Source organism: Lepisma saccharinum, chromosome 18 (genome assembly GCF_977018435.1).
Source record: "Lepisma saccharinum chromosome 18, izLepSacc3.1, whole genome shotgun sequence".
Taxonomy (NCBI): Eukaryota; Metazoa; Arthropoda; class Insecta; order Zygentoma; family Lepismatidae; genus Lepisma; species Lepisma saccharinum.
This window is the reverse complement of record NC_139246.1, coordinates 42,480,664-42,624,842: the sequence shown is the minus strand read 5'-3', so window position 1 is coordinate 42,624,842 and position 144,179 is coordinate 42,480,664. Positions and strand designations below refer to the sequence as shown.

The window sequence follows — 144,179 nt, the reverse complement described above, 5'->3', positions numbered from 1 at the left end:
CTCGTCTCGATGCTATAGTGCAGTGGTTCTCAAACTGTGGCCCACGTACCCCCAGGCGTACATGAACGACTTGAAGGGGGCAGGCCCGTACCCAGGATTTTTTTTTTAGGGAGGGGCCAGATCCGAAAATATGTTTATATATATATTGTCATGGGAAGGCGAACGAACATCAAAAACCTAAAGCAAAAAACAAGTTAACTCGAGTTATATTATATATGTTGCATATTAGCAATTAGTATTATTACAGTAAAGAACATGTCTAGATGTTGAGTTAACAAATGAATTAATAAAGCGACATTTTCGAATCACGACTGCAGTTCGATGAAAGTCGGGACATGGATTAAAAGTAATGGGCTGTCCTAACTATACCGCGTTTGTTAGAACCTGTCACGTTTCCCGCGCTAGCGATCGCTCTACAGTTTCGGTGCCAATGATAAACGAGGAAAAAATCGTCTGCTGGGCAGCGAGGAGCGAATGGAAGCTAGAAGAGGCGATTATTAGAAGCTGTTGCGACGTTGCGTATTTTAATTGGCTGCCTGGCTTTGACTTTCCCCAGCACGGAGAAAAGCCAGCGATCAGCTAGCGAGGGAACCGGGACAGGTTGTAACAAACGCGGTATAAATCGGTGAATCGGACGTCTGGTACCCTTGCATCGTTGGTTATAAAGTTAAAACTCCGCAATATTGCAGTCTGCAAACTTCTGTTAGCTCTCTACACAACAAACACATTCATTTATGCAAGAACAAAATTTAAATAAATAATAAATTTGAATAAATAGCTGTTTATAGGTTCACATTTAAATTTTTGATGGTTCGAAAGGGGCATGCCCACCATGGCCCCTCCCTTGGGTACGGGCCTGGTCAAACCACCGCGACTAATAATTTCTAATCAATTCTAGCCTCCGATTTAGTGTCGCTATTGAATTCGTGTGTACAAAACATCTAACTAACTATCTTGAAGTGGATATTGGTTAGGCCAATATTACTGTGGAATCCATAGTTTTCGGGGTCGATAAGATGAATAGGGACACTCCCAATGCTGCTCAACTCCAAGACAACCCTGGCACCCCTAGGGGTGTGGGTGGAAGGGGTGACATGTAAACATAATCGAAAACGACCAATATTAGAGTGGAATCCGTAGTTTTCGGGGTCGCTAAGATGAATAGTGACACTTCCAATGCCGTTCAACTCCAAAACACCCCTGTAGGTGGGAAGGGGGTTACATGTAAATCGACCGATATTAGTGTGGAATCCATAGTTTTTGGGGTCGCTAAGATGAATAGTGACACTTCCAATGCTGTTCAACTCCAAAACACCCCTGTAGGTGGGAAGGGGGTTACATGTAAATCGACCGATATTAGTGTGGAATCCATAGTTTTTGGGGTCGCTAAGATGAATAGTGACACTTCCAATGCTGTTCAACTCCAAAACACCCCTGTAGGTGGGAAGGGGGTTACATGTAAATCGACCGATATTAGTGTGGAATCCATAGTTTTTGGGGTCGCTAAGATGAATAGTGACACTTCCAATGCTGTTCAACTCCAAAACACCCCTGTAGGTGGGAAGGGGGTTACATGTAAATCGACCGATATTAGTGTGGAATCCATAGTTTTTGGGGTCGCTAAGATGAATAGTGACACTTCCAATGCTGTTCAACTCCAAAACACCCCTGTAGGTGGGAAGGGGGTTACATGTAAATCGACCGATATTAGTGTGGAATCCATAGTTTTTGGGGTCGCTAAGATGAATAGTGACACTCCCAATGCCGTTCAACTCCAAAACACCCCTGTAGGTGGGAAGGGGGTTACATGTAAATCGACCGATATTAGTGTGGAATCCATAGTTTTTGGGGTCGCTAAGATGAATAGTGACACTCCCAATGCCGTTCAACTCCAAAACACCCCTGTAGGTGGGAAAGGGGTTACATGTAAAACGACCGATATTAGTGTGGAATCCATAGTTTTTGGGGTCGCTAAGATGAATAGTGACACTCCCAATGCCGTTCAACTCCAAGACACCTCTGGCACCCCTAGGGATGGGGGTGACATGTAAAACGACCGATATTGGCGTGGAATCTATAGTTTTCCGGGTCGCAAAGATGAATAGCGACACTCCCAATGCCGTTCAATTTATGTACGTATTTTTGCTTTTGAAGGTGGAACTAAAAATGTTGTTCATAAATTGTTGTTAAATTTATATTATAGTGAATATGTAAAATATATTACATTATAATTTGTATACTGTTCTTATACTTTTAAATACCTGTAAATAAAATTAGTTACATTTTACGCTATAGTAAGAATTCATTAGTCCTCCTCCGTAGTCGAGCGGGTTAAGGCGTTCACTCGTCTTGAGATCGTTCGCTGCGGGACGGCGTAGGTTCGAATCCGGCTCTGGTCGGAATTTATTCGGCCTGCGTATAGGGCCGGTGGCAACCCACCATCGTGAGGAAATTGGGAAGCTCCGAGTGAGTGAGTGAGCGTAATCCGGTCGAGACGACCTACTATAACGGCTGGGGATACGTCGGGCTGACCCCCCGACTATTCCAATACTGGTTGAAGATCTCCACGTTTAGAGGTGACGAAGGAAAGCGTGGGAAGGAGACCGGCAGTCGGTAGGTATGCCTAGGCCCTTCATGGCCTGTTGCGCAAAGGATTATTATTATTATTATAAGAATTCATTAAACACCCGGGCAACTCCGGGTAATCAGCTAGTAAAATAATAAAGTTGGATTCTCATGTTTATTTAATTACCATCTTTTCACAAACAGCCCGAATGCCATTTTGTTCAATTGCAGATACATGCCTCCAACATATAAAAAACGCCCCAACAATTAGAGAGCCCAAAAAAATTCCCGAAACCCATAATTGCGAGAAAACCTATGGTGGGGGTACATTAAGACGTTTAGTTACGACTAAAGGGTACAATGAGAAAAAAATAGTTTGAGAAGCGCTGCTGTAGTGTATTCTCGTTCTCCCTTCTCCGGTTTCGAAATTATTGATACAATCATGTAAAAATTACTTACTCTAAAAAGTGGCGGCGATCAGGGGGCGTGGGGGTCATTTGCCCCGTTCTTGTCACTTCCCCCTTTTTGCCATTTTTCCTCACCTTTTTGCCACTTTTGCCCCCCTTTTTGCCACTTTTGCCCACCTTTTTGCCACTTTTGGCCCCATTTTGCCATTTTGCCCCCCTTTTTGCCATTTCCCCCCCCCTTTTTGCCATATTTGCCCACCTTTTTGCCACTTTTGCCCCCCTTTTGCCATTTTTGCCCCCTTTTTGCCATTTTTGCCCCCTTTTGCCACTTTTGCCCCCCTTTTTGCCATTTCCCCCCCCCTTTTTGCCATATTTGCCCACCTTTTTGCCACTTTTGCCCCCCTTTTGCCATTTTTGCCCCCTTTTTGCCATTTTTGCCCCCTTTTGCCACTTTTGCCCCCCTTTTTTGCCACTTTTGCCCCCCTTTTTTGCCATTTTTGCCTACCTTTTTGCCACTTTTGCCTCCTATCTATGCTAAACCTTATCTACCAAAAAGGAAAGTAAACTCTCCTTACTTCCTCTCCCCCCACGCTCTGGCACCTTACCCACCTAACCCAATCGCCACCACTGACTTTAAAATAAGTTTAAAACGTAGCTCCTTAGCTAGATATTTTGGAGCCCTCAGCAGGTTTGGCGCCCCTCTTCATCCCCCTCCGCACCACCAAGACCGACATTTTTTGTGCATTTTCTTCTTACGCTGTGATATTTACATCCTACAAACTTTGAAATTAGGAAGCAAAGAAAAAAATGTAAGAAATAATATAGGATTAGATTTAAAGATTCTTAGCTTGCATTTGTAATTAAAAAAGTTTAGCATATTTTAGAATATTTCAGTTATGTCTTAGTGTCTGAAAAGAAGATCTTCAAAATCGTACTATTGCTACTACTTTGGGAGGCGGAAAATTTCAGGAGGTCTCACCAAAATACTGTATAGCTCTGCCAAGTGTAAATTTCTCCATCGCATATTCTATGTTGTCTTAAAAAATAAGGCACCCTAGGCTTCAGCCCACCCCCTCCCCCCTAGACTACCCCTCGCTACAGGCCTGTTAAAACGTATCGGATAGTTTGGAATATCTTTCTGAAAATAAAAGTCGAGTAGCAAAGAAATTCTGAGTTAGATGAAATTTGCATGCACTGAATGATGGTCTTGGATTTCACAGAGGTCTGTCTTGTTCTCGTCTCGAATTTTAAAAACATCAATTTTGGTCTCTGTATAATCCCTACAGGAAGATTATTGTCTCCTGAAACACGTTCTGGGTGACACATTTAACATTCTAGTATGACACGTTCTTTGGTCAAAAGAACATGATTTAACTACCAGAGCAAATAATAAATTCACATGAAAGACTATAGAAAGCATACACGTGATGCCTCTCAGCGTGTGGGGTAATATCGCTCTTCGTTGTTCAAACCAAATAAAACTGAAAGTTAAGTTTGCACTAAGAAAAAGGAACTCTATTTTACTTCTTTGCAAACTAAATACGTACTTATGTGTCTAACATAAAATCCATTTCACTCAAAGAAATTAAACTTCTTATAATTCCACTTGATCACTCTATTCAAAAACCGAGCCCGAACTTCTTAGTCAAGACAAAAGACACTCGTAATTGCCATGGCAACAGCTCTTACAAGATAAGTATATGCAGGTTAGTCACTATCCTGACATTATCAGTGATAGGTAAATTACAGAAATTACGATTAAAGAACAATAAACATTTGTACAAGAGAAAAGATAATTAATAACAATAAATATTAACAATAAATATTAGTGTAATGGGAAAGGACATGTCAAGTATTACAATACGACGCTCACATGGACGTATTTAGGGGGGGGGTCCAAGGGGTCAGGATCCCCCCCGACAGACTTACTTAGTGCTAAAATGAAATATTGAAAGTAATGAAATAATAAAATAACTAAAATTAAATAATGAACATTACTTGTTTAATCGAGGATTATTTATTTCCGCTGAACTAATTGGAAGGCAAGGATTATATTAGGATCATACGACTTTGAATGACAGTACGAAAAGAGATTTATGTAAAATGTATTAGTACGTATGTGCATAAATAATTACCAGGAACTTTACTTCCGTGAATTGGATCTAACATCCTTTTTTGTTATTCAATAAATAGTAAATTCTTTATCTAGTTGACATTAATTTCCTTGCCTGGGCAGTTGTACTTCTTTACAAATTTTGCCGACCTTAATGATAATGAATACATGCTGTTATATAACCGTATTTTACCTATTCATGTAATAAAAATATAATAATAATTTAAAAATTTTATTAATACTATTTTAATTAATTTAATATAATTATTTTAATTTAAACATTATCACTATTAATACCATTATTTTTGAGACACTTGAACCCCCCCCCGAAATATATTTCTACGTGCCTGGACGGTCAGTCATAATGTTCCAGGAATTCTCCTCCAGGCGGAGAATGAGAGATAATATGGTGGGAAGGAAGCTTACCATGGTTGAGTTTTATGTTCTAAGCCCACTTTATGCACAGATAGGCTAATCGGGACTGGGCCTACAGTTTAAAGTGGGATCCGAAGCACCAGCTAACAAACTCGGGAGCATTTCAATATAAGGCGACGACAATACCACTACGCCATCTGGGAGGTCCTGCTGGCAGTTGCTACAGGTTTAGGACCTGAAGTGTTGTCACCAAGGCCGTATCAAGGTTTGTGGAGGCCCCTGGGCAAAATGTTTTGTCGTGGCCCCCATTTTTTTATTTTTTTTTTACAAGGAGCTTTATTAGCTCAATTTGTTAACCAACAATTTTCAGTAGCTGAAATGGTAGACCTGATTTTAGAATCAGTAGTCATTCACAATCACAATCGAACATATCGCAGATAAGTTTGCAGGGAGAATAGCGCAGTAAAATAAAGTTACAGGACGAGAATTGTAGCGCTAAAGCAGCAGTAAAATTATGCGTCTAAATGACTACAGTATATTATGAAAAGTGAACACCGTAACTACAATATATATTAATACTAAGGGGGTTCAGACGGAAAAAGAGAACTGAGCAGTATACTTACGTACATAATTTATTATAAATGATATTATTTACAATTAAGAGTAAATATGTCACTACATATGAACGGTCCATCTACTGGACAATTACCGACAGATTCATTGTGGAAACTGTAATAACTACACTTTCTTCAAAAAAATTCCCAAAGTCTTAACATTTATAGTAGACACACTTTTCTTGCCTTTTTCGCCGAAAATTCATCTACTATATCATCGAAGTCCAATTCACGAAGAAGTGCATGTTCAATGCTTAATAAACAAAAGATCGGATAAGCAATCCTGTCCCATGGCAGCACGAAACCTGTTTTTCACTAATTTTATTTTTCAGAAAGATCTTTCTCCGCTGCAGTTTGTTACCATTACGACCAAATACATTCTAAAGAGAATTTCGACATTGGGAAATGTACTGCGGAACGGGGCCTTACATACAGTATTATACATAGACAGTTCCATTGGGATGTCTTCCTGATGTTTGACATTGCTACTGCTTACTAGGCGTGTAAACTGTATTAGCTCATTCTCTAGCGAGGGTTCCAGATCCTCCTCGTAGATGCTCACAAGCTCGCAAGCTGCAGATGTAATTTGTGATGGAGTTGCCAAAATTTTCCCTAGAAAAACTCACAGTTGTAATACGATGTTATTACCGAAACAAAATTATGTACTTCGTAGGATTACTTATTATCTTAATCATATCTGAGAATTGATTGTTTGAATAAGTGTGCCTTATTTCCACACCACAGCCAAATCAATCCATGGTATAAAGTACACTGAGCTTCAGATATCTACAAACAGATCGACTGAGAGCTGTGCTACAATTGGATCCAGAAGAGTGTAGACATACGACAATACTTATTTTTTCTTTAAAAAAATACAACTTATGTAATTTTTCACAAACATATCAGCTGGTTAAAATATTTTTTTGGCGGAGGCCCTTCACAGCTTCATTTTGATGGGGGCCCTGGGGCAATTGCTCCAGTTGCCCATAGGTTAATCCGGCCCTGGTTGTCACTGTTTAGTTAGACGTGAGTGTTGACCATTTGGTGCATTGTCGTAATTTTAACATCGTGCGAACATCAAGTTCATGTGCCAATTAGGACGATCTGCTTCAGAGACGCTATCGGCCGTAGCAAGTTAAAGTGATCCTGCACTGAAGAAATCAGTAATGTATGACTGTTTTTCCCAGTTTAAGGATGAACATTGGAGGTTGACCAGAGCTCACGGCAGGCCTTCCATATCGAGAACCGAAAAAATTATTGAAAAATTGCGACAACTGATACCATTGGATCGAAAAATGATCATCATGAAGTTGGTTTCTCTCACGGATCGATTCATATGGTTCTGTCCGACGATTTGAAGCGTGTGGAGTTTGTTCCGAGGCATCAGGAACGATATCGTGGATGAAATAACGCAGAGGGACACGGATCCACCAAAGATATCCGACGTAAAGGTACCACTTCTGTTATACGCAGACGACCTGGTACTGATTTCGAACACAACAGCAGGTCTACAGAACGGTCTAGACACGTTACACGGATATTGCGGGAAATGGGCCATGCGAGTAAATATGAAGAAGACCAAAATAATGGTATTTAAGAATAGGTACGTATTTGGTAAGGATGAACAATGGAAATACGGAGAGACAAGTGTCGATAGGGTGAAACAGTACGATTATTTAGGCATGGTTAGTGTTGCCCACGAGACGAGACTTTGGCCTGTCTCGTCTCGTGGAGTCCCGTGGAAATGCTGTCTCGTCTCGAAAATATTCGTTTGTCTTATGACACATGGTCAATCTCGTCTCGTCTCGAATTTTTAAAAGCCTGTCCCGTCTCGTCCCGTGGGCAACACTAGGCATGGTGATGACAATGACGGGTAGGTGGGCAAGGCACGTACACAGGAATAAATGTAAAGCAATTTTTGCGTTAGAAAAAACAAGAAAAATAAAATACAAAGTACTAAATATTCCAATCAAAATTCTGGAGGGGGTCTACGAGGCCACAGTTAAGGCAACACTATTCTATGGCATCGAATTATGGGTCTGGGAGGGAGGGGAAACCGTAAACGTCGTACAGTCTAGATTCCTAAAACAAGGGCTAGGAGTAGGGAGGGGTACGGCAACATGTGGGGCACTTAGGTAAATGGGAAAACTAAGAGAGGAAGTGGATGCCAAAATGAGGAGCATTAAATACTGGGCAAAACTGATCAACATGGAGGGGGGAAATTTGAAGAAACTCTGTGTACAATCACAGATAAGGGGGGGGGGGGTAATGGGAGGCAATGGGTAGCAAAAATAAAGACGGAATTATACAGTATAGGGCTAGGATGGGTGTGGGAAAAGGGAATAGAGGGGAGAATTGATATGCAGATGCTAGGGGCCATACGTGCCAGACTGGAAGATATTACCAAACAGAAAATTTTGGCAGAATGCGACGCAAAAATATCGTTAACATCGGCGAAAATAGTGGTTACGGATCGAGAATGGGGAAGGAGGAACTACGTGGATTTGTGTGGGGCAAAAGAAAGGTCAGGATTGGCCTGGTTCAGACTGGGAGGATGGGCACAAGTTAAACTTAAACGGGAGGACGGGAGCGTAGAATGCCCGCTATGTGGGGAAGACGAGACGAAATTTCACATTCTCCTCCAGTGCAAAGAAACAGGGGAGGCAAGACAAAAATATATCAGGGAAATAAATGAAGATAACATTGAGAATATAATGACAAGCGTTATTAGGAGGGAGAGACCGAGAGGGGGGGAGGCGCAAGTAAGGAATCCGGGAACTTTCCTACATTACGCCTGGGTAAAGAGAGCAAAGAAGCTCAGTGGGAATAGCGAACATGTGTGAAAGGGGGGGGGGGTTACTAAATAGATAAATTAATAAATAAATTTGAGAAAATTTAGGAATCACTCAGGTAACAGTGCAAGTATAGGGAAAGATTCGAAATTAAATAGTGTTTGTGAACTCTCAAGCAGTGTGAAGGTGGAAGCAGACTAAAAGGAGGAAGGGTGTAGGGAAAGTACACGAAAATTTTTCACTTGTATGGTATGTATAGCTGTAAAGGCTCATACTGGAAATAAATTCCATTCTATTCATGAGGCACCGAGTCACACTTCACTCGTTGTGCAAAAAATCTTCGCCGTGAAGCAAAGACACCAGATGTTTTCAAGGCCGTAAGTATATGAAAGAGCTACCCGATGTGCGAAACCAAAGGGAAAATGGTAAGTTTCAACATGAAACAAAAGCCAGCGCTTGCCCTGAGGTATTTCCCAGATTTGCTGACTGACACACAACCCGGTTCAGGGTTGTTGCCGGAAGAGAGGTTTCAACACACACGCAACGGAACACGTGCCAGGAAATTACATACGCACAAAATCCATGCCTCTGGCGTTGTGCGTCATTTGCGTTTACAACTATGCGTTCCATTTCGTTCGCGCCTCCTGGAACTCACGCTGTGCATTCTCTGAAAAGCCGTTTAAGGCAGGTTGACTTTCGGCAATTGTTCAATTACAGACTTTCCTTGTTTTTACTACAGTGCCACCAGCCATGCGTGGATAGCATGTCAATTGTTAGTTCTAAAGGCCTTACTAGTGCTGCCGCCGCACTAGGAACCGGTGGGCAATCACAATGCAGAGCGGTTATTTTGACAAAATCCCCTTTCCCTGCTGGCTGCTTCTGGGAGGAAAGTTTGAGAGGTTGCCGTTAGTTGCCCAAAGAGGGGAGCAGACGTTTGTCTAATTGGCAGTTTGACCGCAAGTTCCTTCGTAAGTAAACGCGACAACAGAGGGTCACTGCCAGAAAAACGGGTCCCGCGCCGGGAAATACCGCGATTTCACTGTAACTTTAGCTTGTTATCATCGCATCATATCCTGCGGCTGAGGTGGAAAATGTTAGCCGGGAGATGTTTGGTCGAGATTTTGTGTTGATTTGGGGGATGATCCTATGGTTTAACATGGTGACAATGAAACAACAGGGGGATGCTTTTAGAAAATTTTACTAGCTGGGGGAGGGGGGGTTCCACGAGCATCCCCCCTCATTTCGAGCAATTGTTAAGATCAGCTTTGAAGGCTCCTTAGTCTCTACTCTCTTTAGTTATTCGATGGAGCCACTTAGTGGTTCGGATCCCACTTAGTCTCTTTAGTTTATTAAATTACATTCCTATCTCGGTAGAAATCATTCATGCATCTTTTGATACATGCATAGGTTTTTCAAGGTTTGATACATTTGAGCGTTCATAATCATTGCTTTGCAGGGGGTGTTATACTCTGTCCCGGCTATCTCTGAAGTAAGCGAACGAAAACAACTCTCTGCGCAAGTAAGTAGTGACGCGAGACAACTCACCAATGAACACGTGAAAGGGAACGGGATTGTGTGGAGGGGGAAGCGACTGCAGTTACCAGCCTTCGTAGCAGCGTGTACTGCTTCGCTCTGCCCACTCGATTTCCCTCCCTTATCTGCCGCTATGCGCAGCCTTGCTCCAGAGATAGCCGGGATAGAGTATAGAACTGTCTTCTTTAGCCTAGATTTCCTTACAAAAAGAACATTAAATGCGTGATTTCTTCAGAGGGATTTCACACTCAAGTGACAAGTGACACTTCTCCTCAAACTACACACACCGAGTAGCCATATAAAAGAAAAATCAATCGTCGCAAAAACAGACGGAGGCAACGCAATGTACGCTATTGAGGAAACCTAGACCATATACTGCACGAAGAAGTGGGAAAAAGCGGGTAAAAGCTTTAGAAATGTGTCTATTGTCGAAGAGTGAAGAATGTGAAATGGACAGAGTAAGAAATGAATCAGAAAGATAAAGCGAAAAACGTCATGTTGGAAGTGATCAGAGAGCTGCACATCGGCCAGATTCACTTACTAGGGTTGCCATGCTGGCGAGCGGGCGAGTAAAAATATAGACCTGGGTTTTGACCCGTCAAGTGATCTTGGTAAGAACTGAAACGAGATCGAGACCAAAGAGAGAACTCGAGACATTGGCAGTATTTCATACAAACCGAACTTGCTTTACTATGCGACTTATGTAGACGTAGGCGGGCCTCCCCGATGGCGCAGTGGTAGCGTCGTCGCCTTGAAATCAAGAAGTCCCGGGTTTGATAGCCGGTGGTTCGGATCCCACTTTAAGCTGTAGGTACAGTCCCGATTAGCCTTTCTGTGCATAAAGTGGACTTAAAACTTCAAAATAATATTTATGTACACTTAGCAGTATGGTGAATATTTGATTATTTATACAGGGTGGCTCAATAAGTCACTTAACACCCTCAGTACAAGGCCACTGCGGCATTGAATTTGAAATTGGCGATGACTAATCGTTATTTGGCCAAGGGGGAACCACATTGACGCCACCCACACGGTCGGCGGCCATCTTGATGTCCGCCATCTTGAATTCAACTTCAGAATTTTAAATGGGAAGGGGGTCGTGCGACATATCAAAATGGGCTAGAATTTCACGAGAAATGCAATGGTGAAGGTTTTTTCGACGTATCTTTAACCAGTAAAAAGTTATAACTGAATTCTTGTACCAATTTGCTCCTTTTCGAGGTGTTAGAAAAATGCCTTAAAATTTGTTTAGCGCATCGGTAATGCATCGAGATCAAAGTGACGTCTATGGAGAGACGTTCGCATGCCATTGCACATTATTTTAATCGGATACATCCATGAAGAGCTGTGCATTATGAATGGTTGTCGCGAACAATTTACAGTGTGACGCTTCCATTGAATTAAAAGTCCTTCACAGTGACAAGGCTAATGTTTATGTTCATAAGGAAGTTCATAAACAGAATATTCGATGATTTTTATCTGATAACCCATTTTCGACACATCAAAGCTGAATGGTTAGTGTTGGTAAGTTAATGGTGTGGCGTGCTGTGTGGAACACGATTGGTTAGTCAATTTTCCATCAACGGAACCTTAAATGCTTAGGGCTACTTGGATTTGTTAAATAAACAGTTTTTTTCATCCTTGGTTATGAAAGAAGGTACTTTTTACACAGTTTTTTCAAAAGGGAAGAACACCAGGAAACTTATGGGAACGTTATGAACCAGTTTTTGTCCAAAGTTAGTTATCAGATGACAAGGGTCACATATTCTGTTTATGAACTTCCTTATGAACATAAACATTAGCCTTGTCACTGTGAAGGACTTTTAATTCAATGGAAGCGTCACACTGTAAATTGTTCGCGACAACCATTCATAATGCACAGCTCTTCATGGATGTATCCGATTAAAATAATGTGCAATGGCATGCGAACGTCTTTCCATAGACGTCACTTTGATCTCGATGCATTATCGAAGCGCTAAACAAATTTTAAGACATTTTTCTAACACCTCGAAAAGGAGCAAATTGGTACAAGAATTCAGTCATAACTTTTTACTGGTTAAAGATACGTCGAAAAAACCTTCACCATTGCATTTCTCGTGAAGTTCTAGCCCATTTTAATATGTCGCACGACCCCCTTCCCATTTAAAATTCTGAAGTTGAATTCAAGATGGCGGACATCAAGATGGCCGCCGACCGTGTGGGTGGCGTCAATGTGGTTCCCCCTTGGCCTGATAACGATTGGTCATCACCATTTCCATGTTGCGCGCTGCAGTGGCCTTGTACTGAGGGTGTTAAGTGACTTATTGAGCCACCCTGTATATGTTGCTATAATAATCTCAATATGCTGTGAAAGTCAGGTAAGGCGTCATGCTTTGGGCTCTGGCTACGGGCGCGCGTAGGTTCGAGTCTCCTGAGGGAAGCGTCAGAACTTTTCTCCCAAAATTTCGGCCTGTGTATGGAACCGGTGGCCACCCACCAACGTGAGGAAATTGGAGAGTAGCGTAACCCGGTCATGAAATCCTACAACAACGACTGGGGGTTCGTCGTGCTGACCACACGTGAACCCGTAACTCGTTGGATAATCTCCCACGTCTTTCTCAGGCACGTGAGAGTGAGGCCGGCAGTCGGTAGGTAGGCCCTGCCCTCACGGGTTATTTTTTATTTTGTATGCCGTGAAAATTTGTGCAGTCCAATCTCGACTTATGTTGTTTATCCTATATAGGCGCGTGTGTGAATTTTGTCATTGTGTTTCCGTAAGAATTCCCATTTGCAAAGTCAGAAAATGCGGTAGCATACCTTTCGAAAACTAGCATTACCTATAACATTTTTGCTAGCATAAATGCTATGTAAATTCTTCCAAAAATCTTATATTCTTTAGCAGATAGTAATTTACACGGAAGCATTTCATGTAACATTTCGGTTAGCTTTTGCGATTACAATATATAACATATACAGCATGAAAGGAACGTTGAGTTACACCATCTATGGTGAGTGCACGGTGTTTACAATTCAAAGAACTAAAATATTCTTCCATACGTGTATTGTTAAGCAGTGCCATTGAGTTTCAGCTAAAATCTTTCTATAGGAAACGTTATTCCTCTCGGTTGAATAGTTATCGTGTTTTAAATATGTGAAGTGATACATTGTTTACATCTCACGCGGCCGCCATTACATCTTAACTCGTGACCTAGTGCTCGCTTCTGATTGGTTATCGAAATGCTACGGAAATAGGACCGTTCCTATCCTTGAGAAACGCCATGAAATAAAGATTTTTCACTTTACACTGTAGCATTTTGGTCATGGCATAAATGCTAAGAAAAATTAGTTCATCTAAAGTGGGCCTAAATCCTTCGGAGGTAACATTGCAAGTAGAATACCCTGCCACCAAAGTGGAGTGATAGATATCAGTGCTGCCTACCTCGGAGTTCCACGAAAATGACACCCTCAATAATGATGTTTAGCTTTTTCCTCCGTGCAACCACTTCCACCTCCAACATAATTCCCAAATATCATTTTAAAGTCTCCAGGTAGCACGTTTACCTGGAGCTATTTTTGAGGTTCCTTTGTTCCCATCTATTTGCATCGGCCACCCTCCGAAGCCGACAAAGCAAGGGGTACCGCAAATGTGGTATCGGTGAAAGTTGTAAAAAAGTAAAGACGTTGACAATGTTAACGACCTTCCGGCTGGGAAAACCGAACGGGGAGGAGGGCAAAACAAATAAGCTCCCAAAAAGCATTCCTCCGCCCATTTGTAATTGCAGGAAACGTATCGGGTTTTGCGGTTCCTTGACAATGGAGTAAGAGACCGAGGTGGTATTGCAATGGCCTTGTCGGTGTTTCCAATATAGACTCAGTAAGGACCAGAAAGCTAGAAAGTGGTAAGCTTCTTTGTGATTTTCATTGAGACCCGTCTCTCTCTTCTCCTTCACTCCCTCTTTAGCTTTGCTTTCTCACAATTCTCGGAATCTTATACCTTACCGCAAATCCTTTGTTATTTAAGTTAGAGCGCTTTGGTTCTCTTTGGTGGTCTTACAATGTTGCCAGCAGAGGATAAAGGAAGCAACTGGTTTCCAATGTTTGGAAGTATCGAATTACTTTTACCAGTAACCGTAACTCGATTTCTTTTTCCGGCAACATGTAACGACATTAGCAGTAACTTTTACAGTTATTTCCCTTCTAAATTTCAAAAGCCATGAACAAGCATATCATAATATACACACATTTGTTACTTGTCAGTATTTTCCGTGACGTAATTTTACCAATTGCAGGAGTTGGTATCGAATTTTCTTACTTCTTTATTTTCATAATTGTAGTTATTATTTATTTACCCAAGGATTTTTATAATTTAAATGTTAATTTAGATGTCGACACCAATAAAACAAGCAGGGCAACTTTCCAAAGACTGTTGGTCATTAAGGAAATTTTGTCTCAACCATTGTCAAATTTGTAATATTAAAAACACGAGATTTTTTCATAGGATGGACCTCAAAATTGTGATTGATTGATTGATTTGGTGTTTTTAGTCCACTATATGCACAGTAAGGCTAATCGGGACTGGACCTACAGTTTAAAGTGGGATCCGAACCACTGTGTGCCTCCACCGGATATCAAATCAAAAGTGTGACGAAAATTTACATAAAGTAAAGACAGTAGCAGCGATTGGGTGTCAAAACTGAAAGGGGGGGGGGGGGCAAGAAGTTTACTTTTTTCTTCGTAGACAAGCCTTAGCATCAAGAGGGCATAGTGCGGGGGCAAAAGGTGACAAACATGGGAGGCAACCGCTCCCCTTTAATCGCCATCACTGAGTAAAACATAAAATTCAACATAAAAGATTCACTGAAGCGTACAGCGAGAATTAATATCAAACATCATTGCCATTGGATTCGAAGAAATTGTTCGTTAACCAAAGGGGTTCCAATTTGTTTGTCGCGCATCAAACAAGCATTTAACACAATTCAAACAATGGATACAATAATATTTTGCAAAATGGTCTACATCAGTGTCATATATACATTACTACAAAATGGTGCAATATTCTGCTTTTCAGAACTTCTTGGTAGGGGCCAGGACCAAATCTTTAGCCTTTAAACAATACCAAGAAATTCTGTAATTAATTCATGAAACATGAACGAGTTATATCTTCTCTGGAATAATGTAACTGCAGAAGTAATTTAGTTACTTTCTAAAACTGAGTTACTCTGTCCAATGAGTAACAGTAACTGAGTTACTTTGTCGTCCAATGAGTAACAGTAACCAGGCACGTATACAGGAATTCCTTTCGGGTGCGGCTGAACACCATTTTTTAAAGGGGTATAGATAGAACCTCACAATTGTATGTTTAAGGCAGTGGTGGCAATTGGTTTTCAAAAGGGGAGGGTGCAAGGAAAGTTTCCTTTCTCTTGGTAGGCCATAGTGTGATAGTGTGGGGGCAAAAAAATGGGGAGCAACGCATCAAACCATCTGTATACCAGAAGCGTTTTTACGAAACTGTTACACATGCATGGGATACACAACATTCGAAAATGCGAGATTCAAACTGTGTGCTGGGAACTGGACGCAGACAGTTCTCGAATATTTCTCTCTCATTCGAGCCTGAACAACACTAACGTGTCTTGTCCTCCCATGTTTGCAGCTCTTACAAAGCCGAAACCCACCAAATTGTTCCCATTCAGGCCTAAGCACTCGCAAGTGTTCAAAATTGTCTGTTGAGTGTGTGTTGAACCCAGTAGGCTTAAACTAAAGTATTTTTTTATGTCATGAAATTCTCGGACTGCATACACGAAATTTGGTCCTGGCACAACTAAATAATCACTCAAAACTTTGATTTTCAGTTGATCTGTGCAGATTATTTCTTATTTAATAAACCGCTACCCCGTACTGCTGAAATATTCACTTTAGAGAGAGACCTTCGATCTCTTCGGCCCTCGACCCGAACTACTCGTAGCACTACACTGAAGCTCCGGACGTTCCGCTGTCGTCAATGTCTTCAGCTCTGGCTCCGAACTGGAACTAGTAGTAGACTTCGTTACTTTACGGTATTTAGTCCTTTTCATTTTCGAATCACTAGATCTTATAAAGCAACCAATGGACACTGACTGATCACTAATCGACTGTATGAATTGTCACACTTACCTCTGAAGTCTAAACCGATTCTGTTGTACAGATCAACCATGAAATTGAAGCCGCGTATTTATATCCTTATTATATTCTAGAACGTTGCGCAGAAAAAACGATTCGTAAATATTGCCAGTAGTTCGACTCCTTCTCTTATTCAAGAACGTTCCCTATCGCACCTTCCAGAGAATAAAAATTTCAACGAATCGCCCTACGTGCTACGTGGCGCTACCTTTCTTGTGCACTTTCCAAATGCTGACAAGTCTCTACATAGTGCTCAAGTTCGCTGCGACAACACTGAAAGCGCAAGGAAAGTTTACGTAGAATATTATCAACAACAGGGTTATAGAACATTCTCCGTCTTGCCTTGATAAGTATTTCTCTTCTCAAATTATTGTCACATTATTCAAGAAGACAAAAACGTAATTTTATCTAGTGTAAACTGAAAAAAATCCTGGGGAAGGGGGCTCGAGCCACCTGATGGCCACCTTGGATACACGCTATTAACAAGAACAGGGTTATAGAACATTCTCCATCTTGTCTCGATAATTATTTATCTCAAATTATCATCATTCATCACATTATTCAAGATGCCAAAAAGCCCACGTAATTTTATCTAGTGTAAACAAAAAACAATTTCCTGAAGCGGGGGGGGGGGGACTCGAGTCCCTGATCCCCACCTTGGATACGTGCTATTAACAATAATAGAGTTATAGAACATTCTCCGTCTTGTCTCGATAATTATTTATCTCCTTAAATCATCGTCACATTATTCAAGAAGCCAAAAATTTAATTTTATCAGTGTAAACGGAAAAATTTCCTGGGAAAGAGGGGGTGCTCGAGTCATCTTAGTCCCACCTTGGATACGCGCTATTAACAATAACAGGGTTATAGAACATTATCCGTCTTGCTTCCATAATTACTATCTCTCTCAAAGTATCATCACATTATTCAAGAAGCCAAAAAACTAATTTTATCTAGCATAAACTGAAAATTTCTTGAAGGGGGCGCTCGAGCCCCCTGATTCCTACATTGGATACGAGCTATTAACAATAACAGGGTCATAGAATATTCTCCGTCTTGCCTCGATAATTATTTCTCTCCTTAAATTAACGTCACATTATTTTATTTAACACCACAAGAAACAAAAAGCTCATTTTATCTAGTGTAAACCGAAAACTTTCAGTTAGGGCTCGAGCCCCCTAACCCCTCCCCTTGGATACGTGCCTGACAGTAACTCAGAAACATTGAAAAAACTATCGAATCATTGCAAATGGTTCATTCGATGAAAAAACTATGGTTTTTCTCGCTGCTGCACCAATCTTTGGTGATCTATACTGAAGCAAGCTTTCACTGGATAAAAGAAAACTGTCATGTCACGATCGCAAGAAACCCCTCCAGTAAAGACAGATAGGAGTGCCAAGGGAAGATTTTATTTTGACATCAGCTGCAACTTCCTGGTGGTCTAACATGCACAGCAGGTTAGAGACCCACGGAGCGTTCTTCCACACCTCTTCAAATGTTTGACATTTATTAACTGCACATATTTCAATCCCTCTGTCGTGCATAATGTAAGAGAGAGAGAATGCCTCAAGTCAATTAGCCTTGCACTTCCTCCATTTACTCTACGCTGCACAAGTGTTCTTTTCGTGTTCCAAAGAGGCACAGCACCTTTGAGTAACGTAGTAGGTTGTTTGGCATGAACACACCTTGAACTTTATTTCTGGTTTCTGAGATAGACACCTGTCACGTAGGATGTACACATGGTAATTTGCAAACATAAATCTATGGTTGGAGAGGTACTGAACGCGACAGTCTCTCTCGTGTAAGCTTCAGGTCATTGTACTTATTCTCATGGCCGTATTTAGAGGGGGGAGAGGTTAGGGTTCAAGCCCCACCCCCATCCGCTCCCTGAATTGGCATTGTTCATTGCTTAAAATAGCAGAACTTTTCTTATTTTCATTGTTAATAACATAAATAAAGTTCAGTTAGCTAGTATTCGAACAAAATAATGAAAGGAAAACAGGGTTAGATCGAAAAATTGAGTTTACAATACAGGTACCACGATTTTCAGTGATTTAATCCAAAGAATAACTGGTTCCACAGTGCACAAAATTCTAAAAAATAAGTTTTATGTGACTTCAACATAAACTTTATGGCTAAAATTTCTCTGTATCTATTAAAGCTTTTTCTTTTTTTTGTGCTCCCCTGTGCTTAGCACCACGCCATGAAGGCGTATAGGGGGTGTGGGGGTAACGCCCCACACTTGAAGGTATCTAGAATTTAATAACAAAATATAATAAGATAAGTGTGCATTTTAGTATACACTGCATGTAACTTAAAAAAACAAAAAAAACGCAGATGTGCTGCATATTCACTCATCTCATGGATCGAGCAGAAAAGTCTCCTCAAGCTTGTAATGATATCAATAATAATACAGTATAACCTCGATAATCCGGACTAATGGGAGGATAAGTTGACCGGTTTCACGAAAGTCCGGATTAACTTAAATAACCTAAAAGAACAGTAGAAGGTACATTAAAACTCCGTTCATAGCAACAAAACACGTTTATTGTGGTGTATTTAAAGGGCATAGGCATAAATACACTATACAGTACAGTACAAAGTCTGCGGGAAACAGAATTTCATCAGTGGTTGACTGCCTTTTCTTGGGGAAGTTATCTTGTTGACTTCTAGCCACATTTAAAACCTTGCAATCTGCTTTCTTCTTTTTTTTTTTTTTGGCCTGTCCGGATTAAGCGAAGTCCGGTTTATCGGGGTCCGGATTAAAGATGTTTTACCGGAGTGAAATAAATTGGTTTATTATGAAATTTTAGTTATTTTATTATTTATATTATTCAAATTTCTGGTAAGGCCCACGGGAACAATTATGAGTGACCTCCCCCCGATTTATTCCCTGCCTACGGCCATGCTTATTGTAGGTATGGAAATCACACCAATCAGCAAGGTCCTTGAAGTTGTAGATTCTTATGAGATAATCGATATCTATAGAGATTATATTAAAACTAAACGTCTATCAGTGAGGTTTCTAATTATGACTTTTTGGGGTCCCGTGTGCAATTTAGTGATGGAGTTTAGCAGTTGAAGTCATTTTCTTTGTCATGTTGTGCAGATAAAGTAGTGATGGTGGCCATTTCGAAGCTGCGACTGTAAGAAGGGAGGGCTCCAACATTTTGTTATTATATTATATATTATATTATAATATATTATATTTTATGGTTCTGAGCGAAAAGTATTTCGATTGACGCCATATTGAATCCAATATGATGGAAAATCATTTTCCACAAATAAACCAAATTAATTATAAATACTTTTAATTTCGTCATTCTATATTATGATAATGCATAGCGAGTGCCATTTTGTTCGTAATGTTACATAGTATCAGAGAAGTATTATTCAGGAATATATATATATATATATATATATATATATATAGTTGATGTCATCCCCCAATTATCTATTTGAAATTGGTGCTGGTGCTACGCCCCTGCTCCAGCGATAAAAATATGCTCAGGCTCACTTCAAATATTTGAAGAAGTCATTCATGTTCATTTCATAACCACAGAAAAAGATGGACCATTCTGACTCCTCTTGTATCAATTAAGAATCAATTATTTTCTGTGTTGTTTTCTCGGAGGATACCTAAAGCGACTATTTGTATTTCAATTCGACATGCTTAATTCACCAAAAACAAAACAAGAAGGACTGTTATAACTAGAGCCCGGAAGTTTGGCAAAATGCCTCTTTTTATCTACTGCATATATTGATAATTTTTTTTCCGGATATACGTTTTTTATGTTGTTTCGAATGTTTTAGAAGCCTTTTCATTTTGCCTATTTTGCCTATTTTGCCTATTTGGGACCCCACTGCCTATTTTTAATTATAATGCCTTTTTTGCCCTTTTGCAATGAAATTTGACAATTTCTTTAAAAAAATGTGTAGGATAAATTATTTTTCTCCCAAAAAACGTTGTTGGCATTTATTTTTCTTCAGTTTATTATGTGAATAATTTTCGCCTTATTAAAGTAATATTGAACTCAGGTATGTTTCAACATTGCTGAAGGAGAAAAGCGTGAGAAAAAAGTATTCCATGCTGATTTAGGATATTGCTTTTCCGTTAACATTTCCTTGTGCATGATTGACTGATGAATACCTGTTGCAGAACACCTGCACAATTACGTCATCACGTCCAGCGTCCGTGTCAGGAGGTTATTGGCAAGAAACAGCACTAATGCCCAAGGGCCTTTGCATGGATTCCAAAATCAAGTTCTCTATCTTTAGTTTAGTTCTGCACTTTGGAGGGAAAGGATCGTGTAGTTGCCATCATGCCTAAATTTAGTGTGCCATTAAAAGTGGTAAGTCACATGGTTACGTGCGTGAATTTGGTGAAAGCACATTTTCGACAGACGGTACTATTCTTCTCTGTAAGATATGTGAAAAAACAATCAACCATGAGAAAAAAATACTTCATATTTCAGCATGTGTCAACAGCAAAACATAAATCTGCAGCTGCTAAAATGATCGGACAGTTGGCACTTCATCCAACAGGAAATCTCAGTTTTCTCTTGAACTGTGCAAAGCTTTCATGGAAACAGGAATACCTTTCTGGAAAGTGGAAAACAAGTCACTGAGGAAATTCATGGAGAAATACACTACAGAAACGGTTCCGTCGGAATCCGTCGGAATCTACGCTTCGGAAAACATATTTAAGCGTCTGCTACGAAGAAGCTCTGCAAAGAATTCGTGCTGAAGTTGGTGGAAAAAAGATCTGGATTTCAATAGATGAAACTACGGACACTATGGGACGCTACATAGCCAACGTCATTATAGGAAATATGGAACCAACATGCGGAGAATCCTCGTCATATCTTCTCACGTCAGAACAACTAGAGAGAGCCAATGGTTCGTCAATAGCTCAGTTATTCTCAAATTCCCTACTTCTGCTCTGGCCAGATGGTGTACATCATGATGACGTGTTACTTTTTATCAGTGATGCAGCTCCCTATATGAAGAAGGCTGCCATAGCATTGAAAATTCTCTTCCCGAACATGCTTCATATCACATGTGTAGCCCACTCATTGCACAGAATCGCCGAAGAAGTTAGGGTGTTGCACCCAGAAGTGGACAGGTTGATTTCAAACACAAAGAAGATATTTCTGAAATCTCCCTCTCGAACCCGAAAATTTCAGCAAGTTGGGCCTTAGCTTATTTTACCTCCGCAACCAGTCTTTACGAGATGGGGAACCTGGATATCAGAAGGTATATATTATGCTAACAACCTTGAAAAAATCAGTGAAGTGATCGATGCTCTTCCAGAAAATGAAGCGGCTTCAATACGTGAAGTGAAAAAACTCCTGTGCTATTCAGAACTGAAGAATGAACTGTCGTTTATTTTTGTACATTATGGTGCATTGCCAGAGACAATTTCAAAGCTAGAGAAAAGAGGTGAGACTCTTATAGCATCCATGAAAAACTTCGAGGAATCTATGCAGCAGATGATGGAAGTGCCAGGAGAAAAGGGGTCAGCTGTTGTGGAAAAGTGCAAACGGGTAGTGAGTGCAAATGAGAACCTGAAACAATTGAAAACAATTTGTGATATTCTAAAAGGTGGAAATTCTGTTACCGAAATGAGTCCAGCTACATTAGCTTGTTTTATGTATGTTCCAATAACTTCTGTCGAAGTAGAAAGATCATTTTCTATTATGAAAAACATTCTCTCTGACAGAGAATGAATGAAAAAAACACCTTGTAGTTATGTGCAATCAAGACGGAGAAAATTGAAATGCTCTTCCCAATGTAGATTTTAACATTTTGCCAGAAATTATAGATAAAAGTAAGCGACTTCCAAATGTGCCTTTTTTCGGTTTATTTTGCCTTTTTTTCATTTTAGTGCCTATTTTCCACATAAATGCCTTTTTGCCTGCCTATTTTAACGAAAATAAATGCCTGAACTTCCGGGCTCTAGTTATAACCATAGAGCAGACACGGCACATTTCACGTGCAATCTCATTATAGCTCGCAAAATGGCCGGAAAGCGATTTTTATACACTTGGATGCAAAAGACAAAGAACCCAGCAGTGTATGAAAAGGCAGGAAGTTACTGGAAACTTTAATTACACATTTAAGTGTGCGTTAATGGAGAAAGTGTTTCTTTCTCAAAGGTTACATGGCGTTACATCAGCGTATCTGCAGCTAGCCTTGAGTCTTGACGCATCGTCTGCAACAAGTACATTGTGTACTTAACAGTTAATAATTACGAGCAGTCGTCTGCTTTGGACTTTCCTATGTCGAAGTGTTTTTGATCTGGAAAAAAAATCCCTCAGCTGTTTTGTAAGAAGATAATGGGTCAAACGTTTTGCACATATTAATGATTTCTTTTTCATCTTCTGCATTTCATTCCGAAATTTTCAGAATATCAGAATTTTCAAATGAAAGCAGAAAAGAATTCAGGAAAACAAAGTTGCAAAAGCAATCCCCCTTAAAATGAATCCAGATTATCATTTTTATCATTTACAATAAATATTTTATTGTGTGTTCCGTCCACCCCTCCACCCAAAATGCAGGTATGTAGCTAATATCCACCTTTACAACTCTAGCCCCCTTCACCCCGAAATAAAATCCTACGTACGCCAGTGGATAATATTAATGCTCGTGAATCATTTTGGATATTTGTTTTAGTGGTATTTTCACACACTTTGTTCTAGTATTATTTATTTAATGTGCAACAAAAACAGTATGAATTACCATATTATTCATTAAAGACGAATTAACATGCTCCAACTGGTATATTGCACATCCGGCGTACAAATATGTTAAATAATAACAATATTTCTATTAAGACCAATACAGTGAATTAATAATTTAGAAAACAGTATTTGATACAGAATTATTTCAGAGTCAGTACTTCCTATAATATAAATCCCCATAAATTTCGTTTAATGTTCTGAAATATAGTTTTACACTGTTTGATATTTTACATTTGGAAAGGAACCCTTTTCTTGCATGAGCCCTAATAAACACGGGCTGACTGAAAAGTTCGTCCTGGTTCTAGTAATTCACAGTTTCTAGAGAACTGAACGTTTACAGGCCAGTTATATATTGCCTACTTACGGAGGAAAACTTCGCTAAATATACACCCAAGTTAACCACAGCCTGTCAATGAGTAGTACCGGCTATCTCGTGCAATTACGTCAAAGACTGTGAAATCCCCCCAACCCTAACCTTCTAAAACAACTCGTATCAGGACGTGATGCACGCCAAGGCAATGTCAAGGCAAAATAAGTTGCTTCGACATACATCGCAGTTCTTTACATTCCCTCGATATTCCAGCAAGACACGAAGCTGCGAATCTTCCACGAACAGAAGAAAGAACATAGAAGTTGGTTGCTGAAACGTGTTTCTGCACAATCAAAAAAAAACAAGAGACAGACGCCGTAATTAGGCTGCTTACAATGTTTGGCCTTAACCTCAGCATAATTCCTTAGCCAGTTTACTGTTCCAGCGATAATGGCACCGCAATTTCTCATGCTTGCAATTGAAGGTACACGATTTCTGTCACGGAATTATGGAATCGTAAATTAACCATCACGTTCACTGTTGCTTTTTATTTATAATGTTCTGTTGACGTACTTCGTTTAACTCTCTTATTTTAACGCCAAGCTCAAGTTAAGTTATTGTTTCTTCATTTTTTTTATTATTTTTGCTTCTTTATTTTTATTTGCTTGAACTTCATTCTAGGATGTATCATTGGATTTGAGGTCAGGTTAAGTGGACTGCTACTTATTTTCCTTTTGTTTCCAATATGCTACCTGGTCCAGTCGCCAGAGCGTCGTTTGCCTACAAGAAGCAGTTACCGGAGTGCACTACGTGGAAGCAGGGTTGTTGAAGGTCCAGGATCAAAAAAAAATCTAATGGGATCTATTGGTTTCCGCTGCAGGACCGGAACCTTTTTTTCTGGCACAATTTAAATTCGGTCCAAGTTGCGTATTGTTACATTGAGAAAAGGTTCCTGGACAGAATTTAAATTGATCCTGGAAAAAAAGGTTCCTGGACCGAATTTAAATTGATCCTGGAAAAAAAAGGTTCCTGGACAGAATTTAAATTTATCCGGAAAAAAGGTTCCTGGACAGAATTTAAACTGATCCTGGAAAAAAAAATCCTAAGCCCCACGACAGTTTAAGTTTGCAGCAACTTTTCACATATATAGACCCAAACATACGAGCGGAATATAGTTCTGCTGCAATACTGCCGATTTTCTCACTGTCTGTGATGTGAATAGCTCGGCGGTTGAGGCAAGATTGGCACGGGAGATGCTGAGCGCCGTTTTTACGCGGATTAATACATAAAACCTGCTGCAAACTTAACCTGTCGCGGGGCTTAGACCGAATTTAAATTCATCCGGAAAAAAAGGGTCCTGGACCGCATTTAAATTCATCCGGGAAAGAGGTTTCTCGACCTGACCCGAATTTAAATACTTTACGGATATAAAGGTTCTGATCACATCACCCCCACTCACGACCGGATCAAGAAAGTGTGGGGCGTTACCCCCACACCCCCTATACGCCTTCATGGCGTGGTGCTAAGCACAGGGGAGCACTTTACCTTTTTTATATAAAGGTTCTTTACGGTCCAGAACCCAATTACGCTTGCTGATATTCTCTCCTGGACCGGAATTGAATTTATTTAAAATTCCTGGACCTTTAACAACCCTACGTGGAAGTGAAGTTGACTTTGGGTGCTTTCTCAAAAGATCACACCTGACACCCCTCTATATGATTGGTGAATTCAAAACTCCGTCGTCTATCGGTCAATAAATCTTTATGTATGGAGAACAACATCTCCACGGGGAGATGGGGAGGTTAACGTAAGAGCTATGCAAAAAGTTGAGTAAACTCTCCAACTGACTTTACGTACAATGATAGTAAATTAATCAAATTCGCACACTGTAAATATTGTTTTAAGGGCAGAGCAGATGTAAATATTCCTATTTAGGTGAAGAGGGATGGTTTAGGTGCAAATTAGGGGTAATAATGTAGTAGAGTCAGATTATTTTCGTAAGAACTCCAGTTGACCGCGCGAGTCCAGCTAGTGAGCCTACCAACAGTCCAGAGCGCGAGCAACAGGGATAGCGATACGTGCTGGGTTGAGATGTCGTCAGCGGTTCGCTTGTTGATTGGTGGTTTCTGGAACTATGACTCGCTCCCAAGCTGCCAGTGCATAACAGCTACGGATATTACGAAAGTAATCTCACTTCTAGCTCGGAATGGGTCTATGTAGTCATTTAAAAAATGCCGAGACCTCAAAGCAAAAGCAAAGTCCTGGACTTACACACAGAAAACTAAATGCATCATTTCGATTGACGCACCAGAATGCATCAAGTAATGCACTAAAGTGTGTTTTACGACATCTGCGAAGAATCAGATTCACATTTGATGTATTTTAGTGCATTTTTCCTTTGTAAAGGTAACACCGAAGTGCATCATATGATGGATGTGAGGATTTCTTTCAGTCGAGATGCACTTTAATGCATCAGTTGAAGCGTTTTGATCCTGCATATTCTTCGATGATGCACTTCAACGTTTGGTCTGATTGGTTGGTTGGTTGATTTGGTGTTTTAAGTCCACTTTATGCACAGTAAGGCTAGTCGGGACTGGACCTACAGTTTAAAGTGGGATCCGAACTACTATGTGCCTCCACCGGGTATCGAACCCGACGTTTAGTCTGAGCTACAGACTCTATGCATTTGTTTCTTTCAAATGATGCATTTATTTTTCTTTGTGTAATCATCACTTACCCATTTTCAATGTCCCATTTCCACTTCGATAACAATACACTATATCAAAATAATCAACCAATTGATATTGGTTCAGGGATTCGCCGATGGCGTAGTGGTAACGTCGCCTTGGAATCAAGAGGTCACGAGTTCGATACCTGGTGGAGGCACATGGCACAGTGGTTACGATCCCACTTTAAACTGTAGGTCCAGTCCCGATTAGCCTTCCTGTGCATAAAGTGGTCTAAAAACAACAAATCAATCAATCAATAATCATGAACACTTCGCGTAATGTTAAGAGATGACTTTTGACCAGAAACGACCAGATTTTGGCTTTCTCAAAATTGTCCTTGAACTGGTAACAAAACCACGTTTACATGAGAAGGTCCCTAGTAATAAAAATCATACGAAATAGATTAGCATAAAGCAGCAATGGAAGAATGATAAGCATATGTTTTAGTAATTACACTAAACTCAAGGACGGACAGGGATACCATTACTGAAAGTGTCGGTAACATTCAGAAATACCTAAGTACTGTTTCTAAGAATCCCTTAACACACGATGAAGTACAGGGGGAACAAATACTTCAGAATTCACACAATCAAATACGGGCTCAAGTTCAAGTTTACATTTCACAGTAGCCTCTGTTCATTAAGGACATAATAGCTTCCAGGAATATCTCCCTTGTGCTAACAATAAGCCTTGGCCTTGGTTGGAGATGGTTGTTCTGCTTCGGAACAGGCACATATTTAGAAATTTACTTCGGGGAGAGGAGGGGTTGGTCCGAAACAAGTGTCTCAGATATTATAATAATAATAATGATAATAATAATAATAATAATAATAATAATAATGATGATGATGATGATGATGATGATGACAGCAATTAAAATAATTATAATTATACTATAATATTAATTAATAAATATTATATTAATATATTATTGCTATTATTACATTAATAGGTAAGAAAACAGTGTAAGAATAGAGATATAAAAGCATGTCTTTATTATCTAGCGTGTAGTTAAGATGGCTAAAATTTGTATGAAAGCAAGTGCCTGGCAAGGATATCAGTGCCAAATTGATAAAGAATTGAATATCTATTAAATAACAAGAAATAATGTTAGATCCAGTTGACGAAAGTTAGTTTCAGTTTAATGTCTTTGGTACTGTCATTCAAAGTTCGGCGGAAATAAATATTGATTGATTGATTGATTGATGTAGTTTATTTTACTTCGCGTTTTGTGCCTCTTGGCTAATTTGCGAAGATGGGGATGAGTAGGGACATTGAATTTTCGCGATGTGCGAAATCGCGAAATGTGAAAAAGATGCAATTTTGAACATTCTGCACGTAACTACACCCCCAATGATGAAATATCCATGAGTTTCATTCGCGAAGTAATGCGAAATGTGTGCTTTTCAACGAAATGAACGCTTTTTCGCGAAATAACCGTGATATATCATCAAATTAAGTAGAAAACACGCAAAAACCGGCAATCAAGTTTTTTGCGCGCAAACTGTCTATATGTAACGAAACGTTTGCCAGAAGTTTCCTACCACTTGCAGCTGAAGAATGTTTTATCTTCGATCATAACAGGAAGACGCTGCAAATTTGGATTTCCCATGCACATAATCTCAGTTCGAAAACTTCGCTCCCTGTCAAGCTGCATTACTTTCTTCCCCCGAATGTCTACTCAACCTCCAGTTTCATTGAACTTGCTAGCTGTAGCAGCGATAAGATTAGTCTGTTCCCGCACATCAAGGGAAACAATGGGGTAATTTGTGTTCAGTCTTGAATGAATTTTATTTATCATGATGTGATTTTCAACATGTGTTTGTGTATGTGTTGTAGTGATTATTTTATTTGTTGGACAGCAAGGATATCCTTTAAATACATATATACAATGAATAAATCACTTGAGATATGCGATTTAGAAATGAAGTGATTTTGTGTTGATGTTTTCTTTCTGGTTGGACAGCTAAGTACTTGTGTATGTGTACAGTATATAAAAATGAAGTAGTTTATCAATTTATATCTCTTTTGTATGTTGTTTCCTCTCATAATGAAAAAGTGTGTGCCAATTTTTTTTTCCACCGCTGGTATATACCGCTGATCTAACATTTTATTTACCGCTCTCCTCAGTTTTTATTTACCATAAATTTGTCTCCCTAGGGATGAGTGATGAAATTGATGAATGGACATTCACAAACAACCAAGTCCGAGCGGGATTCGAACCCGGGACCCTTCAGAAATGAATAACCCTCGATTATAGAGCAAATGCTAAACACGTATATTTTCATTGTTTAGCTAATGTTAGTACTTGGTAAGTTTTTCAGGGGAACCCACTTCCCCGGATCCTTGACCCTCGCCCCTAAATACGTCTCTGACAGTGAGGTAGGATAGTTTAGTCTCAAGCGTCTCCCAATAAAATAATTATGTTTATTGTTATGGGCCAAAGGAGTCGTTGTACTAGCTTTTGTGTAGACACATGCACACACATCAAATTAATGTTAAGTAAAGCAATTATAAAAAATAAATATTTACTGCCTTGAAATAAGTTGAAATAAAAAACCCTCGATTATACAACAAACGTTAAACAAAGCATATTTTCATTGTTTAATTTTTGTACTTGATAAGTATTTCGGGGGGTCCTGACCCCCTGGACCCCCTCAATACGTCCTTGCTTAGGAGGTAAGTGATACTGGACGAGAAAGATTGAAATCTCACTAGAGGATATGAGAAGGGAAGATCGTGTTAATATACTCTTGAGTTCACCCTGAAAGGTTATATGACCTCACAGTCGTCACAGCCATGACAGTTAACCAACATGATAAAGCGATTTCCAGTTTGTAGGAATGACATAGTAAAATTATGTAGCGACTTTTTATTATGTATATATTGCAACCAGTGTTGTAGTCCCAAAATTTTCACAGGGCATACACTCAGTTCTGTGAAACCTTAAGGGGAGACCACGTTCACATTCATTTTGGAATATGTTCCATTAAATACCGGGTGTGTCAAAAAAAATTATACACACTTTGAACTGTCATAGACAATTTAATTTCCTTCCTACAAGGTTAAATTTCTGGGAAAAAGTAATGTTATGTTTCCTCAACAGGTCGCAGCAGAATCGTCGATCTAGCTGTGGAACCCAGTTAGTGGCAAGAGAGTAACATCAACATGCCGGATGTACGTTTGAGCTTTGAAGAGCGGAAGCAGGTTATTAAGTGGTACTGGAAGTTTGAGAATGCTGCTGCGGTTCAGAGACAGTGAAGAAGTGAGTATGGGACTGATCCACCTTCAAGGTTAACAATTGCACGTCTACGAGACAAATTCGAGGTTCATGGAACAATGTGTGATGTGCAGAAAGGCCGTTCAGGGCGACCTCGCACGGCTACAAGTGATGAATACTCAGTTGCTGTGCTGGAACTATTTCAGCGTTCACCACAAAAATCTTCAAGGCAAGGGCCACGTGAGAGTGGTGTAAGTGCTAGTAGTGTGCTACGCATTTTGAAGAAAGGCAAGTTGCGTGTGTACATTCCAAGGCTGGTGCAACAGCTAAGTGACGACGACCCAGAACGCAGGGTACAATTTTGTGAATGGGTTCAGGAGATGGTTACACGTGAACCGGGATTTATGGGTAGCATTGTTTGGTCGGATGAAGCATAATTCAAACTTAATGGAACTGTCAATAGGAATAATTGTGTGTACTGGACTGAAGATAATCCCCACATTACTGTTGAAAAGGTTGTGAATTTGCCTGGTGTAAATGTGTGGTGTGGTTTGTCTCCTAGGAGACTCATTGGTCCTTTCCGTTTTGAAGGTACTGTAACTGGAGAAAATTACCTAACAATGTTTGCTGATTCCATTTCCCTGCCATTCGTGCAATGTACGGTAATGACAGGTTTTATTGCCAACAAGATGTGCGAGCATACGTGGATCAAAAAGTACCAGGACAGTGGATAGGACGCAGGGGACCAATCGAGTTTCCTGCACGCTCTCCAGATCTTACACCGCTCGATTTTTCTTATGGGTCACAGTAAAAGATGAGGTGTACCGTCGCAAACCACGTAACCTGGACACACTTTGGGATGAGATTCAAGCGGTGTGTGCAGAAATCTCATTGGACACTTTGGTGCGAAATACGGAATCAGTCGTGACTCGTACTCAGAAATGTATCGAAGCTGAAGGCATCATTTTGAACATTTTACTTTAACCACCATTTGGAACATTCAGTTTGACCAGAAAGTACACTTATTTTTTAAATTAGACTGTAGCTTTTCCTTTCCCAGAAATTTAACCGTGTAGGTTTGGGGAAAAAAATTCTATGACAGTTCAAAGTGTGTATCCATTTTTTTGACGCACCCGGTGGATGAAATCAATTAACTTCTACAAAAAATATAATTCATTGTTAATACTGATGACGATGGTATACCCATAATTAGCATAAAAGAGGCATTTTGCAATCAGGGTTGTTAAAGGTCCAGGAATCCATAAATTCTAATGGGTTCTACTGAGTTCCGCTGCAGGACAGGAATCTTCCTTTCTCGCACAATTTAAATTTGGTCCAAGTTGCGTATTGTTTCATTGATAAAATGTTCCTGGACCGAATTTAAATTGATCCGGAAAAAGGTTCCAGTACCGTATTTAAATTGATCCAGAAAAAAATATTCCTGGACCGTATTTAAGTTGAGCCGGAAAAAAGTTCGTGGACTGTATTTAAATTCATCCGGAAAATGGATTCCTGGACCGTATTTAAATTCATCCTGGATCGAATTGAAATACTACTTTACAGATAAAAAGGTTCTTTACGGTCCAGAACCAATTTACACTTGCTGATTTTCTCTCCTGAACCGGAATTGAATTTATTTAAAATTTCTAGACCTTTAACAACCTTGATTGCAATACAGCCTCGTATAAAAATACTATGAACACGTATTTTAATGATTGCATAATGGCTACAATAGTATTTTATAGACGGCAGAAGAGACCTCCACGATGGCGCACATGTAGCGTCGTCACCTTGTAATCAATGGGTCCCGGGTTCGATACCCGGTGGAGGCACATGAACAGTGGTTCGCATCCCACTTTAAACCGTAGGTCCATTCCCGATTAGCCTTACTGTGCATAAAGTGGATTTAAAACACCAACTCAATCCAAAACTCAAACCAAATAGGCGGCAGAATAGTATGTTATCTTCTTGTTGATATTGCTTTTGTGCATTATCAGTTTGTATTCTGTTAACAATAATATTGTAATAATACTCCTAATTTCACTAAACCTAAAAATCGTGGTAAAATACTCATGTAAAAAAAGATACCACAAAAAAAATTATCTCTTCTTTTGTTTTCTCCGTGTTTACAACAGACTCAATTGTCGCGTTTAACGATAAGGGTCCTCCGTCAATTGTTTCAGGAGAAAGAGAGAACGTTATTTTCGGAGATTTCAAACCCAAGCGACAGACTGGAGTAATAAATAAATATGCATAAAATAAAAAAATAAATATGAACTGGACGAAAGTGGAAGGTATACGCTAATGAGTGAGGTTAGCTATAGGATATACGGTGTATACCCTCGACTACATCCCTGATTGTAGCTGATTAAACACTTTAATGGATGATATTCAGCGAACAACATCCCTCACAATTCTTTGCGCGAAAGCACGCGCGCTGCCAGAATACGGCAAATGGTTCGAAGCGTGTTGGAAACACGTTTGATAATTATTGTGACAGTGATTCAAGGTACAAATATAACGATTACATGCCAAATGTAGTCTTTCACATTTTGCTAAGACTCGTAACAATGACCAGAGTATCTAAAAAGATGCTATTTGCCACAAAACAACGTTGTATAATGCTACGTTACATACGAAAAAAGACAGGACTATGGAACCTGTTTCTCATGGAATCAATCGGGCCTATCCAATAGTGCAGTGACTAATGCTGACCCCTTGTAATCGAATGATCCAAAATTCGATTCCCTGTGGAGGGAATAAAAAAAATAATAAATAATATATTTTTTTGAAGTTAATTAAAAACAAACTTTGTCTCGTAAAAATGATATTTTATAGAAATGTTCCGAAGTACAAAATTGTGTACTGTATTCTTCAATGCCGTAACGTATCATTTTCACTTTTCGTATGTGTATTGAGACAGGCATATAAGATATGCTGAAAAGTATAATATACAAATATACGCATACTGCGAACGCATTCGCTGATTGATAAGCAGCATTTCATTTTTTTTCTAATTGTATTTTGTGAACATTATTGAGATCGTACAGCTACCACACGCGTTGCAAAGCATTCGGATGTAAGGAGTAGCATAAAAGTCATATAACGCTCACCATAAACAGATACGATTCATATTTCACCCCGGATTGGAAAAATCACGCCATCTTAACCACCGGCGAAACTGTATGAAGGTATGGTTTTCTCTAACAATTAATACATAAACAGTGACATACACACAAGCAGTGATCAGAACGCTACATTTTAAAAGTAGCTTCGCTACAGCTACAGCTACTCTTCCAAAATGTAGCTTCGCTACAGCTACAGCTACATTTACCAAAAAGTAGCTCGCTACGCTACTCCTGTTCGCTACTCGCTACTTCGCTACTTTTTGCGCTACTTCTGCATAAAAAAATAAAAACAACCATATGGGTATTAAAAAATCTCCTACTACTGGTAAATAGATTCTGATATTTATTATCATGATTCCAGTCATTCAATAATTTTGATAGCAGTGTTACTTCAGTTACTTATTTTTACTATAATTTTTGAGAATACCATATCTATGCAAGTGGCATATCAATTCAAATTTGATATATGAATATTGCAATTAGGGTGTTATCCAAATTAATGATTACAATTATACCCAAATCAAATTTGGTAGGATTATGTATTTATGTTCACATCTACATATTTTTCTTCAGAATAAATATTTCATTTTTTATAGACTGATATGAAGATAGCATTTTGAATGAAAAGTACCTGAAGCCCTTCGACTACAAAAGGGGCCAAGGTTCGATACCCAGCGGAGGCACATAGTGGTTCGGATCCAATCTCGATCAGCTTATCTATGCATAAAATGGACTCAAAACAAAAAGTGCCCGACCCTGTGGCCGAGTGGTTAGCACATCGCGCTGCGACGCTAAGGGTCCCGGGTTCGAATCCCGGTCGGGCTTGGTTGTTTGTGAATGTCCAATCATCAATTTCATCATTTCATCACTCATCCCCATCTTCGCAAATTAGCCAAGAGGCACAAAACGCGAAGTAAAATAAACTAAATCAATCAATCAATCAAAACAAAATGTAGGAAAGATGCCAAGTTGGGAGGATGGGATCCTCCTGCTTCTCCATTCCCCGCACTGCTCATCATTCATCATTCTTCCTCGTTCTCACAATTAGCCGAAAGTGGCAGAAAGCGATTATAGATAAGAGAATATTTAAATAAACATTCATCCCCGTTGTCATGATTGAGAGAAGTGGAAGAATAGATGAGGAGGTAAACAGAAGAGGGCAAATGAGTGGTGGACTATATCAAAGCATTCGAAGATTAATATGGAACAGGGATGTACTTATGAAATGCATGAAGGTAATGTATAGCACATACTATGTGCCAATAATTACATAAGGAGCAGAGACTTGGACAATTACAGAGAGAGAAAAAAGAAAGATGCAGACAGTGGAGATAAAATTTTTAAGGAGTATATTGAGGAAGACTAGAAGGGATAGAATAAGGAATGAGGAGATCCAACAGGCAGTGGGTGTAGTGAAGCTTCAGGACAGAATAGATAAGGCACAGATGAGATGGTTCGGACACATGAAGAGAATGGATGCAGAAAGACTATCAGTAAGAGCTTAGAATGCACAAAGAGTGGGAATAAGGTCAAGGGGGAGACCAAGATGTCGGTGGAAAGAGCAGATAGTGGAGAGTGTTAGGAGAAGAGAACAAGATTGGAACACCGTGGAAAGAGAGGAGTGGTGGAAGACTAGGAAAAAATGGAGAGGCTTGACTTGTATGCTGACCCATCCAGAGGCAGGAAACGGCAAGGGATGATGATGTCATGATTAGCAAAAGTTACAGAAAAGTGACGCAAAAGTAGGAGAAATACATAAATTTGAAAACTATGTATACGCATTAACTAAAGAAAATTGTCGTTTCTGTAGGAAAGTCAATAACTCGTACATATTTTTTGCAATATGATAATATTATTGAGGAAACTGTCTTGTAAACCTGACTGTTCTAAACGTATTGTAATTTTAAAATTTGTGAACAAATACTATCGCAAAAATGATTGTAATTCCAGAAACTCTATCATTCTTGTAACAATAATTTCCTGCTGGTGAGATCCTATATACTGACGATGATCAATGCTGTTACCGTACTGAGCCATTTATTGCTGGCACTATTCCCTTGTCAGTGCAGTGGAAAATCCATCACTCGTTTTTGCACTGCAAGTTGTGTCTTACACAGCAATTAATTACATTTTGGTGTCTCTTACACCATGAATATAAACAGGATTTGTTCCGGGGGTGACACAAACGAGGCACTTTTTTTCAGTGGTGCAGCAAAAGAATTTGAATTTGATTTTAAAATTGTGGGAGCGTCAGCACTTAGGCTATTTTGCTCCCGTCACATTATACGGGGGCCAGCCCTTTATCATTACAAAGAACAACTCTAACGTTGCATAATTAAAAATCTTAAAATGTTCTGACCTCTGTTAGGCTGCAAACGCACACTCAGCACACATAAGGACAACAGGACAATACAAACAAAATAATACTGGCCATGGGGCCAGTCGCCAGAGCCTCGTTAGTCTTCAGTCCAGGGTGTACTAACGTTGAAGTGAGGTTGACATTTGGGTGTACTACGTGGAAGGTCACCCTTTACACCCCGTGCAGCAAAAGAGGCATGTTTATCCCCAAAATAGCGATGCAGCTAAAAAGACGTAGCTGTTAGCAGGAATATATTCATATATGTCAGTTAGTTATCTGGATATCTGAATTATTCAGCTACTAATTAAATAAATTACGCAGATATCTATAATCTACAATCTAGATAAGCTGTACCTCCATGTAATAGACTCTCTTTATGAACCTCCTGCAAAATTAAGGGTTATTGTCGATTTTTTCTGACGTTGTTGCCACATTCAAAATTCACTTCAAAATGCTGAGAAAAAATGTAGCTGTAGCGAAATTTTCGCTACAACTACAGGAATTTTGTAGCTTCGCTACCGCTACAACTACAATTTTCAAAATGTAGCATCGCTACAGCTACAAATTTTGTAGCTAGCTACAGTAGCGACGCTACAAGTAGCTCGCTACTTCTGACCACTGCACACAAGACACACACAATTCATTAATTCACCAAAAGGAAACTTCATTTGAAAATCTACAATAATACAATTAAAAATGTTAAGCATCGGGTCATTTTCATGCGCGTAGCATTTGCTTCGCTTGACGCTTGCTATGGCTTACCGGATCACATGAGTTTTGGCCAGATTTCCCATCATGCTCTGCGCCGCTGACGTCACATTGAATATCATCCGTTAGAGTGCTTCCCCTAACATACGATTTATTTTCAACTTCGTAGTTAGAATTTAGTCATATACACTGAAATTTACCAACTGCATGTAAAGGTTTATTATTTCATGGTGCTAGCTTAATCCCAATCATTACGGTTGATGATTAGTTGCAATTCTTGGAAAAACTGTCACAAAGAAAAGCTTATGCCGTGACCAGAGCTTGAACCCAGAACCTTCAAAGAGTGGTTTTCGTACGTTTCTCCTACAGATCGTGTCCTCCGTTAGCCAAATTCCACAATTTCCTGCATTTTGCAACTACCACAGAACTGGTTCATCTAAGCCTGCCTTTACAAGTTATCAATGACTCATCAGATGATATGGGCCGTGCACAAATTATGGCAGAGTAACTATAGCGCATGCATGTTCTTGCGTAGAGATTACAACCACGTGTTCTTTAGGGAAATCACCTTGGGAAATTGTGACGCCATTGCCATCTCGCATAATGTTCGCTCACAACCGTTGCAATGTGGAAATCCAGTGATTCATATCAAGATTGTACAGGAAAAGACATCTTTACTCTAGCGTAAACAAAGGTTCATGTTCACCTTTCAGTTCAAGGTCATGCCATAGTTCGGTAGCGATTAGTACTAACCTCAACAGGTAACGGAATCACAATTTCTCTTGCAAAGTGTGACACGCACCGTCTGCCTTTAGGGCCTTAGGTTAGTCCATATACAAACAACCCTTTATCGGACTTCTCAAAGGGCATCAAAGGGTTAGTAGGACCAATCCCCCCGTGATCTGTGGTGTAGGATTTGTTTGTTTTTACCTATATTGATTTGGAATAAAACTATCTCTTATTTCGAGATTTATTCAAGCTTCCGACGATATACATGAACTTTTTTAAACAGACAATTCACCCGATATAAATTGTAGGCCGAAACCTATTAGTTATACTGCAGTATAAATCCTGGTCTTTTGGTGATATAAAAGAGCACCTTTTCAGCGTTAGGTTTAGAAATATCTGCCTTGGAATACTAGTACCCCAAAGCCGCCCCTAAGACTGCGACAAGAAAATTCCCCAAACATCTCCTGAGTTTACAGAGCTTTTGCCCATTTTTTCCAAGGCGACACTATAGTTGTTTATACATTGTCATAATTACAGAACTTTTACATGAATTGACAATTTTCTTGTATTTTAACAAAATACCAAAATCTTTTAAATTATTTTTTAGTAAGAATTCAGTTTTAAAAACCTTTACATGTGTGATATTAACAATAAAGTATTTTTAAAGAATGAAATAAAATATCTTTTAAAGAAAACGGAGTTGAACACAGATTAATCTTACATAAATGAAACAGTTAGGCCTCGAAAAAGGTGCAATCAAATAGGGCGACACAAGTGGTCGCCTATAACCATTGCCGCTGAAGGTCTCCAAGAGACATTTAACTTTGGACACTGCTATTAAGCCAGGAACAAAATTTCGCAAGTTACTCGGTGCCAGTAACCTGAGGTTAATATCGGAGTTCATAACCGTATCTTAACGGAAATATTGACGAAATAGTAAAGAGAAGTATTGGGAAACACAATCTATGCCAACGTCTAACAGGACCTGTGGTGTGGTGATTATAGACTAATGTTCAAAAGCACGAAAATTGAATGCTTGGGTGAACAACAAAGTACTGGAAAACAACATAAAGAATAGCATCCCTGTAATTATTCTGAATGCTATTGATTTCTACTCTTACAATGTCAGACAGAGGGCGTCACCAGGTGGGCGATTGTGGACTCTAGCTCGTCGTGAAAAAGTCTTAGCCCCTCCCCCAACCAAGTATCCTGCACGAAACATTTTGTGAAGAAGAATACTAGCACCAGACAAGGACAAAGAGAAAAAGAAAATTGGAGACGGCAATAGAGAAAACGAATGATAGGGAATAGAGGAAGACTGATGGAAAAAGGAAGAAAAGATGGAGAAACAGTTTTGGAAAAAGAATGAGAAATAGAACGAGTGATAGGGAATAAAGCAAGACTGACGGAAAGAAAGGATAGAGAAACAAAGTGAGAAAGAAAGAATGAGAGATGGGAAGATAAAATTAAAGAAAGAGAGAGAAAGAAAAACAGAGAATGAAAGAGAAATAGAAAAAAAGGATGAGAGGCAGAATCAGGGAAGAAAGAAAGAAGAGAGGGAAAGAATGAATTGATTTAAGTCCACTTTATGCACAGATAGGCTAATCGAAACTGTACCTACAGTATAAAGTGGCTACTGTGCAATGTGTTTCCACCAGGTATCGAATTCGCGACCCCTGGATTACAAGGAGACGACGTTACCACTACGCCATCGGGGAGGCCAAAGAGGCTGAAAGAAAACCGGGAGAAAATTCAAGAAATGAGCGGGAAATAGAATCTTGAGTAGCTGTGAAGAAAAGTATAACGGTTAATGAAAAAGGCTCTATCAGAAATTATCCTGTTTATAATTAAAATAAACATGTTTACTCCAATACTAACTTATGGAGCAGAAACATGAGTCATGCAGGCAGAATACTCAAGCAGCCCAGATGACGTTTGTCAGATACGCGGTGCAATAAGAAGAGAAAAACTCAGAAATGAAGACATAAGAGCATGACAAGGGGGTATGGAATTGCATTACCCTTCGTCTCAGATCTTAAAACGTACTTCACTAACTAACACTCTAGCCTTCTTAAACCCGAAGATTTATGGCTGCAGCAACAGAAGCCTTCCATCTGTTCCTATCCCGTGCAAGACCAAACCAATCTTTTCCATCCTTACCGATTTCCTTCAGGTTCTTCTCAACGTTATCCCTCCATCTTCGTCTTGCCTTCCTACAGTCGCTTACCATCAGGTTGCCCAACAAGAATCCTGTAAACTCTTCTTTCCTCTCCTTAAAACGTACTTCGCGTAGCAAGTATCCGTTCGTACTGATAATGGACAGCGAAATCAGAGATTTCATGTTCAAACAAGAGAAATGTCATATTTCCCCTTTGTGTGTCCATGTCTTTCTTTCAACTTCGGTTAACTTATGTCGCCTTTCTACCTCTTGGACTATTCGCAACTAGAAGGATGAATGATGAATAGTTGAAATTGACACCTGCCTTTTGGTGCCAGTTCTGTATGCCACGGCTTATCTCTAGGATTATGAGTTATTTTCTACAAATGTGAATTGAACGGGTTAAAATTACAGTGGTGTAAGTCACTTTTTGTTTTAGAAAAAAAGAGTCTGACTCACAGCACTTTGCTGATCAACACAACAGCTGATTCCTTCATCACTAGACCTTTAACTGTCGTCTGTTGACAGTTGAATGAATCTCTGACTTACTTCACGTTTTCTGTTAACAGATTGACTTATCTCGATCTGATTTCTGTGTCTAAGTCTCTTTTTTTAAAAAAGTGACTTACACCACTGTAACTTTAACCCTTCCAATTAAACAGTTAGATATACAAGGGTCGTTCATGGTTGACCAAAACTTTCGTGCGTAAAATATTAATGAATCAATGTAGCAATGCATTACTTCGGCAAGACAGACCATGATTTCTTGCTAGTAACCATGATCCTTTGCGACACATTTAGCGCATGCGCAGTAGTGTAAACAAAGATGACGGCAAGTAGTGTATCTGTTGCTGTGGAGCAGCGATGTACAATGAAATTTCTCGTGAAGGAGAAGGTGAAACCTGCTGAAATTTGGCGTAGACTGCAAGCACAGTATGGTGAACAAACACTGTCACGGGCATGAGTGTACGAATGGTGTCAACAGTTCAGTGAAGGCCGTGAGTTGGTAGCAAATGCACGTACACGTTCCCCCAACTACAGTCACTCCGGTGAATATCGCGCGTGTTGATCAAGTTATCCTTGAAGACCGACGAATAACTGCGTGACATAGCGCATATAATAAATATCAGTGTTTTACGTGAGGCCATTCAGAAGAAAAGACTTGGAATGTTGTCGAAACAAGTCATTCTTCTCCATGACAATGCCAGACCAAACGGCTAATTTGACTCAAACAACACTGGCCAACTTGCACTGGTAGGTTTAACCACACAGTCCTTACAGTCCAGATTTAGCACCCAGTGATTTCCACTTATTTGGGGCTCTTAAAGAACATTTGGGCGGAACGCACTTCCAGACAGATGATGAACTCTAGAACGCTGTACTGCAGTGGATACGACACCCTACTTCTTTCTACACCAAAGGCATCAAGGAACTTCCACAACAATGGCAACGGTGTCTGGATGTTCAGGGGGAATACTTTGAAAAACTGACATAGTTTGGTGCTTCTATGTATGTATATTTCCTGTCTAAAAATAAAAGTCTTGGTCAACCTTGAACGACCCTTGTATACCAATGGATATAAATAAGAAAAAATATATTCTAATGCTTTTACGATACAAAGGCCATATTTATGAATTATGGATACAAAACTATCTCCTTTCTTCTTCTCTTTTGGAAAAAACATCTTCTTTCTTCGGTTACCGAAAGAACATCTTCTTCTTTCTTCTATTACAGAAAGGACATCTTCTTCTTTCTTCTATCACAGCGAGAACATATTCTTCTTTCTTCTATTACAAAAATAACATCTTCTTCTTTCTTCTGTTACAGAAAGAACATCTTCTTCTTTCTTCTATTACAGAAAGAACATCTCCTTCTTTCTTCTATTACAGAAAGAACATCTTCTTTTCTCATCTTGTTGCTTTCTCTGTATACATCTAATTTTCCTTCTATCTATCAGCATCTACATACATACCTAGGCATATTTACATAAATAGTTTATTTTCCCATGACTACCTTTAAGACTTCATATCCTTTTGTTTCCCTCTCGAATCTTCAGAATTCCTCCCTTTTGCATTCAAATATACATATTTTGGGACGCATGACGATTCTATTGGCATGGGTTTGAATTTCTCTTCCTGCTTGCGTAAATCATTCTTCAAACCATTCCAATATCTCACAGATTGAGCGCTCTCTCGACTCGGTGCGGCAAATATATATATCGCTACTCGGTATATAGCGCCGCCACCAGGAGAACAACCGATGGGACAACCAAAGATCGCGGTTATACCAGCGCTACCATTGGCCCATTGCGACAAATATATATAGCGCAACCGTCGTGCTTTGGTGAGACAAATGTAGATGGATATAACGCCACCAGGGAACAAACAAAACTCTAGCTACCTCCTAGCCAGAAATAATAGGCTAAGATTTGAATGGACTATTCAACTTCCCAATCTTCTATATATACAATGTATGTTGGTTATGTCGATCCTTCAGTTTTCCGTATTTCTTTATGCTTTTATATCATTTTTTTAACAATCATTTAATCGCTACTCAATCACTGTTACTTGTTTCATTTAGTTTTAATCACTTCCTAAGTCCTAATTGATCAATGATCTGCTTTCCATTTCGCCGCTTGTGCTGTCATCTATCGTCGTCTTCACCAACTATTTCTAATACGTTTACCGTTGACTCCGCTCATCCCGGCACGTAACAAAATGGATAAGGGGACAAACACAATGATGCACCTATGCCTTACCCAGAATTCGAATGGTACCTTGCCTTCGTAGCGCGTTAAGTTAACCACTCTTCCACCGAGGTTGACTGTGCATGTGCGTCTGTCTTTATCATATTGATCCCCCTCTTTCGATTTTTGTTACCATTGTTTCAGCTTGAATTTAGAAATGCATAAAAGCAATAAAATTAAAAAAAATATATATAATTTGTGTCCAATATATAATTTCAACTATATTTCTTCAGATTTATATCTCTCAAAATATTGATCAATAAAGTTGTTATTAGATTTCTGTAAAAAATATAGTAGATTTTCATCGTGGTCGACAAAAAATTAATTCTTGTGAAGTTTGCTGCGTTGATTGTAATTCCAAAGTGTTTTATTCAACCTAACGTGATGAGTAATTATATTTAAAAGTAGGAATATGTAGCTTTCCTGACAACGTGATTTCAAGAAATGTTCTCGTATTACAAGCCAGGTTAAATCGGCTTTAGTGTCCATAGTTTCGAGGGCATACATCAACGGATGATCACCTTCCTCCATTCCCTGATAATGAGAGAAATATGTCATGGCATCCGAAATGCCATACATTTTTTCACCTTACACGGTAGCATTTTGGTCATGGCATGATTGTGCAGAAAAACTCTAAGGAAAATATTTTCGTCTAAAACAGGACTAACGTACACGCAGAAATAGAAAGAGACACAATAAGGAACAGAAATAAAGAGATAGATTAGGAGAAAGATATACAAAAAGAAAGAGATAGGAAGATTGAGACGAGTATAAAAATTAAAAACATAGTAGGAAATGTGAGGAGAAAGTAATAAAAAGAGATGCAAGGGGAAAACAGAAAGAGGTATGGAAGATGAAGATAGAACGAAAACAGATAGAGAGAAACAGAATTGAAATGAAAGAAAAAGTTAGAAGGGATAGTGAAACAGGAAGCGAAAGATTGATTGACTGAGAATAATAAAAAGAAAGAGAGAGAGAGAAGAATAGGAAGATAGAAATATAAAGATAAACATAGCCAGAGGAAGAGATAGAAAAGATTGAAAGATAAAAAGAAAGAAAAAAGAAAGATTTAGGAAGATTTCACACCGAAATCACTAACTGTCGATTTAGGATTTTGCCACTCGAAAGCAGGATTGTGCCGGCTCCCGTGGCGGAATAGTTAGCACATCGCGCTACGACACCAGGGAGTAGTAGTGTTATTTGTGGTACTACTATCTCGATAAATGATGATGAGCCCCCCTCAGGCAGATTTGGCTACACTTAAAACTAGCTCAAGATGTGCATATGAGCTTATTGCTCAAGTGTGGTACTCTGTCTAACCCAAGATTTTTGTAAAAATGCCCTCGGGAATTTCCCGTGAAATGATGAGCCCCCTCAGATTGATTTGCCTACACTTACAAAAGCTACATCTTGAGATTGTTGTCCATAAGCTTGTTAAAAATATGCTCTTCTTGATATTGCTATGGCTACACTTAAAACTAAGCCAAAAATGCTCATAAGAGCCACCCACATACACCCACACCCACCCACGCCCACACATATTTACTTCCGGTCCACTTCCGGTTTAAGTTCAATTGGACACCAGGCCCAACTTGCATATCTAGTACTAAGACAATGCAATATGCAGAGACTTTCTAGAATTGCTCTGTGACTCTCTCATTTCTTACATCATAAACATATGATTTTTCACCTATAAGAATAACACTACATATGGTGTCGGCAGGGAGTGTATCATGGAATTCACAGATAATTTTAATATTTGTCCTGTCATTAACCACAACTTGTTTCCTTTTTGAGGTGTTGATGACAAACATGGGTCTCTGTGTTTTGAATTCATCTGGTGAGTAATACATGTCAGTATTGCCAGTTGTAACCCTTTTGTATGCTGTATATGCCTCGTATAATTTAAGAAAATCATCCTTGGACATGTTTAAATTATAATTTTCTCTAGGAAACACCTCATTTCTGCCATTTTTAAGATATATGTTTTTGATGTTGCAGTTATCAAATTTACTTGAATTTTTTTCTTGATTATTGTGTCTTCCAGTCTGAAACAGTACCACCACAAAATCTGGCATGTCATATTGTATACTGGAGAATGAGTTTGTAGCATCAAATTCATAATAGCTACCAGTGGCAGGCTTCTGCACACATTGATATGTATAAAATTCTAAAGGCACCTGTGGATTTTTTTAAGCAATCTGCACTGCAATTCTCAAATTTCTGCCACAGTAGATACATTATAAACTCATTCATTTCCACAATCTTCCTGTTAAAATCAAATAAACTTGGAATATTTAAATCAGAGAATCTAACATATTCTACAGGAGAAAAAATCCCTAGTTTTTAAAAATAATTTTGATCTGCAATCTGGTGCTCATGCAGGATAACAATCATATTGATTGTTGAGCAATTTGCATACCATTTTTTTCCCAAATACATATTGAAGCCAACAAAAAATCCAACAATTCTACTGCAATAATTATATATATTCTCTTCAAATATTGTAATATCTCCCAAGCTCAGATACTTGAAGCACTTGTCACTGTCCAACACCCAGTGCAACTCTGTTTCATTGTTAACAGCAAACAGGTCATATTCTGTAACCCCCTGTATCCTAATCCTGAAATCCTCAACAATTGACTTGGATTTGATAAATCTTGCAATGTTTCTTCTGTCAAAGTAAGTTTGCATCTGAAAATTAAACAGGAATCCCACTAAATTGCCTTTCACACCTGCATGGTGTATACATGTATCCAGACTGCATAACCCTCTTAAGACAATCAATGCTACAATTTATAAACTTTTTCATTAAAAAATATAAAATAACTTCATTTATATTGTAATTGTGTGGCCTATTATAATCACATGAATAGATAAAATCCCTGCCCCTATAGAGCAGCCCACTCTCAGTTGTTGCATATTCAGTATTGAGGAATGGCAATTTAAAAAGGGCATCTTCATACTTGTAGTGTATCCAGTTTAAACTCTGTACAGTGCACATCAAGAAATTGTAAATTTTACAAGGAGTAATGCTTGTAAACTACCAGCCATATCCACGGTGAAAAAAATCATTAGGGTAATAAAAATTCACAAAATACCCAACAATTCTTTTCTCGTTGTGATACAACTCCAACTCAAAATCACTGATATCTTTCAAACACAAATACACAAAGCTATGCTCACTGTCCAACACCCACTGCAACTCGGTCTCACTCTCAATAGACATCAAGTCATATTCTGACAATTTTGAGAATTTCAATTTAAATTCAGGAACAAGAGATTTAGATTTGATGTATCTGGAAATGCCCCTTCAAAAAATGTTTGCATCTTCAATCAACCTGCAAACAACACAGCATATTTTTACATCTTGCAGCACAGGCTTATCTTAACAGCAAGGGCATACAACTTAGAGGCTTCCCACAGTCACAATCTGTAAACACATTCCATGATTTCAATATCTTGTTAAAGCATCTAATGCTGCAATTTTTGAATTTTTGCTGCAGTAGATACGTAACAATTTCATTTGTATTCATCATCTGAGTGTTGTATATATCAAAGGTCTGCAAGTGGCGATTGAAATCCCTACCATCATACAAGCAGCCACCATCTGTGGTAACAAATTCTGACTTATTGTACCTGTCTGAATACAACTGAAAAAAATCTAAAAATGTTTCCAGTTGGAACTTTGACAGGGGAGCATATCAAAATCATAAAATCCCTTTGGCCTTGTGCAATTTGTAAACCAATATCCATAATAGGAAACATTAACATAATAATAAAAAATAACAAAATATCCTGCAATTCTTCTAAGATAATTATACTTGTGGCACTCAAAATCTGTGACACACCTCAAGTTCAGATATTTGAAACAGTGTGTGCTGCCAAGTGCCCACTGTAACTCTGTTTCATTGTTAATTGCAAACACATCATGCTCTGACAGTGCTGAGAATCTAACTCTGAAATCCTCAACAAGTGACTCAGATTTAATGTATCTTGCAACATCTCTTCTCTCAAGAAATGACATTTATGTGCTTCCTGATGGTATATCCAAGTGCACTGGCATATTGATCAAGTTCTTTCCACAGTTGCATTTATTACAAACAACAGTTTTCATAACACTTTCAACACAGTTGGCACTGCAATTTCTAAATTTTTGCCTCAGAAAATACAGCAGGGTCTCATTCACATCAACAATTCCACCATTGTAGAAATTTCCTGAAGCAAAATCCACCCCACTGTACAGCATGCCCGTGTTTGTGGTTATAAACTCAAATTCACCAAAACTGTTCATAGATGAACCCCAGTCAAAATGCTTCCAGTTTTTGCTCTCATTGAAATACATATCAAAAAGGTACAGTGCCTCAAAGCTTGTATTTGTAAACTAGTAATTATTTCTGTAGCAATCATAGAAAACAACAAAACATCCAACAATTCTTCTGGCCATAAAATATATCATCTTTTCATTATTGCTAATATACTCCAAGCTCAGGTATGTGAAACTGTGCTCACTGTTGAGCACCCATCTAAACTCTGTATCATTTCTCACAGCAAACAGGTCATACTCTGACAATTTAAGAAACACAAGCCTAAAATTACTCAAAAGTGACTCAGATTTTATATATTTTGAAAGATTTCTTCTGTCAAAAAACATGATATGCATAACCTGCTGCAGTGTGAATCGGGCATTTAGATGTGCTTACAGCTCTAATACGAACAGGTGCATGACTAGATAATAATTATCACAATTGTTCTATGCTTCAGGCATATATGCTAGCCCTCCAACACAACAACACACTCAAAAATACAATGTTGTAATTTTTTAAGAACATGTTGGATATTTAGCTTGATCATCTCAGCCCTGGGCTGCTGATGCTCACTGCCTACTGCCAGACCTTTATGCCTGAAATACATGTTTGGCTGCTTTTTAAAAATTTAATTATTTGCCCTGTATATATTTTTACACAGGCAGATTTGCTAATTGTTTCCCACAGTTGCATATGCTATCCAAGTTGTTCTCCTCCAGTGATAAAGCAACACACTCATGGTCACAATTCCTAAATTTTTGCCTAAGAAAATACATAACAAGCTCATTCAGATATGTGTGCTTTGAGTACTTGACATAGTCCGGATCAAAATCTACCCCACTATACAAGTTCCCATCATCTGTGGTTACAAATTCCTTGCCACTGGGCAACAATAATTGTGTGTTGATAATTTTATTTAAAAATTTGTAATGTTTCCAATTTAAACTCTGAGATGCAATTACATACATCCTGTACTCAAAACAATATTCATAGCAATTATTGAACCAGTAACTGTCAAACAATTTCAAGCGGCAGTAATAATAATAATTGTTGGTATAAAAATTGACAAAAAATCCAACAATTCTTCTACACCTGTTATATACAAATCTTTCAAACTTGCTGAGAAGCTTCAGGCAGAGGTATTGGAAAATCCTGTCACTAATAAGAACCCACTGCATCTCAGTTTCATTCTGTACAGCAAACAGGTCATACTCAGACAGGCCGGAGAATCTAAGCTTGAAATCATCAACAAGAGACTTGGATTTTATGTACTTTGAAATGCATCTTCTCTCAAAAAATCCTGTATCAGATAATTCCATTCCAAGCCAAGCACCTGTCTTATATCAAATATTTAACAGCTACAGAGCTCTGTTGGTTGGCTCCTTCCCAAGTGACATTTGTCGCGTACCGCTTCGGTCTGAAAGCTGCCTTACCATCATAGTGTTGAATCCAGTCACTTTCGTCAGGGGAGATATCAAACTTCAACGAGCAGAATGTCATAAGCATGTCTAATAAGAATGTATAATTATAATACTAATAAAAACAGTACTTGTAAATGATCGTGTCTTGTGGATTCGAATATTCTGGTAGAGATATTTTCCAGCACAATATATTTATTATATATTACTAGTTTGCAGTATCAAAAAGGAAGATATTTAAATTCGATCGTTATTTTAATTTTTAATTATAAACAAGACTAAATCAGTGCTTATTAATACGAAAACGGCAGAACACTCTACGTTAAATTAAATTGAATAAAAGACATCCAAAATGAACATGGTTGCCAAATGTCTTAGTTATTGTATTCGAATCAGGGTGAATAAAAATCATGATTTTTATTTAAAAAATCATTTTTTATGATTTTTTAAAATTTAAATCGGATTTTTGTAATTTAAATCGATTTTTCTTATTTTAAAAAAAACACGCTTAACATTGCTTGTGTGGTTTTTGGCACAAAAAAGTAAAAATACTTTTTCTGTTAAACGAGCCTGTAAAATTTTTGAACAGTTTATTAAAAGCAAATAAAAATTATATGTAAATATACATTTTTCTGTTTCTGATACTGTACATTTGAACCTATTATGGAAATGTTTGGTGATTGTGTTAATGAAACTATAAAAAATTCATTAACTTTTCTTCCAGTGAAAATAAAACATTCTGGATCCACTATATAATTGTAGCTTAAAATATTTTCCATAATCTTTATAGCTGAATTTGGGCAATTTTTAATGAAAGTTTACAAAATACCAGCTGCCATGTTTATTTACAGTTTAATGATAATGACATTATTTACGGTTTAACATAATTAGTATTTTGTATATCTACACAAAATATTTGTTATTTTTGCCTAAAAAAATATTGAATTCCAAATCAAGATAAATTTAAGTGTTTTTAGTTTACGTATTACATTTCCTTTAGTATGAGCTTCACCCTATCAGTAAATATATTTTGTTTTCCTTTCTTAGAGTCTAATAAACGCCATTAAATAATTAAGATATTAATGTACTTTCACTAAAATTGATTCTGATATATGCAAAATCCTTATGAACATTTTGCTACATTTTTTTTCTGTTATTGAATTTCTATTTCCGGAGGGGATTCCCACCCCCGCCGCTCCCCCGGCCACCCCCTGAATTCACCACTGCTTAGCATCCATGATCACTGCAGCAAAACCCACCTGAAAATTTTTCCTTCATCCTTTGAAAAAACTCCAAACGAAATTCTCCAGTGACCTCACTGGGGACAAACAGGTTTAATAATCTGGTTCGCGTGGACCTGCATTTCTGTGCCAACACGTGAAAATGCAAAACGTGTCATGTCATGACTGAAACACCGCAAATGCAAAGGAAGGAAATCTCTAACTAACATGTTTGCAGCAAACGAACGAATCGTGAAGTCACATAACGGAGCAACCGAACCTTTTGAGATTCAAAGTTGAAATTTCTTTCATCTAACATGCGGATCGATGTCCTCCAAACGAGTGGTTCACCCGAGGAGTTGTTTGCTGTTTCCTCACCAACAAAAGCTCAAGCCACAGGCAAATTCTCAGCTGGATATCCTTGCTTTGCCACTTTTTCATTGCGAATCCTTCTTCGCGACGATAATGACTCAGTCTTCTTCTTCTGGTTGCAACGTCACGACAGACAATTGCGAGCCAAAACATCCTTTCGTCGAAGGAAGAGCGTGTCGATAGGGTTCGCACAACGAGGGAAGTGCTAGCGTTGTGTTCACGACATGAATCTACTCCTAATCGTTTTTATTTTCAAAATATTTAGCCGAATATTTAGCACTGTTGCAGGTAAGTAATGAGAGTTCATTTCGTTATTCTTGTCGTACACATTTGAGTGTTTTTTCTTCTATTTAGTGTTCTAATAATGCTAAGTCTTATTACAAGATAATCCTTTGACATGTTAACAGCAGATGTTTGTAAACTTCATCTAAGTAACAAATAGCTTAGAACAAGTAAGCGTATAAGGCTCGTTCTTGAAAATACAAATTGTCATCCAATTAGTTGAACTATACAGGTTTTCCCATATTATTCGTTCTTATTTTAGTTTTTATTAGCTGAAATAAGCTACACGTTAGCGGGAATTCAATGTCAATATATTTTCAAATTACGAAATAGATAACAGGTTTGTATGAATCGTTTCTTCGGAAAATAGCAATTCACCTGGTCCTCCCTTCCGGATTTCGAACAAAATGAAACCTGGTTGATTCAGAGAATGCCGACAGATGGAATGACGTCACTGTTACGTCACATTCTCAAGTGGAAAGTTTTGAATGGGATCTTCCCATTCATTTATTTAGAGATTGTACGTACAGTGAATCGCAAAATAATTGGTTGTTTTATTATACGCTTATTCGGTCCTTTGATTTCACTGTTTTCTCGATTTGATTTATTTTACTTCGTTTTTCTGCCACTTTTCGCTAATCGCCAAAATGAGGATCATGATATGATGAAATTGATGAGGAACACCCACCAAGAAACAGACATGCCCAATGCCCAGGTCGGGATTCGAACCCGGGACTCCTGGCGTTCTGTGATAACCACTCCGCCACGGAGGCCGGCTGTTCGCTCCTCGATTTTGATTAAAATTAGTAGACAATAGGCTATGAGTGTGTATAATGTAAACTCATACATGAAGAAGTGGATGAAAATTGCATATGGTAGGCCGATACCATTTACAGCATATTAAGAAAATGTACTGCAAAATCATCACATGCAAATATCAACGGATCGGTATACGATATATATAATACAATTCTATTTTTATTGATTGATTTGCTTTGTTTTACTTCGTTATTGTGCCACTTTTGGCTAATTTGCGAAGATGGGGATGAGTGATGATATGATGAAAATGATGAATGGACACTCACAAACATCCATGCGCAGGCCTGGATTCGAACCCGGGACTCCTGGCGTCGTAGCACGATGTGCTAACCACTCTGCCACGGGGCCGGTTAATTTTTTACGTATTACAGTTTTTCAGGGTTTTTTTTAGTTTCTTTTTTATAATTTGAAGTTTAATAATTATTCAAAGACAAAGCTCTAAACACAGTTCTAGGGTGTGAGAGAACATTTCTAAAGGTGCTCAAATCACTGCTTGAGGTGGGAAATGTTAGTTGGGCGAGCCTTGGGGTTATCTGGAGGGTGCAGATGTGCCTATGATTTAACATGGTGACAATGAGACAATTGGGGGGATGCTTTGCAAACATATTACTAGTATGTTACCTGCATCTACCCTCACGTCGATGTACTGGCTCAAATGTCAACCTCTCTTCCATGTATACTCTGTCCCAGATATCTCTGGAGCAAGGCCGCGCATAGCGGCAGAGAAAGGGGGGATCGAGTGGGTAGAGCAAAGCCGTACACGCAACTGCGAAGGCTGGTAACTGTAGTCGATTTCCCCCTACACGCAATCCCGTTCCCTCGCACGTGTTCATTGGTGCTGTAGTCTAGCGTCACTACTTGCGCAGAGACTTGTTTTCGTTCGCTTGCTCCAGAGATAACTGGAACACAGTGTAGTACACCTCGGGAGCTGCATTCTTATAGCTAAACGAGGTTCTGGCGCCTGGTCACAGCTGCTGTAAAAATTCTCTGTTGAATTTGCGAATATGTCCATGAGTTTGTATGATGATCCCCATTACTCTCATCCAGTTCATCTTATGATTAAACCTCATCGTCGCGATTAGCCAAATGTGACACAAAGCGACGTAAACAAATACAATACAAAACATTGGGAAAAAGATTCTATCAAAACACTGAAGACCGTGACTCTTCGGAGACAAGGACAATGCTTTCTTGTTTCCGACTACTTATTCTTGACCTTGAAACAAGTCTTCTGCATTTTCCTCGACCAAAGGAAATCAGACAGGAAGCACTACGTCAATGAAAACAAGAAAAAAAGTCAAACCTGAACTTATGGCATCACCATTCAGCTAACGCACGTGTGGTAATGTGGTTACTTTTAGTATATTTTTCTATGGGTTGATAATGGCTATGAAGATGAATGCGAACTATTGATTGATTTCTTGTTTTAATTTTTTTAATGTTGCATTTCTGCCACTTTTGGCTAATCGCGACGATGGGTGGTGATAAGATGGAGGGACAAACACAAACTCATTCATGAACAACACAAGGGCATCCTCGATGGCGCAGTGGTAGGGTCGTCGCCTTGTAATCAAGGAGTACCGGGTTCGATACCCGGTGGAGACACAGTGGTTCGGAACCCACTTTAAACTGTAAGCCCAGTCCCAATTATCCTTATTGTCCATAAAGTGGACTTAAAAACACCAACTCCATAAAATTCAAGCTGAAAGAATTTATCCTTGCGCAAGCTCGCTTCTTCAAAGGAACAGGCATCAGTGTACTGGAAGATTCCTCAGCGTGTGCGGGACATGCAAGAGCACAAAATCAATTTGCAAAACTAAAGTACGATAAGTTGGCGATAGATGGTAGAAAAAAACAAAAAAAAAAACATGGTGCTGCACAGTGTGTCCAATTCAGATGCAGCGAATAATTTACCTCAGGAGGCGTGATATTTTCCTTAGTGTTACACAAGAAACGGGAGATTCCAGTTCTACTGTACTTCATCTACAGTCTTCGCCGCTGGAAGTACTAGCGTGTAGATGCAGTGTGTCACAGGTCATCGCCCCATTCCCCCTTCCTACGATTATCACGCTATCTACACGAAAATAGAAAGTCCTGCACGGATGCTATAAGAAAACAAGACACACGTTCAATGATACATAAACGAGGTCAGGAACCCGGAATGAAAGAGGGGGGGGGTTCGAAATCCTCCCCCTCCTTCCCTGAGAAACAATATACACCCTCATCTTAAATATAATTTTCATTAATTTTAATTACTTAAGCATTCTCACAACAGGGAACAGATTTATATGCAAATATATACGTATATCTTCATATTATGATAAAATCAATGTTAGTTTTGTATTTTCTTTGCGAATAGGGGTATATAATCTCGAAAAATAATATTTATGTTTTCCATATTTTTTCATATATTAGCTTTCAACACATAATTTACATACTTTAGTTATATCTTCTGTATTTTCAAACATTTTCGGCCGTCTGTGTTATTACCACATTCTTCCTTCTTGTATTAAATGCAATCAAATACAAAATGTGCTTACCAAAACAATGGATCACCAAACTTTCTTTTAAGTACTGAAATGTGTTGTCCTGTTGTCCCTAAATATATATCAGTATAAAAATATGATTCAGTACCAGAGGCGCAACCACGATTTTTTGTCTGGGGGGGGGGGCAAGTGCCAGAAGTACCAGGAGGATAAATGTGCCAATAATAATAAAAATAGGAATAATAATGACAATGGCATTATTATTGTTTTTATTGCTGGTATTTTTTCAACACGTTCAATTTCACATTAGCTAATAATGGATAACACGCACACAAACTGTATTTTTGAAAGACAAAAATGACGAATATAATTCCTTTTGTATAGGTACATGACGTGTAACTTTCATGTAGAACATATGTTTTACACATGTGCAACATGGAGCAACGTAAAATAAGAAAATACATGTGCAACATGTTAACAAAAAATTGTGCACGTATTCAATGTTTCTTCAATACATATATAATATGTATTATTTAAATACATTAAATAATGAATTCATACACCTCATAACAAGCCAACAGCAAAAATGATATAAATTGTCTCTCACATGTGTGTGCTCCTTTTCCTCAAAACGATTGTTCATACATTTAAAACAAAACTGTTTAGCAACAACAGTCCGAAGTACACATTTTGTCTTACTTCTCTCTAGTAATTTACAATGCATTTCGCTCGCAAGAACATTTTCAGATCCAATTTTTGCAAACTTAAAACAATAGTGATTTAATGTGGCGCAAATAATTTCACGGGGCGCCATGGCATTTTCTCTTTTACAACTTTTTTCATTTAGATCGTTTGGTGCCCAGGTCCGACTCCTGCCGCCCCCTAGCTACGGTTTGATTGATTTGGTGTTTTAAGTCCACTTTATGCACAGTAAGGCTAATCGGGACTGGACCTACAGTTTAAAGTAGGATCCGAACGACTATCTGCCTCTAACGGGAATCGCCCCCGGGACCCCTTGATTACAAGGCGACGATGCTGCCCAAAGTAAGTATATATATAGTTGAGAAAGTAGCGCAGTCTTCCCTCCCGAAGCTGAAAAAAGAGGGTCGTGGGCGGTCCCAACCCTGACGTCACTCACGGGACAGGGGGGACTCTGTCACTGACCTTTCCGCTTGTTATAGGATCTGCATTTGTGCGAGAGAGTGTGAAAGTGCCTTGTTTTTCCTTTTTCTGTAGCTTGTGTGATAGTGGAGATTTTTTTTTTTTTTTTTTTTTTTGCAACAACAATAACATTTAAGGAAGATGCCGCGCAATTGTGCTGTTGCTTTGTGCCCGAACAACGCAAGAAATACTGTAGGTGTAAGCTACTTTTCGTTCCCAAAGGATCCGATTACGTGCAAGATATGGGTTTCAAAGTGTAAGAGGTTAGATCCTGTTAACACCAAAACAGCGACAGTGTGCTCATCGCATTTTCTGGCTGCTGATTACGAAGGGAACTTAAAAGCAGAACTGCTGAGCATTGCCTGTAGACCGCAACTTAATAAAAACGCTGTACCAAGTTTAAATTTGCCTGGTTGTGTGGTGAATTGTAGTAGTGTGCAACAGCCAAATGACATAATTGATCGAAGTGGACGTGCCAATAAACGTCAGATTAGAAAGCGAGCAGTGGAAAAACTTGAAGAGTTGTCTCCTCGCAAAAGAATTTGCATGGCACATAATTCAGAGACTTTGAGTACTGGAAATATATCCAATCTGCAACAAGATAGTGAGTTGGAAACGCTGACAAAGAAATTAAAATGTGCTGAAGAACAAATAAAGAAACTGCAGTCACTACAGGATGAAAGTGCTAAAAAAGTAAACAAAGTAAAGAAACAATGCAATCGTTTATTACATAAAGTGAAGAATTTACAAATTAGCAATAAAAGTTTGAGGCAACAGTTAGTAACACTTCACAAATCAAAGCAATCTGCTTTCAACGTGTCTAAGAAAGTAAGGAAAATTCTTCAACCAGTATTTTCCTCCGACCAAATCGAATGTCTTCTTAGCCACAAAAGCAGACCGAAACTGTGGTCGAGAACTGATATTGTAAGTGCATTAGCACTTAGGCATGTGTCAAGAAAAGCTTACACCTACATGAGGAAAAACATGAAAATCCCTCTTCCAAGCATTTCCACTTTGCGTCACTGGACAAAAAGTTTCAAGTGTAGACCAGGCCTTCTGAAAAGTGTTATTGATGTTATGAAGAGTTATGGCGAATCACTTCAACCACACCAAAAGTGCTGCGTATTATGCTTCGACGAAATGAATATATACTCCAAAGTTGCGTATGATGCTGGGAGTGACACTGTCATGGGACCGTTCAAGAATGCACAGGTAAATAATTTATTACTTTACTTGCTAGTAGAATTAACAAGTTATTTATATAATGTTAGAACGTAACAGAAGTCCAATTCTAGCATAACGAATGAGCAAGTAATCATTTTCATTCATTCATCATTGAGAGCCTTTCCGATGGCGCAGTTTTGGCGTCGTCACTTTTCAATCAAGGTGTCCCTGGTTTGATTCCCGGTGGAGGCACATAATGGTTAGATCCCACTTTAAACTGTAGGTCCAGTCCCGATTAGCCTTACTGTTAGTGTTGCCCACGAGACGAGACTTTGGCCTGTCTCGTCTCGTGGAAATGCTGTCTCGTCTCGAAAATATTAGTTTGTCTTGGAACACATGATCAATCTCGTCTCGTCTCGAATTTTTAAAAGCCTGTCCCGTCTCGTCCCGTGGGCAACACTACTTACTGTGCATAAAGTGGACTTAAAACACCAAATCAATCCAAATCATTCATCATTGACTGCGGAGTTTTTCCGCTGCAACCTTCATCTTTTTCTATCTTGGAAATGTGAAAAGATATAAGGTAAAATATGAATAAAATTGCTAGGGTGTGTTCACCAAAACTCAGCGTTAATTTTTTTTGACTGAAGTTTTTCTAATAGAAGTAAACTACTTTCAAGTCCTTAAAATAGTGTTACATAGCATAATTAAGAATGAAAAATACATATTAAAATTTGGAAAGACACATCTCGATAGACTGTGTTATCAGGATGAAGTACTAAATTTATTAGTAGTTCATAATGAGATTATTATCAAGTATTAATACCGTAATTATTGCTCGGATATTGACAAGTATTTTTTTTTTACAGGTCATTCTGGTTCGCGGATTGTACGCCCCATGGAAACAAACTGTATACTACAACTTCGACACACAAATGACTAAGGAGATCTTATATTTAGTAATATCAGCAGTGCAAAGTGCGGGCTATGAAGTTGTTGCGTGTGTTTCCGACTTGGGAGGTGGAAATATAAGGGTTTGGCGAGAATTAGGTGTCGCTTCGAGTCATCCTTCTTTTGTGAATCCGAATGATAAGGGACGGAACATTTGGGTATTTGCAGATACTCCACACATGCTTAAATTGCTAAGAAACCATTTTATTGATAAAGGTTTAGTCTTGCCATCGCAGAATGTCGTAACAAAAAAAGTCATACAGTCAGTGTTAGATAAAAATGAAAGTGAACTTCATTTGCCTTTATCGATAACGGATGCACACATTTGCGTATCAGGTCGCGAGAGACAAAGAGTATTCTATGCCGCTCAGTTATTTTCTAGAAGGACAAGCAGTGCTATATGTTATTTATTCCCAAATGAAGTTGAAAGTGCAGAATTTTTTGCATTAATTAACAACTGGTTTGACATAATGAATTCGTATGTTAAAGAGAATTTTGATGTGAAATTAAAAAGTGCTTTTGGGGTGCATCTTGGACATCAAACCAAGGTATTAAATGAAATGAAGCAGGTCATCGAAAGTGTTCGCGTGAAAGGACATGGAAAATTGTTGCCTTTTCAGCAAGGAATGATACAATCTATCAACGCATTATTTGGGCTCTATCAGGATATGAAACAGAAACACAATATGAATTTTTTACTGACTGCAAGGTTGAATCAGGATGTAATTGAAAATCTTTTCTCGCGTCTTCGTGGCATGGGAGGTTTCTATGATCACCCTCTCCCTACAGAATTTAAAAACCGACTTAGGCTGCTGTTGTTAGGAGTGAATATAGGACAACTTCCCCTAAAAATGCCAACCAGGGATCAGTGCGAGAATGATGAATTACACAGTAGGACATACAATAGTGTTTTTAGTACGATGGTGTCTGACCTTTTACTTGACAAAGAGGAAGGCGAATCAAAGACGAAGGATAACACCGATGGCAGCGAACTCCAGTTTCCAACAGAGTGCAGTGACAACGAAGCCCACGACTGTTCCAAGGAAGGTTTATATTATATCGCAGGTTTCATTGCGCAAAAGTGTCGGCATTTAGATAAAGATTTGGGTTCTCGTACGGATAGTCTTCCTCCCGTTCGTCAAAAAGAGAAAAAATGGGTTGACATAGTGTCGCGTGGTGGACTGTATAAACCTACTGAAGAATTTTTCCAAATCATTGAAGAAATGGAAAATACATTTTGTTTATACAATCCTCCCGGTGATTTAAGCAGGGAATGTGGAGTAATGAAAACAATGAGGAAATTATTACTTTTCAGGTTTGCAATGATAAAGAAGGAAATTATAGATTTATTTGTCAAAACTCGGACATACATTCGTATCAGGCATTTAAATTCGAAAATTAAACACAATCGAAGTCTGCTCAAGAAAGGTAAAAAATGGTTGTTATCTAACAGAGTGTGAAGTGAAATAACAATAGTGTTTGGATTATTTGTGTTTGCTACATGTGCGCAGTGCAGTGTGTGTGCTTTTTGTGTATTTCCTGGCGTTTTGTTAATGCTTCTTTCCTGGACATGGTAAGTCACATTTATCAATTAAATTTAACTTGTGCATGGTAGTATATTTTCTCTCATTTGTATTTACATTTTGGTATTTTGATGTTGTAATGTCTCGGCCCCAGTGATTTTTTCACCAACTTCACCCTAATACTCCACACAGTTTTTAAAAAAGGACAACTTTGTGCTTATTTTGGCTCTAAGTATACCTTTTCACCCCCATAAACACGAACTTACACCCCTAAAAGAGAAAATTCTGAATAGACCTCTGCTCCACCCCCGAGCCGGCTTTCCCGCTTTTCATTACATGTTAATTATATTGATAGTTAACCTTCGGCGACACAGTTTACTAGATATAGTCTGCTCTAAACATATACATTTACTTACACACACACGCTAGAACATTCATTCTATTTTTAAGACAAATTTATTTCCAAAAACACGGAAGAAGTATATGAATTCCTATGCCGTTGCTGGTGCTCGTCTTTGAGATGTCCCGTGGCTGACGTCATCCATGGAGGTTCACGAATGGTTCCGAACTTTTCCGAACGCCAGACTGCACCTCCCTGATGCTGCCACTGCGCCATCGGGGAGGCCCCCATAGCTACGGCTCTGAACTTGATGAGACGGCAAGAATAGCACAGAATGCGAGCGAAGCGAGCAAGAAAATTTTACGAAACGTATTTTTATTTGCGTAAAATTTTATTCCGAGGGGGCAATATTCCCTCTGTTCCCCCCTGAAGGCGTCCTTTGCCGTCAATGTTTGCCCCTCAAGAATTGATTCCTTTCCAAGGTTGGGGGGGGGGGGGGACAATGCCCATGAGGTAATGGGGGTATACTTCAAATATGCAATGGAGTTCACGGCGAAAACTTTTTCTTGCATTCTCTTTTGTTGACAAGAATGTTAGAATAACAGATGCATTGTCTATTGTCAAGATTTAAAATCAACAGAGAGTACAAAACGAGCAGAACACATTAGAATGGAAAGTCTATTGCATTTTATTTAGCTAGGTGGGCCGCTTGCTTAATAAAAATTGTAATTTTTCACAATTCTATGTTACTTAATTCCATATTCTGAATAAACTAACTACATATATATTTATTATATACTAACTAAAACTTTTTAGTACATAATGTAGCTATACCCTTCTCATGAGCATCGTGTTTGAGCCGTGCGCTCACACGACGTACATTATAATCAGGAAAAAATTACCGCTGTTATGGAATCATCAAACTCATCCTAAAATTCCTGTCATTTATCTTCTTTTTTGGAAAACAAATGGTAAAAATCAAAAGGCAAAAACCATACAAAGTTGTTTTTCAAGATGGAGAGTATAGTATGTAAGTTGTAGGCTTTTCTAAGTCGTTACAATAACTTAGAAAATATTGTTGATTGTGTCTCAGTATTTTTGTTGTTGGCGTAATTTCATTTATCTCTTTTCTGTTTTTCCTTATAATTCATGCAGCCATATTGTTATCCAACAGGTCTTCAGGTACTGAATCGAGATTTCGTTTTCCCCGAAACAAACGATGCTGTGAAATGCGTTACCAAGCAAGGCAGATTGGGAACATGTGTGGAACAAAACGATTGCAAAAACTCCCCATTCAGGATGTACGGAGGATTCTGCGGATTTGGACTCTCACCAAAAGAATGCTGTCCTTTGATGAACATCACCGAATGTAAGTACTCTTCTATTTTTATAACTTTTTAACCTTTCATCAACACTTGTGAACCAAGGCAGGAATAATATCATTCAATTTTGAATTGTATACAAACAAGAGAATCTGTCTCAATTATATTTCCAACAAAATCGAATCCATGATCGTTAAAAAATCATGTGCCGATTTCAGTCCAAGTCCATATACTTTGGATGTATGCTATAATATTATATAGTATATATTTACAGTCAACTCTCGATTCTACGATATTTCACGGTTCGAGGTAAAGGTAAAGTTTGGGGATGTGGCGGTACGGCCCCACACATTATCGATCTCTACCATTATGGAGGTGGTGTGATCAGCATCATACTCCGGCCGCCTTTACCCCGCCCCCCAAGGTACCCAATGATTTGAGGCTTGGTGAGCCCCAGAGCGGGGATATGGCCGGGAAGGATTCCTATCTTAGATCCCCTACCCCGCGAATCGAACCCGGATCTATCGTGTTGCAGGGAGAAAGGTCATTATTTTCAAGGTGTCTTTAAGATCTAGGATAAATTTTGAACCAGCCCCATAGCTACGCAAAAATTGTATTAAAATTGCAGTGTGGACGTTTTTGAACGGCTTTCGTCGCAAAATTATACGTTATATTATTTAAATAATAATTGAGTTTTGTAAGTAGACATTTTACGCTTCACCCTGTAGAGTCACATAGTGGTTGGGATCTCACTTTAAACTGTAGGTCCAGTCTCGATTAGCCTTACTTTACCAAAATAAACGTACCAATAATAATAATAATGTTAATAATTAGTAGTAGTAGTAGTTGTAGTAGTAGTAGTACTATTATCATCATTAGTAGTAGTAGTAATACTATCAAAGACGTTATAATATCCTCGTAAATTACGCAAAACGGGGGTAAAAGTCGATGCTAAAGCATTTGTTTCCATCAAACTATTTGAAATATTTCACGTTAACTAATAATGGAAAACAAGCACCCAAACTGTATTTTTGAAAGACAGAAAATGCATAATACCTCTCGAATATAATTATTTTTGTTCATATAGCATGCATGACTTTAATGTATAACATATGTTATACACATATGCAACATGGAGCGACGTAAAATAAGAAAATACATGTGTGAGACGCTAACACTAAAGTGTGTACGTATTCAAAGATTCTTTATATATATATAATTTAAATACATTACATAATCAATTCATCCACCTCATAATAAACCAACAACAAAAAATACATAAATTGTCTCTCAAATGCGCACGCTGCTCTTCCTCCAAAGAATTGTTCGTGCATTTAAGACAAGATGAATTAAGAGAAGTCTTACTCCTCTCTCTGGTAATTTAAAATGCATTACAGAAAACAATGACACCGCGATCGAAGCGAGCAAGAAAATTTTTAGATCTAATTTTTTTGCAAACTGAAAACAATATTGATTTAATATGATGCAAATATTTGCACGCAGCACCATGGCATTCTCTTTTACATCCATTTTCATTTAGATCGTTCGGCGTCCAGGGCCGAATCCCGTCGCCTCCTAGCTACGGTTCTGAACTTGATAAGACTAAGGAAAGCAGGCATTGCGAGCGAAGCGAACAACACAATTTTACGGAATGTATTTTCATTTGCATAAAATTTGAAATCGTGGCAATTGCCCCTCTCTGCCCCTACTGGTGCCCTTAGAAGTCAATGTTTGCCCCCCCCCTTGCTCTCCCTAGAATTGACTTCCGTTCAAGATTGGGGGGCAATGCCCCCTTGCGTCCCAACCAAAAATGGCGTCAATATTTTTGTACAACTGGCACGCGGGAACACGAAACTGATCATCCACCGGCCAAATACTACATATAACAGCTGCGGGCTGGGAAATTATAAGTTTTTCATAAATAAAACGTTATTATTTTAGCAGTGTACATCCTCCCGATTACAATGATACCCCAGAAGTAAAGTTACGACCACTAATTACTGTCAAAATTTTAAACAAAGGGGACCCCGTTTCGGCTTATCATCGGAACGCGGGAAGTACCACATGGTCAGTAGTACTTCTACTTTTCCCAGGTCCTCGCATGGTTTGCCCGGCAACCAAAGCCTCGCTCACATGGCCGGACTGGCCCACCGATAGAGTAAATGTGGAATACCGTTTTTGTTTTGAACTATAATTACTTTATTTGTGCACATTTTGGTATGAAAATTCAACAAAAAAATACAATACACATACCTTTTTCAAAAAAACACTCAGAATATTTGAAATAATTAATGCGCTTTTGAAGAAAAAAACATTAGTGAATGAAGTGCGAAATGCCAACAAAATGAAAGTGGGGGGTAATGTGGAATACAGTATTCCACATTACCCTCATAATTAGAGATTACACAACTTTGACACTTAGCCTTATTGTTCTGTTCATTTGTTTGGTTTGGTTTGAGTTGGTGTTTTAAGTCCACTTTATGCACAGTAAGGCTAATCGGGACTGGGCCTACAGTTTAAAGTGGGATCCGAACCACTTGTGCCTAAACCGGGTATCGAACCCGGGACCCCTTGATTGCAAGGCAATGACGCTACCACTGCGCCATGGGGGAGGCCTTCTGTTCATTTGTGTTAATTCGACATTCGTTATGCAGTTAAATGAAAAACTACAAATTTACTTGAAAAATCGCAAATAAACACATCTCCCTCTGATGCACTACAGAGCTCATGGGCCCACAATTCACACAATAAACACTGCATCCACTTACTGCCTGTAACATCAGTCGACCAATTCTCTCCGCAGAACAAGCACTCAGTGTCTGGGTTCCTCGGACCTACACTTTCACCAATCACACTACAATGATCAGAGGTGATTCCATCACTTTCAATGGTCGATTCACTTGTTGTACTTGCAATGTCTTCCTGCTTCTTGCCACGCTGCGTTCTGGATTTTGCAATTTCATCTTTTCCTTTCCCTTCACACTGATTTGATTCTTTGAAGATACATCTCTTGCACGAGTTGCTTTTCTTTGACTTCTTCTTTTCTGATTGATGAAGAAAGTGTTGTAGAGAATGTTTATAAGGTGTTCCTGTGAGTACAGTTGACGAAGTGGTTCTGCTTCTCCTCTTGGATTACTTGCAGTTGGAACTGGAGATATATCCCATGGTGTTACTGCATGGTTGGGTTGAGTTGATCGGCGAGTGTAGACAGCATTTGTAGACTTTTCACTTGGTGAAGTTGTTTCCTGTACAGGCGGTGTGGGATTTTCAGTTGGCGAAGATGTGGATGGTTGTGGATTAACACTATCAGGAGATAGAGAGACGTCATTACTGGCTGTGTTGGTAGTTCCAATGAAATCACTATCTAAAAACGTTTGGATTCAGAGGATGAATACCTGTGCATTTGAATCCATTAACAGCAATCTCGCCCGACTGAGCACGTAGGTAAGCTCTGGAAAAGAGTTCTCCTACGTCAAAATGAGTTGCTCTTCTCCCATGGTTACGGAGAAACAATCTCAACTCCTCGTTGTAATATCTCTTCAGAGGGCCCAAGAATGTTCTATCAAGAGGTTGTAGCTTATATGTCTAGGTCAATAACCTCAATATTCCTGGTGTGGCTGTAGTAGCCATCAAGTGTGAGGAGTACTGGGTCATCTTTGCTTGGCTTCACTTTACTGATGAAGTGACGAAACCAGTTAGTGAATATTGAGAGTTGAATCCAACCTGAGGGATGGTACGCTGCGATGGAACCTGGAGGTGCATAACATGGGCAGAATTTCATTTTTTTTTTGTGCAAGGGTTCAGTAATAAGGACTGAAGAAGGAATGGCTGCCGCATAATAAGGTCAATGTCGAGGGAATATTTGCCAAAAATGTTCTAATTAACAAGTTGCAGAAATTTTGAGGGTGTCTTGAACCCCCCACAACATGATAAACATTCTCTGCCGTTTAGCTGTACCTTATAACTGCATGCAGGAAGTCATAAAACTATAAAAATGTGATTGTAACAAATTGTATCAAGGCCTGAAAAAGAGAGGGTAATGTGGAATAGTATTCCACATTAACCACCCTCACCTATTCCACATTACCCGCTAACTACTTTTCTTTTTTAATCTTAAATTAGATAATAACGGAAACTTCTAGGACACCTAATTGACAATGGTTATTTAGCTACGACATTGGTGAACAATGTCATATAGAACACTTGCAGAAATTTTACCTTGTGTTTGCTTTGTGTGTACAAAACGACGGTAACGAAAAAAAGTCCGCTCCCTCCAAAACAGCTTTTTGTGCTCTGTCAGCAAACATTCACAGTGGATGGCGGGGGTTGCTTCAGTGCTGCAATCTGTACATACCGTCTGATGGTTCTAAACTACCCCGATAGATGGTAGACGTATGTAGTTGTAAATATCATGGTATTCCACTTTTGCCGACCATTCCACATTCGCCGCCTCTACTCTACGTCCTCTCAGTGTCCTTCTTAAAACACATATTTGGAGCCTTTTTTCAGTAACTGCTCACGATCGGCGCCCTGTTGAGGAAAATTTCCACCGCCCTCTTGGAAGTCCCAGTCCGGCTCTGCTCCCTGACTAAGGAAACGTAGTCGAAGCAACGAGTAGTACAACCATGGACGTCCGCAGTTTTTTTTTTCAGGGAGGGGCATGCAAGGTATTTTTTCCAGGGGGCAAAGGAGGCATATTTTCCACACAATAGTCAGCCCTCCTCAATAAACACTGTTTCAATCTGAAATTATCATGTTCCTTCAACGCACTTTTAAAAATTAACATAAATTACCGTGACTGAAATTAAATTATGTGTGAAATATATATTTATAAGTAAAAAAAAAAGGTAAAGTGTTCCCCTGTGCTTAGCACCACGCCATGAAGGCGTAAACGGGGTGTGGGTAACGCTTGATCCGGTCGTGAGTGGGGGTGGTGACCGCCAGGTACCCATGTTATTCGACGCTGGGTGGGTGCCGGGGCCGCTTCCAACGTTAGAAAAGTTAGATCGAACCAGGGACCTTTAGCATGGTAGTCAGACACGTTACCGACTGAGCCACCGCGGCCACATATATTTATAAGTGAACATTCATTTTCCAGGGGGCGTGCCTCCCCTTAATTCCCCTTCCGGACATCCATGAGTACAACGCTCGCGAAGAGAATCGCAACGCAGCGACCAATCACTGCAAGAAACGTATTTTTCAGGCGATCCAGTTCAGATTTTCGACCTTTTTCTCGTTCAAATTTTTCATCGGGAAAAAGGTCGTTACGACGAAAGGGATCCTATTCCCTTGATCGTTGTAGAGAAAGTTCACTGTATGTATATTCTCAGATCTGCTCGAGTCTCTCACTCGAAATTTAAAACCTTTACCAGTGCGTAGTTAGAGATCGGTTAGTTCATTGAACTCTCCAGCCTAACTATTGCCTCTTTTTGGGGAGCAGGAAAATATTTTATAAGCTCATGCCTTGACTCATCTCACCCAACAGGTCATGAGGTGTCGGGGCTTGTTCCGAGTTGATATTTTCCTGGAGATAAGGCCTGCTGCTCGAAAAGGTCTCATTCCCGCTTCCACTCTGTATTGAGGAACAGCATTCGGCAGTGAGAATTTAAGGTACCTGAACCCAATATGGCCTACCCAAGGTTCGAGATTTCTTCTAATCATATACAAAGTCAGAATGATAAAACTATCGGCAAGATTCAAAAGCGGGAACATTTCTGGACGTTTACTGAAAATTGGAGCCAATTCTAAATAATAGCATGGGTACAGGGAAGATTTTATTAAAAAAATACGTTTAGGCCAAATTGGGTACATGTTTTGCTCTTTCACATTAAAATATGCAACAGAAATTGTAAAGAATTTAGTACAACTGTGTTGTTTTTATTTGTAGATATGTATATTGATACACTTACATTTTATTTGCACAAACAAACCAGTAAACAAGAAAGTGAGATGTTACAATTTGTTACCAGAAGACGATGTGTTACACGTCACAGTCTGGACAAGTGAAAGGTCTTTTATCATCCTTAGTGAGTTCCACACACACACTACATGTGTACTCTACATGAGTAACAAATGTCACATTTATGCATGTCTTTCACGACATATTCCTCTGTAGGTACATATTGGGTACACCTTACAGAGTGCTATTTTTTCCTTTGTTATAAACAGTACTTTAGATTAAAGTATATACTACGTAAGTACATTGTTGTAAAGTACAACTTATGAGATATCATAAAATGGACTATAAGATATAAACACCAGTCACTTGGAAGATGTAGTAAGTAGCTAATAACTTGACTATGCAATATAAGATCACGTAGAACACAATGACGAGGTTCAGCTATTTCGCTTCTACTGTACTATAGGTACGGCCAACATGTTCAACCACGTCATTCGGACAGTCTAAATGACATACTAATGTCGTCTGTTGAATTAACCTTGTAACTAGTTGGAAACAGCAAATAGGCTATATTGGGTTCAGGTACCTTAATTTGGATTCTTCTCGAAATTTGATTTGGGTAGAAAACTAGGTTTTCATAAGGTATCTCCGGAAGAATAGGTCTAAAACTTACAAAATTGTAAGTAATTGTAAGACTGGTATGGAATTTGAAAATTTACCTAAACCAAATGTACACTCACCAGCAATAAAAATGGAAGACGTAGATCCTGAAATAGTCGCTTCCCTGCAAGGCGTTGTGTGTGTTGCCTTACGCTACGTCCCCCTTCCCCCCGCGGGTTTATAGATCCGGCACTGAGTAGAAGAAATATACAAACTTTCAAATGGAAACTTGAAATGTGCAAATAACTTTCATAGCTTTCAAAATATATAGTTCATAAAAATGGAATAATAAATGCTGGTTGTTAAAGATGTGTTTATTGGAATTTTTGCGTTGAACAGTTAACTATGTGAACGGTTACATAATAGGTGTGCTTGTTTTCAATATTTTACCTCTAAGCATCCATATGCTGTGACTATTCTGCTTCATAGAACAACATAGGCCTATAAACAGCTGCTCAAAAATAATGCACTGATTTCATAGAACCTGTTCTGCTTGATGAATGAAAATCTTTAGTTTTACTAAAATTATGGCTTTGCATATATATGTCTACACACACACACACACACACACACACGTAGTTAATTCGAAAACTTAGTGTAAGGCAATTGTAAAAAAGCATTGTGTACAATATGTGTTAAATTCATCTCGCAATGTATTAGATGTGCTTTGACGTAGCTTTGGTGTTGATCAAAAGGCAGAACATCCTGAATGATTTTAAATGAATTTTCATCATGTAACATAGTGATATTCCATCCAACGAGTCATGAGACGTTATGTTAACCATTATACCATTATACTTGAGGACTTTCATGGAATTTATTAGAAAAGAGTAGACTTCTGTCTCCCCTTTGTCCTTTAACAGAAATTGTAGAGCGGCCATTAGAAAAGAATCTAGAGGGAGGCCAATTTTATATCGAGGCCTGAATAAACTATAGTTACAACTAATTTTTCACTTTTTCGTTTTAAACATCCATTTCTTAACCTTTCTAACGATTGTGTTCTAATTCTGTTTCCGATTAAGTACTAGTATTTTGCAAGAGAATGAACTAAAATTAAATGAGGTTCATGATTTGAATTAAGTTGGTTAAAACTTGATAAATATCAAGACCTTGGAAATTAAAATAATAATAATAATAATAATAAAAATTTGAAGGTAAATCAGCCTCGAAGAAATTAGGTTGCTAAACATAGCCTCTTAACCCTCCATTTCACCATTTTCCCTGATTTCGTCTTTACAGATTGTGTGGGTCATATCGACCCAAAGTCCAATCATTATCCTGGCACGACAAACCATCATTTATTGTTGCTGTAGGCGGTGACAATGTTAAATCAGCCAGACAAACTCCGTGGATGGTGAGTTACGTCGTTATACCACATGTCCGGTATTAGAGTTAATAGTTATGAGCAACGTCATGTGTTAGTTATGTCGTGTGTCGCACAAGACAAAGAAGAAATTAACCCAATTGCAAAATTCAGAACACACTAAGACAAAGGCAGGAAGCAATATCCATACAGTTATTCGTGTGGAGATTTTGAATTTTTATGGTTCTCTGACAGCGTCAATAACAAAAAACAGTAGCAGCAATCAAGCTAGACTCAGAAAGAAGGCAGACATTTATCTACGCTCTTTGACATTATTCCAAATGTGCTTGCTGATGATCTATTTTGTCCGTTCAGAAAAACTGAACTGACAAATGGCAGGTTCCAAGAGCCTTCGGCCATAAGTAAAGTACTGTCTGCTATGAGATTTTTGGAAGCATTTACATAGTATTTATGCTAGCAAAAATGTTAATGGAAATGCTTCCGTCTAAAGCGGGCCTAACAGAGATGACTAGAGGGAATAATATCTCGAAATTCGAGTCTGTACTCTGTAAGGTAGAGCAACATGTTTCGGGTTTAGATCCAATTAAAGGCATGTAAGTTTGTTGTAGGTTCATTACTGTAACTGGCCAATGGATCCTTTGCTTTTTTTGCATGACAGAGCACGGATAGGTGATTTACATTACGGATTTATTTCATAATGAACTACAGTTGAACCATTCAACCTTTACAGTTTGTTCTGGTGACGTATTTCCTACAAAGAATATCGGATCGGCTTCATCGGGCGTCTCTAGTAAACAATTTGGGATCGCCGCTGTTGGTGGCGAGGATGTGAAGACAGGTCGTAATTCGCCGTGGATGGTAAGTTTTGGTATTCGGTTTGGAGTAGTTGGTTGGGTTTTGCATGAATAATATGTTACGGGCAGCGTAATACTGTGCATGCTACTAATAGAAACTTCAAGGCAGCCTTATATTTGCAATTTGGGCATTGATGAATCATTATTGTGAATATTCAGAAATATTTAATTTTAGGAAATATTGCCATCTGGTCGGTTACTTCCCTTGCACACATCCATATCTAGGGGAAGCGTTTGTACTGTTTCCGCCCGTCTCCATCTACAAAGGGTCCTCCGCTTGGAAGAAGAAGAGCTGCTTTTAGAAGGCCAACATATGAAATGAAGACAATAAAATATTGATATTAAATACAAGGAACAACTTACCATCTATCAAACACACACCCACTCGAAATGTATAAAACCGGGCCTGTTCTTTCGACAGAAGTAACAAAGATTGTGACAAAACGTTTTGCGGTTAACTTCTCTTTAGTCCCAGGACCAGATATGATAACAGAAGAACGTTGAAATATTTTTGCAACTTTGAAAGGTGAGGAAAAAAACCTTATGAAACTGAATATCAGATTGAAGCTTGTTCTTGTGTGGGGATTATGAAGAATATTATTTGCATCTTGAGAAGAGTGAATGTATGGAATCCACTTGAAAAATTTGTGAAATATTACTTAACATTGCACTCAACACTTCAGCATATTGTGCTTTTGTACAAATCACTGTTCAAAGACATAATTTATGAAAAGTTATGTGAAGAGACTAATATTAATGTACTGAAAATATAATTAACTTTAACATCTAAGATTTAAGTGTACTTCAAAAGACACGAGTTCTTCCTCCTGCTCATCGTAGCATCATCGCAATATTTCGAAAGGAAAGTTCTTGTTCTTGTCTCGAATTTTCTGTAGTCATAGAAGTCGGCTGCGATGCTAAGAGAAAAAGTGTTATAAAACCTATTTTCAAATTAGACTAAACAATCATTTACACAAATCAGAATAAACGTTATTTCAGGACAAAATATTTCTTTCGTGCATCAGCCAGACCTACTGTATTTTCGGAAGTTAAGATACTGTAGGTTATCAGTTCGCCATATTTAATCGCCTGATTTCCAGAGCAGTCTTTCAAAGTATATGGTAGCAGTGAAAAGTTCAGATCAAACAACTTAATTTGGGGAAGTTGGTGTGGTTAGAAGATTGATGATTTACCGCTCCACTTTCGACATCCGATCCTACCACTTTAAGTGATGCCCTGAATTTGCTACGAAACACATTTTTTAATCTCCAAAAATGTAAACAGCGAATCGAAAATATCAGAAGAATTTGAAATGCACGAAACGAAGGAAAAATTGATTTTCATCCGCCATTGTGAAACACTTTGACCGATGCAAAACCAGATCAGCTGTTCAAGGTGTCTAGTCGTTACATGAATTTCAGCTTAAAACTTCTAATATTGCTACAGTTATCGTGAGTACAAAATTGGTGACTTTGTCCCATTTTGACGCCTATGCCCCTCCGAAGTCACGTATTATATTATGAGTTCCTAATAAAGGCTTTTATCTTGAGTGATGCTCTAAACCTGTCTATGTAAATGAATGAGAACAGAACTTCATGTCATAACGATAGGAGAAATCGGTTGTTTGTTCACCATCTTGAAAAGTATTCACCGATTTTATCAAATGCAAAACGAGACAAACTGCCTAAGGTGCTAAGCTGCTACAAAAATTTAAGCGTAAAAGCTCAATATTTACGACTGTTATAGTACTGAAAATGTGATCGATTTTACCCCCATCCTGCTTCTAAACTACGTATTGTATTTTCAAATTTTATTAACTAGGTTGTACCCCAAATAATGCTCTACAATTACTGTCAATTTAGTTTCTTAAGCTCCACAAATATATTCTAAACAGAGATTCGAAAATATCAGCACGATTTGGAATGGCTGCGACACAAGATAAATTGCCATGTTGAAATAGTTTGTCCGATTTTATTCAAATGCAGCGGCGGTGCCAGGATTTAATTTAGGGGTGCTGAAGGGGTGCGGTATGAAATTGGGGGCGGGGATGTTGAAAAAAGAATGAAGAAAACAAGAAGCATGCATGTATGCTTTAGCCACTACATCAAATGCCTTTCAACTTCTATGAGGCATCTATGAAAGTACGCCAAGGAAACTGAAGACTACTAGTGACTTCATGTTTGCTCTTTTTTGCCACGACAACCACATGTTTGGAAATTCGAAACGAAGAAAGCTTGTTCAAGGCAGGCCAATCACATATTTTTTTCTCACACTCCAAGAAAGTGGCCCTACGCTGTAAACATAGAAACACAAGTTACAGTCGTATTGAACTACGTAGTGAAATGTGAAAAAAATCATTCTTCCTTCTAATTGAATTGCTTATTTTTATTTATTTTCTTCGCTTTTCTGCCACTCTTGGCTAATCACGAAAATAAAGATGAATGGCAATAAGATTAAAATAATGAAGAGAATCACAAAGAGGCATTGACAACACGCAGATCAGTCATCCAGGATACCTAATCGATATGTGAATTTCTGCTTAAAATCTCCAATTTTACTGCAGATATAGCGCTTACAATTTCGATGTGTTGCCCCTATTTTGAACTCCGTGTCTGCTATGTGACTCACATATTACATAGATTTTATTAGTAACCCATGGTTCGAAAAATACCCTAAGTTTCGTTTCCAAATGTAGTCTACAGAAATATGAGCAAATTTCAAGTATTTCACGAAAGCGGAAAAATCTGGTTTTCGTCCGCCAACTAGAAAACTGTTGACCAATTTTGCATACAAAATTACATGAATTCTTCCGTTGTCAAAATATTTGAGATTTGATCCCTACTCACCTCCTAAATTATGGAATATACTTTTAAAATTTTATGTTAAACGTTTGGCCCAATATATGCCCTAACATTACTGTCAGTTTAGTTCCCTAAAAATGCTTTCTCGACAGAGTTTTTGCAAAAAAGTTCTACACCACAGAAGAGTGCGCATGGTATTGGGAAACTCAATTTTTCGCCCGCCATCTTGAATCTTGCCATCCGAGTTCGCTGAATTGCAATGTCATCCCAGTCATTTGCGATATCTAGCTCCATCCAGTGCGAATTTCAGTTAAGTCGCACTAAATCTACGGCAGTTGGTTTCACAATATTGATGACCTGCCTCCCTTGTCCAGGTGAAAGGCAACTGTTGACATAAGAACTAGGGCTGATGAGCCGATACCACTTTGAACCGATACCGTTGCCGATACTCTTACCGATTCCCACCGATACGGATACCTGAAAATTGCAGTAATTTAAATTTGTTCGAAATATTGATCAATATTGGTGTGCAAATTCTTCTTCAATTATATGCATCAATTTATTCAAGAATTGCTCAGAATATTATGAAATAGATGATCATGTAATCGCAAAATATAGTTTTTTGGTACAAACTTAGTGCAAAATAAAATAAAAAGTTTCGCCCGACATTTTTCTGGACCCCGTGATAGACCATCTATGCCGGAAAAAGTAACGGCTGTTATCGATAGATGAATTCTAACCGATACTTTCTGATATCAATACCACTAGTATCGGCCGATTCCGATACGTCGGCATCGGTATGGGCTCAGCCCTAATAACAACCTTGTGAGTTGCGTATCATAAACTCAAAAATATAGTCTGTTCACCGTAAAATGTGAAAATGCAGTGGAAATGTGTGAGCAGGGCAGTAGTCGAGGCTCCAGGGTATACGGCGGTATATGCCGTATACCCTCTCGTTAATCTTGTTCACTAGGGTATACCTTCTGCTCCAATGTGTATACCTTCTACTTTCGTTTCGTTTATATTTATTTGTGTAATTTGGCCATTGCTTTAGTGAGATTATTACTTTCCAATATATCTGATTTCATGTGATTCGGAAAATAATGTCGAGAAGGTTTAAGACTCAGAAATATGTAAAACTATGGCTGAAGAACGACCATGCTGTAAATGACGCTATTTCAAGAGTTTGTACAAAACGTGACAAGTGTGGTGACCAGGGGGGTTGGTGGGGGCTATAACCTGGCCCCCTTTGGCCAAGTATTCCTAAAAAAAAAAGAACATCATGTGCAGGAAAAAATGGCAAAATGAGGGCTGACTACCAAACAATGTATACCTAACACCCTCCTTTCGAGAAACCTGGACACACCACTGGTGGTGACGAATCAAAAGAGTCACTCTGGAGTTAGAAATAGCTCCAGAAGAAGACTTCATTGTTCGTACTTGAAAGTGCTTTTTCCAAGTTTTCCTTTTTTAGTGTTATTAGCAATATTATTAAAGTTATTAACAGTATACAAACTGAGGGTTCACAAATGCAATATCAACTAAGAAAATAAAATAAAATAGCATGCTGTACTGTATCCCTTGCGTTGAAGTGCAATAATTAAATAAGTGTTTTATATTTAAAGCCTTCTCTATTGTAATATGCCATATGCGAATTATGTCATCATCAGTATTCTATCATCAATGGCCTTTTTCCTTTTTGTAGAAGTTAAATTATTTCAGACATAGGCCTATACAGGGTTTCTATAAATTAGTTATAGAAAAATAACTGTTAATTGTGAAGAAAGTGTATGTGTAACAGAAATGGTTTATACATCAATGATTACAGCATATCTTCAAGTTTATTGTCGTACGTCGTTAGTTTCAGACGCCGCCACTGAAGGCGTGAGCGTCTGTTTATCTTACACAAGTACCGACTTGGATTGGTCGTGGTGAAACGATTCCGTGGGAACCTCGTTCGCCTGATTGGAACCATGGATTTCTCTATCTGGGGTTACATTGAAGAACGTGTGTTTGTTCCCCCTCTTCCCAGCAACGTCGACGAGGTGCCAACGGAATCGTTCCACCAGGACCAATCCAAGTCGGTACTTGTGTAAGATAAACAAACGCTCACGGCTCCAGTGGGGGCGTCTGAAACTAACAACGTACGACAATAAACTTGAAGATATGCTGTAATCATTGATGTATAAACCATTTCTGTCACACATACACTTTCTTCACAATTAACGGTTACTTTTGTATAACTAATTTATAGAAACCCTGTATATTTAATGGGAGCATAATCCAAAGTTAATGAAAACATGGTCTTCACTTAACGTTTCAGAAAACTTAGCGTATCCTCTATGGAAATTTTGAGACTACAACACTGCTTGTGGGAGTCTGTGTATTGTTACTAAATTCATTTGAACAGCACAAATATTCGTGTTCTATTACTGTACTTGAGATCGAGGCATCAAGGTCAGTCCGGGCTCAGATTTCACCATCACGTCATCCTCAAAATGTGTCCATATTTAACTCGTAGGTAAACCTTCTGCTCTAATAATAAAAGCTTTTTTCTTATAAATAGCACAATGTATACTTTGCAGTGAATATTCAGGTATGTCTGTGCTTGACAGTCAGGTCAATTTATAGAATTCTCGATCGCAAAAACTCATATATTTCATATCTTCTCTGTCTTTCTTAACACATAGGTAGAGGCACATACGTATTTTTGGTAAATAGAAAAGCAAAATTTCGGTACAAATACAGTCAATTTCGTGTTCAAAAGCGGGAAGTAAAATTAAATTTCGTTGTTATAGTGGTGAAAAATCGGATCAAAAGCGGCATGTAAAATGGCATTTTTGTTTTAAAATTGTGAATATAATCCTAAATTTGATTTATAAAGTGCACTTACTGCACAAACTAAACATATCCCTTCTAATAGCACATTTATTTAGTTACCAGAGTAATAAGTTTATTCCTTTAAAAAGGGGTCCATTTTTGCTTCTCAAATATATATACAGCAGAATTAATCAATTTTCCGTGAATTGCATAACTCACAGGATAATTCAAACTTCAAGTTTAAGAGTCTATCTCGCATTTTGCAGTACATTTCGCATCATTTCGTGACAAAACAGGGTAAGAACCTCACACCTTTCAGAGACATGAAAAGATTAACATTATAATGTGTTATTTCACATTTCGTGTTTTCGTCAAAAACGAAACATGCATGCCTCTACACATAGGATACATTTCAATATACACTAAAATGTGCGTTCCATTACCCATGTATGAATCTTTCATAGTATTCACACATCCTTCTTGCTGTGCACTCCCCTCGACGATGGCATGTGTAGAAACATAATATTAGTTCACCTAATAACTTCCACAACGTGTAAAACTAGTATCTACGAGGGGAAGTCAAATATTATCTGCACTTTCACCATAACTTTCCTTAGGTTGGCCAAATTGCCTTCAGCGCTCGCATGCTGAAAGGTGGTGTGGTACTCTCGTGGCTACATGGCCGAGATTCTATTTTTCTTTTCTTTTGTAACAGAGTAAACATGGCTGCTCTACTGGTAATGTGCACCAAGGAAGAACAGAGATCAGTGATCCGTGTCTCTGGTCTGAAGGTGTGTTAGGGGCTGAAACTCATCGCAGGCTTTCAGACTCACGCTTCTGGCGCCTCTGGCTATCAGACTCACGCTTCTGGCGCCTCTGGCTATCAGACTCACGCTTCTGGCGCCTCTGGCTATCATCAAGCTTCATTGCATTTCTAACATAGAGGCGACAGAAAGCTGACACCGCCAAACCTCATCATATCCCCTTTCTTTTTGCCTCCCCCCCCCCCGCCACTACTTCAGCTGGATCACCAGGTCTAAACACAAAGAAGAATGTGTGCCTTATCAGTACTAAATCACAGCGTTGGAAGCTTGGAGGAAAACAGCATCGTAAATACCAGGCATTCATTGTGTCTGTCAACTGACCAGCGAACACGTGAGCCCAAAGCCCAAACACGTGACATATTCCGAGAAAGAAGGGGGAGGGATTTGGAATTTTCGTAAACACGATTGCAGAACCTGTTCCCGACCGAACTGCAAGTGTTTCAACCTCAATATACAAATATAAGTGTGGCAAACCCTCGATAATTGTATCTAAAGCTGCTTGTTGCATATATGCAACCTCGGCTGCAAGGGACATACTTTTTTTGTTGCACATATGCAACGGCGGGGGACTAAAGGTTAGGGGCTGAAACTCATCGCAGGCTTTCAGTACAATACGGGGACAATGCTCTATCGCGTAGAAGTGTGTATGAGTGGATCGAGATGTTTAAAAATTACCGGACAAGCGGGAAGCACGAAGCGGAAGCAGGACGCCCATCAACCTCCACCACTGACGGAAGATTCAACAAGCTCGAGAGATGATTCTGACGAACAGACGTGTCACATGGCTGCAGTCGATGAGGTGGCGTGAGCTCTGCAAATTTGTCATCAGTGGCGCGCCGGAGGGGTCAGGGTTATAACCCCTCCTCCTTTGGCCCAGTATTCCTTAACAAAAAGAACATCAACAGCAGGATAAGATGGCAAAATAAGGATCGACTACTAAAGAAAAGTATCCATAACCCAGGGTGTGCAATCATTTTAGACTGGTGGGGGGAGAAGTATATTAATCTACAAACCCCTTCCCCTCCCCCATATACGATATACATATTTATAATGTTATTAAAAGTACAAATAAATTATTAAATTAAAAATATATTATTATTATTAATTACAAAAAATGTCACTTTTATATATATCAGATATTATAAAGTAGCAAACTACTTCCTTTACTAACTGGTTAAAGATGTTAATAAATTATGAAATAGTTATATATTTTATTTTGTGGAAGTTTTTATTTAGTTCTTGCTTTATGTTAATATAAATCAATTAGATTTCAAAGTTATTATTGTTTTGCATTCTTGTTTTACTTTTATTGTGCGTATTGATGTAGATTTGTTAATGATCTCTTGAGAAAAACAAAAAACATTGAACCGTCACAATTACACTAATTTGTGTATATTTTCGATATTATTCTTAGTACAGTATATTTGAAATTAAAAGTAATTGCTTATCTTTTGTTGGTTGTAACAAAACTCTCCCCCCGGAAATTTTTGGTATGGGGATTCTTGAGGCCTAGATTGTTGATGGAGGGAAATCACCCCGTCCCCGCCAGGATTTCGCACCCTGCCATAACCCCGTCTCCTTTCGAAAATTCTGAGCACGTCATTGTTAGTCATGGTTCTGTGCGAAATTATCCACGACAAGATTCAGATCACTGAACTCTGTTCTACCTTTGTGCAATCTGCCAACAGAGCGGCCATGTTCACTCTGTTACAAAAGAAAGAAAAATTAAGAGATTAATATGAAGGCCGAGTCTGCTGCCACGCGCGTGTCAGCAGTATGAATAAGCGTCAAATTTGCTCCTGCCACGTAATTCGTCTGCTAAGAGGATGTTACAAATCTTAAGAACACATGGAGACGATACAAATGCAAGTTTATGACTAGTGGGAATCAATGTACAGGTAACCTTTTTTTAGAAAGCATTTAGCGATATTATTTTAATGCTAACAGAACCTAACTACGAGATCATTTATTTTTATTATTAGAAGAATGCTAAGGGACCTAATCTTAAAACATTTTTGTGTAAGTAATAGCTAAAACTTCACAGTATGTGTTACAGACGTAATTGCATACATAGCATGATGAAATCACGATAAAACAAAGACAGAGTCTGCTGCCACGCGCATGTCTCTTTTGGGTTACAGCAGAAAAAGAACGTGGAAGCAGACACTACCTAATATGAAACCTCGGCGACAAGGGTACCACCTTTCAACACACGAGCGATGAAGGCAGTGTGGCCACCCTAAAAAAAGTTATGGTGAAAAGTGCGGATAATATTTTACTCTCCCTAGTAAAATTAATTTAGCCTTCGCGAGATCCCCTGTGGCTTAATCATCCCGTCTTTGCAGTTTGTGGAGACCGATTCCCATCTGTCTATGCACGTCTTGGCATCCTAGTGCCTCCAGCCGCTGTTGGCGGAGATATCGTCAAGACAGCTAGACTTGTTCCGTGGATGGTAAGTCTCTTCTTTTTCTCACTAAAAATCCGAGCTTAAGCTTTTCTTCGTCACGTGATGAATCGATGGAAAATAAATCCTTCCAGTTGCCCTGACGCTACTATCCTTGCCAATACCAAAATTCCTGCATCTTGCCTCTTGCTTGATTGATTGAGTTTATTTTACTTCGCATTTTGTGCCTCTTGGCTAATTTGCGAAGATGGGGATAAGTGATGAAATTGATGAATGGACATTAACAAACAACCAAGCCCGGCCGGGATTCGAACCCGGGACCCTTGGCGTCGCAGCGCGATGTGCTAACCACTCGGCCACAGGGTCGGGCTCTTGCCTCTTGCCTTTGCACTCAAATGTTCTTTGTCTTCTTCAACATATAATCACTTATTGGAACTTCCAGATGGATTGATCCTTATTCAATTCAATTATCCTTTATTGAAGGGCGAGGCTCAGCCTGCGGCTGTTCTGCCACCTAGTCCCAATGGATACATATACTACATACTAAATACAAATAACAAACAAAAAGAAGAAAGAAGAAAAAGAAGACACACAAGGTGAACAAATACAAAAGTAAGAACAAAGATTCGCTTACACACAAAAAAGGGGGAAAATAAAAAATACACAAAATACACAAAGGATACACAAATTAATAGACACAATTGTGCTTGGTGTGCTTTGAAAGCTCAGATTTTGATCATGTATTTCTCTTCTGTATTTTAATTTCTGGAATAGATTTTCAGGTAATTTTGTTTGTAAAAGATTATGAATGAAGCAACACAGATGTAATTTTCGGCGGTTCGCCATGTTCTACATTTTGTTTGCGTTTAGGGTTGGGTAAATATGATCATATTGTCTTATGTGATACACGAGACGAAAACATGAATTTGGACTTACTAAATTTTGGTTTTGTTTCGAACGGATAGATTTGGTACCTGAACCCAATATGCCCTATTACCCAATATGGCCTATTTGCTGTTTCCAAATAATTACATAGTTAACTCAACAGATGACGTTAGTATGTCATTTAGACTGTCCGAATGACGTGGTTGAACCTGTTGGCCGTACCTATAGTACAGTAGAAGCGAAATAGCTGAACCTCGTGATCGTGTTCTACGTGATCAAATATTGCATAGTCAAGTTATTTACTTGCTACATCTTCCAAGTGATAGGGGTTTATATCTCTTGTCCATTTTATGATAGCTCATAATTTGTACTTTACAACAATGTAGTTAATTTAGATTTTAATCTAAAGTACTATTTATAACTAAAGAAAAAATAATATGTAAGGTAGACCCAATATGGCCTACAATAAATATTTCGTGAAGGGCGCAAGTGTGACATTTGTTACTCTTAGGTTCACGTAGAGTGTGTGGAACTCACTAAGGATGATGAAGGACCCTTCATTTGCCCAGACTGTGATGTGTAATCCATGGTCGTGTGGTAACAAATTGTCACTCCCTTGTTTATTGGTTTGAAACAATGCTATATTTCTTTGTACAAATTTCATGTGTCATTATGTAAATGAAATGTACGTGTATCAATATCCTATGTAGGCCTACCTACAGAAATAACATTCCGGTGTACTTTCTTTACAATTTCTATTGAATATTTTGATGTGAAAACAAAATATACATAACTAAAGAGCGTCTTAACCTTAAAAGTCAGTATGGAAGTAAATGGAGTACTTCCCTTTCTCTCTCTAATACATGAGTTTTGCCACTAGCTCTGTCCTTCTCTACCACCGCTGCGTTGCCAGATGTTACAAAATTTACAAAATGTAAAAGTCATAAATTTCAAACAGTGAAATTCTTGTCCTATAGAGTTTTTTATGCTCTATTTAATGACGGCATTATATAACATGTCATAAATTAATGTGATCTGAAATTTTCAAAATTTTCAATTTTGCAAAACGCTTAAATTTTTTTGTAGTAATACTTCAAAAGCCATAAATATCAAACCGCTTGAACAACTTCGCCAGTTTTTTTCTATGGGATCTATGGTGTTTGTAGATATGATATTCTTCGCCTGAGTGAATTAATTTGCTTACGAGGAGAGTTATATATATATACACATTGGATATTTTGTATAAATCATCAGACCGTAACACGAAAAAGTTGGTTAGCGAGAAACTTTTCGGTTTGTTGCGACACACGTGCAGATGAAGCGAGAAAATTGTTGACCATTGTTTGAAGTTATTTTTAGAATACATTGTTACTCCACAGTACCTTTATTTATTGCACAATCGTAGTTTGTTTACGCGGGCTGTCTCGCGTATCAAATTCATTGCGCGCCACCGAGGTTTCAATTCAGTTGCATGCAGGTGCCCCGGTTCGTAGGAAGTGCAGTGTGCTCTGTGATAATTGTGGATTGCATGTAAGTTACATATTTCGTTTAATAAGGGATAGAGAAGCAAGCTGGAAAAATACGCAATATTGGTAAACTTTTAGGTAAAGAACGCATAATAGTTATGCGCTTGCTAAATCACTTTTTAAAGTCAATGAATATCAGCAAGGCGGTAAAGACAACGGCTGATGTTACCGAGTGTTCTGAACGTCTTATATACAGAATACGAAAGGAAGAAACCGAAGGTCCTCTCAGAACACCGGCAAAAAAGGAGTCGAAAAGATTGGGGAAACAGAATAATGCCAGAACAAGAAAATAAATGGAACCAGGTCCATCAAGAGAAACAGAAGATTTTTTGGAGGATGTAACGTCATTACCAGACGAGGACAGTAGTTACGCTTAAAGGTACGTGAGTACACTTTATTACTTTATTTTCCGTAAAAAATATATCTTAATGTTTGGTTTTGCATTTATTTAATTCTGTTTATGTAAAGGATACAGCATTCAACGAAAGAAGTAACAATAGTTGCGTGTATTACACATATAATGCAAATGTAAAATAATAAATAGTTACGTATGAACATTTACATGTAAATCTTGAGGTAACAATCGTTTTTCCCAAAATACATCAAATACATAGATTTTGAAGATTTCATATACGATATTAAGGAAGTAAATTTGTCGGAATCATTAGTTATTAACAGCGACTCGATGCGCCTCCGTGTGTTTATCTGGCAACGCCGCGCTCCATTTAACCCATACTGACTTTTAAGGTTGAGACGCACTATAAGCCATATTGGGTACCCAATATGACCTAAACGTTACTTTTTAACAAAATCTTCACTGCACCCATTTCATTATTTGGAACTGTCTCCAATATTCAGTAAACGTCCAGAAATGTTCCCTCTTTTGAATATTGCAATTACCTTTCTGACTTTGTACGCCATTAGAAACAATCGGAAACTTAGGTAGGTCATATTGGGTTCAAGTGCCTTACGTCGCAGTAGTCTAGTATAGGAGATATCAGTGATTGTACTAGTCCCATTTCAATCTCCGTTTTCAGGCATTCTTTGGAACTGTATAGTGATCTTAGCACAGCGTAAGCTCTTTAGTTTGTTCTTCGACATGAATGTTCCAGTTAAGGTGTTCATCAAAAATGACGCCTAGATTTTTGACACCTGTTGGGAAGGGAGGAGACATGTCCATGTCCATGACAGTGTTTATATACTGTTGGTATAGTATCATCGCATTTATTACCATAAATCCCTTTGAAAAGGTTTTTATTCTATCCCGAACCATTAAAATTTCCATCGGAAGGGTTAGCTTTAAGAATTGTGACAGCAGTTATGAAGTAAGATTGTGATGCGTATCCAGCATCAATGTAAAGATGAGATTTCGGAGAATACGTCTATATACTGTATAACACATACCTTACGGATGAGAATGTAAAGAATAAAATGGAGTAGGAAATAGAGTAAAGCGAAAGCTCCTAAAGACGTCCGATCCGAAATCGCAGCCGATGGGCGGCGCCGCTTCAGTCACGTGAGGCTGCTGGTTTCCCATCATCCATAGCGGCAGCGTGACCGACTTCAGATCGGGTGAGATTCGGGCCTGCTTCGGCTGTGCTCGGAACTGGAATGTCTAGTCTATGTATAAAAATGTATAAACATGCATGATTTTCTTACTCCGGTTATTCTCTATAAGGTATGTGTTATATATAGACATATTCGCCGATATCTCATCTTTACATTGATGTACGATACACATCACAATTTTCTTTTATAACTGCTGTCACAATAATTAAAGCTAACCCTTCCGATGGAAATTTCAATGGCTCAGGATTGGGAAAAAAACACGTTTCCACTTTGTTTAGACTCAATATGTGCTCCGTCGTCTGTTGTAACGTCACCACTAATACGGTCCATGGCGCCAAAGCTGAACCGTGTGATCTTTACAGTTTGTATTGGTGACCTCTTCCCGTCAGAGGAAGCCAAGCGCCGGTTACGAAGAGGGGCGGTTCCAATCGTCCCTGTTGTGATTGGTGGCATTGGAGTGAGAACAGCTCGAGTAACGCCATGGATGGTAAGTTTCGTCTTTTGTGGAATGAGGCTTCGGGAAGATCTACATCTATGGCTGCATGTATTTTACTCGGCGATGGAAGGAAAGCTTTCGTTTGTAGTAACTTGCAACGATTGCATCTGTTTGTGCTAACCAATTGACACAAATAACTATGGACAACACCATTCTTCTCGTACTAATCTGGGGTTTTTATATCGCAAATTAATTTTCATTCTATGTTAAAATGTGTTTACGTGCACCAAATTCGTAAGGGAAGACTTTGATGCAAGAACATCATTAACTTTCTTTGTCCTTACGTGTGTGCTAACCGACTAACTGTATTCATTGACCTAATATCACTATGCTAAATACGAGTATAATGTTAGACTTTGGCAATTAACACTTGTGTACTTCTTGCGTGTTCTGGATAGTGGATTCTTACATAACGTAGATGTCCGATTCTTTATTGCTCTTTTGTTGCAGCTCGCTTCCTTCTTTTTGCCAGCATTTCAAATATGTAATCCTTGCCAAGGAAACTTTTCAAGGTTGTAAGTTAGTAAGATTGCTTCTTTTCCATCATTACTAAAGGGAAACTTTTTTTGTGCATCATTATGAGTAGGGGGCGCGGGGCATATACCATGTATCTTTTTTTTTTCAGTTATTGGAATAAGAAAAGATGATGATATAAGCACTGCCTCCGAAAACTGATTGAATGCTTGTTTCTTTAATCAATTGCTTCGCTAGGTGTGAGAATAACCTGTTCACCTGAAGTACACCTTAAATGAGCTTAAATGGCTGAATATAGCACGTTGCAGAAAACTACATGTGGCGTCCACAATATTCAAAATTCTGCAGTAGTGGGAAAGTATATATAACCAGCTCGATAAATGAAGAGCCCCCCTCAAGCAGATTTGCCTACACTTAAAACTAGCTCAACATGCCCATATGAGCTTTTTGCTCAAGTGTGGAACTAGTGTTGCTCACGGGACGGGACATGTCCCGTCTCGTCTCGTGTCTCGTCTCGAAAACGAGACGAGACACGAGACGGGACAAGCCTTTTGAAATTCGAGACGGGACGAGACGGAATGCCTTTCTCGTCTCGTTTTCGAGACGAGACACGAGACGGGACGGGACGGCTTTTGAAAAGTCTCGTCTCGTCTCGAATGTCTCGAAAAAATAAAAGCAAAATTTTTAATCAGTTGCAAATACTTGTTTGCTTGGAATAAAATATTTAAATTAGAAACGTTGATAAGCGTGTATTAAGTCAAAATAAGAAGACTATTCTAGAGAGAGGCATGAATGAATACCTACACTTATTTCCTATACTCTTTCGAAACACAGCGTTACTCCCCATTTTTTTAAAAAAAAAATATTCCAGGTTAATAACTTTATGTTACGATAGTACTCCAGATACTAATACAATTCTGAATAACATCAAGTAAAAGGACAGGTAGAGAAGGTGGAAGGAGGGGCCAAAAGATCGTGGAGTGTCTGCGTCCGAGGTTTATCTTGTAAAAATAGTCTCAGCTCTATAGGTTGGAAAGATAAACGGACCGACGGATAGGGTTTATTATTATTATTATTTAATTTTTACATCAAAGCGTGTACAGAAGTGAATGTTATTAGGAAGTAGGAAAAGCATTGTAGGAAACATGGCAGTACAAATTGATAAGGAGTTGTTGGGAAAGTTATTAAGGAGTCCAAGATATAAGCAAGACTAAGAGAAGGAGATAATTACGGACAAATAATCTAGCATTATCCCACTCCGAACAGCTGAGAGCTAAAGAGGAGGAGAAAATACGGGAAATATGGAAAGAAATGATTTGGTGATTTTAGTGTTTACGGGGAACCACGACAAGATTTTACCACATGATTATTTGCACGGGTTGCGAAATTATTAGAATGTTATGGAAATTTCGGATATGTCTTTGTTGAGAAAATTCTTGTTGTTTCCCTCAGGCATTCTGCAGGTGGTTGGATTCGATTTTTTACGTCCGTTTTCCAATTTTTTTTTATTTCTTTATTTCTTATTTAAGGAGAATACTATTCCTTGGATTGTAATAACGAAATACTGAGGGTGATATAGAATAGATTACAAATGAAGGAATTGCACTAAGTTCTGTATAATCGTCGTAGAAGGAAACTTTGTTCTATGAGGGGATACTTCTTCGATACTCTTGAAGCTAATGAGGGGATATCATTTGGAAATGTATTGAACGTGAACCTTAAAATGCAAATTACACTTAAAATTCGATTCAAAACATATCGCGGGCAGGTAAAAGAACGCTTATTAGGATTTGCCACTCTTCAATCATTAGATGCAGGTTCGCTCTTTCTCGTACATATCAAAATCGAAGAACTTCTTCCCACGAACTCCATACGTGCCTGTAATTGTGTAGCATAAACATACGATGGAGTGGTAGAGTAAGAGAAAGTATTGCCAGGCTCAGAATATTTCTTGAATTCTGAGATAACTGTAACCTTTGTCTGATTTTTTATCCTGTGATAACATTTTCCTGAAAGGTGAAACACAAATTTTGCCCAAAACTCTTCAGCGTTACGAAGATGGTTGTCCTTAAAATCTTTGAAAAGGCTTGCTCGAAACAGGATGCTGGATGCAAACTGCCTCATTTGGCTGTTCTTGCCATTGAGAAGAAATGTCAAGTCCTGGACTACCAAAGGTGCGCAATGTGTTCTCCAAATCACCTAGAGCAGAATTCTCCTACAGGAGAATTGCACTTCACTAAGTGCCTCACATTGTTTCTAATACTTAAGAAGATTCATTTCTTCCAACGTCACGTTTATTTTGCAAGAAAATTAAACTCTTAGAAGAATTATTTTCATCATTTATATTATTATCTTATAACTTAAATATTTATATCAGTAGTTTCATCTCAAGAAAGACGATGAATTATAAAATTATGAATGTCTTTCAATACTGAAATAGGCCACTAGAGACAACGCAACTTACCAATAAAAAAGAACTAATGTCTTTATTAAAACGAATCATGTGGAGATAAGCTCGTATCAAGAAGTAAATTTAGGCAGTAAACGTCCACTCTAAATAAAAGACACACACAAAACACCATACATGAATATAATAATAATTATTATTATATAAGTACATATATGTGTAGTGTTTTCGGGCGTTTTAATGTGACTGCCCCCTTACAATATTTTGTTGCCAGCCTTCCCCCCCCCCCCAGTCAAATTTCCCTGGCGCCGTCACTGGTTGGAAGTAAATTTATTAGGACGAGGAAAGTAACATTAGCTGTTGACAGTGTTGCACCAAAGGACGTGATATGTGCTACTGTTTGTATAAATGATAGCAAAAATTTATAATTGTTGAGACTTGAGAGTTGTTTCCTTCATTTGATCTTATGAAGAGGTTTTCTGAGACAGAGTGGGATTGTTTTACACATACATGGGAAAGGGTGGTTGTTTAAAGATAGAGACGTATTTTGCACATTTTTTAAAAGTTCAGATAAAACGAGAATTTAGCCTTACTGTTATGAAAAGAAATAACGCAGTACGGGGAAATAATAACTTCACATTTTTCGCACTTGGTGGGATGCAACACAAGAGTATTGCAGGAAGTCTCTGAACGAGGATGAAGAAGGATATGTGAAATTTGACTTACCTGCGGGTGAATTAGTTTATTCTAATATTCTTAAGATTGATATTGTTTTGTTTTTTTAAGTCTACTTGATTCGCAAATAGGCTAAATCGCGAACCGACCTACAGTTTAAAGTGCGATCCGATCCACTTTGTGCCTCCATTGAGTATCGACGCGAGGACCCTTCATTACAAGACCTCGACGTTATTACTAGGCCATCGGGGAAGCACCCAATCTACACAAATATGTTGATTCCAATAACACGTTATATGCATAATCTGATAATGATGCACTTTGGGTCCATCTAAACATATTTTTTTCAACTATAGCATATCTAAAAGAATCATTGAAGTTGGGATTTTTATAACTTCAGGAGGCACGGCTCTGTAAACGTGCGATATAAAATTAATGCAGGTTTGCCTTCCATACGTGGTGGTTTTGTCACGTTTCTTCGCTTCGTAAAACATACACTTTTGCAGGAAAGGCTTCTTGCATCCTCCTGGGGCCTTGCTCTAGCTAAACAAAAAATATATTTGTTTAGCATAATCGAGGGTTACATATTCCTGCCGAACTTACTAGAAAACAAGGATTCTATTGGGATCATACTGCTTTGAATGACAGTATCAATGAAGTTTTATGTACGCTGCTACTTATAATAATGAGCATAAAATATTAATCAGGAACTTTATTTTTCGTCAACTGGATGTAACATATTTTTTTGTTATTCAGCAAATATTCAATTCATCACCTTTTTTGACATTAATTTTCTTGCCAGGACAGCTGTTTTTATGCAGATTTTGACGATCTTAACTACACGTAAGCTAGATATTATCTAATATTTGTGCTGTTATATTACTATTCTTCTACCATCTTTGTAACATGTCATGCAATAACAATAATAGAATTGATTAATTTACATATTCAAGTGAATAGACCTATGAATTATATTAATGCATTATCTAGATGCGTGCCTGCCGAAGGATAAATTAGATCAAGTGGTGGTGGTACCGGACTTAGAGGCTAACGGGAAAACAAAGAAGTATGTGCGTCATAAGCTGAGCATAAGAAACAGCACAATATCACAAAGAAACACTTTTTGAAACTTATGTCATAGAAGATGTTTAACAATATTAAGAACAGTAAATGCTTTCTAATTGTAATATACTAAATATTGAAATTTTAAATAGTCTTTTGTGTTCGTACTACACATTTAAAAACTTTTTTGTTGCTCCCGAGCGCCAAGCTTAGAATTTAAAGAAAAAATGTACATTTTCATAGTGCACGGAAGTTCGACATTCAGAAAGACAGAAGGTCTATTGGAAAACATTTCAAGACTTCCAAAAGGTATAGCAGTAATGAAAAAGAGCACTCAGTCACTTATACCGTGTTTGTTACAACCTGTCCGGCTTCCCGCGGTAGCTGATCGCTGGCTTTTCTAGCATAAACCAAGCGGTGTTGCTGCTGAAGACCGCCTGAACTCCGTGCTGGGGAAAGCCAAAGCCAGGCAGCAAATTAAAATACCCAACGTGGCAACAACGTCTACGCAAGCTCCTCTCTTCTGGCTTCCATTCGCTCCTCGCTGCCCAGCAGACGACTTTTTTCTCGTTTCTCATTGGCACCAAAACTGTCGAGCGATCGCTAGCGCGGGAAACGGGACAGGTTCTAACAAACTTGGTACAAATGTACGATGGATAGACAGTTGTATGAAGCGAGAAAAACCGCAAAGTAGATTTCATAAGATACCTAGCAATCAGTAACCAACAAACTGCATTTTTAATATTAATGTCCTCATGATTAACGAACCTTATTTATTATCACCACGCAATGGATAAAATATTTGGAGCTTTATCCCACTTTCCGGAAAAATATTTCGTGTTTCTGTTACTTTTGACTTTTGTTGGCATGATATCCCGGATCACTTTTACGAGACGAGACGGGACAAAACGAGACGGGATGAGACGAGACGGGACAGAACCCTTCGAGACGGGACACGAGACGGGACAAACGAATATTTTCGAGACGAGACACGAGACGAGACAGCATTTTCACGAGACGGGACGGGACAGACCAAAGTCTCGTCCCGTCTCGTCTCGTGGGCAACACTATGTGGAACCCTGTCTAATCCAAGATTTTTGTAAAAATGCCCTCGGGAATTTCCTGAGAAATGAAGAGCCCTCTCAGATTGATTTGCCTACACTTATAAAAGGCACTTCTGTGAGATTGTTGTCCATAAACTTGTCAAAAATATGCCCCTCTTGATATTTTTTGGCCACACTTAAAACTAAGCCACCCACACCCATATACACACCCACACCCACCCACACCCATATACACACCCACACCCACCCACACCCACACATATTTACTTCCGGTCCACTTCCGGTCCACTTCCGGTCCACTTCCGGTCCACTTCCGGTTTGCCTACTTCCGGTCCACTTGTGGCCAAGTTGTGGCCTATTTCTGGTTTATTTATATTGCATCATGTTTTTGCAACAAATTATTAGACACGTGTTGTTTTCTGATTGGTTGCTTATGACATAATTTGATGATGTGTTATATTCTGATTGGCTTATTGTTTCAGATATTTTCAATGCGGTCCGTGCTTAGGGTATATAAAGAGATTTTGCATTGCATATCAGCCAGTATTGTAAGAGCTGTTGAAGAGAAAGGGTGTGTTGTTGCAGTGCTGAACCCAACTGATATTTTTATCCAGCATAGAGTTTTGATTTGAACCCCAAGAAATTTTATATAAATACCAAAGCCAAAAATATTAACACACACACACACACACACACACATACACACATACACACACACACAAAGCACAGTGCTGAACCCAACTGATTAAGCATAGAATTTTGATTTGAATCCCAAGAAATTGTATATAATAAACAACAACAAAAATGCCAAAATCAAAAATATTGTAATCAATGCAATAAGAATATATTTAGCTCTAATTGGGCCAGACACCAAAGGAATTGTAACCCAGACAAATACAGAACCCCCACAAAAATATGCCCCAAATGCAATAAAAAATATAGTCTGGAATATTTTACATATAAACATAAAGATACTTGCTCTGCACAGTCATCAATATTGCCCCCACAACCATCTACATCTGGTCTGAAAATAAAGCATGAAGCACCTGTTAATGCTGGGCCTGCAAAGCAGCCACGCTATGCACCTATCCATAGCAGTTTTAATGCCCAACTTAGGGATTACCGGTTTGTATCAGAGCCAAGATGTGATATTAAGAATTTTTTGAACAGTATAAATTCTGATGTGCAGGCAATTCTAAATGCACAAAATGGCTCTTATAAGCTCTCCCTCAAATTGTTTACACAATATAAAAAACCAAATGGCACAAAATTTACACAGCCCCACATAACAGAAACTGTACCGGTATATTCAAATGCAAATTCAGACAGAATAATAAGCAGTTTGATGGATCAATTGAATATTAAGCACTCTGAATTTGCAGCAAAAGAGTCTGGATGGAGCCTATGCGGTTCTCCACGCAAGTTATATGTTAATATTTCTGAATTCAGCCCATTACAAGGATCTACATATCTGCCATTACCTGACAATATTAAAAACAAAACAGCCGTGGTTAATATTGAAAATAATGATGAGAAATGCTTTTTGTGGTGTATTTTAGCTGCTTTGTACCCAGTTTCAAGGAATCCTCAGAGAACAAGTTATTACAAACAACATGAACATGATTTTGACGATGCAATGGAGGGTTTAGAATATCCAATGTCTGTTCAGAATATTGATAAATTTGAAAAAAGGGCCAGGAATATCAATAGCAAACAATTATCTATTAATGTATTTATTTGCTCCACTGGCCGTGGCAATTGCTTGATAGAATCTCTCAGAATAAGTACAATTGATGATGATTCTGCTGTCCCGATTGATTTGCTCTTAATTGAAGAGGATGGCAAATATCATTACACTCTGATACATAATCTTGAAGCTTTAGTCAGAACACAACTAGACAAATCCAATACAATATTCAAGTTGTGCAGAAGATGTTTATGTGTATTTGATGGTAAAAAAATAATAAAAGGAGTTTGTAAAGTGAATACAGAAATTGCCAAAAACAAGTTAATTGAGCATCTAAAATACTGTAAAAATCATAAACCTGTTCATATGGTGATGCCAATGCCAAGTGAAAATTGCAAATTCAAAAAGTTTGAAGCCTTGTCGGAACACCCAGCATATATTGTCTGTGATTTTGAATCAAATCTCAAACCTCTTGTATTCTGCAATCCAGATCCTGAAGAATCTTCAATTACACCATACCAGCTACATGAACCTTCCAGCTTTTATTATGTGGTTGTACAGGATGGTGTTGTTAGTAAAGAATATTCATACATGGGGCCAGATGCCATCAAAATATTTGCACATAGAATAGAAAATGAGTGCCGTGACATAGCATCTAACATTTTATTAAAATCAAAACCCATGTTGCCTTTAACAGAGAAACAGATTGAAGATTTCAACAATGCAGAAAAATGCCCGGTATGTGATTCTGAATTTTCAGATACAAATATCAAGGTGAAACACCATTCTCATACAGATGGTAAATTCAAAATGGCCCTGTGTAATAGCTGTAATATTAAGATCAAGAGACCAAAATTTATCCCTATATTTTGCCATGGAGCATCCAATTATGATTTTCATCATTTGATCAGATATGAGGGGTTTGACAAGCAGAATTTAAATATTTTAGCTGAAAATGATGAGAAATATATTGCCATTAGCAAAATAATTAAAGTTAATGGTGTTCCTATTCACATAAGATTTCTTGATTCTTACAGAATTTTATCTGCTAGCCTGGCTACACTGGCCGCTCAATTATCTGATGATCAATTCAAAATCACATGTGCCTTGTTTCCAAATCAGGATCTGAAATTAATTAGGCGGAAGGGTGTATATCCATATGATTATGTTACAGATTTTTCTAAATTTGATGAGTGTTCTTTGCCACCAAAACAACAGTTTTACAGCAAAATCAGAGGATCTGGAATCACTGATGAAGATTATCACCATGCCCAATTGATGTGGAACAATTTAAAATGCCAGACATTTGGTGATTATCACATGGCATATTTGAAACTTGATGTGAGCCTCTTAGCTGATATATTGCAGGCATTCAGAAAATCTTCTATGCAAAATTATAGGCTGGACCCAGTGTATTTTTACAGTGCCCCGGGCCTAGCATGGTCTGCAATGTTTTTAAACACTAAAAAGCAATTGGATCTTATCCAAGATCAAGGCATGTACTTGTTTATGGAGCAATATATAAGAGGAGGCATGGTGCAATGTTCTCAGAGATATGCCAGAGCAAATAACAAATATATTCCTGATTATGATCCAGCACGGCCATCAAATTATATATTGTATGTGGATGCAAACAGCCTCTATGGTTGCGCTATGATGGATAAATTGCCATATGCAGGGCTTGAATGGGTTGAAGATTTCAATATTGAGGATCTTCAGGATTTTGATGACAGTAATTATGGCCTATTCTTAGAGGTTGATCTGACAATTCCAGATAATTTACACAACAAATTTTCTGATCTGCCCCCAATTCCTGAGGTTCAGTGCTCACCTGGCTCTAAACAGAAGAAATTGATGATGACACTGGAGCCAAAACAGGGTTATGTCATATATTACAAAAACCTCCAGTTCCTGATGCATCATGATGTCCAAGTGACCAAAATTGGAAAAGTTTTGAGGTTCAGGCACTCAGAATGGTTGAAATCATATATTAATACAAACACAGAGCTTCGAACATCTGCAAAGAGCCAATTTGATAAGGCCTTGTTTAAATTGATGGTCAATTCTGTGTATGGCAAAACTATTGAAAATGTCAGAAAACATACCAATGTTAAAATAATTACTGACCCCAGCCTGAGCAAAAAATTGGTTGCAAAGCCTAATTTCAATTACAGAAGAATTTATGATGAAAATATGGCACTTTTCAACATGAAAAAAACAAAGATTAAGTTTGACAAACCTATTTATGTAGGGGCTGTGATATTGGAATTGGCCAAATTACATATGTTAAAATTGTATTATGATGTGCTGAAACCTTTTTATAAGGATCGTGTAAAACTGATGTACATGGACACTGATAGTTTTGTTCTTGATATTCAAACAGAAGATGTTTATCAAGATATTTCCCAGCCTGAATTGCTTGAATATTTTGATACCAGTGAACATACAAGAATTCAACCCCACAACAAAAAGGTGCCTGGCAAGTTAAAAGATGAGACACTTGGTGATGTTATTGTGGCATTTGCTGGGTTAAGTGCCAAGATGTATAGTTTTAAAACATGTAGTGCTGTTGTCAAAAAAGCCAAGGGCATTGGCAGAGTAACTGTTGAAAAAGAGCTCCAATTTGAAGATTATAAAAATTGCCTCAAATCCCAGAATTTAATCAAAACATCAGAAAATAGAATTCAGAGTGTGGATCACTTATTGACTACAAATATTGTAAGAAAAGTGGCTCTGGACCCACATGATGATAAGAGATGCATTTTATCATGTGGCATACATACTCTACCATGGGGTTATTGTGATTTGAAAAATGGGGATCAATGCCCAAGCACAGAGCATGATTTGAAATAAATAAACATGCCTATGAACTTATTTGGGTTTAAAAAACAAGGTATTATGGACCTGCCGACACCACAACCCTCTTCTGATATACAGTCTATGCTGTCTAAACTGAGTGCTTTGTTAATTATTCATCTGAACAGCATACTTACAGATATTGATGATAAAACAGGCAAAATATTGTACATATTTAACAATAATTTAAATCATTACCAATTACCTGTAGGTGGGCAATTGCAATTTATTACAACCCCTGAGGGTGATGTTAAAATTTCAGTAGGGAGAAATATTTACAGAATTAAGCACTCAAACATGGTTTCTGGCACTGTTTATACTGTTTCTGCTGGTGACTGCTTATATATTGAGGTCCCTGGATCCTATGATAAGCTTATACCCTTTTTTATAGAATTAAGAATCAGATATTCAATAATAAATAACTACTAAACAAAATGCCTAATGATATTTTTGGCCATACAAGACATGAAGATCACAGTGATGAGATTCTGATGCTTGATGTCAGAGTCAAGAAATTAAGAAGTGATTTACAAGCTTTACAAACCACACTCAATGCCAGTCTTCAATTAGAAATTACAAATTTACAATCACAATGCATGGACCCTCTTCTTAAAATTGATTCTGAACTCAAATTGCTGCTTCAGAAATATACTGACCTGGCCACATTTGATAATTTTCAAAGTTTAGAAGAAGCTGTTGCAGCTCTTCAAGCCAAATTTAAGACCCAGGCCACCAACTCTGAGCAATTGAAACAACAATTAGAAGAGCAGATAAATAATGTCCAGGCACAGCTCCAAACAATTGTCAAAAGCATAAAATCACAAGAAGATTTTGATCTAGTGATTTCCACTCTAAAAGAACAGATTCAGTCACTCCAAATACCTAACCTGGACCCTCTGAACAATGCCATATCCGAGGTTAAAGAAAAAATTGAGACACTTGAAAATTTTATGAACAATTTGCCATCTTCTGATGCTTTGAATGCAATAACTCGGAGTGTTGCAAATATTAAGCTGCAACTTGAAACATATGAAGATTTTTGAAAAATTCAAAGTTCCATAACCCATCTTGAAGGTACAATAGCAGCAGTGCAAAGTGATTTGGCAAATGTACTAGAATCCCGCCTGCCTGGGATTGTAGATACCCTTGTCAGTGTCCAGCAACAAATCACAAAGCTTGAAAACCTCAACACTGAATCTGAACTATCTCATTTTCATCACTTGATAGATGATATCCAAACAAAACTTGAAATTTTACAACAATCAACACCCTCTCAGGCAGATATAGCCCTGCTCCAAAATGCTATGCAAAATGTGGCTGATGCTTCTGAATTAAACAATGTGAAATTGGCACTTGAATTTTTGAAAAATACAGTATCAAATCTGCCAACATCACAGGAACTTAAAAATATTAAGAGGGCAGTGAATCGCATATTAAAATCAGAAGATATCAAGAATATCCAAGCAGAGATCAAACATCTCACTCAGACAGTGGCCACTCTTCCAACCAATCAACATATTAATGAACTGCATGCCCTTTTTGAGGATATCAGAAGACAGGTCCATGATCTTACAGCTCAAAATTCAAAATTGGCAATTGTTGAAAATTTGCAACAAATTGTAGCTAATATCAAGCAACAGCTAGGGACCATGGAATCCAATCAAGCAAATGCTCTGTCTGTTTTTGCCACCCAGCTACAAGAAATTGTGCAACAATACAAAAAACTTGTTGTGGACATAAAAATCAAGCCAGGCCATGATGATGTTAGGACCATCAATGAGCATCTTGAATCTGTAACAAGCAGATTGCTCACAGCAGAAAAAGAAATAACAGGCATAATTGAAAATCCTAAACATACAGTAATTCTTGAATTGTACAGCATCCCCAACAAAGAATATGATTCTCCATTTACATCGGGTGGCAAAATATATATGCTGTCCCCTGCACAATTTTATTACCAATTTTTTGTTGGGGGCACATTGAGACCAATCAAGATCAAATATTGGCTTCAACCACAGGCACACCACTACCCTACCTTATCAATAACAAATGCTGATAACAAAGTGAAAATCACTAGTGTAGAATTAGAGGATTTTACAGACCCCAATACATTGGAAACAGCCTATACTGAAGATGATGGATCTTTGGAATTTAAAATACATATAGGGGATAAATTATATTTAGAAAATCCTGCAGTATCAGCTGCTGAACACCCCATAGTTGCAATATTCTTGTTTACATATTATGTCTAGACAAATTATTGTTGATGAATTACACAGACAGGCCAGACATAATTTTAAGAGACTGCCAGTAGTCACAAAAAGCATAGATGATTTATGGCAGAGCGACTTGATTGAAATGGCAAGTGGACAGTTGAAAAACTTAGACAAAATCAACAAGGGATACAAATATCTACTCACTGTAATAGACACATTTTCAAAATTTGCCTGGGCTGTGCCACTCAAATCCAAGACTGGGGCATGTGTTACAGAAGCTTTTAGGACAATCATCAATCAGAGTGGAAGATCCCCGCGCTATTTGCAAACAGATAATGGCAAAGAATTTTATAATTCAGTGTTTCAACAATTTATTAAAAGCCAGGCAATAAAACATTATTCGAGTTACAGTGATCTCAAAGCCTCAATTGTAGAGAGATTCAACAGAACCTTAAAAAATCTTATGTATAAACAATTTACACTGCAGGGTAATTATAAATGGATTAATATTCTTCCAGAACTTCTACATAAATATAACAACTCGGTCCATTCCACAATCAACATGAAACCCTCTGAAGTAACTTCATCTGATGAGCAAAAATTGATCAGCACTGTTTATTATCCTAAATATCAGCCAACAACAAGAAAGGCCAAATACAGGGTGGGTGATCAAGTAAGAATTAGCAAATATAAGCACTTATTCAAGAGAGGCTTTACAAGAAACTGGAGCACTGAATTATTTACAGTGGTTCAAATTAAAGCTGGGACTCTTAACACATATATAATAAAAGACCACCGAGGAGAAATTCTCAAAGGCAGGTTCTATGAACAAGAGCTCAGCAAAACTAAACAGCCTGACACATATCTCATAGAAAAAATCATCCGCAGAAAAGGCAACAAGTTATTTGTCAAATGGCTAGGACTTCCAGAACACAGCTGGATCGATGCAAACAAAATAATAATATGAGCACCTGGGATGTTATAAAAAGGCTGCCAGAACCTGAACAACAGAATAAGAGAAATGGCAAATTGTTACCTGATAATATTAGGTGTCTTATTGTTGGGCCATCTGCTTGTGGTAAAACTACACTAATGGTTGATAATTTTTTATTGGCACCCAACTGGTTAGACTGGAAAAACAGGCACTTGTATATTCTTTCTAAGAGCTTGGAACAATTAAAATATCAGCAGCTGATGAAGCTATATGATGGATTGGATATTGCCACTTTTGAACCAGATGTTAAGCCACTTCATGAATGTCTCGATAATTCTGTTGTTGTGTTTGATGACATTATACTGGATAATCAAAACAAGGTTAGAAATTTCTTTACACAGGGCCGGCACAAAAACATTGATTGCTTCTACCTGGCACAGACTTTTTCAAAAATACCCAAGCAACTGATCCGAGACAACAGCAATTTTATATGTGTGTTTCATCAGGATCATACCAACCTCAAACATATACATGATGAATATGTAGGCGGGGACTTGAGCTACAATGATTTTTCTAAGTTTTGCAGCAGGTGCTGGAACCAGGACAGTTATGGGTTTGTCACAATTGATATGACAAGAACACCCAATAGTGGCAAATACAGAAATAAAATCAACAATTTTCTAGACATTGAAACATATATAAATAAACATGAAAAGGCCAATAATTGATGATCTTAAATTAAGAGATTATCTTGTAAAAAGATTTAAGGGATGGAAATCAGAGAACCGAGGAATTTATGAAAAACACAAACAAACAGAACAGCCTGTAATTGATGCTATTCATAATTTAGGTAAGAATATCAAAACTGTTACAGAGCAAAATCAAAATTTGATCACAGAGCTTGTACCTGTAGCTGCAAGGAACATATTAGATTATCCATTCACCCCACTTTCCAGTATTCATACACCTAGTCCTATTGCTCCTAGAAGAATTGAAGCTACTCAGGATCCTATTGAATTGGGTCTTCTTGCTCAAAAATATTTAACCACACCTAAAGACAATAAAGATGAGGTGTTTGGCTTATATGCTGACACAGAGCTTGATGGTAGCATCATACATAGAATTGGCAATTTCAGAGTAACATTTATGGGAGATGATATAATTGTATATTCAGAATCTCAACTTGGAGAAAAAGGTGCTTTTGTTAAGTATCTCGGAACACCTGGGTTGTGGGAACTGATGACTAGGAAAAGGCCTGGCAGCTATACAGATCAAGATTATGAGGATTACAAAGAAATATTAATAAAATCAGATGCTCTATACCAGAACAATGATCCCACACAAAAAAGAGTCAAGTCGAGCAGTGGGGCAAAATACAACAATTTAATCAAGCCCATATGGTCACAAATCAAGACTGGCAGTGGAATCAAACAATACAACACCCTGCCTAAAGAATTTGTGTGGGTTGATGATGTCAGGAAACTTGTAGATAGGTTATTGGTGATAGCTGGGGAGGAAAATGCTGGGAACCACAATTTTTACAATGAAAAGGTTGGAATTATGGACATGATAAGCACAAAATTGTCTAATTTTATAGTGAATGACACTAAGGGGATTGGATATCTTATAAAAATTATTAACACTCTACCACCTAAATTTTGGAATATTTCTGAGGGTCGGGGCTTGGTTAATGACATTATAAACAAGCTGCCATTTGAACTACACATTCCAGGTTATCAGTATTGTGGTCCCGGTACAAAATTGGATCATAGATTAAACAGAGGTGATCCTGGTGTTAATCCCCTAGATGCTGCTTGTAGAGACCATGATATTGCATACAACACACATTCTGATCTTGACAAGAGACATGTTGCAGATAAGAAATTAGAAGAGGCTGCATTTGGTAGATTTGTAAGCAAAGATGCATCTTTGAGTGAAAAAATAGCAGCATTGGGAACCACCATAGCTATGAGCACCAAACAAAAATTGGGGTGGGGGTTGTGAATATGTATATAATAAACCTACAATGAAGGCCAAGGGTGTTATGTATCAAATACCTTATGCAGGTCTCAAATCTCTTGGGCCTATTGACAGCCTTTTGACTAAAAAGCAGCGCAAGAAAAAAAATTCTTGTCTTGCAAAGGGTCATGGAATGAAATTGTTACTTAGTACCCCCCAATTAAAAAAATTACAGCAATCAAGAAAACAAATCACATGTGGGGGGATTTATATTTACCATCCCTGCCATCTTAGCTGCTCTCGGGGCTGTGGGGAGCTTGGCGGGGGGATCAGCTGCCATAGCAAAAACAGTAATAGATGCCAAGAAAAATAGGGCAGAATTAGATGAGCAGAAGCGCCATAACCTGGCCATGGAGAAACAAGGCAAAGGTGTTAAGAGAGCCATGAATAAGTTTAAAAAAAACAAGAGCCGCTTACAAACCAAGATATTGAAGCTTTAATCAAGCCACTGGGCATCAAACATTTTAGAGGTGTGTACATGTCTGATTCTTTGCCAGAACAACCACTCAACAAAGAATGTGGCATTGTTAATTTGGATGAGTACAAAAATCAGGGCACTCACTGGATTTGCTATCTTAAATATTTAAAAAATGAGGCATTTGTGTTTGATTCATTTGGAGGTGTTCCACCTGAAAATTTAATAAAATATCTAAATTCAGCTAATCTTTATTACAATAATGCCCGTGTTCAAAACTTCAAAGATGTTAATTGCGGACATTTGTGTTTATCTGTTCTTAGATATATGTCTCAAATAAATAAACCATCAATTGAAGATTTTCAAAAAGCCTTGTGGTATTTAAAACATCATGGGGGTATTTCATCTCACCAGCCAAAATTCAATATTGAAACTCAAATTACATGATGACATTGTATATCCCAAAACAATAGCTCTCAGGGCATTTTATGGCATGTACCTGATCCCTAATATTACACACCACAACAACACAATTGCAGTAGGGGATGAAAAAATTGTCATCACTCCAGGGCAATATAATCTATCCACTCTAAATGCTCAATTACCCAGAGGTATAGTGTTAAGTCAAAATTCTGTCACTCACAGAGTAGAGATTGTATCTGCCACAGAAACAGTGGATCTGGGTACTATAGGAGAGCTGTTAGGCTTTGAGAACAACACAAAACTTGAACCAGGCATCAAACACACTGCTATGAATATACCTAAATTCTTAGCCATAGAGACTCTGAATATTCACTGTAATGTGGCAGAGGGTATGATCACCAAATCAAATGGCACAGGCACTCACAAACAAACTGGCATCATTGCAACATTCAAGCCTAATTCTGAATTTATGGAGCCTATTATCTACAATCCATCCCCAGCACTATATTTTCCTGTGTGCCATAATAGAATAGATTATATTGAATTGATGGTCACTAATGAAAAAGAAGAATTAGTTGATTTTGCTGGAGCCACAACAACTGCAATCATAGAGATTAATATTTAAATAAAAATACATACAAGAAAAAAATGGAAAATATTGAGAGTTATGAGCTACAATCTTTCCCCCCAAACAGGAGGACATTTGCAAATTTAAATCAACCCAACACAGAGATTGAGGTTGATCTTGATGTAGGGGATGGATTTATACACCCTCACAGAGCAGATTTATACATCAAATTTGATGTTGTAAAGCTCGATGGAACAGATTATCCGGCAAATTCAAATATAAGATTGGCTGATAATTTTGTGCCCCATCTATTCTCTGAAATTGAGATCAGAAAGCATGGCGTTGTTATAAACAGAGTGGATTATCCCGGCATTACCTCCACAGCTTTGGCCACATTAAAATTATCCAAAACCGAGGCTTCATACTACAAAATCGGTGGATTTGAGGCTGGTGATAAGATATTATCTAAGAACCACACAGTGCTGTTCCCCATGCGCCTATTGCCAGGATTCTTCTCAGATTACAAAGATATTATGTGGAAGGGTGGTTTAAGAATCACATTTAGAAGAGCTGCAAATGATAACAATGCTTTGATGAGGTACAGTGCAATAAACTCTACAGGGGAAGTTCTGCCTAATACCCTGCCAGATGCAGGCAAATGCATTATTCAGACTATGGAGTTAAGAGTGCCAGTTGTTGAATATGAGGCCAGTTATGCTCTTAAATACAAAGCTGATATAATAAAAAATCCACAGGTACTTTTACAATTTTATACATATCAATGCGTACAGAAGCCCGCATCTGGTACATATTATGAGTTTGATGCTACAAATTCATTCTCCAGCATACAATATGACATGCCGGATTTTGTAGTGGTATTGTTTCAGACTGGAAGACACAACAATCAGGAAAAAAATTCAAGTAAATTTGATAACTGCAACATCAAGAACATATATCTTAAAAATGGCAGAAATAAGGTCTTTCCTAGAGAGAATTATAATTTAGACATGTCCAAGAATGATTTCCTTAAATTATATGAGGCATTTTCGGCATTCAAAAGAGTCACTACTGGCAATACTGACATGTATTACACACCAGATGAATTCAAAGCACAGAGACCCATGTTTGTAATCAACACTTCAAAAAGGAAACAAGTTGTGGTGAATGACAGAACAAATATTAAAATTATCTGTGAATTCCATGAGGCATTACCTGATGACACCATATGTAGTGTTATTCTCATAGGTGAAAAATCATATGTTTATGATGTAAGGAATGAGAGGGTCACAGAGCAATTCTAGAGGGTCTCTGCATATTACATTGTTTTAATATTAGATAAACAAATTGAAGCTGGTATCCAATTGAACTTAAACCAGAAGTAAATATGTGTGTGTATGTATGTGTGTATATGTGTGTATGTGCGTGTGTCTTGGCCTAGTTTTAAGTGTGGCCAAAAAAAATATCAAGAGGGGCATATTTTTGACAAGTTTATGGACAACAATCTCACAGAAGTGCCTTTTATAAGTGTAGGCAAATCAATCTGAGAGGGCTCTTCATTTCTCAGGAAATTCCCGAGGGCATTTTTACAAAAATCTTGGATTAGACAGGGTTCCACACTTGAGCAAAAAGCTCATATGGGCATGTTGAGCTTGTTTTAAGTGTAGGTAAATCTGCTTGAGGGGGGCTCTTCATTTATCGAGCTGGTTATATATACTTTCCCACTACTTTCTGCAAACAAAAACGCCGACATACTTATACGTCAGACTCCAATTTAGACACGAAATACACAACTACACGACTCGACTGTCTACGAAACTTCATCTGGACAAATTTTCAATATGAATATTCCTGCCGTCTTTCAAAGCTGCTTCTGCATACAGTTAGAATGCGCTACCACCAGATGCTACCTCGTGTGCGACATTCAACAGCTTCAAAAAGGCAGTGACAAAAGTACTTTTTAATGAACAGGGACAGAGCCTCAATACACATGAGTAGATTCAGCGTGCTTGCGTTGAAATCGAAACCAAATATACGAGCAGACTTGAACCAAAGAATAAGTAAAATTGTCTTTATCTGTTTTATATTGTTAGTTACCGAAATGTTTAGTAGGGATAAATGTAATTGAATACTTGTATATGTTAGAGTAGTATTGTATTTTTTTTAAAAAAAATTGTTTGTTTCATTGTACACTTCACAACATCTTATTTGACCGCCCTGAAAAATTTCAAAGTCCGGAATTCGTAAATTTGGCAGCATAGCGCTTCAGAGCCAACTAAGAGTAGCCAACTTTGCAACATTTCTTCTTCCTGAATGAAAACGCTCGTGATTTTTTTTTCATTCTTTCACATTCCATAAAGTAAAGATACCCTAAAGCAGTAATAAAATATATGAGTAGACAAAAAAATGTTAAGTAGAAATACGAATGTTGAAAATATTTCAAGATTCTTCGTTCTGAATTTGAAAATAGGAAAATGTATGTGCATTGTGCAACACTGAACAGGTTCTCATCCACCTGGAAAGAATTGCGGTCACATTTGAATGCAAGAAGGCAAATTTATGATGATTTTATGCGAAATGTTTAGTAAAGATACCTTGCACAACACCAAACGATTCTGAAAAGTGTGTCTTTTCCTTGGTTCTTGGCGAAAAATGGTTCGAAACTCAGACACAATGTTCCTTCAACTGAGATTAACGTGTTTTACTGAGTGTTCTGTTAGCAATCTCCTGGAGTAGTTGGTTAGATGACATCACTTTCGTTTTTTTACTGTTTTCGTCAAGATGGAAACATCGTAGGTTCAAATTCCACCCTTTCCTTATTATTTTTTCCTTTATATTTACCGAGTACGAAGTGTTCTAATAACGTAATATAATATTATATGATATTACTGTAAATATTTATGCGATGCATGCTCAGTAGCGGCGATTGGGTTTCAAAACTGAGGGGGCAAGGTGGGGGAGGGGGGAGGGCAAGGACAGTTTCTTTCCCTTGGTAGATATGTTAAGCATAGTGCTGGGTCATCTGCCCCTCCACACTCCATAATCGTCGCCACTGTACATGCCTCAAGTAATGCTTCTACTAATGTTCTTAATCTTTCAGTGGTTGGCAGGATTTTAGGAAATACTTTTCCCTTCATTCAGCTGTTATAAGTTATCACATATTAAGAACTTACATGTCAACTTTCTGCATCCGGAAATGCTGGACATAAATCACATAAATATCAACGGAAATATCCAAGAAACGTAGATAAGCATTCTCGTCCAAAGCCGTTTACTTCCCGAACAAGATTTTGCAAAGAAGTAGGTTTGAACCCATGACCTTCCATTCCATAAGCAAACGATCCCCCTACACCACACGGTTCACGTTATTTTATGCACTCGGTTCGGATCCCACTTTAAACTGTAGGTCCAGTCCCGATTAGACTTACTATGCATAAAGTTGACATAAAACACCAAATCAACCAGTTCATCTCCTTTCAGAGTGGGCATTCTACGATACTGTAGTCGGTCAGCATCCGAAAATACAGTTCTGCTTCGCGTATACCAGAGTGTAATTGCATTTAATATTGTGACTAATTTTACTTTAAAACTACAGATTAAAGCGATAATAGTGTCCAGAAAAAGAACCTCAAAGTAGATCTTCACACAAAGTATTTTAATACATTGCCAAACATTTCAGTTAAGAATAATATTATGCTTTTCCAATGATCGTATTTTCGATTCATGGTGAATTTGCTAAAAGGACCATGTCAAGAAATCTAAATATGTAAGTTTTACGAGTAAATGCATTTAAAATGCACGTAACAACAGGGGAGGAGAGAAATAAACCTCAAAAATAAGTAAAAATGCAACAAAGACTGTTAAAAATACTGACAAATAAACTAAAAGCCAAAAAAGGCCGAAAAATGAAAAAAAAAAAATGTAAAATAGAAAGTGTTTTCCGGCTCTAACTGAAGGGAAACGGACATGATATCAGGTTTAGCATTGTTGTTAAGGGTCAGAGAAAAAGTTGATTTTTCATCAACTTCAGGACCCTAATTAGTAATTATGACCATTGAAAAAGTTGGAGGTAGCTTACTTAAAATTTTCTGGCTGAGGGATTGTATCGTCCCATATCTCCACTTCATAATAAAGAAAAACATCAAGTTCATATTTCGAAAATGACTTGGAGTTTTCCACCACGAAAATATGTTTTTCATAGTTTGAAGTTCGTAAGTATTATCTTTCAAGGTTTCCATTGTTTTAATTTCAAACATATTTTATATTTCATACGTTGAATATCCATTTCCTCTCTTTTTTCATACAGTCTTTGGAAAAAAGCTGAAGTTTCTTGTCAAACGGGGTCTGGTTCAAATGACTCCTTTTCGCTCTCCTGTTCCTACTTTAAACAAACAACAAAATACTTCTCAAAACACGGAATTTTTACACAATTTACAAAATATGACAAAACGCCAGTAGACATGTTCATCATTTTTCCCTTTCAGCGTTTCTCGATTTTATCTGAATTCGTTTCCTCATGAAAATTGCCATGAGGAAATTATAGACACGACATTATGTGTGAATTGGTTTCTTCAAACTGGTAGCAAATTTTAACCTGGAGAAGAGGTAGCGTGCCTGATTCTTACGAGGGAGGTCGTAGGTTCGATTCTCCACCTAGGCAGGACTTTTTTTTTTCAGGAGTATATCGTTGGGTGTAAAGTTTATCCACCGTGCTAAGAAGTTAACATTGGTCTCTGTATTTCACGAGAGGAAAGGAAATAGTAAGAGAAAGTTATTTCGATGATAGGAGGAAGTCACATGCCACGTGGAATGCGCAGAATCAAGTTAAATAGAGCTAAGTCTGTAATGGTGGTTTCGAATATTGCAAAGTTAGTGCGGAAAGTTTGTTATATCTGATACTCGTACTTTCTGTTCAAAGAAGACAAACATTTTAGATACAAAGCAGTGAGGAATTAACGATCATTATGAGGTTTTGAATTTTTTGTTTGTCACTCACTATATAAATACTTATTAGTAGTTTCTTATCGAATCGGCTTTCGTCGCAATAACAATTTATTTATGTTAATTAGCGATTTACTATTAGTTTTAGACGCATGGTAAGATGGTGGTGAGGGGATTGACAACAGTCATTACGAAGGAACGGACATAAAATTACCAATCTTAGCAATTTGAACTCATTAAACGCTCTCCTTCGTTACAGTACTGCACTACATCACTACTTAATATAACTGTATATCTTTTTTTTAGTATATCGAAATCAAATAATCAATATTTTAGTTGTCAGTGAAGAACATAACTTAAATAATATTACATTTTGCTTCCTGAATACATATATGTGATTTGTGAATTAATCATGATGTGTGTGTTAACACAACATATGAACAATAACTAAAAAGAAAAGTTTTAACTTTAAATCCTGGAAATCTTCAACTTATAAGGGGAAATATGCGCAGAAGGGACGTCCCTCAAGTGTGCATCGGATTCATTTTTTAAATATTCTAATATCAACGGTATCTGTTCAGCAAACAAAAAAAAAGAAAGAGGAGAGGGTGAGATTTGAACCCGCGACCTTTCACGCTTGATGAAAAATAAGGATAGCAAACTTGATGGCAATTTCCTCCAGGTGGAGAAAAACTCTATTCAGTGTTTCAACCCCCCCAAATTTCAAGTCGAGCAAGCAGAATCGTAAATATCCTTCAAGGTTCTTTTTACAATTTATTATTTCTGTTTGATTGTGTATTATAATACCGGTTTATAGTTTCTAAGTTCATGGAAAGTGTTAAATTGAAAACCTCTCACCGCAGCGTTTTTCGTCTAGTGGAAGGACCTACTCAAAGTTGGCTACTCTCACCTGGAGCTGAAGTGCAATGTTGCTAAGTTTACGATTTCGGAACTTAGAATTCTTTCGGGGCGGTCAAATAAGATGTTGCGAAGTGTACAAGTTTTACGGGTTGAGTGGTAGAGCAGCCACGGGCTGAACTTGGCCCATGAATAGAGAATTTCGAATTTCTAACAGACTAACGACAAAACTTAATCGTATATAATCATGTAAGTCTAGTACAGTGGGATCCATTAGTATTGCTCGGCAAATTATCCATGACTATTTTCATTAATTTATCTCATACATCTGATGTGTTTTTAAGCGATGGATTTTTATGTATGCTGGTGTAGAAGTTGTCAACAGCTTGTTATGCGTTATATTTAAATTCTTGAAGCTCTTATTGGGTCAAATAAAGTGCACGAACATGGTGATGGACAATTTGCACGGTAATACTCATGGATCCATCCCACTGTACGATTCGCCATCATTTCTCCACAAAAATCACTTGCACCTTAATTCCAGAAAATGCCTCCACCTAAACTAGTACCTGTATTTCGGTTGAAATATCGGATGAGAAATTCAAACTTTCTAGGTGCAAATAAAGTTTATAAAAAGTAATAGAACCATACCACATCTGAGGGTAAGTTCATATTATCCTAGTGCAATTTCTCCCAAAAGTACCTTACACTTGAAAAAAAATAAAGTGTACTTTTATGAACATATAGGGTAATTTGTAAGGTATTCAACAATTTAATTGAAAATGAGATTTGACTACTGAAAAGTGCCTAGAACCAAACCCACGATCCATTGATTACAATGCAGTAGCTATAACTACTACAGTAATATTTCCTTTCCTGGATTTTTAATGTATATTCATGGGAACGGAGATCATTATGCAACTCGACTGTTCCAAGTTTCATATTTTATTACTTTTCTCAGCATAAATATTGCTATTCTTACGGTACAATATGTGGGAAATGACGTAATCTGGACTGTAAGTTTCCATTCTGGGTAATCGTATGTGAAGTGCAAGGACAGGGAATGTACGTGATCTAAGAAGAAGCTAGGGTAGATTTTAAACATTTGGAAAGATACCGCGAAACTACTAGCATATTTCACAATATAACTTTACTTTTTTAACTCTCATATCACTAGACCTAGGATTTTTAGGTTCTAAAAAGTGTTTTTAGGTTCCTAAAATAGGCTCTAAAAATCCTAAAATAGGTTCGAAAAACCCTAAAATAGGTTCTAAAAATCCTAAAATGGGTTCTAAAAATCCTAAAATAGGTTCGAAAAACCCTAAAATAGGTTCTAAAAATCCTAAAATAGGCTCTAAAAATCCTAAAATAGGTTCGAAAAACCGTAAAATAGGTTCTAAAAATCCTAAAATGGGTTCTAAAAATCATAAAATAGGTCATAAGATCTTAAGTTAGGCTAAAAAATCCTGAAGTAGTTTAAAAAAAATAGCTCAAAATTCCTGAAAAATGCTGATTAGGTATAGTCACCGGCAATGAAATTTGAACACCTATATCCTGAAATACGCACTATCTTGCATAACGTTATGTGTGTTGACTAACCCTACGGCGATGGCAGAACTTACCATTGGAAATTTGCTATTAAAATCCACTCTTCGCCGTATAGTTAAGCACAAATCTTTTTGCATGTTATCCAGTCAAACTCCGCAATTTTGTCTGTGAGGATCATCTTATATGCTGAAAATAATCTTTCAACAAAAACATAGTCAGTGACGCAAACTTCAATGCTGAAATGTTAGTTTGCCACAAAGCACCGAAGTGACGCGAATGTGAGCAAGACCGCACAGATCAGACCACTTTGGATTGCACAGGTAACAGTGGCACCAGATATTTTGCTTCGTTTAGAGCTTTTAAAAATCACCATGGACTTGTAGGAAGCGAAATCGAAAGAGAGTACTTTTCAAACACGTTCGTCACGTTTTCGTGACCAAAAAAGCAAATGTCTCTGTGTGACATAAAAATCATGTAAACCCTTTAAAAATATATAAAAACCTAAAAAAAGGCTTGATTTAGGCGCAACAACCTAAAATAGGTTCTAACAAGCAAAATAGGTTTTTTAGGCACTATAAAACTTCATCAGTTGTTGCATTTTTTAACGAAACGCTGACATAACTTATTATTTCTTACATACCTGTAAAGGAAAAAAATAGGTTAAAAACCTAAGATCCGAGGTTTACTTATCACAGATAAACGTGTAGGTAGATGTTGAACTCAGCGTTTTTTAATGAGCGTCTGCAAGTAGTTCTCGTATCGTCCGCTTGGAAACGGCTGCTTTCACTTCTACATCAAGCAATTTACAAGAGAATGTGCTGCTAATACGTTTATCTGTTCTCTCATATTACAAAATAAACTAATGATTAGAAGTAAACACAAGAGTTTTACGCAAGGTCATTTCTTTCAAATAACGTTCTTGAAATGTTTACCGCTAAAGTCAGCATGTTTCTGCATGATACACAAAGTTCGACTTAACTTTAACCACAATTTCCTGTTAAATTGCAGCAACCTCCTTTGATTGGTTCTTCGCTGTTGTATAGATCGTAGGCGTGACGCATAAACACGACTCTTCAATATACCCTACAGAAAAAAATACAACACAGATCTTGTAAGAGTGGAACTTCACCTCAATCAAAAGTCGATCCACACTACGAGGAGACGTGAGTGACTCCTCAGTGACTTCGGTGGATTGATTTTTCTTAGTAACCACTACTTCAAGAATTTGCCCTTACAAAAGGTTCAAACCCCGTTCCTCAATAGAATCCCTAATATAGGTGATTCGGAAAGAGCCAGTAAACGACTTCTTTTTTCACCCCTCTGAGTTTTGAAAGAACAAGTTTTTAAACTACCCGCCTTCTTAAGAAAACTGGCCTTCGGAGACACGTAGGCCAGCTCTATAGCCGGTTTCATTAGAAACTGAATAACAAATATTACCTTCACTATCCCATAAAAATAATATTAATGAACATATACCAACATTTAATAAAGAAGAGGATCATATACTAGTTCTACCATTACAACTTTACACGGTAGCATATTGGTCATGGCATAAATGCTAAGGAAAATGCTTTCGTTAAAAAAAAGCCTTAGAATTCCGAGTAAAGTGTGTTATTCTTGTTTCAGGTTGCCCTGGGAGAGCAGAAAGAGAACGGCGAGGTCGAGTGGTTCTGCGGAGGATCCCTCATAACCTTCAGCCACGTCCTCACGGCAGCTCACTGTGTGGTGCGCAGGTAAGACTGAGATGTTCTTTCAAGTAGAAGAGTTGAGTCGTTGCGTAATGTCTCACGAAGAGACTGGATGCACGGAACAAAGAATAAGGATTACCGAAGTGAAGAAGTGAAGGTCGCTCTCACAGCAAGGTCAACGAACCAAAATGATCTTTTTATTGTTTCGCTTCACGGCGATGAGGACGATTGAAAAATGATGAAGGATCACAGGCATAGGAACACCCATGCCCAGGCCGGATTCGAACCCGGATGGTTAGATCAACAAGCTTAAAATAAAAGGTGCCAAGTATAGATTTGGACCTTGTAGCAGCCATGGCGGCTGTAAAGAGCTTCGAACGAACGTTACTTCTACCACCTGTAATCTTTCGATAACCAACAGCTTTACCACTTTGCTTAGGACGAAGTGCTACTCCGGCAAGACTTGCTACTTCTCTTCTACTTAAGTAACCAAGCTCTGGCATTAAACACAGAAAATCTGTATCTGTTCAGAGGAGCGGTTGAAAATGCTTGAACAAGCAAAATTGTTAGAATAAAACGGGCTAATTACGGTATAATCTGGTTGATTTTTTAACAATTTACACAATTTGAGGCGAAAAAAGGATCATTTGAAGTCCTTTCACTTATCTCTCAAGCATTTTCTGCCGCTCCGCTGAATGGACAATGGCGTCAACTTAAGAGCCTCCATACGCGTTTGGGCTTATCTACCTTATTGCGGCTATATAATCGCCCTGGTCGAATTTTAACTTTAGCGCGTATACTTGCTCTATCAAAAAGGGCCTGAAAGCTTCTTGGAGAACAATTTCCAATAAGTACTTGATAAAGTTTCTACCTCATTCCACCAAATAAAACTGAAAAATTCAAACGATACTCAGCAATTTGATCTGGGTTCCAAGGTCTTTGCGCATCACACATGTGAAGCGATAATATATTACACATAACTAAGTTTGCCCAAAGTTTGCCCACTCAAGGCACTTGACCATCGAGGTGGCTCAGAAGGAAACAAAGAACAGAAGAAGCCATTTCGTGACAACCAACCATTTTCCCATTTATCTCTGGAGCAGAGAAGGAGGCTGATTGAGTGGGCAGAGTGAAACAGTACATGCTGCTGGATAGGCTGGTAACTGCACCAAATTCCGTTCCTCTCATTGGTGGAGCCGTCTCGCGTCACTGCTTGCGCAGAGACTTGCCCCTCTCTGTCACTATTGCTCCGGAGATAACGGGACAGAGCAGAGACTAATCACGGCGATAGACAGTGATGAAACAGATGTAGGAATTGGCGCCGACTTCGGGGGGCAAGACACTTTCTGCTCCCCAAAATTCACGTAGAAAGACACATTTTATGTATATTTACATATAAAGTATTGCTTATGCCGATCATGCCCCCTCCCCCAGATTTATATTAAGTTGGCGCCTCTGGATGTGGGGACACTTACAAATAACACCTATGTCAAGACCAGGGCTCGAACCTGGAATCTTAAGTAGCGATTTTGTGTTCTAGTCCCGGCAAGCGCATTCCTGTTCCATTGTGTTCACTGTTTTCATTATTATTATTATTTTATTTTACTTTACTTTTGGCTAATCGCGAACCTCGCCGCAAATTATACTGGTTGCAGTTTCAGGCGCCAGAGCCTTGTTAGTCTGCAAAGTGCGGTCCTCAGTCCAGGGAGCGCTACTTCGAGGAGAAGTTGACTTTGCTTACTTTCCAAAAATATCACCTCCAACACTTTCAAGAAATTACAATTTTCGATTTCGGTAACCACATTTTAACAACTTCAAATATGTATGCTGTGTGCAACAATAGTCAGCAATAGTTGAAGGAAGACATACTTATTTTTTATAGTTTGATGACCTCGCTCAAAACCTACTGGTTAACGTGGTATTGTCTCTTCCCTTAAACTGCAGACGACTGTTACAATTTTTTTCCTTCCTTTTCCAGAGACGTGAACATAGCCCGAATAGGAGATGTCGATATCAGCCGAACTGACGATGAAGCCGCTCCTATTGACTTTGGCGTGGCTGAAGTCATCATCCACCCAGAATATCGCCCACCGGTCGTCTACCATGACATTGCGTTGATACGTCTGAATTCCCGGGTGCCCCTGACCCCTTACAGCGTGCCTGTCTGCCTCCCTTCTGCAGGTAGCAAGGACGACTTCAGCGGGAAAAGGGCACGACTGCATGGTTGGGGACGATTGGCTTTTGGTGAGTTTCATGCAAGACCAGCCCAATGTAGGCGTCCAAAATGTTCGGTTGTGTACCAGATTTTGTATTCTTTTCAGTCATAAAGACCAGCCAGTACGTAGCAATAATACAGTATGTCCCTAAAGTTCCGTTACCATTACAATCAAACGTAACTCTGAAACCACATGACATAGAGCAGGGCGGTTTTTTGCGAAAATGTGCTACAAGTGTCAGGGTGAAATCCACTTCTACCCATACACGCTCCAGCATATTGCACAGCTGCAACGACCCTTCTGCAAAGTGTACCAAGATGTGGAACAGGGATTGGTGTTCACAATCCTTGACGTATACCCAAAGGAAAAAATTCAAGGGCGTGATATCCGGATATAGCGGGAGCCAGGCGATTGGTCAGTCACGGCCTATCCATTTCCCAGGAAAATGTCTATCCAGGATATCCCGAACACCATTAGACAGACCAATGTGGTGGTGCATCAACTTGTTGGAAAATCACGGATGGCTGCAACTCCTCCACCTGGGGGAGTAGGTTCTGTTGAAGCATATTGCAGTCAACTTTCCCTGTAATCAGTCCTCCATTAAGAAAGATGGGCCTAGAACACAAATGACCATAACAACATCAACAAACACTTTTTGAGCGGTAAAATACCGCTCTGCTCTATGTTATGTGGCTTGAGAGATATGTTTGATTATAATGGTAACGGGACACCCTGTATATTAAAATGGAATAATGTTTATAATGAACAATTGATTCGTTAATTTCATGAACCCTTTATCTACCACTTCTGGCGAAAACGATATTTGTACAGTTTCATACAGCCCTTGTCAAGACGCATAGTTTCTTGCAGAAATCGATAATGTAACAATGTATTAAGGTACCTAGGTACGCGGTTTCATGATCGATTTCTGCATCAAACGATGCGTCTTGGCAAGGGCTACATGAAACTGTACAAATATCGTTTTCGTCATAAGTGGTAGATAGGGGGTTCATGAAATAAACGATACAATTAACTTCTGTTCCAGTGAGGGGAAATTCGAACAACTTTCTTCGAATCATCAGGATGATTTATAAACATATACACTATCCTCTCAAAGCAAACAATTCGTATCCATAGAGAGGATTGATTGAATAGAAAATTGTGGGTGCGTCAGCACTTAGGCTATTTTGCACCTGTCTCATTATACGGGGCTTCCTTACCATAACAAAAATAAAAATGCGTCTGAGGACTGAAATATCCTTATCTGGGTTAAAAGCTGAAACTGTAAAGGGACACTCAGCACATATTAGGACTTTTTATAAAAAAAAGTGGGGGAAACCCCGTGGTTTCCGCCCGCATACATTCGAGGGTATACGCTTAGTGTCCTGGTACCGGTAAATAAACCAGGACGTCAGTTTCCTGAATTTAAACGGTTCCCCCGCCTTTCAATCCTCCTTTTTTCGTCTTTATTTTCAATTTTCATACATAAAATACATATACAAATACAATGAGAACATAGAATACATAGCTACATACATACATACATAGCTACATTTAATAATTTTGAGTTTGTATTTTTGAAAAACTCAATATGCTGACCAAGGCAGAAATTTATTTTATTATAAAACATAAACTAAACGTAACGTTTCAACCTTCTAGCCTTCTAGCAAGTTTTAATAATAAAAATAAATAATTAAAATAAATTAAGAAAGTTATTGAAGTGTTAGTAACACAGCAAGAAAGCAGAGCAGTTAGGAACAGTGAACAAGTGGTGGACCTCATAAAAGGACTTAAGTTGAATGAGATGAAGACGAAAATGTTTAGCTTAGACGTGAAAAGTATGTTCCCAAGCATGAAGAGGGGACATGTTTTGGCCATTGTTAAAAAGAGAATGGGACAAGACAGGCACGTATCCAGAGGGGGGCTCAGGGGGCTCGAGCCCCCTCCGAAATTTTCGATTTACACTAGATAAAATGAGGATTTTGGCTTGTGTGTGTGTGTGAAATAAAATATTGTGATTATAATTTAAGGAGAAATATAATTATTGAGGAAAGGCAGAGAATGTTCTAGAACCCTGAGTGATAACCCTGTTATTGATAATATTGTATGTAAACTTTTCTCGCTCTTTCGGTGTTGTCGCAACGAACTTGAGCATTGTTTAAAGATTTGTCAGCATTTGGAAGTTGCACAACAAAGCACTGTTGAAAGTAGCGCCATGAGTCGGGCGATTCATTGAATTACTACAAAAAAAGTGCGGAACATTCCAGAATATAATATGGATATAAATACGCGGATTCCATTTCACCGTTGGTCTGTACAACAGAATAATTCAATAAGACTTCACGAGTAAGTGTGACGGTCGATTAGTGATCAGTCAGTGTCCATTGACAGTTTTATAAGATGTAGAGATTCGGGGGGAGGAGAGGGGGAAGAGGACTAGTGACACATTTTCCTGGAAAGTGCTGAAGTCTATCACTAGTACAAGTTCGGGTCCAAAGCTGAAGACATTGCCGACAGTGTAGTGTCATGAGCCGAAGAGATCGAAGATCTCTAAAGTAAATATTTCAGCAGTAATGGGCATTGGAGCATCATTTTTTTTTTTAAAAAAAAAAAAAGGAAAGAAGCTTCGCAGATCGACTGAAAATCTATGTTTTGAGTGACGATTTATTAGTGACCGGACCAAGTTTCGTGTATGCAGTCCGAGAGTTTCGTGGGTTTAAAAAGGACTTTTAAGTCAACTGTTTTGGAAAAACACTCAAACACTAACTACCACAAAAGGGCAGCCATGATGATCGAAAATTTTATGAATGTCGAAAAGAGAAAGCAAGATGTTGCATATATGGAAATTTTAGCGGAAAAAGCAAGCTCGACCAAGACTCCAAAACCAGGTCTCTGGCATATACCGTGCCATTCCTTGTTCTACCAAGTGAGCTACCGAGTCACCCTTGGCTTCGCTTGATCTTTTGCTGTCGCTGTAAAGCAATGGCACGGTATGCCTGGTGGGGTCAGCATTTTACGCTAAAATTTCTGCATAGCACATCTCTTGTGTATGCCCAACCGTAAGATGTTGCCCGTTTAATTAACAAGCACAGAAAAAGGAGATAGAATAAAACTAAGGGACATTCCTACCTGTTGACAAGATATTTTTCTTCTGTGGTCAACACGAGCTGCCGTTCAAGGTGACAATGAGATTGACCCACCAGGTGTGTGTGCCTTCGGTCTGAATTCTTCCGAAATCTTGAAGATCCAAGTCACAAGAATGGAAAATTAGGATTTTTGTTGAGGTTACTTTTCGAAGGCAGGCGACAACACCATAAAGGATCATATCAAAACCTGGGAGAACACATTCGAATAGGCCGGACCCTGTGGCTGAGTGGTTAGCACATCGCGCTGCAACGCCAAGGGGTCCCGGGTTCGAATCCCGCTCGGGCATGGTTGTTTGTGAATGTCCATTCATCAATTTCATCGCTCATCCCCATCTTCGCAAATTAGCCAAGAGGCACAAACCGCGAAGTAAAATAAACATAAATCAAATCAAAACATTCGAATGGATTGTCCATTGCATAACAGCTTCGTGAAACGGACACATACACATACTGAGATCGTTTGGGCACAAACACAACGTTCGTACACTGCAACAGAGGAGTCGAGTGATAAAAAATGTCCTCATATCACGTTCTGAAAGAAAAGAAAAGAAGAAAAAAACAGCAGCTTAAACAGTGGCAGATTTAGGAGACAGTTGCTCTCCATTTTTCAACCCGCGCTATGGCTTTTTAATACTAACCTTTGTCTTCCAAGAGCAATTAAACTTTTCTTGCCCCCTTCCCACCCCCCACCCCCCCCCCCATCGTTTTGGAACTGAATCGCCACCATCGACCTTAAACCTTGCGAGGTTCTATCTATACCCCTGTAAAAAATTATGTTTAGCCCCCCCGAAAAGAATTTCTGGATACGTGCCTGGGACAAGAAATTATAGGAGAATGGGATAGTGAAAGGGTTGTGAAGGCGCTGGAAACCATTTGGAATAACGGTTACAGTAAAATGGGGGATAAAATAATGTTAATGAGTAAAGGACTGAATATAGGTTCTAGCCTAAGCCCAGCATTGGCTGAATTATTTATGAATGAATGGGAAAAGAAAGTGGTAGAAAAAGGAGGTGACTAAATAATTCTGTTTTGCAGATATGTGGACGATTGTTTTGGCACATGGAAGGGAACGAAGAGGCAGCTCGACATATTTGCCAAAGAAATACAAGATGAAGAGAAAGGGATATTGTTGGAACTCGAAATAGAAGAAGAAGACAAGTTAAGCTACCTAGATATATTGAAACCGCTTGGCATCAGAAGAAGTGCGCAGCAGGGGTATTCTGCCACAAAAGAAGTGATGTAAGTGAGGTGACAAAAAAAATTATAAAGAATATGGAGGACAGAATCAAGAAAATATGCACCAAAGATTGTGAAAAAGAAGGCAAAATAAATAGCCTATCAAAACAGCTGGAAAAGAATGGCTACGAGAAGAAGGATAGACTGGACATAAAGAGAAGAAGGAAGAAAAGTGGCAGGGGAGAATTGGAAGAGAAAGAAAAAGAGAGGAGGTTTGGAATAAGGAGTATGGAGAAGACCACAGAAAATATATGCAAAGTGCTTAAGGAAGCGGGCATTAAAACTTACAGGAAGGGAGGGAGAAACATCTTAAGAATAGTGAAGAATGCAAACAAGAAAAAGGAAAACAGAGAAGAGGAAGAGGGAGGGATTATCTATGAAGTGAAATGTAAAGAATGTCAGAGTGTGTACATAGGAGAAACGAAAAAGAGGCTGAAAGACGGGTTGAAACAACATAGGAATGATGTACGACTTAAGGGAGAGAGAATGCGATATTTAAACACACGAGAGAAAAAGGACATGACATAGAGTGGGATGAGGCTAAGCAAATAGGAAGGGAGAAGAGAATGCTAGTGAGAAAATGGAAGGAGGTCAAGGAAATAGAGAAGAAAGGTGAAGAAAACACAATGAACTGGAATGGGGGACTGAAGATAAACAAAGAATGGAAGAAGGTGTTAGAAAGAATGGAAAGGACAAGAGAGAAAGATGAGAGAAGAAGGAAGAAGAATGAAGGAAATAGAGCGTGAGATAAAGAGTCCAACCACATTCCAGATGAAAGAAAATGTTTAGATATATCGCCTTTCAGGTGAAAGTACAGTTGACAAGGGAAAGCCACCTGCTAGAATGTTCCAGAACAACTTTCTAATAGTCTGGAGGAGAGTATTTTTTGTGTATATATATCGTCCTGTTTTTTACCTTGTTACATTTGTACTTGGTGCAGAGTCTGAAGATAACCTTGCTAGAAGGTTGAAACGTTACGTTTAGTTTATGTTTATAATAAAATAAATTCTGCCTTGGTCATCATATTGAGTTTTTCATATCATGAAAACAAGGCTTAATGGTGTTATAATTTGTATTTTTGTATTAGCCTGTTCTGGTGACCGGAACAAGTTTTGAAATTTCTTGTTTATTTACTATGCGTTAGTATGATTGGTAACACTGGTCTACGTCCATTTTGCTGACTGGAGGCTGATGGTTGTTCTTTAGTAATTCGAGGGTGGTAAATCCAAAACCGAAATCCGTTTTTTTCTATCACGTCAGGTTTCGGAGGAAAATAGAAAATTATCTAAGATTAGGGATGTATATTTAGAGCAATGAAACAACGTAGTCCGTAAAGAGGTCACAAGATGGCAGCACATGGAATATTATAATGAATATTATTTCAATCAGTTATTCGAGCATTGTTAACCACAAAACAAAGGACAAATATTACTGACTTTGTACGGAAAGCATATAGTGCATATTTCGGAATTAAATTGGGTGACCAATATAAATCCTGGGCACCTCATAAAGAATGCAGGACCTGTGTAGACTAAAGGAAAGAAATATGTTAGCGTCTGGAACAACCTTTATGTGTTGGGACAGAGAGAGGCATCTAAGATATTTTCAAAGGGACGAAGAACTTGTCTATTGTACAGATGTGAAGGGCCCGACCCTGTGGCCGAGTGGTTATCACATCGCGCTGCGATGCCAAGGGTCCCGGGTTCGAATCCCGGTCGGGCTTGGTTGTTTGTGAATGTACATTCATCAATTTCATCATTTCATCACTCATCCCCATCTTCGCAAATTAGCCAAGAGGCACAAAACGCGAAGTAAAATAAACTAAATCAAATCAAAATCAAAAATAAAATCAGATGTGAAGGGACTAATTGAAGCTATGGGATGTACGTATAATGCAGAAGAATGGAGGCTTTTTATTGAAAGCTCGAAGAGGAGTTTGAAGTGTGTGTTGCTGCATAATGGCAATAAGTTAGCATCCATTCCTGTTGACCACTCCGTACATTTGAAGGAAAGCTACGAAACAATGAAAGAACTGCTTCGAAAGATAAAGTATGCAAATGACAGTTGGCTTGTGTGCGAAGATCTCAAGGTCATTTCAATGTTACTTGGTCAACAAGCAGGTTTCACGAAATATCCATGCTTTTTGTGTTTATGGGACAGTCGAGTAAGGAACGAACATTGGGTACGAAGACTGTGGCCCTCCAGGAAAAACTTTGAAGTCGGGGCGAAAAACATCCAGAACAAGTCGCTTGTTGATCCTAAGAAAGTGTTACTTCCTCCACTGCACATTAAGTTGGGATTAATGAAGCAGTATGTAAAAGCTCTGGATAAGAATGGGGCTTGGGGCTTGCTTTAAATACATTTGCTCAAAATTTCCTGCATTGACGCATGAGAAAGTAAAAGCAGGTATTTTTGATGGTCCTCAGATAAGGATCATAATGAAAGATGAAGAATTCTTACAAACAATGAACCGCACAGAGAAAGATGCATGGTGAGCCTTTTGTGATGTCATTACAAACTTTCTTGGAAACTTCAGGGCGCACAACTACGAGGTTCTAGTTGAAAATTTGTTGGTGACGTTTCAAAAGTTAGGAGTAAATATGAGTGTCAAGCTTCACTTCCTGCACAGCCACTTAGATGTATTTCCGTCCAATCTTGGTGCCGTAAGTGAAGAACAGGGCGAACGCTTCCACCAAGACATAAAAACCATGGAGCACCGATATCAGGGGAGATGGAATGAAAACATGATGGCCGACTATTGCTGGTGCTTGCAGAGTGACGTTCCTGAGTCCACCTACTCCAGAAAATCAAAGAAACAATTTTTTTTGCCTAAGTAGGTATGCATGTTGTGCTATTCTGTGGTGTATAAGTACAGGCATCAGGTGTTGACTGTATGTGCTCGTGAAACAAATTGATCAATTTGCCGGAATTGCCTAAAACTTTTTGTCCATTAAGGACTCTCTATTGAGAAAATAGAAACGTATGTTTGTAAACAACGTGACGTGATACTCTGCATGGACATCTGACTACGACGCAATCTCTTTGCAAGTGCTGTTGGAATGTAGCCGGATATAATTTTCTGAAAATTTGGAAATGTGACTTGTGAAACAATGCAACTTAATACCTGTTATCAGCTACGCCACCTATGTTTGTAGTCTTATAATTTCATTATATGCAGATATCTATATGGAAAATTGTTGGAGTTTAGGCCAGTATTATAATATTGTGAAAATTTTCAAATGTGATTTGTGAAAAATTGTGACGTGATACACTTTTTCTGACTACATATTTGGAATCAGCGACCTCAAATTATATAGAATCAGTTAAAATATCTAAGTCAGCAGAAAAAGAAATTTCATTATGTACAGATATCTATATGGAAAATTGTTGGAGTTTAGCCCAGTATTATAATATTGTGAAAATTTTCAAATGTGATTTGTGAAAAATTGTGACGTGATACACTTTTTCTGACTACATATTTGGAATCAGCGACCTCAAATTATATAGAATCAGTTAAAATATCTAAGTCAGCAGAAAAAAATATTTCATATGTAGACCAGTGTAATTGATTAAACTTATTAGTTGTATTGATTAATTTGTGTTAGTTTATTGGTTAGTTTTAGTTATCTTCTAGTTAGTAGGGAATGCTATGTATAGGAGGGACAACCATTCTGGTATCCAGAACTATTTTAGGATTGGGGGGGGGGCGGATATGATGGGGAGAGGGTTAAAATTAGTGTGACATTAAGTGGATCTTGGTGAGTGATGGCTTGGGACAGTCTGCAAGGACGCAAGTTCCGTCTCTGGTTTTCCAGATCAGGTTTTCTTGTAGTGTGTGGCGAAAATGTGCTTTTTAGTAAAGAAGTTGAATCCACATTGAATACTGAACTAGTTCATTAATTAAGTGGGTATCAAATTCTTAATAAACTCTTACTATAAGAGGTTTATCTCGCCGTTATTGCAGTTATGTGTTGAGGACACACGCCCGATAAGATACCGGCGTCAGCACTCCGTGTCAACTTGGTTTTCGACATGAAGCTGACACTGCATTCCACGCTAGCGACAGTGGCCGTGTGAGGTTCAATGTTCGTGCAGACGGAGGCTGCTACGAGATCTCAGAATGAAATCTCAGCCGCATAATTTAACGTGAATTAGTAATACAGGGTACTGAGTTTTGATAGCATATTAATTATGCGCAAACTGTAATTGTTAGATATGCAATAAATAAATATGACACAAAATACATAAAATACGCGAATAATAATGTGCAGACTTGATGATGATAATAATAATAATAATAATAATCGTTTATTTTAAGTGTTGAGCACAGTATAAAACCTAATACAGCACTAAGTCAAATACAAAAGTACAAAGTTACACGAATAAAATACGTAAGCTGTAGAATAACATAACATAACAAGTTTGCATATTTACACTTCAAGTTACAGTTTTCAACGAGATCTATTATATCTCTGATACTAATAATTGTTTATTCTTATATAATATTGTGCAATTAACTGTGTATTGTTCTAATAATAATAATAATCATATTTATTGAAGTGATGATAACAATTAAACAACCAGGTATATCACTATGTCAAAATTGGTTATACAAAATTAAAAAATTGAATACATAATTATAAAATAAAACAGTGGATCCTACAATCTTATACATCAACATAAATTCAAATTGTATAATATATAATAATAATAATAATAATAATAAAAGAAAGAAAGGGGGAAAACATTTTATACATTTTATGAATTAATAATAAATGTATAATATGTTTGTTCATGGTTATGACCACTTTAATTTAATTTCGAAAGTTCCTTTTATATCTGGCCTCTAGGGTGCCTGCTGGATTCCAGCAGATTCCAAGTTTATAATTTTCAAGTTAAAATTTTAGAAAGTTTAGGGTTCCTCATCATTGGTTTATTATTACCTTAGGAGTTTAACTCTCGAAACTTAAAGAAGCTTTAGTTAATATTTAATGAGGGGTTCTGATATTATTCATTTACAATTTATTTTCATTATTATTATTATTATTATTATGCTATTTTATCCCTAGAGGCTGTTTATGATTTTTTTCCTTCATCTTCGACGACTTATCTCCGGGTAACCTTCATGGCTCTCTACAGGGCGACTGGGCGGATGTAACCGTCTCCTGGCGGCGGCTCCTCGTCTTCCAGTGGGCACTCTGTAGTTTCTCCTTCGGGATGAATCTTCCGGTGCCTCCTTCTTTTCTTCCTCTGGAAACTGCTCCCGACGCGACTGTGACGGTCTCCGGGGAGGGGAGTGGGGACTTGATCCGTATCTTACTGCTTCTACGAGGCTCCTGTGGGGGAGGGGGTCTGGTAGAGTGGAACCACAAGCAAAACAACCTGCGCGGACCCGCGACTCCTGTGCACCGTACTTCCGCAAGGAGGGGACGGGGAGAGTGGACCATGGTTCCTTAATCCTTATGGCCCGAGCTGAACGGAAGAAGGGATAGCTGCGCGGGAACTTTTCGTCCAAGGTTTCTTCCTTGTTGTCGATCTATTTGACACTAAATCTGCGAGGTCGCATAACTTCTTTACATGTTCGCTTATCAGTTCGAAGATGATGTTATTTGGCAGGTCTCTTCTGGCCGATATTATCTGTTCATCAGAGGCGGGACAGGAAAAAACTCTTATGTTCTTATGTGTCTCTATCCATCCGGCAGTCTCGGCACACGTCGGTTCCATATTATATTTCTTGAATATAAATATGTCCCATCAGGAACCCAAGTTTAATGCCACATACACATTTCAGCGTATATTTAAGTTAACTACTATTTTTAATGTACTTATTCAAGTTAGTCTTTGTCATGATTATCCTCGAAACCCTAATTAAATGCAAACTTTTACAAAAATTATCTCAAATCAGTGACATATAGAATAAGTTACAGATTCTCATGTGCACTGAATAACGAGTTGGAATGACTGTCCTGTGACAAAAATGCAAGATTAAACTCTGATCATTTACAATTTTCGTTTAACTTCCAAACACAAGTGACAGTTCTTTCGTCTCCTCCACCTTGTAGGAGGCGACGTGAGTCCCGTCCTCCAGGAAGTGTGGGTTGACATTTTCAACAACACCTACTGCAGACAGGCCTTCGAATCTCCCATCGTTTCCAGAACGAGGTATCCCCAGGGGTTCGTCGACTCCCAGCTCTGCGCCGGAGATGTTGAAGGAGGAAAGGACGCTTGTCAGGTGAGTTGACGTGTTTTGAATGGTGAATTTTCAGAAAGAGAAAGAAAGAGGGTCACTTGACACGGGATAAGGACAAATTATATTCTTCCCTTCTACATTTTATTTGTATCTCTATTCTGTTTTTCTTTTCTTCTATTCTCTTTCTAGCTTTCTCTATTCTCGTCTAACTTATCTTTGTCCGTTCTTACTTTCTCTCTCTCTTCTCAATAATTTATTTTTCTATGATCTCCTTCACTGCCTCCTTTTTATTTTATTATCTCTCGCATCTCGCACTTTCTCTCTCTCTCTCTCTCTCTCTCTCTCTCTCTCTCTCTCTCTCTCTCTCTCTATCTTGCTTCTATATGTCTCTTTGTCCCTTTCTGTTTTGCATCTTCCTCTCTTCCTTTCTCTGTCTGTCTGTCTGTCTGTCTGTCTCTCTCTCTCTCTTTCTCTCTCTCTCTGTCTCACTCCTTTATCTTTCTTTCTTTCACTTTCTGTCTCTTGCTTCATTATTTTTCTTTTCACTTTTCTTTTTCTCTATATCTTGCTTCATTTATTCCCCCCTCCTTTCTAACATTTTCTACCGTTTCTTCTTTTTCTATTTCCTTCAAAACTTTTTTTTCTCTGCAAAATATCTGGCGTAAACGTAACGTAAATAAATATATCTCACTTAAAGACACAACTTTTGTATTTTTGACACTCTCAAATATTCTGCGAGTGCCTATGTATTTCCTAGGAAATGATTTTCCAAGTTCGTCTCGTAATATCCTGATTTTCGCAGGAGAGTCCTTTTTTTGAGGATTATGTCCTGCGGTCTGCGATGCTACTCCAAGAAACGAAATATGTCGTATTTTTCAACAGCGTCCTGCGAAATGTCCTGCAAAACATCCAGACGAATTATTTACCTCTGTGAAATTAGTAGTGCCTTTTAAATAAATAGTATTGTTTATGCATAGAAATACTTATAGATCTAAAAATTTTGACCACTATGTGCCTCCACCGTGTATCGAACACGGGACCCCTTGAATACAAGGCAACGACGCAGTAAGAACGATAGAGATAGGAAGGTTAATCTGTAAACTTAAAAAAAGACACGCAAAAGGAGGAACGAAGAAGGGAGAAATGAAAAGGGAAATATGGGGTAGACCGGGACTTTATCGATCCTTTCACATTGAACAGTACATAAAAAATTGAAAAAAACTTTTCCTCCCAAAACTGTTAATTTATTCTGAAACACCATTCTTTTGGCTACAAAAGTGCACAATTTAAAATTATATGTTTATATTTCTGATAGTTGTAAAAATGGAAAAACTGAAACACTACACATTGCAAGATTTTCCTAAACTACGGGTAATTCTGATCATTGACGGGGCTATTCTGATCACTTGCAAAATCACATGTCTAGATACATTTTCCACAACTGAATTGTATCTTACCAAAGCCCCGTCACATATGTATTTCATGAAGCCAAATGTTCCATCGTTGACCTCGTATCCAGTCACCTTTAACAGCACTTTCGTTGGAGTAGTACAACTGACCGCAAAAACGCAAGGGATATTGTCTTCATCGTTACAGACATTCTTAATTTGCTGTCTTTTTTTCATTTTCTTCCCTACAGGCGTATGCTGGTCAGATACCATGCTCCCACTTTTCTTCTACATCGTTTTGTCTTTTCTGACTGTTTGGTGAGAGATGGGATTAATTCAGAGAATGGTGAAGTGGAAGAGGATCGTAATGATCGTAAAAGCCCCAAAACCCGATATTTATTTCATTGGTTGGCTACATTGCGCTATACAACTTTGGCGCCACGAACGTGTATGACTAATAACTAATATACCTGCCCCATTGTTAAATATATACGAGGGTCACTATTTATATTTTGAGCCTAACAATGAAAAAACAGGAATTTGGCATTGAAAACTGCATTATTGTTTTTCGAAGTATTCTACTTTATGGTCAATACACTTTTGCATTCGTTCGGACCATTTGTCAAAGAAGTTTTTCCAATCTTCTTGAGACACCTCGATAATATGGTTTTTGAACGCATCAACGGCGTCTTCCGACGACGAAAATCGTTGTCCACGCAATTTATTCTTGACATTCGGGAAGAAGAAGAAGTCATTGGGTGCCAAATCAGGACTGTACGGCGGATGACCCATCAATTCGATTTTTTGACTGTTCATAAAGTCGGTTGTTAGACGAGATGTGTGACAGCTGGCATTGTCTTGATGAAGAATGATCCGACGGCGTTTGTTTGTTTTCCGTATTTGACCGAAGACCTCTGGCAAACAAATTGTTGTGTACCATTCAGAGTTGACCGTTCTACGTTCCTCTAAAGGCACAGTTGCCACATGACCAGTTTTCCCGAAAAAACAGGCGACCATTTGTTTCGATGTGCTTCGAGCGCGAACAACTTTTGTTGGATTGGGTTCATCTTGAAACACCCATACAGTGGACTGCTGTTTACGTTCCGGCTCATATGCATATATCCATGATTCGTCACCTGTTACAATCTTATATACGTCTTTTGAAGCACCACAATTGTATTTATTTGTTTGCACCAATTGACGCGAGCGTCTTTTTGAGTTTTTGTCAAATTGTGTGGGATCCAACGAGAACATACCTTTCTCACAGGTAAATGATCATGTAATAGTTTATATATGCTGGTGGAACTAATGCCTGTGGTTGCCTCAATCTCACAGTATGTCACATGACGATCTTGCAGTATTAGGTTTTGCACAGCATCAATGTTTTCTTGAACAACAACTGATTTTGGACGACCTTCGCGAATCTCGTCGGTGAGCGAATGGCGGCCACGATTAAATTCGTTATACCAGCGTTTCACAGTGGCAAAGGATGGGGCTTCATCGCCAAATGTGGAAGTAAGTTGCTCGATGCACTCTTGTCTTGATAATCAATGTCGAAAATCGTAAAAAATCATCGCACGAAAATGTTCACGAGTTAATTCCATTTTATTGTTGTCATGACATTTGACCTCATGGTAATACATATCCAACAAATGCTGTTGCTATTGTTGTTAATATAATTATGACTCCAATAGATCATGTGTGAATATATAAGTAGGATCCATAATATATTCCTCGTCCAACATGTATATATATACAAATAAAAAATATTGAAGCTCCATTGGCATGAATAGTTCGTAGTATTCATCCATAATTTACATCCCGACAGATGTTTACTACTCTAGAAAAAGCTAAGTCTGTTCTTGAAATATAGTGTATTGCTAAAAAAAGACCTGTTAAAATTTGGATTGAAAGACATATTCCTATAAGTGAACCAAAATTTCATCAGTAGGAAATATTTAGTGGGGCTGGCAAGTCTACTAATGCATTATTTGCTAATTTAAATAAGGGATGATAAATTCGTGTTGGTTTTGTCATTTGTAATTATTTAATTATTTTTAGAGGTCCATATGAGAGTCTAGTAATTTTTACAATTGCAACTAATGTAATAAATAGATATACTACTGTTATAGTGGTTATTATTATAATGGATTCATTATATAATTTTATTCCTGGTAGTGGGGGGGGGGTACTTCTTCAGGTTGCACATGTATCTATATTTTGTAGTGTTGAGGGAGTTAATAATGGGTCTATTATTATTAATATAAATAAACATGATAATATTAGGGTTACACTCATAATTATTATTTTTGTTCTTATTTTGAATATTTCATTTGGAGTAAGTCTTGTTGTATAAATAAATAGAACTAGTATTCCCCCTAAAAATACTAGAAATAGTACATAGGAAAGTCATGTGGATTTTAGGAATGTTGATATTGTTAGACATGTGGTAATAGTTTGTATAATTAGTATAATTCCTATAGATAGTGGATGTTTTATTTGTATTATTATTAGTGCTAGTAGTAGTATAATAGTAATTAATATTAATTGTATTTTGATATCAAGGAGTAGTTTAATAAAAATATTGGCTTTGGGAGCTTTTGATGATATAATTATATCTTCCTTGATGTTTTTAGAATTATTAATTCATTTATGATTTACAAGACCATTGTTTTGATTAAACTATAAAAACTTATGTTAAGAGTATTATTTATATTAATTATTTTATTTATTAGATTTTTATGTTTTATTTCTCAACGTAGGCATTTATTAGTAACTCTATTAAGACTTGAATTTCTTGTATTATCCTTATATTTATATATAACATTATTTTATTAATAATCAGGAGGAGTCTTATTTTTGTTTATTATTTATTTCATTTTGTGTATGTGAAGGGGCCCTTGGCTTATCTGTTATAGTATCAGTTACTCGTACTCATGGTAATGATTATTTTAACTCTTTTGTATTATTGAAATGTTAAAATATATTTTTTATTTTGTATTTTTAATCCTTTTGAGATTTAATAGTTCTTTGTGAATGGTGGTTCAAATTTCTATTATTTTTGGTTGTTTTTGTTTTCATTAATAGTGTGGGTTGGTATAGGGGTATGAGGGGCTGGTTATTTTATTGGTCTGGATGTAATATCTTATTCTTTAATTTTACTTAGTATTTGAATTATTTTTTTAATAATAGTAGCTAGAAATAGTATTATATCTATTTATTTTTATCCTTGTGGATTTATATTTTTGTTAATTATTTTATTATTACTGTTAATATTAACTTTTATAAGAATAATTTTTTTTTATTTTATTTATTTTTTGAAGGATCATTGGTGCCTACCTTATTTCTAATTTTGGGGTGGGGGTATCAACCAGAGCGAGTACAAGCAGGGGTATATTTGCTTTTTTACACATTACTTGCTTCTTTACCCCTTTTGGTTGGTATTTTTATATTAAATTATAGGGTGGGGGTCTATATATATATATATATATTTAGATATATTAATATTAATATAAATTATTTTATTTGATATGTTAGAATAATATTTGCTTTTTTGGTAAAAATACCTATATTTTTGGTTCATTTATGACTACCTAGGGCTCATGTGGAGGCTCCAGTTAGTGGGTCTATAATTTTGGCTGGGATTTTATTAAGGCTTGGTGGATATGGTATTTTGCGAATTATTTCTTGTATTGAGAGATTAGCTGTTAAATATAATATTTTTTGATTTGGTATTAGAGTTGTTGGTATTTGAATAATTAGTCTTGTTTGTATACGTCAAATTGATTTAAAGGCCTTGGTTGCATATTCATCTGTAGCACATATAGGTCTTGTTTTAATAGGAATTATAACTATAGGGGTGTGGGGAATAAATGGTGGGCTTACCCTAATAGTAGCACATGGCCTTTGTTCTTCTGGAATATTTTGTCTAGTAAATATTACTTATGAACGATTAGGTAGTCGTAGTATATTAATTAATAAGGGAATAATTAATTATATTCCTAGACTATCCTTATGATGATTTATATTAAGAATTACTAATATGGCCGCTCCACCCTCTATTAATTTGTTGGGTGAAATTAGTTTATTAAATAGAATTATTGGGTGATCATACTTTAGTTTTGTAGGTGTTTCATTACTTTCTTTTTTAAGTGCTGGATACACTTTATATTTATATTCTTATACTCAGCATGGAATATACTATTCTGGTATATTTTCTTGTTGAGGAAGTAATATTCGTGAATATTTATTGTTATTTTGTCATTTATTTCCATTAAATTTTTTTATTATTTTTTGTTCTCCAATATTTCATTGAATTTAAATTATTTAAGTAGTTTAAGTAGAATAATAAGTTGTGGACTTAGTGGTAACTAATAAGTTCTTAAATCAATGGTTTTTAATTTTTTTATTACAAGCATAGTATCAATTATTTTATTAATTAGTAGAATAATTTTATTATTATTAGGAATACTATTATTGATTAATTTCATCTAATAAGTATAATAAACGTAGGGAGGGTAGTGCAATAAAAACTAGGGTAATTGCTGGTATAATTGTTCATATTATTTCTAGTATATGTCCTTCTAAAAGTATTCGGTTTGTTAATTTATTATTAAATAATAATGCTATTAGGTACCCTACTAATACTGTAATTATAATTAAAATTAATATTGTGTGGTCATGGAAGAATATTATTTGTTCTATTAGAGGGGAGGATCTATCTTGTAGTCCTATTTGATTTCAGGTTGCCACTTTTAAGCAAGGATATAATCCTTATATTTGAAGCTTAAATTCAATGCACTTCTCTGCCACCTTAAAAATTAGTTGTTAGTAAGTAGTATTGGAAGTTCTGAATATGTATGTTCTGAAGGAGGTGATATTTGATATCATTCAATTGATGACGCTTGTTGTAGATTAAATAATGTTGGTCGAGCACTTGTTATACCTTCTCAGGTAATAAAAATTATAATAATTACTGCTGTAAATGATAAGATTGATCCTAATCTTGAAACAATATTTCATATTGTATATGCATCTGGATAATCCGAATATCGTCGTGGTATTCCTCTTAATCCTAGAAAATGTTGTGGGAAAAATGTTAAATTAACTCCAATAAATATTGAGATAAATTGAATTTTTAATCAATCTGGATTTATTATTACTCCTGTAAATAGTGGAAATCAATGTACTAGTCCTGCTATAATAGCAAATACTGCTCCTATAGATAATACATAATGAAAATGTGCTACAACATAGTATGTATCATGTAATACAATGTCTAGTGATGAATTTGCTAGTACTACTCCTGTTAATCCTCCTATTGTAAATAAGAAAATAAATCCTAATGCTCATAATATTGATGGGGAGTAATTAATTTGTGTCCCATGGAGTGTAGCAATTCATCTAAATACCTTAATTCCTGTTGGTACGGTAATGATTATTGTAGCTGCAGTAAAATACGCTCGTGTATCAACATCTATTCCTACAGTAAATATATGATGTGCTCATACAATAAATCCTAGAAATCCGATTGCTATTATTGCATAAATTATTCCAAGGACTCCAAATGTTTCTTTTTTACCTCTTTCTTGAGTTACAATATGTGAAATTATTCCAAATCCTGGTAAAATTAGAATATATACTTCTGGGTGTCCAAAGAATCAGAATAGGTGTTGATATAAAATAGGGTCCCCACCACCAGATGGGTCAAAAAATGAGGTATTTAAATTTCGGTCTGTTAATAACATGGTAATTGCTCCGGCTAGAACTGGTAGTGATAATAATAGGAGAACTGCGGTAATTACTACTGATCATACAAATAATGGTACTCGTTCTATGGATATCCCTATAATTCGTATATTAATTACCGTTGTAATAAAATTTACTGCCCCTAGAATAGAGGAGACTCCTGCTAAGTGTAATGAAAAAATTGATAAATCTACAGAGGCTCCGGCATGTGCAATTCCTGCAGATAGGGGGGGGTATATGGTTCAACCAGTTCCTGCACCACTTTCTACAATTCTTCCTGATAATAGTAAAGTTAATGATGGGGGTAGTAATCAAAATCTTATATTATTTAATCGTGGGAAGGCCATGTCTGGGGCTCCAATTATTAGAGGTACTAATCAATTCCCAAACCCCCCAATTATAATGGGTATTACTATGAAAAAAATTATAATAAATGCGTGTGCAGTTACAATTACATTGTAAATTTGATCATCTCCAATCAAACTTCCTGGTTGACCTAATTCTATACGGATTAAGATACTTAATGATGTTCCAACTATTCCTGATCAGACCCCAAAAATTAAATATATTGTACCAATATCTTTATGGTTAGTAGAAAATAATCATCGTTGCAAGCAAGAATGAGATGACTGAAGTTATAGGTGATAAACTGTAAATTTATTTATGAGTTTTAACTCTCTCATTAATTTTGGCCCTATAGTTAAGAATAATAATTTTGAACTGCAATTTCAGGGTGATACTTTGTATGTATTAAGGCCTAAAAGAATACCTCTTATTTATGACTTTGAAGGTCATTAGTTTAAAATTAACTTAAGACTTTATAAAAATTTTATAGAGATATATAAATTGGTTGAATTAGAGGTAATTCACAAACTGAGAGAAAAATTGTAACTACTGATAATACTTGTTCTTTTAAATTTAATGGTTTGTTGTTAATAATATTTCATATATTAGTTTTATAATTTATTAAAATTGATGTAAGTGAGGTTCGTAAATAATAGTATAGGGTTAATAATGATATATTAATTAGGATTATAATTATAATTAATTGCCTAAGGTTGGTTGTTTGGATAATAACTATTCATTTTGGTAAAAACCCTAGTAGTGGTGGTAGTCCACCAAGAGACAACATTGATATAAATAAGGACATTTTTTTAATTGGAGAAAATTTTAATATGAACAGTTGATGTACGTAGTATGTCTTGTTTATTGAAAATAGTATAATAGTAGAGGTGGTCATAAGGATATATAGTAGTAAATATGTTAATCAGGTGTTATCTTCTGATGTTATTCTTAGAATAATTCATGATATGTGGTTAATTGATGAAAAGGCTATAATTTTTCGTAATGAGGTTTGATTTAATCCTCCAACTGCTCCAATAATTGCTGATGTTCTAATTGTTAAAATTAGAATTATGTTTAAATTGTTGATTACATAACTAAGTAATATTGATGGAGCAATTTTTTGAATAGTTGTTATTACTAGACAGTTAATTCATGTTATTCCTTCTATAACTTCTGGTATTCAAATATGAAATGGAGCGGCTCCTATTTTTATTAATAAAGCTATGGTTAGAAGTTGGGTTTGTATATTGAAATTTACTGAATTAATTATAATTAATGCTGCAGCCAGAATTATTGATAATGCTAATGCTTGAATTAGGAAGTACTTAAGTGATGCTTCTGTATTTCGTTGATTATTTGGTGTAGAAATTAATGGAATAAAAGATATTAAATTAATTTCTAAGCCTATTCAGGCTCCATATCATGAGGTGGAAGAAATAGAAAGGAGGGTTCCTATTGTGAGGGTCAATAGGAATATTATTTTTTTGGGGGTTGTGAGCATTAAAAAGGGAAGGATTAATTATAAACCTTCATATGTGGGGTATGAGCCCTCTAGCTTAATTAGCTTACCTTTTTATTATATTTTGGTGTATGATGCACTATGGGGTTTGATACCATTGGAGAAAGTTTAATTCTTTCAATTATAAAAAATGAATTTTAAAATAATAAGAACATGTTAAATTTCATGTATACTTTACCCTATCATGGTAATCCTTTTTCAGACATCTTATTTATAATAAAATTATAATAGTGGGTTAATAATATTATTTATTGGACTTTTATTTTTATGATTAATAAGTAGAACCCATTTATTAAATAATATAAAATACTTCAGAATTGTTTTTAATTTTATCTAATTTTTTTAAAGTTTTTGTAGTCTAACTTAAAGTAATTGACTTAATTAATATGTCATTTTAAAACTTATTGAATTTAGAGAAAAAAGAAGTTAATATATCTATATAGAACACAATTTTGAGGGAAAAAAAATTGTGTTCTATATAGAACGGGAAAGTGAGTAAAAAATTAAATGGGGGGAAATTTTCGTGAGATAATTCCTAATTATAATTTAATTTAATTTAATACATACTATATAGTAATAAAGAACCTCTCTTTATATTTTAAGGTTAAAGTTTTATTCTAGCTTAAATTTCCTTAGTTAAATTTTACATATGTATTTGTTAAAGAGAGGTAGAATTCCCATCAATTTTTTATGGGTTGAAATGGTGTATTTGAATTTAGTTCGCAGTGTGTGGGTTTGTTTAATTTTAATGTAAATTAGATTACAGAATTTTAAATTTTAATATTTATTTTGTCCGGCTAAATTCGTGCCAGCTGCCGCGGTTAGACGTAGGGACATAAGTGGAAAGTTGTTGGCTTAATTGTAGTAATAATTGATTTTTGGTTGTTTATATTTTATTTATTAGGTGACATTTTTAATATAATTTGTTCTTTATTTTTATTAATTCTATAAAGGTGATGTATTAAACTAGGATTAGATACCCTATTATTATCATTGTAAATTTGGTCTGAGTAGTATTAGTTATGATCTTGAAACTCAAAGAATTTGGCGGTGCTTTATTCTATTTAGAGGAACCTGTCCCGTAATCGATGTTCCACGTTTTATTTGGCCTATTATTGTAAATATCAGTTTGTATACCGCCGTAATTTGGATATTTAAATATATGTATTCTTTTTTTCTATTGAAATATATTTCAGGTCAAGGTGCAGCTCATTAGTAGGGGGAGAATGGGTTACATTGTGTTGATTTGGATAATATATTGAAAGTATATTTGAAATTGGATTTAATTGTAATTTTGTTTTAGAATAGCATTTTGGTTTATTAGCTCTAGGGTATGAACATATCGCCCGTCGCTCTCATTTATATAGGTGAGATAAGTCGTAACATAGTAGGTGTACCGGAAGGTGTGCCTGGTTTGACTAGTATCAAAATATTTCTGTTAGTTAGAATATTCATTTACATTGAGTAATTAGTCGTGCAATTCGACATATTTTGATAGAAATTTTATTACTATTTAAATTTTGTTTATAAATTGATTATATATGAAAAATAATTTTATTGGGGTTGGTTGTATATATTTAGTATATATAAATTAGTTTGTTATAGGTTATTAGTACAGTGTTGGGATTTATTAAATATATGAAATATTAATTTTTATTATAGGAGATGTTAATAATCGTACCTTTTGTATCAGGGAGGATTAAATTTTAATTGAGTATTCTGTTTTCTCGAAAGGTGAGGAGCTAGTAGGTTAATTTTAAGGTAAAAGTGTTATATTTTTCTGTTAAAATTGCTATTTGTAATAAAATGTTATTCGGCTTGTCTTATATCTAGTTATTAGGGAATTATATTTAATATAGTTTTACATTTTAATATTTTTTATATTAATATATATATTATAATATTAATGTTTAGTTATGACCAGGGGGATGTGCTTCTGGTTAATATGTTGGTTATAACTTTATAATAAACTTATTATATTTGTTGGTTTGGAGATTGCTAGTTTTTGTAATTTTGTTATAATTTATTTGGAATTTTATTAAAAATTTAGTTTGGTTTTATTTGTTTACCTAATTATATGTTTTAATTATTTTTTATTTAGAAATTATGATTCTATTAGTATATTTATTTAATTAATTAGAGGAATTAGGCAAAATTTATTCTCGCCTGTTTATCAAAAAATCTTTTCATGATTTTATATGAAGTATAACCTGCCCAATGACGATTGTTTAATGGCCGCGGTATTTTGACCGTGCGAAGGTAGCATAATCATTAGTCTTTTAATTGGGGGCTAGAATGAATGGTTGGACGAGGAATGAACTGTCTTTAATTAATTAGTATATAATTTTACTTTAAAGTGAAAAGGCTTTATTTTTTTTAAGGGGACGATAAGACCCTATAGATCTTTATATTATTTTATTAATATTTTGATTTGTAATATAATTATATATATTATTAAATGATATTTTGTTGGGGTGATGGGAAGATAATAGTTAACTCTTTTTATTTAATGTTCAATAATTTTTGTTATTTGGATCCATTTTTAGTGATTTAAAGAATAAGTTACCTTAGGGATAACAGCGTAATCTTTCTTGAGAGATCATATCGACAGGAGGGGTTGCGACCTCGATGTTGGATTAAGATATCATTTGGGTGTAGCATTTCAAATTTGATGGTCTGTTCGACCTTTAATTTCTTACATGATCTGAGTTCAAACCGGCGTGAGCCAGGTTGGTTTCTATCTCTTAATATTTAAAAAGTGTTTCAGTACGAAAGGACCAAATACTTATATTATATATAATAATATTGATTAATAATAATTACTATTATGGCAGAGAAGTGCATTGAATTTAGAATTCAAAAATAAAGGTAAATTTCTTTTTGTAGTAAATGATATTAGCCTTATTTATTGGAATTATTTCTTTTATTATTTTAGTTGTATGTGTTTTAATTAGAGTTGCTTTTTTTACTTTATTTGAGCGTAGGATTTTAGGGTATATTCAGATTCGTAGGGGTCCTAATCGGGTTGGTATTTGTGGTATTTTTCAGCCTTTTGCTGATGCAGTTAAATTATTTACTAGGGAGCAGACGCTACCTACTTTAAGAAATTATTATCCATACTATATATCTCCAGTTTTTAGTTTATTTTTGTCTTTGTTTATTTGGGTTGTTTTTCCATATCATACTTTGTTATTTAATTTTTATTTGGGGGTATTTTTCTTTTTATGTTGTATGAGAATGGGGGTATATAGAGTAATATCTGCCGGGTGATCATCTAATTCTAATTATGCATTGCTCGGAGGTCTTCGAGCAGTTGCTCAAACTATTTCCTATGAGGTTAGATTGGTGTTAATTTTATTATCTTTTATTTTTTTAATTGGTGGTTATAATTTACTTTTATTTAGTATTTTTCAGGATTATTTATGATTTATTTTTATTGCCTTGCCGTTGGCCTTAGCTTGATTGAGTTCTTGTTTAGCTGAAACTAATCGAACTCCTTTTGATTTTGCTGAAGGAGAGTCTGAACTTGTTTCTGGGTTTAATGTTGAGTATAGTGCTGGTGGGTTTGCTTTAATTTTTATATCTGAATTTGCTAGTATTTTATTTATAAGTGTTTTATTTAGAATTTTGTTGTTGGGTGGATAAACAAGGCAACATAAACAACACCAATCAAGCTATTGACAAAACATTTGAAGTACGTTATGGTCAATAATGCCAGACGATTCCGTGCAAACGTCAAATCGCGCCTAACTTCAATCAGTGTTGCCAACGCTCAAAATATAAATAGTGACCCTCGTAGTTACCCACTTACTACTAATAATGTTGCTGGTACAGCTTACGTTCTGAAGCTTATCTGTTTAACTATGCGAAAATGCACATTCATAGTATATACCTTGTTTCCAAAACCAAATTTTTACAGGCACATTAATTTACAAACAGCAGCAATGTCGTGCGCATCTCAACCGCGTAGGTTCTCCTTCTCCACTGATGCCATGCAGTTTGCCAACCCGAGCATTAACAATGCGCTAGGATCGAATATTCTTTCGTCGATCGGAATAGCCCCTTGGTCGAAATAGCCCCGGGCTTCCCTATATATGAAGGGAAGGTCTCCGTGGCTGAGTGGTTGAAAGCTACGACGCCAGGGGTCCTGGGGTTGAATCCCAGCCTGAGAATGGATGTCCTTTGTGAGTATACATTCATTTCATCACTCATATTCATTGTTGCAATTAGCCAAAAGTGACAGAGAAGCGACGTTAAATGACAAAATTCAAATCAAATCAAGAAGAAAACAGATTAAAGAGAATTGTGAAATATTTCAGAAGACATGTAAGCAGCGTGACTTTTTCTTTGCCAAAGAGGAGAGGGCGGTTGCACTTGACCCTGTGCTCATTTAGCTATAGTTGCAATGCCCCCGGACGCATCCATGGATGTCCTACTTTTCGTTTCAGAAAATCTGGTCACCCTCATAATGACCCCGGTGTGTATACCAGACGCGGGCCTGTCGTCTTCCATGCTCATATGTCCATAAATTCTAAAATCACTGTAAATACCGTTTAAGTCCTCTTTCTTTCTCTCTCTCTCTCTCTCTCTCTCTCTCTCTCTCTCCCTCTCGCTATATAGACAGTATATACGTGTGTGTGTGTGTGTGTGTGATCCTCATCACACCAACAGTCAATTCCATATCCATACTCATACATTTTTTCCATATTAATATTGTTTTAGAAGAAATATTGCATGGCTTAATTGTAACCCTATTAAGATAATAATAAATAAATATATATTTCCACACTCAAATTCCGAATAATTTCATTTTCAGGGTGATTCCGGAGGACCCTTGGTAGCCTCAACTGGTGAAAACTTCATCTACACCTTGGTGGGGGTCGTGTCAAATGGCATTGGATGTGGATCCAAGAAGTTCCCGGGTGTGTACATCAGGGTGACTTCATATCTCGACTGGATTAGATCCGTAACAGGGCCTCTGCCAGCTCCATGAGAAAAGACATTCTGTGCTCGAGGCATTTTCATGTCGTCTTAGCTTGAAATGAACTGCTTCTTTCATTCTAGTGCAAGAAAAGTGTAGGACACCGAGAACAAAATAAATCAGTAAGCTTACATCTTCTGTTCTTTGATTAGGTTATAGGCTTTCCACCAGTGGCGTATACTGAGTCAAAGGTTTGGGCTATCTATGTCACGTGGTCCTATGTTATGAATAGAAATGTTTACCAACTCCTAAGAAATCAGGTTGCCAACCCATAAGAAATCAGGTTGCCAACTCATAGGAAATCAGGTTGCCAACTCATAAGAAATCAGGTTGCCAACTCATAAGAAATCAGGTTGCCAACTCACAAGAAATCAGGTTGCCAACTCACAAGAAATCAGGTTGCCAACTCATGAGAAATCAGCTTGCGAACTCCTGAGAAATCAGGTTGCCAACTCATAAGAAATCAGGTTGCAAACTCCTAAGAAATTAGGTTGCCAATTCATAAGAAATCAGCATCATCATCTCACTGATATGAATATTATTATTTACAATTTCTGATCGATTTTTCTCCTGTATTTTATTCTCTAGGCTTCAGGCTTCGCAGATAGCCTAGGTAGCCTAGAGCATACGCTCCTGCTTTCCACATTTCATATTCAAGCAAGGATGTCCGAGAGAGAGGGGAGGATGTTCAAATTCCCTCCGAAATATCTTTTAAGTAGCAGTATTAATAATATGAAAATTTTATAGCCTCGGGGCTGTACTGAACATTTAGCCTGAGTCAGCAAAGTGGTTGCCGACCTGCGTGGCGGAGTGGTTAGGACAGGGCATGCCGTTACATGAGTGTTCTTTGTGAGTGTCTTTTGATCAATGTCATCATATCATTACTGATCGTCATCTTCGCGATTAGCTAAAAGTTGCAGAAAAGCGAAGTAAAATAAACCAAATCAATCAATCAGCAAATGGTTTTCGAAAAATCTCCTCCATTCGAAATACCGCATTGATATTTCAAATTCTGAGAAAATTATATCTGTTTCGAATTCAATGTAGAGCATTCTTCATGTGGTTTGGATATCTGCAATTTTTTCGATATGTAAACAACAGTGAGAGAGAAATTGGGCCACTTTGGGCCGATACATTTGTCACATGTACAGTGTCTCTCAAAAGTTTTAGGACAACGACATTTTAAACTAGGCAACCCAAATTACGTAAGGCGCTGGTGGGTTGCGTGTAGAGTTACGCTTAATTTCAGGGTTGCCATATGCACAATAGATATTTATGAAATACGTGAAACGAATAAAACCAAGTATTATTGTATAAAAAAATTATCAGTATTACATTTGTCGCAAATAAGAAATACTTTCTGAAAGAAAAGAAATCGATTTTCTAGTATTTCATCGCTGATGAGTCTACACAAAGGAAAAGAGGAGAGAGGAAACGAAAAGGGACAACAAATTAGAGGAGAAAAGAGAGAGCGAAAGGGGAAGAGGAATAGTAAAGGAGGGAAGAAAAGATAGGACAGATGTGGATAGGAGAATTAATGAGGAGAAAGGGAAAAGATGCGAGGAGAGATGAAGAAAATGGAGCAAAGGGGAGAAGAGAGGAGGGAAAGAGATGAGAGGAGAGGAGAAAAGTAGGTTTGAGAGGAGAGGAGGAGACGAGAAGAAAGGATTTGAGAGTAGAGTAAAAGAGAGAACATGAGAAGAACGAAAAGAAGAGGAGAAGAGTGTAGTGAAGTCGGAAATCTAAGACAGGAGAGGAGATAAGAGGAGTGGAGAAGAATGGGATGGAGACAAGAGGCGAGAACAGGAGGGAAGGCGATATGACATATAAGCAGAGGAGAAGAAAGGAAGAGAAGAAGGAGAAGGAGAGAAGAGAAAGGAGACGAGAGGAGAGATGAGGTATTTGTAGAAAATATCGTCTCAGCGTCAAGAATTGATGCATTGATCAAAATATCGACATGAAACATTCAATAATATTTTAAAATGAATTGGAGAATGTATTAGATCGGTGGGAAATACCTTTTGGCTGAGTTCAGAGCGAGATAAACTCTGAAAAACGAGAAAATTGGTAGCTGTTGTGTGCGAGTTGTTTCTTCTACCTTATTATTGTGATTAGGCATTATTAATGGGAAATATCTAGAGGCTTCTATATTGCAGGACGATGTTCTCTTCCTGTGATACTGCAACAGACGAAATTCCTTGTGTACTGACGAAAGTCTCGTGTTCAGCACAGTATTATGAAATTTATTTGCTGTTGCGTAAGGAAACGCAAGACAAAGATATTCTACATAGCAGTAGTAATGGCAGCATTTTATTCCTACGCGTCAGCAAAAATTCGACGCGACTGGTGTTATGTTACATCCGGTGTAGCGGGCCACGAGCGATTTTATTGTTGAGTCAGCAGAACGTGTCTGATCACCTTGAAGACATCGGAAGCGGTGGGAGGAGGGGGGTCAATGGATTTGTCACGTTGTTTCTTGATGAATGCTAACCTAACACGTGCGTATGTTTGTGTGTGTGTGGAGGAAATGCGCGCGCAACCATTGCGTATGATTCAAAGACATGAAGAAATGATTTAAAGATGGCGCCGAAGGTGCTTTACCCCGAAAGTTTAGCGGCTAAGGTTATTGCTCTGTAAAACAAGAGGCGTCGAGGGTTCGATTCCTGGTAGAGTCAATATTGATCGATTGATAGATTGAGTTCGTTTTTTTAAGTCCACTTTATGCACGGCAAGACTAATCAGGAGTGGACCTACAGTTGAAAAGTGGTGATTCGGACCACTATGTGCCTCCACCGAGTATCGAACCTGGGACCCTTTGATTACAAGGCGACGATGTCAATATTGAATGGTCTCGATTAGCCTGTGTGTAAATAAAGGCAACAAAATGGTTGAGTTCGAAAATCGAGTTGGGTTAGTGGTTAATGTTGTCACCTGGCAATGAAGAGGTCGCGGGTTCGATTCTCTAGGTAGTTAAATTAGGCCAATTGTTTAGTCCCGCCATTATAGGTCCTCGATTAGTCCATCTGTGCATAAATAGTGTTTGAATAAAATCAATATGGCGGCCTTGGGTTAGTGGTTAATGTTGTCGCCTGGTAATGAAGAGGTCGCGGGTTCGATTCTCTAGGTAGTTAAATGAGGCCAATTGTTTTGTCCCGCCATTATAGGTCCCGATTAGTCCATCTGTGCATAAATAGTATTTGAATAAAATCAAAATGGCGGCCGCGTTTTGTGTTTAGCGGCGGCGGCGCGGGCGCGGGCGGGAGTTTTTTATTCCGCGAGATGTTTCAACCAAGTGGTTGAGGGTTCGATTCCCAATGTTGGTGAAAATTGGATATTCAATTGTATTTGTTTAAAAGTTCCGATTAGCTTTTTGTGCACAAAGAGAAAATGAACTAATTGGAAATAGGATGTTTATGCTGTAATGACAGGTCCCCAGGGGTTCGATTCACAATGTCAAATTGGCTGATAATGATGTTGTTTTTAAAATAAAAAAAGAAGTGTGTTGAGTCCCCATTAGTATTTAGGCAGGAACAGATATTAAAAATCAAAACAAAATGCCTTTTGATTACAACGCAAAGACTTTACCGCTAATGTATAAAGATAAATTAGAATCTGTTGTTTTGCCGTGTGGGGCCCCAGTACCGATTAGCTTAAATGCATAAAGAGTAGGTAAAATAAGCAAGATGGCCGTCACTATTGTTTTGTGATCAAAGAGGAGTCACAGGTTCGTTTCAATCAAAGGAGGCAAGATTCTATGTTTCAATTCCATGTAAAAGTCTAAAGTTATGTTTCGATTAACCTCAATGCATAAAGAGGAATTAAACAAAAACAAGCAAAATGGCGACAGATGTGATAAAAGAAAAATTGAATTAGTTTTTTATAGTGACAAGAAAAAATAGCGAATCATTGTTAGAAATAGAATGAAAATAAAGATACTTGCCTTTGCGTGTCCAGCGCTGTGCAGAAAAGCTCTCATGCTTTATCTCCGACAAGTCCACAATACACATTTTTTTTATTGTATAGTTAATTATTAATGTTGTTATTAACACAGATTCTTACCAGTGTGAAGAAAAGCTCTCATGCTTTATCTCCGACAAATCCACAATACACACTTTTTCATTATATAGTTAATTATTAATGTTGTTATTAACACCGAGTTTTACCAGTGTGAAGAAAAGCTCCTATGCTTTATCTTCGACAAGTCCACAATACACACTTTTTCATTATATAGTTAATTATTAATGTTGTTATTAACGATTGTTACCAGTAAAAATATAAACCATGAGGATTTTTAAAGAGCTGATAAGTGAAAAAAAGCCAAGACATATATTTTATCCCTGTTTATTACCAATATTTACAAAATTCAAAAGACCCGCACACACACACACACACACACACATACATATGTAAAATGTTTATATTGTGTCACCAGTTTATCAGCATGTTATTTAACAAGTTTTTATTCTTCAAGTTTGTTCACTCACCCACATAAGGAATTGTGTCACTATCATATCCATTTTCTGCTGCAACCACTGAATTAAAATGTTTCACTATTTTTTCCACAAGCATGTTCTCGCAAAAAACAAACACTTCTTTGGAAAGTCTTTTTCCGTCGATGTTTTGTATAGACAAAGGCTCAGGTTTTGTACATCCATGTAGATGGGAAAGCACAAACTTCTCCTTATTACATGCATGGACAGGGGAAATATCTGTGCAACCGAAACATTGTTCGCGAAGGTCGAGAATGCAAGATTCCACACAGTTTCCAAAATATGATTTCAGATACGGCGACACTGTTTCACACATAACTTTCGCATGCTCGATGCACACAAATATCTTCATAAAGTTCCGCCACGAACTTTCTGCGATGAACACTATCTCCAGGGAACCGTAAGCTGGTTTCTTCCTTATAATGATCTGACGGCGATTGTACAGTGTGGTTATCAGCAATTCATGTTGCTCACTTAGTGGGTAGGAAACACGAGGCTGCTCACCTGGAATAGCGATGTAATTGTCGATTACTGGAAACAATTCCTGAAGAGCGTGCCACTCCTGCAACTGTAGTTCAACACCGGCCGCCCCGCTTCTGTGTAGCCTGACCACAGGTTGGAAATCCAGATGAGAGGAAAGTCCGATTGAGATAACTTTTGTTTTCGAAGCATTCAAATAGTAGACGTGATCAAATAATATCGACTGGCGTATAAGACTAGTTACTTGTTTTTGTTCTTCAGGTAAATGCTGATCGCTCTCTTTCTGAAGAACCCCCTTGAAATTAGTGTACGGTTGAAATCTTTTTTTCAGCGGCATCGAAATAGAGGATTCCATGACTAAGAACTGCGAGATACTGCATGTCGCAGCGTGCAGGTATACATTTGAAGAAATGCGTGGGTGTGTTTTTGAGACGCATGCGCGCGTAGCAAACCAAGCATGTGCTGGACAAAAAAGGTGGAGGGGGCGGGGCATTACAAAGATCAATGGTGAGAGAAAAATCAGCAGAATATCATAAACGTCATATTGAGGAAATATTGGATAACAAATATTAATTAATTTAATTAAAGCATCAACCGCATTGTCGATCTGAAATTAGGTTTATAGACAGGGGGCAAAATGGAAAATATCGACGATGTTCTAGTGTTGGATTGTTTCTGTATTTCCATCGGTATAATCCTCCACCACATTTGAAGCATACTGTTTTATCCTCTTTTTGAATGTAAAATAATCCTGCTTCGGACAGAGCTTCTACAAACGGGAATTCTTTTGATTGCCAGTTTCTGAAAGAGGACAATCTAGCATTGAAAGATCCCATCTCTGGATATTGCGTCATTGTTCTGTAAAGACACAAAACAAGATAAATATTATAAGTAAGCTGTTGTAAACTGTAACGCTACAAAATTATTAATATACTATTAGGACTATATGTAACTTGTATAAAATTTCAAACAGTATTTACTGTCAATATTTTCTAGTATACGTACCGAGTATTATAAATTTAATTTACGAGTCAGCAAATAAGTTGTTATAATATTGTCGTTTTTTATCGGTACTGGGAATAAAATTTGAAATTTATGCATGGGTTTACCAGAGGCTCTATGGAATAAATACAGAAAACAGTAATGCCCACAGTACACAGACCCGTAACTTTGTATCTGATGAGTGTTGTACGTATAGAATTTAGAGTTATTTTCCAAAAATCGCAAATGGTTATGCACATGTGGAGGTTTTCCGTAACTATCAAAAAATTCCCCCCGGGAGTTACTGTCTATGTAAATTGCTACCCAGTGCTTCCCGGGGCTATCTTTGGGATCTGTATTTACAATCAACGCTGCTGGTAGTTCCACATGTACAGGTAATTCATTAGCTGCGAAAACCCCAACATGATGATTGTCAAAGGCTCTATTTGATATTCACCCGTGAAGCAAATTTAAAGTCGACAGCATTGCTGGACACTAAATAGTAATATTGTGCAACTCACCTTGTTATACAATTAATCCAGATGAATATCTCTTTGATTATTAATTTCCATGAGAGCGTCAAATTCAGAGTAGATAACACAAGTCACAGTAGATTCCAAAGCCGATTTGAAGTGGACTTCCAAGCTAACAGCCCCTTGCCGTTGAAGACTGCAGTGGGATATGGCACTTGCAGCTGCGTCTGGTGTTATATCGAAAACAAGTAATGCGTATCCCTGGGGGTATTCCTCACGCGATATATTGTTTCCTTCATCCATATAGTGTATCCCTGTTCCAGAGAATAATGTGTGATATGCTGTTATGTACTTGTTGTTTTCGAAGTCTGGTTGAAGTGGTTTGCCGGGAATTTGGACTCCATCAACATATAAAGTAAAGAAGTTGTAATTGAAATGTTGAAAATTGAATGGGTTTGTAGACAGAGTGCCGTTGAATGCATCGTTGGTAACAAACCCCACAACTAATCGTTTCGGAAGACGTCCAAGTATCACATTGTCAATTGTTTTTGAAACAATATCTTTTGGAATAGTTACAGCTTTAAGTTGTACTCTTGTTAGAGGGTATTTTGCTGTATGTTTTTGCAATATGCGATTGTGACTAAGTTTGATGGATGAACTGACCGATACTTTTCTCACATATAGTGTAGCATCCAGAATTTCCACTTTGCCTTCACTGTCATCTAATCCCATCAAGCAGAAAGTGTTTTTCGAAGGAATCAGTTTTATTCGCATTTCCACTCCATTGATCAAAAATTTCTCTTGATTGAAAATATCAGAATGCAAGTAACCAAGCATATCAAATGTTTTACTCTGTTTTGTTAGTTGGTTACGTTTTGTAAAGCCTTTGTTGTCTTCCGAAACGTTATCAAAAGCGCCTGCTGTATCTTTGTACCACAATGCACTTTGGAGATGAGACGATTTTGCAGATATGTCATAGTTCAGTGCTTTTTCAAAATAAGACCTGTATGGGTGCATGTGAGATGGAAACGAGATGAGTTTGTTATTTAAGTAGATTTGTACTTCGCTGAACATTGCGTTGAGAAAATCATTGACAGGTCCAATTGTTTTATCTGTGGGTAGCAATAACTGACAATTCGCTTTTACAATTCTGGCATCTATATTCAACATTGTGTGTGCTAAATCCATATAATCATCACCATGTCCAGGTATTACAAACTCGGTGGGGGCATTATCTGCCAGAGAACTAACAGGTTTGTATCCGATGGTGTGGTGTTCTAAGATGCTTGTCTGAGTAGGTTTTACCGAGAAAATATCCAATTCACTTTTAAAACACTCACATGATTTCTCCCTAATTAGCGCCATATCTAATCAAAAATATCTGATGTTATTTGAATTTTCTTACGGTTGCGTTTGGTTGTTTTCTTGGTGTTTGTATTGGCACTGGATCTCTTCTTTCTCTGAGCGATCCTTCCAGTTCGCTGTCCCGAAGCAGAGTGATTCCTTTTGAAATGTTTATGCCCCTGATAACCTGAACCAATCATTTCCTTTAGCTTTGTTTCAGCTTTTCTTTTAAGATTTGATCTGGCATCCGAAATTCTGGATTGTAGTGACTGTTTTAGGGGTGTTTTGTCTACAACATCACCTAACACATTTACCCCTGTTTTTAACATTTCTTTCCCTACAGCTTTCGCTCCTTTTTTGATAAGAGGCAAAGCTGACCGAAAAAGTCCTCCAAGAAAACTTCCAATGCCATGTCCTTTTTGATAGGCAGCACCGTAATATATGTTACCCACACCAGATCCAGCTTGTTGATGGTAGTATTGAAAATATGGGTCATTCATAACACTGGGGAACAGTGAAATTGCGGCACAGTGTTTGAGAGCTAATTTAGGGCAATTTCGTGCTGCTGAATAATGATATAATAATATATTTCCTGAATTGGCTCTAATTTATGAAATAAATGCAACTAAACCAAAATGGCGGAAACATAAGAAATACATATAAATGAACTTCCAACAACAATTTAATATTTCTTTTTGTTATTACAATCATTATTATAAAAATAGATTTATATAGGCCTATGATCAAAATAATTAAGAAAATATGTACACAATGAAGTAACAAACTATGTGAAACGTTTTCTATACGATTACCTGCTGTATTGCTTTTTAGGACAATCCCTCTGTAAGCTCCAACAGTAGTCGGCCATCACGTGGCGATCCCACCGTCCCTGGTACCTTTCTTCCATTATCCTTATATCCTGATGGAACCTTTCTCCCCGTTCTTCACTAAAATCACCAACGTTCTCAGGGAATCTGGCAATGTGGCTATGTAGAAAATGTATCTTCACACTCATACTAGCTCCCAATTTCTCAAAATTTTTCAACATATTTCCAACTATATCGGGGTACTTTTCTGCTCTGTGATTCCCCAAAAAGTTTTTGACGACGGACACAAAGCTCAGTCAGGCCTCAGATTTGATGTAAGACATGTAAGTTGTAAAATTGGCATCATTTATATGTGTACGAATTTGTGGTGGTCCGTCAAAGATTCCTGCCTTCAATTTTTCAATACTTAGTCCTGGAAAAGTGTGGCATATATATTTGAAGCAATCACCACTTGTATCTAAGGCCTTGACAAACTGTTTTATAAACCCAAGTTTAATATGCAGTGGCGGAAGGATGATTTTGTCCCTATCTATCAGCGGTTCATGAATGATATTAGCTTTTCCCACTAATATTTTCCCTTGGAGGCCAAACTTTTATCGTCCAATGCTTTTCTCTAGCACGACTATCCCACAAACATAGGAAACAGGGATACTTTGTGTACCCACTTTGCTGTCCTAGTAAAAAAATCACCATCTTCAAATCCACACACACGAGCCACTTATGTTCAGCATATTCAATTTTTTCTAAAACCATTTTTATGTTTTGGTATTCTTCCTTAAGGTTTGTTGAGTGTCCGATATATTGCCTAGCAATGCTTCATAAGTTGTCTAGCAACAATTTACAAATATATAAGTAAGTTTATTATGAGAATTTCAGCCCATTATCAAATTTTGATATTACCGAGAAAAGCGTAGAGTAATTTTACCTCCTACAATTTCCATGGTGTTTATTTTGATAACTGGAGTCAATTCAACTGAACCAATCATACAATTGGCAATAACAGCTGTTTTGTGTGCTGAAACCGTTATTAAACTTTATGCCGCAAAATAAAATCTTTTTTTTGTTCCCCAGTGTAATCAGAGCTTTTCACCACAACATCTAAAATGAAGTTTCAAACACACTAGTCCGAAGGAGAATGGGATGTGTGCACCAGTGCTATCCCTTAAGTCAATTTCTATTTGTTCGAAATTATGTTTCTGCACTGGGATGTAATGTGGTGAATCGAAAATTTGCACACCATCACTTCCAAAAGTATGTTCCATAGGATTAATGTTTATAATACGTAATAGAGGGGCGACAGCATCTCCCACCATATGTGATTCCGCAATATCTGTGTAAATATACATCTGGGAAGGAATTTCTCTCACAACATTTGGAGGCGAGCGTCCAATTTTTACTTCTGATAGATCATCGGTCGGTTTAAAACCTAATATCCGTGCCAGTTGAGGTGACAATCGTACATTTATGTTTCTCTGCTTGGTAGATATATCAACAGTCACATGTTTGTACGCAGGATGATTTCGGAGACTAAAATTTAATGTTTCAGAATATTTATTGATTTCTGCAACAATGCTGTTTATAGATGCGTAATAACCTTCGGATATTCGAAGTTCGTTCCATTTGATATCATCCATAGATTTATATTGAATATAGTTGTTAAATCTTGTAATGTTTAGTATTGAATAAGGATAATGCACTTCTACCAATGCCATCTCCCATTTGTTGGTGTCCAACTCCACACGATTCTGAAGCTTTGTGGTGTAATTAGTTAGAGTATTACTTGGGAAATATTTCATGGAACTGTTACTAGGCAAAGTAAGGTAGAAAGCGTTTGCTTTTCTCATGATGTGTTATGAAGGTTATTTGTACCACTGATGAGAATACCTACAAAAATTTATGCCTCTCTCTCTCTTTTTTTGACTCCAAAAACGATGCGCTAATCCAACTGTCAAATAATCTGGAGTAACCTTTCCAATGAACTAACAACTTTTTACTGGCTCCTTTACCTTTGGTCGCAAGGATTTTATCAATTTCATGCATATCCGGTAAGCGGACCAATTGCAACTCTTCCGTATAAAATGTTCCATCGATTTTATGTCCTTGTAGATCTTTTAATTCATACACTTGAGGATTTCTTTTCAAAATACGTTCCACCACAAATATTTCTCTTGTCCAATTTTCCATGTAAC

The 144,179-nt window shown here is 37.6% G+C and overlaps 1 protein-coding gene across 3 annotated transcripts; it reads left to right on the top strand.

Moving 5' to 3' along the window:
* The first annotated feature begins 48,813 nt into the window (after positions 1 to 48,813).
* On the top strand, positions 48,814 to 133,517 carry LOC146002028 (venom protease-like). Of its 3 annotated transcripts, none has more exons than XM_083139739.1 (7): positions 48,814 to 48,972; positions 58,585 to 58,779; positions 80,661 to 80,785; positions 106,565 to 106,671; positions 108,605 to 108,870; positions 119,287 to 119,456; positions 133,231 to 133,517. In XM_083139739.1, the coding sequence occupies exons 1-7, from the start codon at positions 48,909 to 48,911 to the stop codon at positions 133,405 to 133,407; spliced, it is 1,104 nt and encodes a 367-aa protein (XP_082995865.1). In that variant the 5' UTR covers positions 48,814 to 48,908; the 3' UTR covers positions 133,408 to 133,517. The 3 variants fall into 3 exon arrangements, with proteins under 3 accessions (XP_082995865.1, XP_082995866.1, XP_082995864.1); XM_083139740.1 differs by lacking the exon at positions 80,661 to 80,785 and adding an exon at positions 76,260 to 76,366; XM_083139738.1 differs by lacking the exon at positions 80,661 to 80,785 and adding an exon at positions 67,346 to 67,473.
* The last annotated feature ends 10,662 nt before the right edge of the window (positions 133,518 to 144,179 follow it).

Bases quoted from the DNA above. Each gene is read 5' to 3' on its own strand.
- LOC146002028 (XM_083139738.1), top strand. From the start codon at position 48,909: ATGAATCTACTCCTAATCGTTTTTATTTTCAAAATATTTAGCCGAATA. The intron at 58,780-67,345 runs GTAAGTACTCTT...CAACCTTTACAG, and splicing joins TTTGATGAACATCACCGAAT to TTTGTTCTGGTGACGTATTT. The intron at 67,474-106,564 runs GTAAGTTTTGGT...TTCTTGTTTCAG, and splicing joins GTCGTAATTCGCCGTGGATG to GTTGCCCTGGGAGAGCAGAA.